Source organism: Oncorhynchus mykiss, chromosome 11 (assembly GCF_057628025.1).
Source record: "Oncorhynchus mykiss isolate SJ-2025 chromosome 11, ASM5762802v1, whole genome shotgun sequence".
In the NCBI taxonomy this organism is placed as follows: Eukaryota; Metazoa; Chordata; class Actinopteri; order Salmoniformes; family Salmonidae; genus Oncorhynchus; species Oncorhynchus mykiss.
Window position 1 is genome coordinate 28,319,444 of NC_143032.1, and position 110,817 is coordinate 28,430,260.

At 43.1% G+C, this 110,817-nt stretch overlaps 1 protein-coding gene across 5 annotated transcripts; it reads left to right on the forward strand.

Annotated features, from left to right (window-relative positions):
* The first annotated feature begins 13,659 nt into the window (after positions 1 to 13,659).
* On the forward strand, positions 13,660 to 110,363 carry LOC110535556 (zinc finger protein 438). 5 transcript variants are annotated; one of them, XM_090189851.1, is made up of 7 exons: positions 13,666 to 13,786; positions 50,048 to 50,261; positions 79,086 to 79,204; positions 94,534 to 94,621; positions 94,953 to 95,127; positions 99,404 to 101,302; positions 105,938 to 110,363. In XM_090189851.1, exons 6-7 carry the CDS (start codon positions 99,432 to 99,434, stop codon positions 106,533 to 106,535), a joined length of 2,469 nt encoding a protein of 822 aa, XP_090045977.1. In that variant the 5' UTR covers positions 13,666 to 13,786; positions 50,048 to 50,261; positions 79,086 to 79,204; positions 94,534 to 94,621; positions 94,953 to 95,127; positions 99,404 to 99,431; the 3' UTR covers positions 106,536 to 110,363. The 5 variants fall into 5 exon arrangements, with proteins under 5 accessions (XP_021476298.2, XP_021476297.2, XP_090045978.1 ...); XM_021620623.3 differs by lacking the exon at positions 50,048 to 50,261 and having other exon boundaries at positions 13,660 to 13,786; XM_090189852.1 differs by lacking the exon at positions 94,953 to 95,127 and having other exon boundaries at positions 13,663 to 13,786.
* The last annotated feature ends 454 nt before the right edge of the window (positions 110,364 to 110,817 follow it).

The following is a 110,817-nucleotide window of genomic DNA, read 5'->3' on the forward strand; positions in this document are numbered from 1 at the left end:
TCCAATGTTTTGAGGACTAGATGTAAATCTCGGTCCGTTTCCCTCCTAAATGCCTGGTCATTCTGAACTCACTTCCTGTCTGTTATTACTTCACTTCCTCCCTGCTTTATGGATTTTTCTCCTCACCAGGAAGTAGCGGACTGACACACTTGTTCAGATCGAGCCACACCCCAAACATCTTAGTCAGGACAGGGATCAGGGAAAGATTCGGGGCCTAACTAAAATACAAGAAACCCTGAAGCATTCACAAATTGTTCTGGAGTTCTGCAAAACAGTACTGGTCATCTGAGTGCACCACCTTCTATTCATTTGCAAATAGCATTCAAAAGCACATTTTTAAACTTAAACAAACAAATACAAAAACTCAGTCATATGAATCTACTGACTGTGTCATTAGCTGAGGGACTGAGGTGTTCTGACTTCAGCTCTGTGTACGTCTGCCTCACACGCTGAGCCCCAGACAACCTTCCCCCAGTCTTCCCCCTGTTCTGATTGTCAAAAGAGACAGCCATCCCCTGGAGACCACCGTTTGAAATTTATACTGTGTTTATTGGGGCGCTTGTTGCATTTTACTGCTCATTTGTTGCTGTTGCTGGAACGGCCACCCATAGATATTGCACAGACGTCAAGCTCAGTATATCAAGGTGTTATTGTTGGAAGCATCTTCTCACAGTTTCAAATCTCTCTGGGATGAAATAATACCTGTGAAGGGAGATGTAGTGAGAACAAAATTATTACTCAGGTGTTACACGCAGAAGGAAGGATATTTTTCCAGACCCCTCCTCTCTCTCCCTTCATCCTTATACTTTAACATTGGTCTACCATCTAAAAGGACCCACGAGCACCAACTTGTGAAGTTTATAGGAGCATATCAAAGTTGGTGTCAAAGGAAAGCTAAGAGTCTATATTTTTGAGACTTTTCCATCCCAAAGATTTGGAATAAGCAACGGCTATGATTTCTGGTCACACAGATGGAAAATGTTTCTTAAAAAACATCTATTAGGAAAAAGTCTTAAAAGCTATTAGAAATACATCAAAACACAATACTATGGAAGTAAAGGCCCCTGCCAACTAATATCAACGTTTGTATTTAGTTTTGCAGAAATTATTCACCTTCTGTTTAACACATTTTGCCACATATTGTGCCACAGGGTTCAATTCTCGGGCCGACTCTTTTCTCGGTATACATCAATGATGTCGCTCTTGCTGCTGGTGATTCTCTGATCCACCTCTATGCAGACAACACTATTCTGTATACATCTGGCCCTTCTTTGGGCACTGTGTTAACAAACCTCCAAATGAGCTTCAATGCCATACAACACTCCTTCTGTAGCCTCCAACTGCTCTTAAATGATAGTGAAACTAAATGCATGCTCTTCAACCGATTGCTGCCCGCACCCGCCCGACTAGCATCACTACTTTGGACGGTTCTGAGGACAACTATAAATACCTAGGTGTCTGGTAAGACTGTGAACTCTCCTTCCAGACTCACATTATTAAGCATCTCCAATCCTAAATTAAATCTAGAATCGGCTTCCTATTTCGCAACAAAGCCTCCTTCACTCATGCTGCCAAACATACCCTTGTAAAACTGACTATCCTACCTATCCTTGACTTCGGCGATGTCATTTACAAAATAGCCTCCAACACTCTACTCAGCAAATTGGATGTAGTCTATCACAGTGCCATCCGTTTTGTCACCAAAGCCCCATATATTGCCCACCACTGCGACCTGTATCCTCTCGTTGGCTGGCCCTATACATGTATATTCGTCGCCAAACCCACTGGCTCCAGGTCATCTATTTGTCTTTGCTAGGTAAAGCCCCACCTTAGCTCAGCTCACTAACTTTAAGCATCAGCTGTCAGTGCAGCTTACCGATCACTGCACCGGTACACAGCCCATCTGTAAATAGCCCACCCAACTACCCCATATTGTCTTTGTTTTTTTGCTCTTTTGCACCCCAGTATCTCCACTTGCACATCATCATCTGCACATCTATCACTCCAGTGTTAATGCTAAATTGTAATTATTTTGCAACTATGGCCTATTTATTGCCTTACCTCCCCAATCGGGGCGGCAGGTAGCCTAATGGTTTGAGCGTTGGACTAGTAACCGATAGGTTACAAGATCGAATCCCTGAGCAGGCAAGGTAAAAATCTGTAATTCTGCCCCTGAACAAGGCAGTTAACCCACTGTTCCTAGGCCGTCATTGAAAAGAAGAACTTGTTCTTAACTGACTTGCCTAGATCAATAAATAATAAATCTTACTAAATTTGCATACACTGTACATAGATTTTTCTATTGTGTTATTGGCTGTACATTTGTTTATCCCATGTGTGACTCTGTGTTGTTGTTTTTGTTGCACTGCTTTGCTTTCTCTTGGCCAGGACACAGTTGTAAATGAGAACTTGATCTCAACTGGCCTACCTGGTTAAATAAAGGTGAAATATAGATATTTTCTCATTTCTCTCCCTCATGAGGAGGGAGGATTATGAAAGTTTACAGAAGTAAAAATAAATTTGTAGTGCTTTTACTGATAACAATTTTGTTCATAAATTATAAAGGGATTAAAACGTGTCACTCTGTTACCAAATTGTTTCCAGAGTGACTGAAAAATCCGTAACACAGAATGACTGCAATTGAATCGGCCACAATGGGAAAGCAGAGTAGTCACAAACCACAGTTGTATTAGAGTAAAGGAAAGAAATGTACATGGGGGGACTAGATAGATAAAGTGCATTCATTTCTAAACTGCAAAACAGATATGTATGAAAATACCCTCAAATAAAAGGTGACATTCTGTCACCACACATAAAACATTTGATCTCAAATTCAAAATGCGGGAGTATAGAGCCAAATTAAAAGTTTTAGCTTCACTGTCCAAGTAAATACAAAACGGCGGTAGTCTGCCTAGTCATAAAGTACTTGTTTATTTTAGTTGACATTAAGCATAAATGCATGTGAATATCTGCAGTTTCCCTCCATTCAACTTCCCCCTTACAAGTCCCAGTTGTCCAACTCCAGCAGACCTTATTTGGTCCTCTACTCTGCTTTGTAAAGTAGCTTAGGTTTCATTAAAGGAAGGATTGCCATTTGCCTCCCTGCCTCACCATTACGACTTTAGAATTGGCGACTTAATGCAATTTCACAGCTCAAAATCCACACGTCCACCACAGGGTCCAAACCCCTGACTAAGGCTGAGCCCGGCCACCCACAACTTTACAAGCACCGACTGGAGAGGTGCTGAAAGGGTTACGGGACTGCCGGGGAGTATGGGTAAAGAAACTCAGAAGCCACCGCTTAAATTTCAGAGCAGGAAAGGACTGTAATAACACAACATTGTCAAAGGGCTAGCTGGAAATAAACATGTTACAATTATGTTCTCGTTTATTATTCATAATAAAGACGGTAAACGGGGGGAAAATAGAAGTTCAGCAGTGCATGAGTTCTATAATTGGTGCCTAATCCTGCCTCTCCCAATAATTCATGGCTTCGCTGACAGAAAGTGGGACAGAAACCTTCTACAGCACTAAATGACTTTTGTGAGGATGCAAAAGGATAAATTGTGTGAAAGGAAGGAAGGAGAGGTGGGTTATCAACACAGACCTGCACTTCAATCAGTGTAGATGAAGGGGAGTAGACAGGTTAAAGAAGGATTTTTAAGCCTTGAGACAATTGAGGCATGGATTGGTATGTGTGCCATTCAGAGGGTGAATGGGCAAGACAAAAAAATGTAAGTGCCTTTGAACGTGGTATGGTAGTAGGTGCCAGGCCGCAGGCGCACCTGTTGGTGTCAAAGACTGCAAAGGGGGGGGGTTGTTGTTGCTAATGTTTGATATACTCAGTGTACATATAATCCAGGCGTCTTCACAGACATGTTATGTTTACATTTTAGTCTTCAATCTCTCTTGTTATGTTTACATTTTAGTCTGTAATCCCAACATATTTCAAACTGACCACCATTGTCCCTTTTCCCAAGAACTCCAAGGTAACCAGATTAAATTACTATTGTCCCGTAGCACTCACATCTGTAATTATGAAGGGCTTTGAAAGGCTGGTCGTGACACACCATCATCCCAGACACCATGGACCCACTCTAATTTGCATACCGCCCAAACAGATCGTCAGATTACGTAATCTCAATTGCACTTCACGCTGCTCTCTATCGCAACTGAAAAAGAGGAACACCTATGTGAGACTGGGATTCATTGACAACAGCTGAGCGTTCAACACCATAGTCCCCTCCAAGCTCATTACCAAGCTCGGGACCCTGGGACTGAACATCTTCCTCTGCAACTGGATCCTGGACTTCCTGATGGGCCGCTCCAAGGTGGTGAGGGTAGGCAACAACACCTCCACCACGCTGACCCTCAACATGGGGGCCGCTCAGGGGCGTATGCTTAGTCCCCACCTGTACTCCCTGTTCACCCACGACTGCATGGCCACGCACGATTCCAACACCATCAATAAGTTTGCTGACAGCATGACGGGGGTAGACCTGATCACCGACGGCGATGAGACATCCTATAGGGAGGAGGTCAGAGAATTGGCAGTGTGGTGCCAGGACGACAGCCTCTCCATCAACGTCCGTAAAACCAAGAAGCTGGTCGTGGACTACAGGAAAAAGGGGGAGAGCACACCATCATCCACATCGACAGGGCTGCAGTGGAGCGGGTCGAGAGCTTCAAGTTCCTCTGTGTCCAAATCACTAAAGATTTGAAATGGTCCACACACACCCACACAGTTGTTAAGAGGACACGACAGCGCCTCTTCCCCTCGGATCCTCAAAAAGTTCTACAGCTGCACCATCGAGAGCATCTTGACTAGCTGCACCACCGCTTGATATGGCAACTGCTCTGTCTTTGCCGCAAAGCCCTACAGAGGGTTGTGTTAACGGCCCAGTTCATCACTGGGGCTGAGTTCCCTGCCATCCAGGACCTCTATATCAGGCGGTGTCAGCGTAAAGCCCAAACAATTGCCAAAGACTTGAGCCACCCAAGCCATAGAATGTTCACTCTGCTACTGTCCGGCAGAGCATCGGCTCTCGGATCAACAGGTTCCCGAGATAGCTTCTACCTCCAAGCCATAAGACTGCTAAAATATCCATAAGACTGCTTAATAGTTCAATAAATGGTGACCCGGACAGTGTGCATTGACCCTATCCTGGTACTGTTATCTCTGTATATAGCTAAATGTTTGTGTATTTTATTCCTGTTGTGTTACTATTTTTAGTTATGTAATTTTTTTAACTGCATCGTTGGGAAGGGCTCGTAAGTAAGCATTTCACGGTAAAGTCTACACCCTTTTTATTCAGCGCATGTGACAAATATAATTGGATTTGAATAAAGCAAGCAACAAACCAAAAGTCACACCATTACGACTGACTGAAAATGTCTTGCAGCCCAACCTCAACCTTGAAAATAAAAGTTGAGAAAAGTGTTTCATTGGAATGTTTTACAGCTCTGGAGAGTGCGGTTGAGAGAGGGTGTCTTGCCTTGCCTTGACTTCATTGTTGGGAGGAGAAAGAGAGGAGTAGAGAGAAAGAAAAAAAGGAGAGAGTGAGCGAGAGAGAAAGGAGAGAAAGAGGAGAAAGAAAGAAAAAAAGAAAGACAGGTGTATACTTAAAAATTCAACCATCATCTCATGAATTGTTTCACCCATAATTCTAGAGTAAATTTGTTGTTTCACCCACCATACTAGAGTAAATGGCTTGTTCCACCTTGTTCCACCCATAATACTAGAGTAAATTACTTGTTCCACCCACCATACTAGAGTAAATGGCTTGTTCCACCCATAATACTAGAGTAAATGAATAATAATTGAGTGAATCACAGTATATTCCATGATGAATTATAAAAGAAGGGACAACATTTTGCCGGCCTACAATGACCTATTAGTGTCATGTTGTGTCTTGTCTCTGTCCTTTCCCTTCACCCTGTCTCCCTCTGCTGGTCGTTGTTATGTTACCTTTTCTCCCCCGCTTTCCCCCAGCTGTCCCTTGTCTCCTCTAACTACCCGTTCCCCACCTGTTCCCTGTTTCCCTCTGATTAGGTCCCTATATCTCTCTCTGTTTCTGCTCCTGTCCTTGTCGGATTCTTGTTTGTTTGTGTTTCATGCCTGAGCCAGACTATCGTCATGTTTGCTGTAACCTTGTCCTGTCCTGTCGGAATCTGCCGGTCTATCTGAGCCTACCTAAGTTTGGTTATTAAAGAAGCTCTGTTTAAGTTAGTTCGCTTTTGGGTCCTCATTCACTCACCATAACAGAAGAATCCGACCAAGAATGGACCCAGCGACTTCGGATCCTCTCCACTCAGCCGTCGGAATCCAGGGAGCGATGCTCGGCAGACACGAGCAGGAAGTGTCTGCTGCTCGACATGCCGTTGAGACCCTGGCCACCCAAGTCTCCAACCTCACAGAACAGGTTCACCATCTCCGCCTCGATCCACCGGCCACTTCCAGGGCTTTCGAATCTCCGGAGCCCAGAATCAATAACCCGCCGTGTTACTCTGGGGAGCCCACTGAATGCCGCTCGTTCCTCACCCAGTGTGATATTGTGTTTTCTCTCCAGCCCAACACTTACTCCAGGAGCACTGCTCGTGTCGCCTACGTCATATCTCTCCTTATTGGACGGGCTCGTGAGTGGGGCACGGCAATCTGGGAGGCAAGGGCTGAGTGTACTAACCAGTATCAGGACTTTAAGGAGGAGATGATACGGGTTTTTGATCGATCTGTTTTTGGGGAGGAGGCTTCCAGGGCCCTGTCTTCCCTATGTCAAGGTAATCGATCCATAACAGACTACTCTATTGAGTTTCGCACTCTTGCTGCCTCCAGTGGCTGGAACGAGCCGGCTTTGCTCGCTCGTTTTCTGGAGGGTCTCCGCGCAGAGGTAAAGGATGAGATTCTCTCCCGGGAGGTCCCTTCCAGCGTGGATTCCCTGATTGAACTCGCTATTCGCATTGAGCGACGGGTTGATCTGCGTCACCGAGCTCATGGAAAGGAGCTCGCGTTCTCCGTTGCTCCCCTCTCCGCATCACTACCATCTTCCTCTGCCGGCTCGGGAGCTGAGCCTATGCAGCTGGGAGGTATCCGCATCTCGACTAAGGAGAGGGAACGGAGAATCACCAACCGCCTCTGTCTCTATTGCGGTTCTGCTGGTCATTTTGTCACTTCATGTCCAGTAAAAGCCAGAGCTCATCAGTAAGCGGAGGGCTACTGGTGAGCGCTACTACTCCTGTCTCTCCTTCAAGATCCTGCACTACCTTGTCGGTCCATCTACGCTGGACCGGTTCGTCAGCTTCCTGCAGTGCCTTAATAGACTCTGGGGCGGAGGGCTGTTTTATGGACGAGACCTGGGCTCGGGAACATGACATTCCTCTCAGACAGTTAAGGGAGTCCACGGCCTTGTTCGCCCTGGATGGTAGTCCTCTCCCCAGGATTCAGCGTGAGACGCTACCTTTAACCCTCACTGTTTCTGGTAATCATAGCGAAACCATTTCTTTTTTGATTTTTCGTTCACCTTTTACACCTGTTGTTTTGGGCCATCCCTGGCTAGTTTGTCATAATCCTTCCATTAATTGGTCTAGTAATTCTATCCTCTCCTGGAACGTCTCTTGTCATGTGAAATGTTTAATGTCTGCTATCCCTCCTGTTTCCTCTGTCTCTTCTTCACAGGAGGAGCCTGGTGATTTGACAGGGGTGCCGGAGGAATATCACGATCTGCGCACGGTGTTCAGTCGGTCCAGGGCCACCTCTCTTCCTCCACACCGGTCGTATGATTGTAGTATTGATCTCCTTCCGGGAACCACTCCCCCCCGGGGTAGACTATACTCTCTGTCGGCTCCCGAACGTAAGGCTCTCGAGGATTATTTGTCTGTAGCTCTTGACGCCGGTACCATAGTCCCCTCCTCCTCTCCCGCCGGAGCGGGGTTTTTTTTTGTCAAGAAGAAGGACGGGTCTCTGCGCCCCTGCATAGATTATCGAGGGCTGAATGACATAACAGTTAAGAATCGTTATCCGCTTCCTCTTATGTCTTCAGCCTTCGAGATCCTGCAGGGAGCCAGGTTTTTCACTAAGTTGGACCTGCGTAACGCTTACCATCTCGTGCGCATCAGGGAGGGGGACGAGTGGAAGACGGCGTTTAACACTCCGTTAGGGCACTTTGAATACCGGGTTCTTCCTTTCGGCCTCGCTAACGCTCCAGCTGTCTTTCAGGCATTAGTCAATGATGTCCTGAGAGACATGCTGAACATCTTTGTTTTCGTTTACCTTGACGATATCCTGATTTTTTCACCGTCACTCCAGATTCATGTTCAGCACGTTCGACGTGTCCTCCAGCGCCTTTTAGAGAATTGTCTTTTTGTGAAGGCTGAGAAGTGCACTTTTCATGCCTCCTCCGTCACATTTCTCGGTTCTGTTATTTCCGCTGAAGGCATTAAGATGGATCCCGCTAAAGTCCAAGCTGTCATTGATTGGCCCGTCCCTAAGTCACGCGTCGAGCTGCAGCGCTTTCTCGGCTTCGCGAACTTCTATCGTCGTTTCATCCGTAATTTCGGTCAGGTGGCCGCTCCTCTCACAGCCCTTACTTCTGTCAAGACGTGCTTTAAGTGGTCCGTTTCCGCCCAGGGAGCTTTTGATCTCCTCAAGAATCGTTTTACATCCGCTCCTATCCTTGTTACACCTGACGTCTCTAGACAGTTCGTTGTCGAGGTTGACGCGTCAGAGGTGGGCGTGGGAGCCATTCTTTCTCAGCGCTCCCTCTCTGACGACAAGGTCCACCCATGCGCGTATTTTTCTCATCGCCTGTCGCCGTCGGAACGTAACTATGATGTGGGTAACCGCGAACTGCTCGCCATCCGGTTAGCCCTAGGCGAATGGCGACAGTGGTTGGAGGGGGCGACCGTTCCTTTTGTCGTTTGGACTGACCATAGGAACCTTGAGTACATCCGTTCTGCCAAACGACTTAATGCGCGTCAGGCGCGTTGGGCGCTGTTTTTCGCTCGTTTCGAGTTCGTGATTTCTTATCGTCCGGGCTCTAAGAACACCAAGCCTGATGCTTTGTCTCGTCTCTTCAGTTCTTCAGTAGCCTCCACTGACCCCGAGGGGATTCTCCCTGAGGGGCGTGTTGTCGGGTTGACTGTCTGGGGAATTGAGAGGCAGGTAAAACAAGCGCTCACTCACACTCCGTCGCCGCGCGCTTGTCCTAGGAACCTTCTTTTCGTTCCCGTTCCTACTCGTCTGGCCGTTCTTCAGTGGGCTCACTCTGCCAAGTTAGCCGGCCACCCTGGCGTTCGGGGTACGCTTGCTTCCATTCGCCAGCGTTTTTGGTGGCCCACCCGGGAGCATGACACGCGTCGTTTCGTGGCTGCTTGTTCGGTCTGCGCGCAGACTAAGTCCGGTAACTCTCCTCCTGCCGGCCGTCTCAGGCCGCTTCCTATTCCCTCTCGACCGTGGTCTCACATCGCCTTAGATTTTGTCACCGGACTGCCTTCGTCAGCGGGGAAGACTGTTATTCTTACGGTTGTCGATAGGTTCTCTAAGGCGGCCCATTTCATTCCCCTTGCTAAGCTTCCTTCTGCTAAAGAGACGGCACAAATCATCATCGAGAATGTTTTCAGAATTCATGGCCTTCCGTCAGACGTCGTTTCGGACAGAGGTCCGCAATTCACGTCTCAATTTTGGAGGGAGTTTTGCCGTTTGATTGGGGCTTCCGTCAGTCTCTCTTCCGGCTTTCACCCCCAGTCTAACGGTCAAGCAGAACGGGCCAATCAGACTATTGGTCGCATCTTACGCAGTCTTTCTTTTCGCAACCCTGCGTCTTGGTCAGAACAGCTCCCCTGGGCAGAATACGCCCACAACTCGCTTCCTTCGTCTGCGACCGGGCTATCTCCTTTTCAGAGTAGCCTCGGGTACCAGCCTCCGCTGTTCTCATCTCAGTTCGCCGAGTCCAGCGTCCCCTCCGCTCAGGCTTTTGTCCAACGTTGCGAGCGCACCTGGAAGAGGGTCAGGTCTGCACTTTGCCGTTATAGGACGCAGACTGTGAGGGCTGCTAATAAGCGTAGAACTAAGAGTCCTAGATATTGTCGCGGTCAGAGAGTTTGGCTCTCCACTCAGAACCTTCCCCTTAAGACGGCTTCTCGCAAGTTGACCCCGCGGTTCATTGGTCCGTTCCGTATTTCTCGGGTCATTAATCCTGTCGCAGTTCGACTTCTTCTTCCGCGATACCTTCGTCGCGTCCACCCGGTCTTCCATGTCTCCTGTATTAAGCCCGTTCTTCGCGCCCCCGCTCGTCTTCCCCCCCCCCCCCCCATCCTTGTCGAGGGCGCACCCATCTACAGGGTCCGCAGGATTTTGGACATGCGTCCACGGGGCCGTGGTCACCAGTACCTTGTCGATTGGGAGGGGTACGGTCCTGAGGAGAGGAGTTGGGTTCCCTCTCGGGACGTGCTGGACCGTGCGCTGATCGAGGATTTCCTCCGTTGCCGCCAGGTTTCCTCCTCGAGTGCGCCAGGAGGCGCTCGGTGAGTGGGGGGGTACTGTCATGTTGTGTCTTGTCTCTGTCCTTTCCCTTCACCCTGTCTCCCTCTGCTGGTCGTTGTTATGTTACCTTTTCTCCCCCGCTTTCCCCCAGCTGTCCCTTGTCTCCTCTAACTACCCGTTCCCCACCTGTTCCCTGTTTCCCTCTGATTAGGTCCCTATATCTCTCTCTGTTTCTGCTCCTGTCCTTGTCGGATTCTTGTTTGTTTGTGTTTCATGCCTGAGCCAGACTATCGTCATGTTTGCTGTAACCTTGTCCTGTCCTGTCGGAATCTGCCGGTCTATCTGAGCCTACCTAAGTTTGGTTATTAAAGAAGCTCTGTTTAAGTTAGTTCGCTTTTGGGTCCTCATTCACTCACCATAACAATTAGAATGTGCTCAATAAAGACCTAAACATTCACCTTAGAGGATGTTGTGCAGGATAATTTTATATTGATTTATTTCACCTTTATTTAACCAGGTAGGTCAGTTGAGAACAAATTCTCATTTACAACTACGACCTGGCCAAGATAAAGCAAAGCAGTGCGACAAAAACAACAACACAGAGTTACACATAAACAAACGTACAGTCAATAACACAATAGAAAAATAGATGTACAGTGTGTGCAAATGTAGAAGAGTAGGGAGCCAAGGCAATAAATAGGCCATAGAGGCTAAATAATTACACTCACAGAATGTGTCCAGTGAGGTGTGTTATGCACTCTCCTCATTTAATATTTCCATAAGGTTGCATACGAGTTTACCTCAGAAATCCTATAATAAGGGGGAAATGTATTCCGCAACATTGGCATAAACATACGCCTGAAACATCCCTCACTGGAGCATGAGTTTCAACTTGACAGTGGACACATAAATACATAATTAACCAATATATATAAAAAAAATGAATATTTAATCTTAGAGCATTTCATCTCAAAACATCAAACCTCTTCACTACACTGACATAATGAGCATGGTTCTGGAGCCTAAATTATTTTGTATTTATGGTAAGAGAGAATTGGCATGGGAATCTTTGCAAGATCACCCTCTATCTCCATAAAGCTGCAAACAAAAAAAAAATGACTAAGAAATGTAACCCCTTGTTTTGGGTCAAATTAATTGACATGAATGACTGATTGCATATAAGCTGTATTCAGGCATTCAGCATAAGTAGCGCGGCTGCAGTTGGGCTGAGATACAAGCTCCAGATTGGAGAGAGATATAGTGGTGAGATAAAGAGCAGAGAAAGGTACACTGTAAGATGGTGCCCTATCAGTCAGCTATGTAGCCATGTATCTGACTCGTAAGGGGTAAGGATTACCTGACTAAATGGGCAAACCACATATCAGTCTGTCTCACTCCTCCTTCACCCTATCCCTCCATCCACAGAAGCTGCTTTGTGATTACCAGCCTGAAAGGGTTTCTGTGAGCCGATCAATACTGTCATTACTGCCACAGCCCAGCCCATTCTTAATTCTATTTAGTGAAGAAGGTAAATAGAATTACCTTCACCTACAGATTAAGAGCGTTGGGTCAATAATCGAAAGGTCGCTGGTTCAAATCCCACAGCCGACTAGGTGAGAAATCTGTCGATGTGCGCTTGAGCAAGGCACTTAACCCTAATTGCTCCTGTAAGTCGCTCTGGATAAGGTCTGCTAAATTACAAAAAATAAATAAATACAAATGAAGCAAAGATTAAGGTATTGAACCCCAAAATGAGTAAAGTGCCACCTACCTTTCAAATGTTTTAAGTCTATTGTTCATAGGCACAGGACCTCTAAGCCAGGTCCTGCTCAAATGGCAATAGTAACATATTAAAACATATTAGTAATTTAATAGGATCTCTTTGCATAGTTATCTGTTCTCGGTCAATAATATAGTATGTTTGAGGGAAACATTTATGCTTCCTCAGTATTTCATTAGAAGCTAGTCACCTATATTTTTCACTTCCTGCTCTGGGAGATGTGAAATATTGATAAGCTGCCTCTGGTCCGCAATCAGCATGAAATATAACAACACAGCACCACATCATTCATTATACACTACCTGTAACTGTGTTGCACCAACAGAAACAACATCCTATAGGAAGAAAACCATGCTTCAGCCAGTAATATGTGTATTCGATAATAACACCTGTAACACTATATTTTGCATGTGTGACTGAGCGAGAGAATGTGTGTGCACATGCATGTGCATGCGTGTGTGAAGGCGATTCTTCAGACTGTGAAAAGCCTCTCTCGTTCTGCCTCACTACACCGCCACAGCAGTGAGCAACACCACCTGCCAGGGACCATACACTACAGGCTGTGACAGCGGTTAACTGAACAGGACATGTGTAGCCTGAAGTGACTCTGATCCCAGCAAAACTAATAACATCATGCTTGAATACATCCAGGGAGGCAGCAGCATATTGTTCTACACCATCGGGGAGTTGTTTGTTTGTGGAACAGAATAGCCTACACATTGCAGAAGCAACATGGTGTGCTTCTATAATGGAAACTGTCATCAGAATAGCCTACTAATATACTATACTACTACTATTACTACTGTAACACAAAATATGGATTCTCATAATTTGATATAACCTACTTTATTGTGTAATAGAAAAATATGAAAAAGAATGACGACCCCCAAACTGTTTGCGGTCCAACTACAGTAACACAACCCATGCCTATGTGAAACTCACATTTCATTCTAAGATAGGACAGCATAGGCTACTTATTATATTGTGTATGCACAGATCTTGATCGGGAGCACAGAGCATTGCAGGGCTGTTCATCATAAATTCAAATACTGGTTGAAGATTAAATAACAGTCTGCATTTTTTTTGCATCATACCTCTACTGTACTTGCAAGCGTCAAGTCCTGTTTATATTGATAATTTGGAGGCTTACATTTCAACGTCGCTGATTGGCTACATTTGACGAGCTAACCCAGTATTCTAAGAGACATACCATTTCACTCAAAAAGGGGGGTTCGGGAACTATGCGCTTGCAACACATTCCATTCTTTACAAAATGCATGAAAAATATCGAAATAAATTCAAACTATGTTTTCAGTTTCTACTTGTCTGACTATTACCAACATAAATTTGAGTAAGATTTTGATTGAAAGAGCAGCGACTTACTACTCTCTCCCCCGTCATCCTTAGCTCGAGGTACAGCTCAAAATGGCTGTAGACAAACAGTTATGAAGATCTGCCGTTCTACAAGAAATGAATATGTCGCAATTGACAAATTAACGAAGAAGCCTCCAAAACAACTGGGGATACAGGTGAGATGTCTGAAAGTAACTCTACAATTTGTTCTAAGCCTTTCACCGTTGGCAATAGAAAATAAATCCCAATGGTAATGAGCTTGTTGGGCAATGATATTACGATGTTAATTTCAGCCAATAGGAAAGTAAGGATACAGAGGGAGCGATTAGCAGGCTTCTTTGGCCTTTTCATAACATTGTATATCAGGAAAAACACACGCTACCAGTGTACAACCTGTGTGTTTAGGTGTGCGAAATAGCTGTGAATGTGTGCTTTCCACTGATTTTCAAACATGAAAGTCGTGCATATTCTTTTTGCATTTAGCTACAGTAGACTAGGTCATGTATCAACTCATGCCATAATGCATAGGGGTTTCCTCTAGTTACCACAGCCACAAAGTCATTTTGTTGTTGACTTTTGGTCTTAATTTTAGGTTAGGCATACAGGTTAACAGTGGGGTTAATGTTAGGTTTAAATCACATTTTAAGAAGATAAATTGTAGAAATTAGGCAGGGTTTGTGATTTTGTAGCTGTGGGAACTGTCATATAGGCCAGTATTTTGTCCATGGCACCTTCACAATCAGCCAACATTAGAAAACAGACTAGCTTTATTTTGCTATTCGTATTTGGAATTGGAAAAGCAATATGGTAGGAATCATGTAACTGCATGGTTACATCTAACTGCGCAGGTGCCAGAGAGATACAGTGGAACTGATAGTGGCCTGTAGACTAATCCCCAGTGCCACGAGTGAATAGGCAAATTGAATAATTTGTAGAAAAATTCTAAATAGAAACATTCACTACTTGTGCCATGAGTGGTTTTATAAGAAGAGAAAATAGAAAGGCCACCAAAAATTCTGAATCTCCATCCCCAACTACATAATTTTCGGTCAAGATAGAACTGCCAAAGGGGGTGGAGTTGCCTGCAGAGTTCTGTTTTGTTATCCAGGTCTGTGCCCAAACAGTTCTAAAGCTTCTACTTTTAAAAATCCACCTTTCCAGAAATAAGTCGCTCACTGTTGTCACTTGTTATAGACCCCCCTCAGCCCCCAGCTGTGTCCTGGACACCATATGTGAATTGATTGCCCCCCATCCATCTTCAGAGTTCTTACTTTTAGGTGACCTAAACTGGGATATGCTTAACACCCCGGCCCGTTCTACAATCTAAGCTAGATGCCCTCAATCTCACACAAATTATCAAGGAACCTACCATGTACAACCCTAAATCCGTAAACATGGGCACCCTCATCTTGACCAACTTGCCCTCCACATACACCTCTGCTGTCTTCAACCAGGATCTCAGCGATCACTGCCTCATTGCCTGTGTCCGTAATGGGTCCGCGGTCAAATGACCACCACTCAAATGCTCCCTAAAATACTTCAGCAAGCAGGCCTTTCTGATCAATCCTGGCCCCGTTATCCTGGAAGGATATTGACCTCATCCCGTCAGTAGAGGATGCCTGGTTGTTCTTTAAATAAGCATGCCCCATTCAAAACATGTAGAACTAAGAACGGCCCCTGGTTCACTCCTGACTTGACTGCCAGCACAAAACATTCTGTGGCGTACTGCATTAGCATCGAATAGCCCCTGTGATATGCAACTTTTCAGGGAAGTCAGGAACCAATATACACAGTCCGTTAGGAAAGCAAAGGCTAGCTTTTCACACAGAAATTTGCATCCTGTAGCACTAATTCCAATAAGTTTTGGGACACTGTAAAGTCCATGGAAAATAAGAGCACCTCCTCCCAGCTGCCCACTGCACTGAGGCTAGGAAACACTGTAACCACCGATAAATCTACGACAATTGAGAATTTCATTAAGCATTTTTCTACGACCGGCCATGCTTTCCACCTGGCTATCCCTACCCCGGCCAACAGCTCTGAACTAGAGGTTGACCGATTAATCGGAATGGCCGATTAATTGGGGCCGATTTCAAGTTTTCATAATCTGAAATCTGTATTTTTGGGCATCGATTTGGCCGATTTAAAAAAAAATAAAAAATAAATAAATAAAAAAAAATATATATAAAAAATTACACCTTTATTTAGTCTTTATTTAACTAGGCAAGTCAGTTAACACATTCTCATTTTCAATGACGGCCTAGGAACGGTGGGTTAACTGCCTCGTTCAGGGGCAGAACGACAGGTTTTCACCTTCTCAGCTCGGGGGATCCAATCTTGCAACCTTACAGTTAACTAGTCCAACGCTATAACGACCTGCCTCTCTCTCGTTGCACTCCACAAGAGAGACTGCCTGTTACGTGAATGCAGTAAGCCAAGGTAAGTTGCTAGCTAGCATTAAACTTATCTTATAAAACAATCAATCAATCATAATCACTAGTTAACTACACATGGTTGACTATATTATCTAGCGTGTTCTGTGTTGCTTATAATCTGACTGAGCATACAAGCATACAAGTATCTAAGTATTTGACTGAGCGATGGTAGGCAGAATTGCGTCAAGCATTGCGCTGTTTATGACTTCAAGCCTATCAACTCCCGAGATGAGGCTGGTGTAACCGAAGTGAAATGGCTAGCTAGTTAGCACACGCTAATAGCGTTTCAAACGTCACTCGCTCTGAGTCTTGAAGTGGTTGTTTCCCTTGCTCTGCATGGGTAACGCTTCGAGGGTGGCTGTTGTCGTTGTGTTCCTGGTTTGAGCCCAGGGAGGAGCGAGGAGAGGGACGGAAGCTATACTGTTACACTGGCAATACTAAAGTGCCTATAAGAACATCCAATAGTCAAAGGTTAATGAAATACAAATGGTATAGAGGGAAATAGTCCTATAATAACTACAACCTAAATCTTCTTACCTGGGAATATTGAAGACTCATGTTAAAAGGAACCACCAGCTTTCATATGTTCTCATGTTCTGAGCAAGGAATTTAAACGTTAGCTTTCTTACATGGCACATATTGCACTTTTACTTTCTTCTCCAACACTTTGTTTTTGCATTATTTAAACCAAATAGAACATGTTTCATTATTTATTTGAGGCTAAATTGATTTTATTGATGTATTATATTAAGTTAAAATAAGTGTTAATTCAGTATTGTTGTAATTGTCATTATTACACTTTTTTTTTTTTTAATCGGCCGATTTAATCGGTATCAGCTTTTTTGGTCCTCCAATAATCGGTATCGGCATTGAAAAATCCTAATCGGTCGACCTCTAATCTGAACCCCCCTCAGCAATCTGCCCAAACCCCCCTGCTTCTCCTTCACCAAAATCCAGACAGCTGATGTTCTGAAACAGCTGCAAAATCTGGACCCCGACAAATCAGCTAGGCTAGACAATCTGGACCCTCTCTTTCTAAAATTATCCACCGCAATTGTTGCAACCCCTATTACTAGCCTGTTCAACCTCTCTTTCGTCTCGTCTGAGATCCCTAAAGATTGGGAAGCTGCCGCGGTCATCTCCCTCTTCAAAGGGGGAGACACTCTAGATCCAAACGGTTACAGACCTATATCCATCCAGCCCTGCCTTTCTAAAGTCTTTGAAAGCCAAGTTAACAAACAGATCACCGATCATTTCCTGGCCAAGGCTTTCGACTGTCAATCACCGCATTCTTATTGGCAGACTCAATAGCATTGGTTTCTCAAATGACTGCCTCGCCTGGTTCAACAACTACTTATCAGATAGAGTTTAGTTTGTCAAATTGGTGGGCCTGTTGTCCGGATCTCCGGCAGTCTCTATGGAGTTGCCACAGGGTTCAATTCTCGGGCCGACTCTCTTCTCTGTATATATCAATGATGTCGCTCTTGCTGCTGGTGATTCTCTGATCCACCTCTACGCAGATGACACCATTCTGTATACATCTGGCCCTTCTTTGGACACTGTATTAACACACCTCCAAATGAGCTTCAATGCCATACAACACTCCTTCCATGGCATCCAACTGCTAGTAAAACTAAATGCATGCTCTTCAACCGATCGCTGCCCGCACCGGCCCTCCCGTCAAGCATCACTACTCTGGACGGTTCTGACTTAGAATATGTGGACAACTACAAATACCTAGGTGTCTGGTTAGACTTTAAACTCTCCTTCCAGACTCACATTAAGCATGTCCAATCCAAAAGGAAATGTAGAATTGGCTTCCTATTTCGCAACAAAGCGTCCTTCACTCATGCTGCCAAACATACCCTCGTAAAACTTACCATCTTACCAATCCTTGACTTCGGCGATGTCATCTATAAAATAGCCTCTAACACTACTCAGCAAATAGGATGTAGTCTATCACAGTGCCATCCGTTTTGTCACCAAAGGCCCATATACTACCCACCATTGCAACCTGTATGCTCTCATTGGCTGGCCCTCGCTACAAATCACCTGGCTCCAGGTCATCTATAAGTCTTTGCTAGGTAAAGCCCTGCCTTATCTCAGCTCACTGGTCACCATAACAACACCCACCCGTAGCATGCGCTCCAGCAGGTATATTTCACTGGTCATCCCCAAAGCCAACAACTCCCTTGGCCGCCTTTCCTTCCAGTTCTCTGCTGCCAATGATTGGAACGAACTGCAAAAATCACTGAAGCTGGAGACTTATCTCCCTCACTAACTAGAAACATCAGCAGTCAGAGTAGCTTACCGATCACTGCACCTGTACACAGCCCATCTGTCAATAGCCCGCCCAACTACCTCATCCCCATATTGTTTTTTTTGCTCTTTTGCACCCCAGTATCTCCACTTGCACATCATCATCTGCACATCTATCACTCCAGTGTTAATGCTAAATTGTAATTATTTTGCCACTATGGCCTATTTATTGCCTTACCTCCCTAATCTTACTACATTTGCACAAACTGTACATAGATTTTTCTAATGTGTTATTGACCGTATGTTTGTTTATCCCATGTGTAACTCTGTGCTGTTTTTGTCGCACTGCTTTCCTTTATCTTGGCCAGGTCGCAGTTGTAAATGAGAACTTGTTTTCAACTGGCCTACCTGGTTAAATAAAGGTGAAATAGGATGCACATCTGTAGTATGGCCTTTCTCATGTGATGATTTCACTTTCTCACTTCCGCTCATGACGATATAATGCTATTTGTTAGCGCAATTTTATAATGATGCACGGTCGCAGGGGTGGGCAAACTTTTTGGCTCGAGGGCCACATCGGGATTTTGAAATTCAACCGAGGGCTGCATTTTTGGGGCGGGGGGCTCCTGGGTGGCGTAGCGTTCTAAGGCACTGCATCGCAGTGCTTGAGGCATCACTGCAGACCCGGGTTTGATCCCAGGCTGTGTCACAGCTGGCTGTGACTAGGAGACCTATGAGGCGGTGCTCAATTGGTCCAGCGTCGTCTGGATTAGGAGAGGGTTTGTCAGGCCAAAGATTTCCTTGTTCCCATCGCGTACTAGCGACTCCTGCGGCGGGCTGGGCGCAGTGCACGCTGACACGGTGTTTCCTCCGACAGATTGGTGCGGCTGGCTTCCGGGTTAAACAGGCATTGTATCAAGAAGCAGTGCGGATTGGCTGGGTCGTGTTTTGGAGGAGGCACAGCTCTCGACCTTTGCCTCTCCTGAGTCTCATCGCTGCTGCTTCCGTATGGACAAGGTTGTAACTACCAATTGGGGAGAAAAAAGTACTTTGCCCACCCCTTGCACTAGCGGCAACCTGCCTTGTGGGTGGTAGATCATTGGATCTGGTTAATTAGATTGTATTGAATTAAATATTGTTGTATCTTGCTGTTCTAGACCTCTATCTGCTACTGTTGGCTCTCTGGATTGTATTTTCAAATTGTTATCACAGAATGTCAATTCTGAGTTTGTCCTGATGGGTGATTTGAATCAGGACTGGCTAACATCTAGCTCTGATCAATTTAAAATTCTGTGCAATACCTACAATCTCACTCAGATTGTCAACAGTGTAACTCGGTTGAATATAACATTTCCTCTGAAATCCTCTTTGATTGATTTGATCTTAACCAATACTACTCATCGTTTTAATGCTTCTGGTATTTTTGCAAATGACATAAGTGATCACTGTACTATTGCCTGTGTGAGAGATGGTAAAATTCCTAAGAAATCTCCATGTGCTATTACGAAAACAAACTGGAAGTGTATTGATATTCAAGGTTTTTTACATGATGTATCTAGCATTGAATAGAATAGAATGGAATTAATCCCTGATGTTGAACTAGCCTTTTTTTACTTCCACAATTCCAGGATGTATGCCATAGGCATGCCCCTTTTAAATAAATCAGGATTAAAGGCAGAGAGAACCCTTGGTTTACTAAGGAATTTACAAAAGTCATAAGGGAACGAAATGCTGTGTGGGCTAAAGCAAGAGGGACTGGTTTGGCAGATGATTGGATGGCTTTTAAACATATTAAAAATATGGGTGTGGCTATGATTCGTAAATTGAAAGCAGACCAATACCTGAAATCTACTTCACAAAATGTAAATAATCCATTCAAAGTTTGTCAAGTAGTGAAAGGTTTGGAGTGCAGAAAAGATACACAGCTTCCTAAACAATTGTTGGTCGACACACAGATTGTAACTGAGAGAACCTCCATTCTGAAAGCCTTGAACCAGCATTTTTTTTAGACGCAGGCAGTTTATTTGAAAAGGTCAAAGGTATAATTGAGCCCCCTATAAATTTACCTGACACCCCTGTGCACTCCTTCACCAGGTTCTCCTTTTCATTCTTCTCTGTTTCAGAAGTGTGTAAAGCCCTGAAAGAAATTGATTTAAAAAAAATCCCCTGGTCCTGATGAACTAGACCCCCGCCTCCTACACCTAGCTGCAGACATCATTGTTCCCCCGTAACATGTATTTTTAACCTTACGCTTGATGTTAAGGAAATACCCAAGTTATGGAAATCTGCTTTTGTACTGCCTCTCCTGAAAGGTGGCGATCCCTCGCTACTTAACAACTATCGACCCATATCGAAATTGTCTGTACTGTCAAAGGTACTGGAGTCCTTAGTTAGTAGGCAGCTAAATACCTACTTCCAAGAAAACAACATCTTAAATGGAATGCAGTCAGGTTTTAGGTCTGGCAGCACTGTTTCAGCAACATTGAAGGTTTTTAATGACATCCACTGTGCTCTTGATAAGAAGTTACATTGTGTGTCTGTTTTTATTGATTTGTCAAAGACTTTTGACACTGTGTTAGTGCAAAGGTTAAAATGTTGTGGAATTACTGGTCATGCTCTAGATTGGTTTATAAATTACCTATGGTTGTAAATCTGAGTCCATAAAGGTGTGCTCAGGTGTTCCGCAAGGTTCTATTTTGGGCCCACTGTTGTTCATTTTGTATATCAACAACATTGGGGATCTAATTGAAACAGCGGATGTTCATTTTTATGCAGATGATACTGTTCTTTATTCAAGTGATAGTAGTTTATCTTTAGCTTTTGAAAATGCCCAAAGAGCATTTAACATCATACAACAGAATCTGTATGATTTAAAACTGATTCTAAATTCGGGTAAAACAAAATGCATGGTATTTTCAAATGCCAGGCATGTTACAAATCATGTCATTGCTTCATTGGCTGGACATACTATAGAGCAAGTTAAAGTGTACAAATATTTGGGTGTGTGGGTTGATGATAAGCTGAGCTTCACTGTGCATGTAGAGAACTTGATAAAGAAGCTCAAACTGAAAATAGGATTTTATTACCGGCATAAGGCTTGTTTTTCTTTTGATGCCAGGAAGGAGCTGGTACGATGTACATTACTGTCAGTTTTAGATTTTAGTGATGTTATATATATGCAGGCCTCAGCCACTACCCTGAGAGCACTTGATTCAGTGTATCATACAGCCCTCAGGTTCATTACAAATCAAAAACGTCTAACACATCATTGTGATCTCTACAGCGCTGTTGGCTGGTCGTCATTGACCTTGTGTAGGCTTAAACACTGGTATACACTGATTTATAAGGCCATACTGGGTAAAATGCCATTTTATCTCTGTTCTTTTTTAGTCAGGTCAGTAAATAAATATCAATTACGGTCCCATTCTGATTTGCAGTACCAAAAATTAGAACAGGTCATGGTAGAAATAGTTTTAGTTACTTAGCACCTTCGTCCTGGAATTCTCTCCTGAATATTTTAAAATGTGATGATCTAGTTTCGTTGGTGGAGTTTAAACACTTGATCGATGTATATATCATAGAAGAGTGTAATTGTTTTTAGTCAAGATGTTTGTGTTTTGAATGTAATATGTAATTGTTGTACTGTATGTGTGTTTATGGTTTTGTTTAATGTTGTGTTAGTGTATGTAAGTTGTTTTGTCTGAAACATTGTTCCCCCTGCTGCTATTGGACCAGGTCTCTCTTGGAAAAGAGAGATTATCTCAATGAGCAAAAACCTGTATAAATAAAGGTAACATTTAAAAAAATGAATTTGAGGACTGCAAATAGAAATAGTTTATTTATGCTTATTAATAATAAGCCATTGTCAACTTCCCGTCCGTGGTTATTTTGCTCACTGTCACCCTATGTTTACATAAGATTGATTTCGTACAGAAAAATACTGTTGTTTAAAAATGCAACTGTGGCCATGTAAATAACTGTTAGGCTACTCGTTTTGAATCCACCAGTGGCACCTTGTGTGACCATAAAAGTCTGTGTGCAACCGGACAGGCACAATAAAATAATTTTGTTACAAAAGTTACTAACCTGCCGTCAGCTAAAATGGCAAGGGAACTCCTCACTCTGTGCAAAGCGTCGATTTAATATCTCAAGTTTTCACTGTTGTTTTGTAGAACCATCTGCAACTGGGCACAGACATTTCTAAGATGCCTTTTTTCTGAGAATGAAGAAAGTATCGCCATTAACAAGTTAATTGAAAAATTCCATGCAAGGCTTTCCATTAGTGAACCTGTAACGGGTATGGAGAATCACGTACAGTTGAAGTCGGAAGTTTACATACACTTAGGTTGAAGTCATTAAAACTCGTTTTTCAACCACTCCACACATTTATTGTTAACAAACTATAGTTTTGGCAAATCGGTTAGGACATTTACTTTGTGCATGACACAACTAACTTTTCCAACAATTGTTTACAAACAGATGATTTCACTTATAATTCACTGTATCACATTTCCAGTGGGTCAGAAGTTTACATACATTAAGTTGACTGTGCCTTTAGCTTGACATCATAGGAAAATCCAAATAAATCACCCAAGACCTCAGAAACAAATTGCAGACCTCCACAAGTCTGGTTCATCCTTGGGAGCAATTTCCAAACGCCTGAAGGTACCGTGTTCATCTGTACAAACAATAGTACGCAAGTATAAACACCATGGGACCACGCAGCCGTCATACCGCTCAGGAAGGAGATGTGTTCTGTCTCCTAGAGATGAACCTACTTTGGTGCAAAAAGTGCAAATCAATCCCAGAACAACAGCAAATGACCTTGTGAAGATACTTTTGTACATGTTTCCTCCAGCATCTATCTCCACAGTAAAACGAGTCCTAAATGGTCATAACCTGAAAGGCCGCTCAGCAAAGAAGAAGCCACTGCTCCAAAACCGCCATACAAAAGCCAGACTACGGTTTGCAACTGCACATGGGGACAAAGATCATACTTTTTGGAGAAATGTCCTCTGGTCTGTTGAAAATTAAATAGAACTGTTTGGCCGTAATGACCATCGTTATGTTTGGAGGAAAAAAGGGGAGGCTTGCAAGCTGAAGAACACAACCCCAACCGTGAAGCACGGTGGTGGGGGTGCTTTGCTGCAGGAGGGACTGGTGCACTTCACAAAATAGATGGCATCATGAGAGAGGAAAATTAAGTGGATATATTGAAGCAACATCTCAAGACATCAGTCAGGAAGGACAACAAAGTCAAGGTATTGGAGTGGCCATCACAAAGCCCTGACCTCAATCCTATACAAAATTTGTTGGCAGAACTGAAAAAGCGTGTGCGAGCAAGGAGGTCTACACACCTTACTCCGTTACACCAGCTCTGTTAGGAGGAATGGGCCAAAATTCACCCAACTTATTGTGGGAAGGTTGTTAAAACAGTTAATCAATTTAACGGCAGTGCTACCAAATACTAATTGAGTGTATGTAAACTTCTGACCCACTGGGAATGTGATGAAAGAAATCAAAGCTGAAATAAATCACTCTCTACACTATTATTCTGACATGTCACATTCTTAAATAAAGTGGTGATCCTAACTGTCCTAAGACAGGGAATTTTTACTAGGATTAAATGTCAGGAATTGTGAAAAACTGAGTTTAAATGTATTTGGCTAAGGTGTATGTAAGCTTCTGACTTCAACTGTATCCTGTTAACAATTCTTTAGCAAGGCTAAATTAGCCATCATTCAACAGATTCAAAATTGGCCTACAAACGCTTATCAGTTGCGGTATGACCGTTGAATCTCCAATAATAACTATGCCATTCCAAACACCGAAACCATAAAAAAAACACAATAATTCATAACCCAGCCCATTAAAAAGTGGCCAGTGGAATGTAAGAGGACAGCACGCTTCTTTTGATTCTAAAATGAAGGAAATCGGTAAAACATTGTAGATCCTCCCGCAGCTTAGAATGAGCAGCATATTATAATATAGATGTTGTAAACATGTTCCCCTTAAAACATAGTATTTCCTATTTCATGATGACCGAGAAAATAACTGAATTCAGTCAGATGAATGGCAGTTGGACTAGGAATAAATGTGAGTAGAAACATTGAATATGCACACTCAGTGTTTCTGAGGACACGCCAAGAGAGGGAGGCCTATAGTGTGATTCACTGAGGTGGATTTATGATGGCAGGATGGAAAAGGGGGGAACTTTCCACTAAGGAAGAGCCATTTAAAATCTTAGCCCAAGACCAAACGATGAAGATGTCAGCTTCCGTGTTTGTTGTGTTCCAGGGTGATATCCTTACCATATCGCTTTTATTTTGCTTTCCATGAAGCGGCATGTGGACACAAAGGCCTACTCTGATCTCTCTATCGACTGGACCACAGCCTGTATGTTTGCTAATGATACCCTATACATTCATATATACAGTGGGGCAAAAAAGTATTATATATATATATATTATAAATCCACCAGCGTTCTACAATTACACTATTAGTTTGTGTTTCTTACATCTGCAAACAGCTAGTCCTGTTGGGCCGCTACCTGGGGAGGCAGGTAGCCTAGTGGTTAGAGCTTTGGGCCAGTAACCGAAAAGTTGCTAAATCGAATTCCTGAGGTAAAAATCTGTTCTACCCCTGAACAGGGCAGTTAACCCACAGTTCCTAGGCCAACATTGTAAATATGAATTTGTTAACTGACTTGCCTAGTTAAATAAAGGTAAAATAAATGTAAAAAATGCTAATCGCTAGTTAGCTGGCTAGCTAATAAAATGTACTGAGTCACATTAAATGTAGCTAGTTATACAGCCTGGTACCAGTGATGGTGTAGCCCTAAATCAGCAGGTTGTTTGTGCAACAGTATCTTTCAAATCAAAAGAGGAATAGGCGAAGTAGCTAAGATTAAACATTTAATGTAGCCAAAGATAATAGGGTCCCCTAGGAGTTTGTTTTATACTGTTCAATGAAAAAGATCAGAATGGAGAGAGACCCATTGAAATCACTTAGAATGTGTTTTCACCCTGGGGTCACACACTACTCATAAAGCAAATTTAGAACTTGTATTATTCAACAACATAAAAGACAGTCCAAAATGTGAAAACATATTGTGATATTATAGAGTTGGGCAAAAAAGTATTTAGTCAGCCACCAATTGTGCAAGTTCTCCCACTTAAAAAGATGAGAGGCCTGTAATTTTCATCATAGCTACACTTCAACTATGACAGACAAAATGAGAAATACAAATCCAGAAAATCACATTGTAGGATTTTTAATGAATTTGCAAATTATGGTGGAAAATAAGTATTTGGTCACCTACAAACAAGCAAGATTTCTGGCTTTCACAGACCTGTAACTTCTTCTTTAAGAGGCTCCTCTGTCCTCCACTCGTTACCTGTATTAATGGCACCTGTTTGAACTTGTTATCAGTATAAAATACACCTGTCCAGAACCTCAAACAGTCACACTCCAAACTCCACTATGGCCAAGACCAAAGAGCTGTCAAAGGACACCAGAAACAAAGTTGTAGACCTGCACCAGGCTGGGAAGACTGAATCTACAATAGGTAAGCCGCTTGGTTTGAAGAAATCAACTGTGGGAGCAATTATTAGGAAATGGAAGACATACAAGACCACTGAATCCCCCTCGATCTGGGGCGCCACGCAAGATCTCACCCCGTGGGGTCAAAATGATCACAAGAACGGTGAGCAAAAATCCCAGAACCACACGGGGAGACCTAGTGAATGACCTGCAGAGAGCTGGGACCAAAGTAACAAAGCCTACCATCAGTAACACACTACGCCGCCAGGGACTCAAATCCTGCAGTGCCAGACGTGTCCCCCTTCTTAAGCCAGTACATGTCCAGGCCCGTCTGAAGTTTGCTAGAGAGCATTTGGATGATCCAGAAGAAGATTGGGAGAATGTCATATGGTCAGATGAAACCAAAATAGATGTTTTTAGTAAAAACTCAACTCGTTGTGTTTGGAGGACAAAGAATGCCGAGTTGCATCCAAAGAGCACCATACCTACTGTGAAGCATGGGGGTGGAAACATCATGCTTTGGGGCTGTTTTTCTGCAAAGGGACCAGGACGACTGATCCGTGTAAAGGAAAGAATGAATGGGGCCATGTATCGTGAGATTTTGAGTGAAAACCTCCTTCCATCAGCAAGGGCATTGAAGATGAAACGTGGCTGGGTCTTTCAGCATGACAATGATCCCAAACACACTGCACGGGCAACGAAGGAGTGGCTTCGTAAGAAGCATTTCAAGGTCCTGGAGTGGCCTAGCCAGTCTCCAGATCTCAACCCCATAGAAAATCTTTGGAGGGAGTTGAAAATCTGTGTTGCCCAGCAACAGCCCCAAAACATCTCTGCTCTAGAGGAGATCTGCATGGAGGAATGGGCCAAAATACCAGCAACAGTGTGTGAAAACCTTGTGAAGACTTACAGAAAACGTTTGACCTCTGTCATTGCCAACAAAGGGTATATAACAAAGTATTGAGAAACTTTTGTTATTGACCAAATACTTATTGTCCACCATAATTTGCAAATAAATTCATAAAAAATGCTACAATGTGATTTTCTGGATTTTTTTTTTCTTTCTCATTTTGTCTGTCATAGTTTAAGTGTACCTATGATGAAAATTACAGGCCTCTCATCTTTTTAAGTGGAAGAACTTGCACAATTGGTGGCTGACTAAATACTTTTTTGCCCCACTGTGTGTGTGTGTGTGTGTGTGTGTGTGTGTGTGTATGTGGACACCCCTTCAAATTAGTGGATTCGGTTATTTCAGCCACACCTATTGCTGACAGGTGTATAAAATTGAGCACACAGCCATGCATTCACCATAGACAAACATTGACTGTACAATGTCCTTACTGAATAGCTCAGTGACTTTCATCGTGGCACCGTTATTGGATTCTACCTTTCGAACAAGTCCGTTTGTCAAATATCTGCCCTGCTAGTGCTGCCCTGGTCAGTTGAGAGTGGTGTTATTGTGAAGTGGAGACGTCTAGGGGCACCAACGGCTCAGCGGAGAAGTGGTAGGCCACACAAGCTCACAGAACGGGACTGCCGAGTGCTGAAGTGCGTAGCGTGTAAAAATCATTGGTCCTCAGATGCAACACTCACTAGAGCGTTCCAAACTGCCTCTTGAAGAAACGTGGGCACGAGCTGTTCGTCCGTAGCTTCATGAAATGGGTTTCCATGGCCGAGTAGCCTAAGATCATGCGCACTGCCAAGCGTCGGCGGCTGGAGTGATGTTAAGGTCGCCGCCGTTGGATTCTGGAGCAGTGGAAATGGTTTCTCTGGAGTGATGAATCAGGCTTCACCATCTGGCAGTCCGATGGATGAATCTGGGTTTGGCGGATGCCAGGGCAACGCTACCTGCCCCAATACATAGTGCCAACTGTAACGTTTGGTGGAGGAGGAATAATGATCTGGGAGTGTTTTTCATGGTTTGGTCCCCTTAGTTCGAGTGAAGGAAAATCGTAATGCTATAGCATACAATTTACATTCTTGATAATTCTGTCCTTCCAACTTTGTAGCAACAGTTTGGGGAAGGCACTTAAATGTGGGGGGGGCATGACAATGCCCCTGTGCACAAAGCGAGGTCCATACAGAAATGGTTTCTCGAGATCGACCCTGACCCCAACCCCTTTTAAACACCTTTGGGATGAATTGTAACACCGACTGCAAGCCAGGCCTAATCACCCAACACCAGTGCCCGACTTCAATCATTTTCTTGTCTGAATGGAAGCAAGTCCCCACAGCAATGTTCCAACATCTAGTGGAAAGCCTTCCCTTAAGACATAAGAGCGGAGGCTGTTATTGCAGTAAATGGTGGACCGACTCTATATTAATGCCCGTGATTTTGGAATTAGTTGTTTGACGAGTAGGTGTCCACATACTTTTGGTCATGCATTTCTTTTGTATCATGTTACATTAAAAAAGGGATTCCCTCTGTTTTATTTCATTAATAAAGTCCAATAGAGTACAGTGGAAGTGTGGAACTCTGATCTATTGTAAACACACTCTGTTTGAAAGATGTGGAGCGCTTACTTTGGCATGTTAGGAGCTACAGTGTGGTTTCACATGTGGTGAGATGAGAAGACAGGAGAGGGGTGAGTGAGGGGAGAGGGGTGAGTGAGGGGAACGGGAGGGGGAGGGGGTGAGGGTTGAAAGAAACTTGTCTGTTTTATTTAATAATTCCAGTCAATTATGTCGGTATCGCCTATTTGTTGCAAGAACGAAGAGTGAATTTATGCTTAGCTCTGCTCATCTCAACTCTGTAGACATTTTAAATGATAAAGCTCACCCTTGTGTTTTATTGTTGAAAGAACACGAAGGCATGTTAGACGCGTGCCAAGTCTTTATGATAGAAGACGGGAGGTCGGTTCTGGAGAATAGTTAGGCTCTATGGGAGAAGTATCATATCATGGTATGAACTGAGAGCTGCTATGCAAGGTGAGACTATACCTACATGCCAAAGTATACACATCCATATACAGTACATTCTGTATTTTATGTGTAATGTATTCTCAATGTTATGGTAATTGAGGTTGTAATCTTGCTGTCAAATGGGACATCAAGTTTTTCTTAGAAATGCACATTTTACTAAATGGTAAATCCAATCCATTATTAACATTTTGCCAAAATTATATAGCCTACAATTTCTTTGCTGGATTTCCCTCAAGTCTCTTTTGCTTATCAGCTTGAACGATGAAAACATCTGTAAAATAACTTGACCAACCTGACCTACCTCAAGATGTTTTCTACCTGGAAGATGTTTTCACTCAGCCCTACCTTAACCAGAAGGCCTTAATATCTATTCAGGCCTGCATAAGAGCAGCTTGTCAGAGGAAAAGGAACGTGCATATAAGTCTGAATAATGAATAAGGTCCATGTTGTGGATGGCTGGATGTGGTACAGGTACAGAAATAGTCTAGTGAATGTTTCAGTCAGTCACTGGTTAGGCCTAAATTGTGCTTCCTAGAAAATAGAAAATTCAAGATGCTTCCCGACTTCGTAATAAAGGAATGGACGTCGCTTGGGCGTGTATTTATGGTGACAGTTGACATTGTGTGACGTGAACGTGGTTCAACCTTCTGACAAGAACGTGTCAGTTTCTGATGTGCACTTTTAATGGAGTAGCTTTATACACTGAGTATACAAAACATTATAAACATCTGCTCTTTCCATGACAGACCAGGTGAATCCAGGTGAAAGCTATGATCCTTTATAGATGTCGCTTGTTAAATTCGTGTAGATGAAGGGGAGGAGACCGGTTAAAGAAGGATTTTTTTTAAGCCTTGAGACAGTTGAGAGATGGATTGTGTATGTGTGCCATTCAGAGGGTGAATGAGCAAGACAGTATTTAAGTGCTTTTTGAACTATAGTAGCAGGTTTCTGTTAGGAAAATTTGGCGCCGGACATTTGACCCGGCAACATTTTAATTTACCAGAAATTTGAGAAATCTGCCGGACCCATATGCATTAGGGGCATAACCTGGTTAGGGCGTCCAACCACGGTGCTCAGAATGACAGAAATCCTATTTTTAGATTATCGTCATTCATATTAACAGAACATGCAAGTCGAGGATGCAACAATGTCCAGTCCTTCTTACCCAATTCTAACGTGCACTTTGACGATGTTAGAATACCTGTCCATATCTAATTTTCGTCATTCAACAAGATGAGTAATCCATCAATCTACTATCCCCCATAGTAGAAAAGTTAACCTATTCTATTGGTCAGCTTGTCGAGAAAGAAATGGCCTATTCCAAACAGACTCTGGGACAGTTGTGGGGAGATAGATCCCAAATTCATACAACCAGTAGGCCTAGGATACATGTTAAAGTATTTGGTTTGAAATATACGTAACTATCAAAAGTCAATGTAATTTCCAAAATATACTTAAGTATCAAAAGTAAAAGTATAAATCATTTCAAGTTTCTTATATTAAGCAAATCAGACGGCATCATATTCTTGTTTATTTAAATTTACAGATAGCCAGGTGCACGCTCCAACAGTCCGATATCATTTATAAACAAAGCATGTGTTTAGTGAGTCTGCCAGATCAGAGGCAGCAGGGATGACCAGGGATGTTCTCTTCATAAGTGGGTGAATTTTAGAATTTCTGTCCTTCTAAGCATTCAACATGTATTTTGAGTACTTCTGGGTGTCAGGGAAAATGTATGAAGTAAAAAGTATATCATTTTCTTTAGGAATGTAGTAAAGTAAAAGTTGTCAAATATAAATAGTAATGTACAGATACTAAAGTAGTACTTTCAAGTATTTTTACTTAAGTACTTTACACCACTGGGTAGTACGTGCCATGCATACCGATTTGTGTCAAGAACTGCAACGCTGCTGGGTTTTTCCACGCTCAACAGTATCCCGTGTGTATCAAGAATGGTCCACCACCCAAAGGACATCCAGCAAACTTGACAGAACTATGGGAAGCATTGGAGTCAACATCAGCCAGCATCCCTGTGGAATGCTTTCGACATCTTGTAGAGTCCATGCCCCGACGACTTGAGGCTGTTCTGAGGGCAAAATGGGTTGCAACTCAATATTAAGAAGGTGTTCCTAATGTTTGGTATAGTCAGTGTATGTGACGCGTTATGCTTAGTAAGCCACTTCAGTTTTTCATTGTTATTTCAGTGGTTCATTGTCCAGTAATAGGTTGAGCATACTGTATTTCCATGTAATAATCACGTTCTCTGGCGCCAGTTCTGAGCCACCATCAGTTGATAAGAGGAAGCCGTGTGTCCGGTGTTCAATAATGAAGTTGTAATAACAACATGAGAAAGCTGAAAGGACGCTGGCTCACGACCTCGCGACGTCCTGTTTCAGTCATAAAGGCACCTAGCTGGACTGCGAGCACGTGAAATGAAACCGTTTCTCATAATGTAAACTCGAAGCTCTGTTTAGTAAGGAAGGAGTCAAGGGAAAGGCTGTAATGATGACTGGGTCACCGGTGAGGAGAAGCAGAGAAGAGAATACCTTGATAGTTAGGATATGACAAGAAAGCCGCTGGTAGAGATTAGAGGTCAACCGATTTTTTTTTTTTTTTTTTTAATTAAAAAAATAATAATAATTGTATGTATTTGTAATAATGACGACTACAACAATACTGAATGTACACTTTAGCCTCAAGTAAATAATGAAACATGTTCAATTTGGTTAAAATAATGCAAAAACAAAGTGTTGGAGAAGAAAGTAAAAGTGCAATATGTGCTATGTAAGAAAGCTAATGTTTCAGTTCCTTGCTCAGAACATGAGAACATATGAAAGCTGGTGGTTCCTTTTAACATGAGTCTTCAATATTCCCAGGTAAGAAGTTTTAGGTTGTAGTTATTATAGGACAATTTCCCTCTATACCATTTGTATTTCATTAACCTCTGACTATTAGATGTTCTTATAGGCACTTTAGTATTGCCAGTGTAACAGTATAGCTTCCGTCCCTCTCCTCGCTCCTCCCTGGGCTCAAACCAGCAACACAACGACAACAGCCACCATCGAAGCAGAGTTACCCATGCAGAGCAAGGGGAACAACTACTAGAAGGCTCAGAGTGAGTGACGTTTGAAATGCTATTAACGCGCGCTAACTAGCTAGCCATTTCACTTCGGTTACACCAGCCTCATCTCAGGAGTTGATAGGCTTGAAGTCATAAACAGCGCAATGCTTGACGCACAACGAAGAGCTGCTGGCAAAACGCACAAAAGTGCTGTTTGAATGAATGTTTACACGCCTGCTTCTGCCTACCACCGCTCAGTCAGATGCTTAGATACTTGTATGCGTGTACGCTCAGTCAGATTATATGCAATGCAGGACACGCTAGATAATATCTAGTAATATCATCAACCATGTGTAATTAACTAGTGATTATGATTGATTGTTTTTTATAAGACCAGTTTAATGCTAGCTAGCAACTTACCTTGGCTTTCATATTTTTCTAATCCATGCCTGCTAAGTCATTTAATAGCGCAAGCATTGGAGAAAACTTACATCGAGTTTGTTTCATGTAGGCATTTTGTATTGAAATATGTCAGTGACATGATGTGACATTGCATGCAGTAAGGTTGAATTCCATGCCCACTCCCTTTCATCTCTGTGTAACTCCCTAGCCCAGCAGTGGGTGTGGCACGTACGTGTGCTCAGAGGCAGGAGGGAGAAGTTTAGTTTACTTTCATCCTCCTGTCTCCAGGCCTCCTCCCATTCTTTCTCTCTCTCGTTACCTCTCTCGTTACCTCTCTCCCTCCATCCTCCTGCTATGATTTAGGCGTCAGCTTAGCTCACTCCCCCTCCCTACCTCCTCCTCTGGCTGGATCAGGTTACCCTGCCATTACTCAGACGTTCCCCAGCGCGGGTACTCTGCGTCAGGGGCGGGGAGGCTGCCCTGCCGCAGTGCCTCACCGGTCCACTACCAGACCAGGCCGACTGCCTGGCGCACAGGGCAGACCACAGACGCCTCTGGTCAGTGGAGCCGCTCCAGCTATGGCACAGGCTCCGAGGAAAATGACACAGTCGGGTGAATGGTGGCTCAGCTGGCTCTCTATAAACCCCAGCGCTGTATTTCATGCTCTGTTACAGAGTAGGATGTGGACCTAGGAGCTAGCTAGGTTATTTCATCATCCTGCAGTTTTGAGAGATGATGATCATAGATCTCTTAGATGGTTTTATTTTAAAGACCTTATATGTTTTTATTTTAAATATACTTTTTGTGCTTGAATATAATTCTTCTGGGTACATTGTTAAAACTCCTAAAAAAACTTCTTATTTTGCAAGATATTTTGCAGCTCATGTAGGCAAGGCAACCCAGAATCTTGACCCCACTATTCTATTTAGAGGCAACGCCGTCCATCGAAGACCGACCGCACAACAAGGCCTGCTCACAAAGTCAGACAGAGATTTGTGGACCTCATCGTTTTATGGTTGTGTAATGTCGGGTCTCTTGACGAGTAAAATGTCTTGTTAAACCTTACACCACCCTACTCCCATAAAAGTGAGTGATGTAGGCCATAGATGCAGGGGAGTGGGGGGGGGGGGGGGGGGGGGAACTGGGAAGGGATTGGTGAGTGGTCGGTCTGGACAGAGGCTTCTTGGTCAATGCATGATGCTGTAGGATTTTCACTGGCTGATCTTTATTGACTAAATGGATGCTGAATGAAACCAAATATCTGAGAAGCTGTCTGAGATATTGTAGTGTGTGGGATCGTGTGTGTTCCTAACAAGACTTCCAGGTCAGACTAGACCTGGGCCGTTCCGTTCCTCCATTCCTTAATTCTAGTCGACAAATGCCTATGCATAATAGTTTCCCTAGGTAGGCAGTTACCTAGGGTCGGGTTCCCCAGACTATATTCATTATGTCAACAGCCAAGTTGAGCCAACAGCATCACAAGACACAGTAGCTTTAGCATTATCTGATGATACAGGTCAGCCAGCCTATCGAAGGTAATCCAGTGTAATTGAGAAGGGAAGCCATGTCGTCGGGGAGGCGGAGGGCTCGGGGCGGTGATCTGTTCATTCCTCATCTCTATAGTTGTTTTTATAGTAATTAGACATCTGTGCTTGGGAATAATTGTCTAGTAGCAAGGGAGCAAGAGACGGGTCCTGTGCCTGAGGGGTTGTTGGTTCTGTCACAGACAAAACAACAGGGCTGCAGACAGACTCTCTTGTTTATTGCAGCCTGTTTCGTTGCCTTCCACTCTGTCCTCCCTCCCCTGTGCAGTGTGTGCGTGCATTCGTGTGTCATAATGTATGGCACAGCAGCATTATTTGCACAGGAGAGATGTTTTTTATGTGATTTTTGTCATGTAGAATTATAGATGGGGTTTGGAATATTTAGGACAACCTAGATCCAGGGCGTCTTTTTGCCCTGAAGAGTTCAATTAGACAGCAGGAAGATTGTTCTCTCTCTCATATCTTAGAAATCATAGGCAGAACGGAGATCTTCGGTTTCTGTGATCTTATTCCAGAAAGTCTTTCTGATTGCGGTGCATCGTTCCGCTGATGTTTTGAAATCAGGCTGTTAATGTCACTAGGAATGAAGCGGACAGTTTAATAGATACAAGTTTGAAATATCAGTATGAACGTTTGCTTGAGAGTGCACGTAAATGTACGTACAGCCATGGCCATGAGTAGTACAGTGCCAAGTGGTGGAATAAGGGAACTGCTTGTCAAGCATAGAACGGGGAAATGATATGTTGAAATTGTGAGAGTAATAATTAAATCATTTTTTGATTTCATCTTATTTCCATTGTGAATTCAACATACTGTAACTTGACATGCTTTATAATTTGACCACATCAGTACAGTAATTTGTTAAATGAGAGGTACGTGTGAAAGTGAAACCATTGTTGACATACTATAAAAGACTGAGGTAATGGGAACTAGACGGAGAGATGCCTGATCTTGCTCTGTTTAAAGCTTTGGCCAACGCTGCATTTTGCAGAGAGCATGTTTTTAGAGACTGGTGGGGGACATTTTCTGCAGAAAGTACAGATTTGCTCTTCAGCTATCGTTTCCAAAAACCAACTTTATAGGATTTTTGCGAGGATTTAAGAAATACCCTGTTTAAAAAGGCGAACAAATGCCATTCCGGTGCACATCCAAATGCTATCCACCCTCAGGTATTTGGCAACAGGCACTTTTTTCAGCAGGAGCTCGTTGACCGTCATCTCTCAGCCCTCGATAAGCCAATGTTTTTGATGCAATCATCAGCAAAACAAACAGTAACACATACAATTTCCATACACCATCCCCACAACAGGTTGAAGTCGAGACGTATTTCTTTGCCAGGATGCCATCAATGGTTTCTCAAATACAAACGGAGCAATAGACGGCACCCACATCTCCATAAAATCACATCACAAAACAATTTAAATGATGTGAACAGAAAAGGCTTCCACTCTTTCTGTGCAGGTGATGCGCAAAAGACGCTGATGAATTCGGTGGCCAGGTGGAACGTAATGATTCCGTCATTCTGCAGAACAGCACTGTTGGCCTATACTCTTACAGGAGGGAGCTGTTGAGAAAGGATGGCCTATTGATGAGTGTTGTCTACTTGTTTGAAGTATAATTCCTGTTGCTAAAGCAACTTGATTGAATTGGTCCTCTTTGTAGTTATGTGTTTTATTTTTACTGGTCACGCCACAACTGATCGAGCCAAATATTTTTTGGGGTTGTACTCAATCTCTGACACTAGTACCTCTATTCAGTGGTGGAAAAAGTACTCAATTGTCATACTTGAGTAAAATACTACTTGAGTAAAGGTCTAAGTATTTGGGTTTAAATATACCTAAGTATCAAAAGTAAATGGAATTGCTGAAATGTACTTAAGTATCAAAAGTAAAAGTATAAATAATTTAAACTTCCTTATTTTAAGCAAACCAGACGGCACAATTATTCAGTTTTTTATTATTATTGACGGCCATGGGCATGCGCCAACACTCAGACATAATTTACAAATGAAGTGTTTGTGTTTAGTGAGTCCGGCAGATAGGAGGCAGTAGGGATGACCGGGGATGTTCTCTTGATATGTGTGTGAATTGGACCATTTTCCTGTCAAAATGTAACGAGTACTTTTGGGTGTCATGGAAAATGTAAGAAGCACATTATTTTCTTTAGGAATGTAGTGAAGTATAAGTTGGCAAAAATATAAATAGTAAAGTACAGATACTTTTTAAAATACTAAAGTAGTTTTTTTGGGGTATTTTTAGTTTACACCACTGCCTCTATTTCAGCTTTGGAATTTCAACATTTTCTTTGCTTTCTTTGAATGCGCAGTTGTATTTCATGGTACGGCATTGTATATTCCCAACGGGTTAAAGGAATCATTCTGACCATATATGGTTACGGTCATGCATGAGCACTGAGGCGGAGAACAATTGTTATTTACCAATGGTTATCTCCTTTTCAGTTTGCGTATGATGCTCGTAGGATTTTTTTGATAAATCATACTTTTTCTATGGACACATACGACCATTCTAAAATTCCATTTGTAAGTAGGATTTTAGATTAGTTTCTACGCAATATTTTTTATGTGAGGCCCTTGGCCTCTTGTTGTGATGAAGTATGATCACTCCCTGGTTGCGATTCGACTCATTCACCCAGCACTGTGGAGAGAGCGACTGAATAGTCCCTCAGATCCAGTACCTGGAATGATGGCTTAGCCTCTCCCTCCTTAAGAGTGAGAGACCTGGCAGTGCATTAAGGCAGGCTTTCAGCTACACCCCAGTTCAAGTTGGACACGCTAAGCCTTCTACAGCTCACACGAGACCTCTAAATTACTGCTTTTCATGACCAGAAAAGTGATTCAGATGTTTTAGGAGTTTTTGTCTGTTGTGTTTTTCCTGTCTTAGAGGCAACAGACCCTTGTAGCGTGCGTGTGCGCGCACACACACACATACATGCACACACACACACTGTAAGGGTATGAGACCAACCTTGAAAAAGGTACAGCGAGCCTTAGGGTTAATGTTAAACTGCTGGAATACATTATTTGGTATGTTTTAGAGCAGAGATGGCGAGGCTCAGCATGTACCTGTCAGTGTTAAATGATTGCTCATTTCCTGCGGAGGGAGAATGGAGTAATAGCATGCAGCTGGCTCAGCTGGACCTTACCTTGCTCTCTATCGCTCTCTCTCACAATGCATTTCCACATAACATGTTGGGGGCAATGAAACAACGGAGCCCCGTTTCATTTTCAATGGAGGGAAGTGAAGTGGGCGGGGGGGGCTTATGCGAGCATGGGCGAGGGAGCATGAACAGGGCAGGACCAAAGTAGGGGAAAGCTGAACTTTATGCAAATACTCAGTGATATCGTGACACTTTTGACCAATTGAAGCTCATTATAACTTCCAGACGCTACTGGATTGGCTGTTGACACTAGCACGACCTAGCCTGCTTGCTAGCACCCACATGAAGTGGCTAGGGTGGCTATGCGAATGATCGTGTAATGTGGAAATCCCCTCTTACTCCTCCTTCTCATTCTCTTGCTCTCGTCTTTCTCAGTCTTTCCAGTTGTTGCTAGCTCTCACCATAGCAGTCCATGTGACCAAGCGTGACACACCTCTTGGGCAGGTTTTTATTAGAAAAGGGAATGAAGGTAATAAACACCTCTCTCATGCTATGGTGTATGCTGCTAGTCTGTGACCAACAGACATGGTCAATTTACTGAGACATGTAACGTTGTGATGGCCTGAGAAAGGTAACTCAACCTATCCATCTGGTCCATTTATCCAATGAATAATAAACCATTTGGATTTACTTAACACCGATTGCTCCATGGTCTCTTACGTCTATCCTTATTCTTCCTACGGCCGCTTTCCTCTTGATTAGCTAAATGTTTCATTGATCCGCCAGGTGAGAAGCTTCACGGAGGAACCATATTTATCACAAACTTTCCTGAGAATTTTTACATTTATATTATTTAAACTTGATTTAACTAGCCAAGTCAGTTAAAGAACAAATTCTAATTTACAATGACGGCCAAACCCGGAACACGCTGGGCCAATTGTGTGCTGCCCTATGAGACTCCCAATCACGGCCGGTTGTGATACAGCCTGGAATCTAACCAGGGTCTGTAGTGATGCCTTTAGCATTAAGATGCAGTGCCTTAGACCACCGCGCCACTAGGGAGCATCATACAGGAAGGATGTTGTCTGCCTCTCTCTGCCACAAGCCGGCCCTTTTTCATCAGAAAACGGTCAACGTAAATCCAGGGAATGTGACCGTCGTATAAGTCTGCAATACTGAACAAGTAAAAGCTGATCAGTTCAGGTTTCTACCCACTGTAATTAGAGATGGGCTATTATTACAGAGCTTGTATGTGCTGAAGGTGGGCTTTTTCCTCCAAATGTCAGCAAAAGACAGACTTGATAAACAGTGTGAGGATGTAGAACTAGGCTACATTTTCAATGTCCTGAGATTGTGTAAAAGCGACATGACTCACGCATTCCCTGAGAATCACAGCTAATTAAGAAAGTAATTAAGATTGTAATCTTTGCAGAGACAGAGAGCAAAAGCCCCAAATTGTCTATATTCAAATCAACCTTCAAAAGGAAATCCCGGCTCCATTCATGAAAGGGGGCAGAATTAAACCGTAACAATCACATTTTCTCTTCTTATATTCTGCCTTTTCCTGCGTCACCCGGGACATCTGTTGAAGAGCGCAACGTTACGCCAAGTAAAAAATCCCCTCTATGCACTCTGAATGACTGTTCATTATCCATTCGCCATACATATTTCGACTGCATTTATTTCAATAAATGATGTCACTCCAAGGACACACTTTCAATATGTACTGAACAAAAAATATAAATGTAAACTAAGTCTATGCAACGCTATGTGTTTGGCACGATGGCATCAATGATGCAAAAGGTGATGATGCAAATCATCTTTGTTGTGATGTTGTCTAACGCAATGCGATTTAGAAAACCTGCAACATATTTGTTCTGGCGTAGCAAGCAGAATTCGTCATATTTAGTCTATACTATTGACGGAAACCGTAAATGCTCCCTTACAAAGTAAATACTTTCTGGCTTCTTTTTTGGAGCATCCAGTGTGTTTTGCTTAGAAATGTGCCATGCACACTCAGTTAGGCTGTTTCATATTTGACATCACAGTTAGTGAGTGGTTTGACCTTCTCATAGTTCAACTTTATCCTATAGTTCATTTGTCTTTATTTTGAAGTCTGTTGAAATCATCTAGACTGGAGCATTCATCATGGTGACCACCAATTTCTATATATGATTCTGTTGTCTGTCGCACACTGTAGGCTCCCCCTTAAGCACAGTCACGTGACTTCCATAGCATACGGCTACTTAAAACAAGCGTTACTGGTGATAAGTGTTCAGGGCGGCAGGGTAGCCTAGTGGTTAGAGCGTTGGACTAGTAACCGGAAGGTTGCGAGTTCAAACCCCCGAGCTGACAAGGTACAAATCTGTCGTTCTGCCCCTGAACAGGCAGTTAACCCACTGTTCCCAGGCCGTCATTGAAAATAAGAATTTGTTCTTAACTGACTTGCCTGGTTAAATAAAGGTAAAATAAAAAAAATAAAAAATAAATTCTCTGCCTGGGTTACAAAGAAAACCTCTGTTTCCTGAAACGCTTTATGTATCCTGAAGAAAAATATAAACGCAACATGTGAAGTGTTGGTACCATGTTTCATGAGCTGAAATAAAAGAGCCCAGAAATGTTCCATACACACAAATTTGTTTACATCCCTGTTAGTGAGCATTTCTCCTTTGCCAAGATATGCCACACCTGTCAGGTGGATGGATTATCAAGAAGCTGATTAAACAGCATTGTCATTACACGGGTGCCCCTTGTGCTTGGGGCAATAAATGGCCCCTCTAAAATTTGCATTTTTGTTACACAACACAATGCTGCAGATGTCTCAAGGTTTGAGGGGGTGTGCAATTGGCATGCTGACTGCAGGAATGTCCACCAGAGCTGTGGCCAGAGAATTTAATGTTAATTTCTAATACTTTTTAATATCTACCATAAGCCGCCTCCGTTGTTTTTAAAGAATTTGGCAGTACGTCCAATCGGCCTCACAACTGTAGACCACATGTATGGTGTTGTGTGGGCGATCGGTTTGCTCGCCCTGCCACATTGTGGCAGTGGGGTTATGGTATGGGCAGGCATACGCTACGGACAATGAACACAATTGCATTTTATCAATGGCAATTTGAATGCGCAGAGATACTGCGAAGAGATCCTGAGTCTCATTCATGTGCCATTGTTGTGCCTTTTTTAAGGTATCTGTGACCAACAGATGCATATCTGTATTCCCAGACATGTGAAACCCATAGAGTAGGATCTAGTACATGTATTTCAATTGACTGATTTTCTTATATGAACTGTAACTCAGTAAAATACTTGAAAATGTTGCGTGTTGCGTTTTTTATATTTTTGTTAAGTACACATAAACAAATAAAAAAGGCATCTGCAAATGTTAAGACATCCTCTGATGTAGGTAGAGGTCTGTTTAATGTATAAGTCTAACTTAAAGTGCTTAAAGTTTTTCTCTCTACAATTCGTACCTATAAATGCAGACAATGCTTTCACTCACATTAGTTTGGATCAGGAATAAGTCAAATTCCCAATAGTCTTCCTCCTGGTTTTCCGTTCTTTCCTCTGGCAGACAGGAAAGGGTTACTCTCCATGTTTCCTGCGGTATTCCCAGTGCTCTTGCTATGTTCTGATTGCCTTCTTGATGTTAAACATTCCCAGGCTTCTATAACCTTCTAGTTAGCCTGCACCGGCCAAGAGTTATCCCAGGTGAACAAGTGGGCGAACCTCCTGTTTTTTAAGGATAAAATCTCTTCAGTTTAAAAAATATATATTTTGGTAGGGGGTGGGAGTGTTGGGAAAGCATTCTCTCTTTTTGCATGAATTCCTGAGCACCACGCCATGGGAAAGCATGTTTCCTGAACCATGTTTGTTGAATTGGCTAAGATATACAAATAAAAAAAACTTTCTGTATGTATGCAACCCTTACATTTTAGTGGAAACAAGCAATGCCAAATTTCACTTGTAGCCTACACTGTGTCTGATACAGTAACCCAGGGTTCCCCAACTGCCTGCCCGCGGGCCAAATTTGGTTTTGCCCACTGAGTTTTCTGAGCAATTTTTTTTAAAATACGTTTTTAATTTTTTATGCATTTTATTGTTCTTCATAAAATACAACAAAAAAACCCCCAGCAAATTACAGTGGGGCAAAAAAGTATTTAGTCAGACACCAATTGTGCAAGTTCTCCCACTTAAAAAGATGAGAGGCCTGTAATTTTCATCATAGGTACACTTCAACTATGACAGACAAAATGAGAAATAAAAATCCAGAAAATCACATTGTAGGATTTTTAATGAATTTATTTGCAAATTATGGAACTAAAAATCATATCATCCTTGAGAATTTACAAGCTGAGATTCCTTCTCTGCAATTTGAGACAGTTACTGTTTGCCAAACAAAAACAATTCTGCATCCCAAAATGTCCTGCAGTCTCATTCCCACGTTTCTTTTTTTCTTTCTCCCACCACATTTTTTACCCACACCGGTCCGTCTGTCTCTCTCTCTCGACACCTGGTAGACGGACCGACGGACATGTTTGGGCTGTGTTCACGTTGTCTTGCCCGACTGAATGGAACGTCTAGTGATTTGTATAAAATAATATCAAGCCCAGACTAGATAAACAACAGGAGGAACTTCTTGTCATGGACCTGACCCAGGATCAGACCTGCCAAGAAAGCCCTATATTTAGCCCAGTGATGCTCCAGCTAATTGTCCATGAGGCCTAATCATTTCCAGGCTCCCAGAGCAGCAAACAAATGATTGCAGAAGCCAGAACACTGACTGCTACCCTGAAGTTAAGTTCCCAAATTCAACCGTGATCTCAGGGCTCTGCAAACATGAGGCAAATTATGGTGGTCTTTAGCCCATCTTCCATCTTGGATCTGAGTCTAGCTGCAAAACTCCTACTTTACATACGTCCCAACGTTGTTGTCCAGTGTTTCCCATTTATTCACATGTCAACGGCACCCGTGTCGCCGCCACTCAAAAAAAACATTTACAAAAATATATTTCTGCCGAGACGTGGTTTTAAAAGGATAGTCTAAGAGTTTGGCAATTAATCCCTTTTTCTACTTACCCAGAGTCAGAAACTCATGGATACCATTTTATGTCTCTCCGTCCAGTTTGAAGGAAGTTGCAAACTAGCCTTAGCGCAAATGCTAGCTATGGTTAGCGCAAAGAATTAGCAATGGCTGGCGAAACTACCTTCAACTTCCTTCAAACTGTATGCAGATACAAATTGTATCTATTAGTTCATCTGAATCTGGGTAAGTAGAAAGGGGGCTTAATTGAGAAAATGTCACACTATCGCTTTAAGATCAGAGTGACTAGTTACAAAGAATATTTGTAGCAGAGCGAGCAGCGAGAGCCACGAGCATACAGCCACCGCTTACTCCTTATCATATATCCCTACAGTGCAGTGACGTTATATTTCAGATGGTGTCAACATAATTCCGTTTTCAGTCATTTTGGAGTAGTATATCCTTTTAAAAAAAGTCACCAGTTGTGACCTTGCAGTGGGTGTCCGGGAGCAACAAAAAATCAGCTGATTGTGATTGTTATCTTGATACTAGTGCTGAGCGATTAACTGAAGTTTAACTTTTTTATTTGGTTATTTACCAACTACACTAAACAAAAATATCAATAAAGTACTAGAGGTCGACCGATTTTAATCGGAATGGCCAATTTTAATTAGGACCGATTTCAAGTTTTCAATCGGATTTCGGTATTTTTGGACACCGATTTGGCTGATTTCAAAAAATATATATACAGTTGGGCAAAAAAGTATTTAGTCAGCCACCAATTGTGCAAGTTCACCCACTTAAAAAGATGAGAGAGGCCTGTAATTTTCATCATAGGTACACTTCAACTATGACAGACAAAATGAGAAAAAAAATCCAGAAAATCACATTTGTAGGATTTTTAATGAATTTATTTGCAAATTATGGTGCTGTTGCAATGGTAGGCAACAGCAGGCTCGTAAGCATTCATTTAAACAGCTCTTTCGTGCGTTTTGCCAGCAGCTCTTCGCAAGCACAGCGCTGTTTATGACTTCAAGTCTCTCAAGTCCCGAGATTAGGCTGGTGTAACCGATGTGATATGGCTAGCTAGTTAGCGGGTCAAACGTCACTCGCTCTGAGACTTGGAGTGGTTGTTCCCCTTGCCCTGCAAGGGCCGCGGCTTTTGTGGAGCAATGGGTAACGCTGCTTCAAGGGTGGCTGTTGTCGATGTGTTCCTGGTTTGAGCCCAGGTAGGGGCGAGGAGAGGGATGGAAGCTATACTGTTACACTGGCAATACTAAAGTGCCAAAAGAACATCCAATAGTCAAAGGTATATGAAATACAAATGGTATAGAGAGAGAGAGTCCTATAAATACTATATTACCTACAACCTACAATTGAAGTCTCATGTTAAAAGGAACCACCAACTTTCATATGTTCTCATGTTCTGAGCAAGGAACTTAAACGTTAGCTTTTTTACATGGCACATATTGCACTTTTATTATCTTCAACACTTTTGTTTTTGCATTATTTAAACCAAATTGAACATGTTTCAATATTTGAGGCTAAATTGATTTTTATTGATGTATTATATTCAGTTAAAATAAGTGTTCTTTCAGTATTGTTGCAATTGTCATTATTACAAATACATTTTAAAAAATCGTCCGATTAATCGGTATCGGCTCTTTTTGGTCCTCCAATAATCAGTATCGGCGTTGCCTTTGCCTTTTTTGTAAGGTGTCTGTGACCAACAGATGCGTATCTGTATTCCGAGTCATGTGAAATCCATAGATTAGGGCCTAATTAATTAATGAATTTAAATTGACTTATTTCCTTCTATAAACTAACTCAGTAAATTCTTTGAAATTGTTTTATATTTTTGTTCAGTATAAGTAACATTGTAAAAAAAATCCCATCAAAACCCATCAGTTTAAGAGAGATCTGCATCTCAATCCACCGCATCTGCCTATGTCGGCCTTCCGCACCTGCGGTGGACGATGACCGAGCTACAGTGGTGTTATCAGACCATTAGACATCCCGTCTTCTCACGAAAACATCTGTAGTGTCCGAACTGTTTGCGCTACAAACGAATATGACCACACTGGAAATGGGAGTCTCTCGAACCTGATGGTGTTCTCCGTTTTGATCTACGACCCCACAAGTGTGACGGGACTTGTTTTGAAGGTAACCCATACAAATAAATGGAAGTATGGAGGTAATTTTGTGCCAAATAAAAAATAAGGGGTTAAATATGTGTCCAGAAAAGCAAAAATATTACCTGAGCTTTCTTCTATCTCCTAGATATAGGACAGACACTTCAAAACATTATTCCTTATGACACATTTTTGTTGTCTTTTTTGCCCCCCCCCCCCCTCAAAGTTAACTAAGTAATATACCCAACTGAAATATTTTATTATTTCATTGTAATTTCCAATTTTTCTATGTTGACCTGGCAATTGAATGTTCACTATTTTTGGCTTTGGAGTTTCCATAAAAAAGCTCTAATCATTCATGTTGAAACAAATGATCAAAACCGAAAATGGTGATCCTTTTATAGAACCGAAACCAAACCAACCTCTAAAAGCATTATCGCTCAGCACTACAGACTATAGGTATACTTCAACAGACCAGTCCAGTGAAACACACTGTAACTGTACCAACACCTGCCAGCAGCACTAACCCACAAAGCTCTATCACAGCTTTCACACAGGAAGCATCTCCTATCCAACGGATAGCTGCACCACGTGGGCTCCATTAGGACTGATGCCAGGCCAGGCAGTATGGGGCTGTCCTACCATTGCTTGCTGAGCTTGTTGCCGACATACAATGTGGTGGTGTGCTGGTTCTGGTTGTAAAGTCTACTTACCGCTCCAGGTCCCCCCCCCCCCCCCCCGTGTGTTGGGTTACAGCTCTGTTTCCTGTGTGGTTCCTGTCCCCGCTCTCGCCCTGGTGAAGCTGCGGACACATGATCGTCAGGGTCAGGGGGTGAGGAGTTGTGGTAGGAAGAGCGGATAGGGAGAATTCTGAGCGGCCCTGCCTTGAGCCTTCTAAAGCCCCAGGAAAGAGGCTTTCCTTCCTGGTTGTTCTCTCACAGGAACTCTGGGGAAACCTGCGGCCTCCCAGGCCTTTCCATGGACATTTCCATTACTATTAGACACCTAAAATGAAATAAAACTTTTTGTCAAATGCTTCGTAAACAACCGGTGTAAACTAACAGTGAAAGGCTTACTTTACGACAATGCAGAGAGAGAGAGATTGAAAAATAATAACATAAGGCATAAATACACAGAGTAACGATAACTTGGCTGTATATACAGGGTACCAGTACCTAGTCTATGTGCTGGGTTACTAGGTAATTGAGGTAGACATGTACGTATGGGTATCGGGTAGAATGACTAGGCAACCGGATAGATAATAAACAGTAGCAGCAGCGTATGTGATGATTCAAAAGAGTTGGTGCAAAAAGGGCCAATGCAGATAGTCCGGGTACCTATTTGGTTGACTATTTACAGTAGCAGTCTTATGGCTTGGGGATAGAAGCTGTTCAGGGTCCTATTGGTTCCAGAGTTGGTGCGTTGGTACCGCTTACCATGTGGTAGCAGAGAGAACAGTCTATGACTTGGGTGGCAGGAGTCTTTGACAACTTTTAGGGCCTTCCTCTGACACAGCCTGCTGTAGTGGTACTGGATTTCAGGGAGCTCGGCCCCAGTGATTGTACTGGGCCGTACACACTACCCTCTGGAGCGCCTTGCGGTCGGATGCCAAGCAGTTGCCATACCAAGCGGTGAGGCAGCCAGTCAAGATGCTCTCAATGGTGCAGCTGTAAAAAAAAGATTGAGGATCTAAGGGCCCATGCAAAATCTTTTCAGCCTCCTGAGCGGGAAGAGGCATTGTTATGCCTTCACGATTGTGTTGGTGTGTGTGAACCATGTTAATTCCTTAGTGATGTGGACATCGAGTAACTTGAAACACTCCAACCCATTCCACTACAGCCCTGTTGATGTGGATGGGGGCGTGCTCGGTCCTCCGTTTCTGGTAGTCCACGATCAGCTCCTTTGTCTTGCTAACGTTGAGGAAGAGGAGGTTGTCATTTTTTTGTAGGGGGTAGGTCTGCTTTAATATTTCATATTGTGGCTTCCATCAATATAATTTTCTGTATCATTTCCAATCCCCCATTTTTTTTAAAATTTTTTTTTATATTTAAAAAAATGTATTTTCCCTAACCCTACCACCCCTCCCCGAGTAAACTAATGGCTAACAACTCTTAGGCTTCTACTTCCAGCTTATACAGTTGAAGTCAGAAGTTTACATACACCTTAGCCAAATACATTTAAACTCAGTTTTTCACAATTTCTGACATTTAATCCTAGTAAAAATTCCCTGTCTTAGGTCAGTTAGGATCACCACTTTATTTTAAGAATGTGAAATGTCAGAATAATAGTGTAGAGAGTGATTTATTTCAGCTTTGATTTCTTTCATCACATTCCCAGTGGGTCAGAAGTTTACATACACTCAATTAGTATTTGGTAGCATTGCCTTTAAATTGTTGAACTTGGGTCAAACGTTTCGGGTAGCCTTCCACAAGCTTCCCACAATAAGTTGGGTGAATTTTGGCCCATTCCTCCTGACAGAGCTGGTGTAACTGAGTCATATTTGTAGGCCTCCTTGCTCGCACACGCTTTTTCAGTTCTGCCCACACATTTTCTATAGGATTGAGGTCAGGGCTTTGTGATGGGCACTCCAATACCTTGACTTTGTTGTCCTTAAGCCATTTTGCCTCAACTTTGGAAGGATGCTTGGGGTCATTGTCCATTTGGAAGACCCATTTGCGACCAAGCTTTAACTTTAACTGATGTCTTGAGATGTTGCTTCAATATCCACCTAATTTTCTGGCTCATGATGCCATCTATTTTGTGAAGTGCACCAGTCCCTCCTGCAGCAAAGCACCCCCTCCTGCAGCAAAGCACCCCCGCAACATGATGCTGCTACCCCTGTGCTTCACGGTTGGGATGGTGTTCTTCAGCTTGCAAGCCTCCCCCTTTTTCCTCCAAACATAACGATGGTCATTATGGCCAAACAGTTCTATTTTTGTTTCAACAGACCAGAGGACATTTCTCCAAAAAGTATGATCTTCGTCCCCTTGTGCAGTTGCAAACCGTAGTCTGGCTTTTTTATGGCAGTTTTGGAGCATTGGCTTCCTTGCTGAGCGGCCTTTCAGTTTATGTCGATATAGGACTCGTTTTAATGTGGATATAGATACTTTTGTACCTGTTTCCTTCATCTTCACAAGGACCTTTGCTGTTGTTCTGGGATTGATTTGTACTTTTCGCACCAACGTACGTTCATCTCTAGGAGACGGAACGCGTCTCCTTCCTGAGCGGTATGACGGCTGCATGGTCCCATGGTGTTTATACTTGCGTACTATTGTTTGTGCAGATGAACATGGTACCTTCAGGCGTTTGGAAATTGCTCCCAAGGATGAACCAGACTTGTGGAGGTCTGCAATTTTTCTTCCTGAGGTCTTAGCTGATTTCTTTAGATTTTCCCATGATGTCAAGCAAAGAGGCACTGAGTTTGAAGGTAGGCCTTGAAATACATCCACAGATACACCTCCAGTTGACTCAAATAATGTAAATTTGTCTATCAGAAGCTTCTAAAGCCATGACATAATTTTCTGGAATTTTCCAAGCTGTTTAAAGGCACATTCAACTTAGGGTATGTAAACTTCTGACCCACTGGAATTGTGATACAGTGAATTATAAGTCAAATGGCTGTAAACTATTGTTGGAAAAATGACTTGTGTCATGCACAAATTAGATGTCCTTACCAACTTTCTAAAACCCTATAGTTTGTTAACAAGACATTTGTGGAGTGGTTGAAAAACTAGTTTTAATGACTCCAACCTTCAGCCATTCCTGTACTTGCGACCAAAAACAAGCTACATTTGAACAGTACCAAAACAAATTATCTAATGTTTCTTTCTCTTCGCAGTAAAATCAGAGGAGCTGGGATGCTTGTATCCCCAATATATGTAACATTCTATTGGTTGCAAGAATTTTGTATAATAATTAAAATTGAAAACCTCTAAGTTTTGAATCTTGTTTTGTTTATCAGTTCATAAACCATGTGCCATAGAATCGGTACATCGAAAATCTCTTCCCAACTATTTTGCAATCTATATGGCACAGCTGTCATCATTTTTTGGGGGTCCTTAAATGAAACTGGTATACTTATTTTACTTACATTCTCCCCTTCCACTTGCCTCTTCCATTTTTGTGATAATGCTGCAAAGAGTGGGTTGTAATTTTGAGTAGAGCAGACACTTACAGTGGGGCAAAAAAGTATTTAGTCAGCCACCAATTGTGCAAGTTCTCCCACTTAAAAAGATGAGAGCCCTGTAATTTTCATCATAGGTACACTTCAACTATGACAGACAAAATGGAAAAAAAATCCAGAAAATCACATTGTAGGATTTTTAATGAATTTATTTGCAAATTATGGTGGAAAATAAGTATTTGGTCACCTACAAACAAGCAAGATTTCTGGCTCTCACGGACCTGTAACTTCTTCTTTAAGAGGCTCCTCTGTCCTCCACTCGTTACCTGTATTAATGGCACCTGTTTGAACTTGTTATCAGTATAAAAGACACCTGTCCACAACCTCAAACAGTCACACTCCAAACTCCACTATGGCCAAGACCAAAGAGCTGTCAAAGGACACCAGAAACAAAATTGTAGATCTACACCAGGCTGGGAAGACTGAATCTGCAATAGGTAAGCAGTTTGGTTTGAAGAAATCAACTGTGGGAGCAATTATTAGGAAATGGAAGACATACAAGACCACTGATAATCTCCCTCGATCTGGGGCTCCACGCAAGATCTCACCCCGTGGGGTCAAAATGATCACAGGAACGGTGAGCAAAAATCCCAGAACCACACGGGGGGACCTAGTGAATGACCTGCAGAGAGCTGGGACCAAAGTAACAGCCTACCATCAGTAACACACTACGCCGCCAGGGACTCAAATCCTGCAGTGCCAGACGTGTCCCCCTGCTTAAGCCAGTACATGTCCAGGCCTGTCTGAAGTTTGCTAGAGAGCATTTGGATGATCCAGAAGAATATTGGGAGAATGTCATAAGGTCAGATGAAACCAAAATAGAAGTTTTTGGTAAAAACTCAACTTGTCGTGTTTGAAGGACAAAGAATGCTGAGTTGCATCCAAAGAACACCATACCTACTGTGAAGCATGGGGGTGGAAACATCATGCTTTGGGGCTGTTTTTCTGCAAAGGGACCAGGACGACTGATCCATGTAAAGGAAAGAATGAATGGGGCCATGTATCGTGAGATTTTGAGTGAAAACCTCCTTCCATCAGCAAGGGCATTGAAGATGAAACGTGGCTGGGTCTTTCAGCATGACAATGATCCCAAACACACCGCCCGGGCAATGAAGGAGTGACTTCGTAAGAAGCATTTCAAGGTCCGGGAGTGGCCTAGCCAGTCTCTAGATCTCAACCCCATAGAAATCTTTGGAGGGAGTTGAAAGTCCGTGTTGCCCAGCAACAGACCCAAAACATCACTGCTCTAGAGGAGATCTGCATGGAGGAATGGGCCAACATACCAGCAACGGTGTGCGAAAACCTTGTGAAGACTTACAGAAAATGTTTGACCTCTGTCATTGCCAACAAAGGGTATATAACAAAGTATTGAGAAACTTTTTGTTATTGACCAAATACTTATTTTCCACCATAATTTGCAAATAAATTCATAAATCCTACAATGTGATTTTCTGGATTTTCTTCCCTCATTTTGTCTGTCATAGTTGAAGTGTACCTATGATGAAAATTACATGCCTCATCTTTTTAAGTGGGAGAACTTGCACAATTGGTGGCTGACTAAATACTTTTTTCGATTTTTGGTTCCAACTACCGTGTCTTTGTGAGACGCAGAGTAGGTGAACGGATGATCACCGCATGTTTGGTTCCCAACGCGAAGCATGGAGGAGGATGTGTGATGGTGTGGGGTGCTTTGCTGGTGACACTGTCAGTGCATTATTTTGAATTCGAGGCACACTTTACCAGCATGGCTACCACAGTATTCTGCAGCGATATGCCATCCCATCTGGTTTGCACTTAGTCCCACAATGCTTTGTTTTTCAACAGGACAATTACCCACACACCTCCAGGCTGTGTAAGGGCTATTTGACCAAGAAGGAGAGTGATGGAGTGCTGCATCAGATGACCTGGCCACAGTCACCAGACCTCAACCCAATTGAGATGGTTTGGGATGAGTTGGACCGCAGAGTTAAGGAAAAGCAGCCAACAAGTGCTCCGCATATGTGGGAACTCCTTCAAGACTGTTGGAAAAGCATTCCAGGTGACTACCTCGTGAAGCTGGTTGAGAGGATGCCAAGAGTGTGCAAAGCTGTCATCAAGGCAAAGGGTGGCTAGTTTGAAGAATCTAGAATCTAAAATATATTTTGATTTGTTAAACACTGGTTACTAACATGATTCCGTATGTGTTATTTCATAGTTTTGATATCTTCACTATTATTCTACAATGTAGAATATTCTACAACTATTCTACAAATAGTAAAAAGAAAGAAAAACCCTTGAATGATTTGTGTCCAAATTGAATAATTTGTGTCCAAATGTTTGACTGGTACTGTATGTTGAAAAATCTTGCATATCTTAATTTATTTCCACATTTAATGAATAATATGTGTAATAATGTTGGCAGTTCATTTGAATGATTGTTACCTATGACCAGGATTGGCATTACAAAAATTACATTTATGGAAAGCAATCATTATTTTGGCAAACCAATTATTGTAATTCATCCTGTATTGTCCCTAATTTCATTTCCCCATAGCAACAGATGTGGGATACACACACACACACACACACACACACACACACACACACACACACACACACACACACACACACACAACCCACAATTACCACAAGCTCAGATGTTCAACAGTTGTTCTATCCCGAGCCCAACTCAAGAGAAGACTTGATGTGCGAATTTATATGCAGTTATAGCTGTTTGAGAAGGCATGCAAGATTGAGGAGATTTGATTAACCAATGTCAAGTTTTAGCTGATGGCGCTCAGATACACCCCCTACCCTGAAACGCACACACAGGGCTCCCCCGTTCTGACCATTTTCCCAAGCATCTCTGTGTAGTCAAATATTTTTAATATTTTGTGCCACCAGGGCCACAAACATTTTCCCCCTCTATGATTGACCGAGCGTGACCCTCCCCATGGGTTACTGCAGCTAGTGTTGCCAGCACTGCCACTGCCACAAAATCATCAAGGTTCTCATTAGCAGCTTTCAGAAATTCCTTGTATATTATGCTCACCCATCTGGGGGCTTTGACTTTGTTGGACCAGCCCTGCCAGGCAGACTCAGACTTTTGAGTGGGTAGTGCTGCTTTAGTGGGTCTCTGACCGCGTTTATCTTTCTGTCTTGGTTGCATTTAAGCCACTTGCAGTAGTCCTATACAACATAAGGATTTCTCCTTAGCGTGTATGTGGCTCAGGTGGGTGTCTAGTGTAGTGTACAGGGTTGGGGACCGCTCCATCATGTTAAGACTATAGATTATAAATATTACTTCTTTATTTTTTAATTATTAATTATTTATTTTAAAATGTATATCCTGTATCTGCACAAAATTGAAAGCTCTCTCGGTCACAACTCTAGCTCTTAGACACGCAAATGCCAGAGCCCATGTAACCATTTTCCTTTTTCACTCACTTAACACAAAAACACACACCCCACCTTCTATCACAATACACCCACACATACCCACATACTTTGCCTTCTATGGCCTCTGTTTGCTGTGTTTTTATCCCTACCATGTTGATTCCTACCCAATTTTTGTATTTTAAGTACTTTTTGTGGCACCACACTGCAAGGTCACTGACCTCCTTCCAATAGGCTGTCTCATCGTCGTCGGTCATCAGGCCTACCACCGTTGTGTCAGCAGCAAACTTGATGTTTGAAGTCGTGCACAGCCACACAGTTGTGGGTGAAAAGGGAGTACAGGAGGGGACTAAGAACGCACCCCTGACAGTCTCACGTGTTGAGGGTCAGTGTGGCGGATGTGTTGTTGCCTACCGTCGCCACCTAGGGGTGGCCAGTCAAGAAGTCCAGGATCCTGTTGCAGAGGGAGGTGTTCAGTCCCAGGGTCCTGAGCTAAGTGATGAGCTTGGAGGGCACTATGGTGTTGAACGCTGAGCTGTAGTCAATGAACAGCATTCTCATGTAGGTGTTCCTCTAGTCCAGATGGGAGAGGGCAGTGTGGAGTGCAATAGATATTGAGTCATCTGTGGATCTGTTGGGTAGTTATGCGAATTGTAGTGGGGTCCATGGTGTCTGGGATGATGGTGCTGTGAGCATTTCATGGCTACAGATGTAAGTGCTACTGTGCGATAGTAATTTAGGCATGTTACCTTGGTGTTCCTGATCAGAAGGACTATGGTGGTCTGCTTGAAACACTGACTGGATCAATAGAGGTTGAACATGTCAGTGAAGACACTTGCCAGCTGGTCAGCACATGCTCTGTGTACACGTCCTGCTAATCCTTGTGGCCTTGTGAATGTTAGCCTGTTTTATAGGTCTTCCTCACATAAGCTACGGAGAGTGAGATCACACAGCTGGTGCTCTCATGCATGGTTCAGTGTTACTTGTTTCGAAGCGAACATAAAAGCATTTTGCTCGTCTGGTAGACTCACGTCACTGGGCAGCTCGCTGCTAGGTTTATCTTTTGTAATCTCTGATAGTTTGCAAGCCCTGCAACATCCAATGAGTGTCAGAGTAGTAGTACTCGATCTTAGTCCTATATTGACGCTTTGCCTGTTTGATGGCTCATGGGAGGTTGTAGCGGGATCTCTTTTAATCGTCTGGATTAATGACCCGCTCCTTGAAAGCTGCAGCTCTGTCCTTTAGCTCTGTACGGATGTTGCTTGTAATCCATGGCTTCTGGTTGGGATATGTACGTACGGTCACTGTGGGGAAAATGCCGTCGATGCACTTTTTTTTAATGAAGCCGGTGACTGACGTGGTAAACTCCTGAATGTTATTGGATGAATCTGGAACATATATTTCAGTCTGTTCTAGCAAAGTAGTCCTGTAATTTAGCATCCGCTGCATCGGCCCACTTCCGTATTCACTGGTACTTCCAGTTTAGATTTTTTGCTTGTAAACCGGAATCAGGAAAATAGTTATGGTCAGATTTGCCAAAGGGAAGGCAAGGGAGAGCCTTGTATGCGTTTCTGTGTGTGGAGTAAAGGTGATCTAGAGTTGTCTCCTTTAGTTGCACAGGTGACATGCTGGTAAAAATTTGGTAAAACGGATTTCAGTTACCCTGCATTCAAATCACTGGCCATGAGAACCGCTGCCTGAGCCAGGTGGGTGGAAAATGTGGTAATAGGACTGAGTTTTTCCTGATCAGGTCACGTGGTTGGGAAACATTCCTCGCCGTATTTTTACAATAGGCCATTATGTGATACATACAGTATCATACCTGGTTTCTCCACCTCCCCTCATTCTGTACTCTGTGGTACTTTGGGGATGTCAAGAAGAGGCGTGCTTGCGGCCGAGGGAGGGAGGGAGGGAGGGAGAGAGTAAACTGTGTTTGTCAGCTTTTTAAACCCCAATGTTTTCTACTCTCCTCCGCTCCTCATCCTAATGACAGACTAATCCCCCTCTCCTGTTCCTTCTCTCCTCCACCGATTATAAATAGGTCTCTTTTTTTTCTCCCCTGCTCTGCCTGCTTCGCACAGAAAATTAGCCGAGATGATGAGTCTGCTCTTGCAAGCAATCAATTCTCTGTGCTAAGTCCCTCAAAAGAAGGTTACCTGTGGCAATAGAGACCCAGGCAGCCTCGAAACCCCAATCCTGCCTCTCCTGCCAATTTTCTATTCAACTAATTAAAAAAATTGCATCGGCCTGGAGAGTGAGCTGAATGAAATGTCAAAATATTGATGTGATTTTAGCGCGTTTGTTATGGGGAGCGACAGGTAGGGAGGCAGGCAGGCCATAGCTGTGTGGAGGAATTAGGAGTGGCTGTGCCAACCAGGGGGTACTTTAATGATATTAGTAGTGATCTAGTTATTTATGAGGCTGTAAGTTATTCATGCCCCGGGCAGGCTATCTGTCACAGCTTGAGCTGAGTGCTTTGACTGGAGCCAATTATAGTCTGGCTAAATACTGGCGGCCGCAACACTGCGGTACTTGAAAGTCTTTCAAATAATTTACTGTCTTGAGTGTCTTCTTCACCCCTCTGCCCATGGTGATGGACTTAAGTACTACAAGCAGGGTGGTGTTCAGTAGGGAGGAAGTGTTTGGAAACATATATTACCTGATATTGTCCAATTAGAGATGCTCCATTGGATTCCGTATTTGTACAAGTGCAGAGTTCGATACTGCGACCAAAAGTGTCGCATTTGCAACCATTTGACTTGGCAGTGCGACACACTTTTAAAAAAAATGTTTTTACCTGGTCACGTTAGTTTCACAATTAGCTGTTTTTATTATCATGATTCATTCAAAGAGTAATGTGCAATTGACCAAAAATATACCAACTTTCTGAGGAGGAAACAACGGCACGGGAATGCCCCCATCTGTGTGTGTGCAGTGTACGTAGGGCCAAATGTCTACCACTTTGTATAGCTGTACCGTCGATGGAAATGGAAATTCACAGGTACCTGTACCTGGCAGAATCATTATGATTTGCATCAATCCAGTGGCCATTTGTTTTGATAACTCCATCACAAGTACACTACAGACCATGGGGGCGTGTCCATAAACTAATCTTGGAAAGATTATGTAACCTAATTAGCCTACTCCTGTCTATACAGGGATAAATAAAATCATTCAAAATAGGCTACTACACCAGAAAGCATGATTTGGCCACGGAGGATGATTAGCTTATTTAAAATGTAAAAAAATAAGTTGTGGATTTTTAAAAATCACATTACATTGCCTACAGTCGGAAGGGCCTGCTATTTGGGCAGCTCGTTGCAAATACCACAGATTGTTGCGTTGCGACTGTCGGTGAAAAGTGGAGTTTAGAAAGCAAATGGCTATTGCTGTAAAGAGAAGACAGACTAATAGACTCATCTTTATTTTATAGTTATACAAATTGTAATCTTAATTGATTGAACAGTATTGCAAGCCTATCTTGTTGGTACCAGTAGAGAACATCGGCCATATCCCAATCTAGACACCATAATGACGAAGCAAAAACAGGTTTTTAGCAATTTTTGCAAATGTATTAAAAATACAAGAACATACCTTATTTACGTAAGTATTCAGACACTTTGCTATGAGACTCAAAATGACCTCAGGTGCATCCTGGTTCCATCGATCATCAAATCAAATCAAATGTATTTATATAGTCCTTCGTACATCAGCTGATATCTCAAAGTGCTGTACAGAAACCCAGCCTAAAACCCCAAACAGCAAGCAATGCAGGTGTAGAAGCATGGTGGCTAGGAAAAACTCCCTAGAAAGGCCAAAACCTAGGAAGAAACCTAGAGAGGAACCAGGCTATGTGGCGTGGCCAGTCCTCTTCTGGCTGTGCCGGGTGGAGATTATAACAGAACATGGCCAAGATGTTCAAATGTTCATAAATGACCAGCATGGTCCGAATAATAATAAGGCAGAACAGTTGAAACTGGAGCAGCAGCACGGCCAGGTGGACTGGGGACAGCAAGGAGTCATCATGTCAGGTAGTCCTGAGGCATGGTCTTCCGAGAGAGAGAAAGAGAATTAGGGCGAGCACACTTAAATTCACACAGGACACCGAATAGGACAGGAGAAGTACTCCAGATATAACAAACTGACCCTAGCCCCCGACACATAAACTACTGCAGCATAAATACTGGAGGCTGAGACGGGAGGGGTCAGGAGACACTGATGTATCATCCTTGATATGTTTCTACATATTGATTGGCGTTTACCTTTGGTAAATTTAATTGACTGGACATGATTTGGAAAGGCACACACCTGTCTATATAAGGTCCCACAGTTGAAAGTGCATGTAAGAGCAAAAACCAAGCCATGAGGTTGAAGGAATTGTCCGTAGAACTCCGAGACAGGATTGTGTCGGCCTCTATCATTCTTAAATGGAAGAAGTTTGGAACCACCAATACTCTTCCTAGAGCTGGCCGCCCAGCCAAACTGAGCATTCGGGGCAGAAGGGCCTTGGTCAAGGAGGTTACCAAGAACACAATGGTCACTCTGGCAGAGCTCCACAGTTCCTCTGTGGAGATGGGAGAACCTTTCAGAAGGACAACCATCTCTGCAGCACTCCACCAATCAGGTCTTTATGGTGGAGGGGCCAGACGGAATCCACTCCTCAGTAAAGGCACATGACAGCCTGCTTAGATTTAGTCAAAAGGCACCTGAAGGACTCAGACCATGAGAAACAAGATTCTCTGGTCTGATGAAACCAAGATTGAACTTTTTGGTCTGAATGCTTTCTGAATGAGCTATAGCCTTGGCCCAATCTATGCAACTACACTCACAGCCATGCAGTGAAGGGTCTTTTTTGCCAACAGTGATTGTTTATATTATTAGCCTAAATTATGACTATCCAATCTACTCATCACATTATGAATAGTAGGCTATTTTACATAATTTTGTAAATGTGATGATGCATGGAATTACTTATTATAACAGTGCATTTTTATGGTGAATATTAGAAACTCTTGCGCCTCCTATGGCTACAGAAACACGGCTAGCCAAACACAACAGTCTGGCTGATGTGCACCTGAATTAAAGGGTAACTACACAAAATAAATCAAATTTCTCAAAAATTGTCACCTGATGTTGTTTAAGCATGGTTGTGGACTTAGAATATCCAATGTTGTTTTTCGAAAAACAAAATGCAAAAAAACAGAAAAAAACTGGGAGAAATCACGGGGGGGTTGGGAGTATCATTGTATAAAGTATCATTTTTTTCCCTCAACTTCTCTGGAGGATTTAGCAGAAGAGAACACATGGCACTTTGTAAACGGCAATAAATACATTTTAAGTCTCTTTGCTGTTAGAGTAAATCTATCCAAATAAACGTAAGAACACAAGAGCATTCTAATTTAAAAGATGGCTAGTCATTATTAGCCTGGTTCTGTATATAATGTAGGCACATTATTGGAGTCATTATCAATTATTGAAAAAAATATATAATAAAATTGGTGTGACCAAATCATGTGCAGATGCCGATTAATCGGCTGATTTTGATATATATTTCTCACTATACCATTTGTATTTCATATACCTTTGACTATTGGATGTTCCTATAGGCACTTTAGTATTGCCAGCCTAATCTCGGGAGTTGATAGGCTTGAAGTCATAAAGAGTGCTTTGCTTCAAGCATTGCTAAGAGCTGCTCGCAAACGCAGTAAAGTGCTGTTTTGAATGAATGCTTACGAGCCTGCTGCTGCCTACCACTTCTCAGTCAGACTGCTCTATCAAATATCAAATCATAAACTTAATTATAATAAACACACAGAAATACGAGCCTTTGGTCATTAATATGATCATATCAGGAAACTATAATTTCAAAAACAAAACGTTTATTCTTTCTGCGAAATACGGAACCATTCCATATTTTGTTGAAGGGATGGCAACCCTAAATCCTAAATATTGCTGTTACATTGCACAGCCTTCAATGTTATGTCATAATTATGTAAAATTCAGGCAAATTTATTACGGTCTTTGTTAGGAAGAAACACAGTTCGCAACGAGCCAGGCGGCCCAAACTGTTGCATATACCCTGACTCTGCTTGCAAGAGAAGTGACACAATTTCCCTAGTTAATATTGCCTGCTAATATGCATTTATTTTAATGAAATATGAGGGTTAAAAAATATACTTCTATGTATTGATTTGAAGAAAGGCATTGATGTTTATGGTTAGGTAGATTTTGTGCAACGAATGTGCTTTTTTTTCACATGCGCTTTTTGTTAAATCATCACCCGTTTGGTTGAATTAGGCTGTGATTCGATGATAAATGAACAGGCTGGAGAGCTACTGGGGTTGCAGGCTTTTGTTCCAGACCTGCACTAATACACTTGATGACTACTAATGATAGTGACTGTTTATATGCAACGCAGGACAAGCTAGTTAACCTAGCAATATCATCAACCATGTGTAGTTAACTAGTGATTATGTGAAGATTGATTGATTGTTTTTTACAAGATAAGTTTAATGCTAGCTGGAAATTTACCATGGCTCATTGCAGCCACAAGGTTCTTTTGATGCGGCACTCGTGTAACAGGTGGTCAGCCTGCCACGCAGTTTCCTCATGGATTGCTATATAATCGGCCATAATCGGTGTCCAAAAAAGGGCGATTAACGATTTTATTATGAAAACTTGAAATCGGCCCTAATTAATCGCCCATTTTTTTACATCACAGAGTCACCTCTAAGGCCTGTGAACCCTTTACAGTGTCTTCAGGATCTATTCACACCCCTTGGCTTTTTCCACATTTTTCTGGTTTACGAGGTGGGATTACAATAAATCCTAACATTTGGAAAAAATGATGAAAAATAAAACACTAGTTTACTGTATCTTGATTACATAAGTACTCAACCCCCTGAGTCAATACATGTTAGTCTTTCTGGGTAAGTTTCTAATATGTTTGCACACCTGGATTGTACGATATCTTCACACTATTATTAAAAACAAATTCAAGCTCTGTCAAGTTGGTTGTTAATCATTGCTGGACAGCCATTTTCAAGACTTGCCATATATTTTCAAGACAATTTAAGTCAAAACTAACTAGGCCACATCTTCAGTGTAGATTTGGCCTTGTGTTTTAGGTTATTGTCTTGCTAAAAGGTGAATTTGTCTCCGTGTCTGTTGGAAGCAGATTGAACCAGGTTTTCCTCTAGAATTTTACCTGTGCTTAGCTCTATTCTGTTTCTTTTTATCATAAACTCCCTAGTCCTTGCCACTGACAAGCATACCCATAACATAATGCAGCCACTCCCATGCTTCAAAATATGAAGAGTGGCACTCAGTGATGTTTTGTGTTTGATTAGCCCCAAACGTGACACTTTGTGTTCACAACATAAGTATTTAATTTCTTTGACAAATCTTTTCAGTTTTACTTTACTGCCTTGTTGCAAGCAGGATACATGTTTTGGAATATGTTTTATTCTGCACAGGCTTCTTTCTTTTTAGTATGTCATTTAGGTTAGTATTATGGAGTAACTACAATGTTAAACTCTGCAACTGTATCTTTGTGTTAACTCCTGAACTTATTTGGCATGCAATAACAAAGGCGTTGAATACTTATTGATTCAACACATTTCAGCTTTTCATTTTTCATTCATTTGTGCAACTTTCTAAGAACATAATTCCGCTTTGACATTTTGGCGTATTGTGTGTAGGCTAGTGACAACAAAAAAAAAATCCTACATTTATTCCATTTTAAATTCAAGCTGAAACAACAATTTGTGGAAAAAGTCAAGTGGTGTGCCTTCAGAAAGTATTCACTGTACGTATAAAGGGCCCCCACCAAGATGTAGTTACAACACATAGTAGCTTTTTACCCTTCACCTCTCTGAAAGGTAGGCTTCATGTGTCTACAGAGAAAGTGAGGGAGGGAGGGAGAGCGAGAAGATCTTTATAGCGAGCAGCTAGAGAGATCAACTGAGTACTGAATCACCTTTATTAATGCAATAAAGGCATAAGACTAGCGAAAAGGGATAGGACACACACACAGCAAAGTGTGTCTGAGCTGATGTGTTGGTCACTGGGCAGGCTGTGTGTTGTCTGGCAGCATGTTGGGTCTCTGGGCTGAAGTGATACCATTGTTCCCTCGAGCTCCATGCTCAGGGGGATTAAACAGACTGGTGTGGTCTAGAGTCTAATCTCAGACCTTAATGAGCCAAGGCTTAATCTGCCAGAACAGGACAGAGTAAATAGACACTGCTGCTAAAGTACATCATCAGGACATGTAACATCGGTTAGTTTTGATAGTTGATACTCCAGAATCCATGTCTGTATGTTGGCATCAGATGCTTGGATCAGATGCTGTCTGGATACACATTGACTGACTGCCCCAGAGACTGAGATCAGCTCTTTGTTCTATTCTCCATCCCCACCCTGCTCTCTATCCTAGCCTCAACTCTGTCTTCTCTCGCTATTATTTTCTATCCCTCTCTCTCTATCCCTCTCTCTCTCTCTATCCCTCTCTCTCTCTATCCCTCTCTCTATCCCGCTCTCTCTCTATCACTCTCTCTCTCGCTCTCTATCCCTCTCTCTATCTCTCTCTCTATCTATCCCTCTCTCTCTCTCTATCCCTCTCTATCTCTCTCTCTCTCTCTCTCTCTCTCTCTCTCTCCCTCTCTCCCTCTCTCCCTCTCTCCCTCTCTCCCTCTCTCCCTCTCTCCCTCTCTCCCTCCGGTTTCTCTTCACCGAGTCTCCTCAGATCCGTGGGGCTTGGAGAGTTGTTATCTCTCCTGAGTCAAGGGTAACCACCACCAGGGTCTCTGTGGGATCAATTTAAAAGGGAAGCGCTTGTCTCTCCTCTCATCCTCCTCTCCTCTCCTGGCCGGGCCCTCCTGGCTGATTGGTTCCGCTCGCCAGGAACACACAGGCTTTTGATCTCTCCCTCGTTAAGTTTTGGGAGCTTGGCGCTCAAAGTCTTGTCTTCATAATCCAACAGGGTTTCTGTTCCACTTTACAGAGTATCTGTGTCTCTGGGTTTGCACCTGTGTGAGATGTTGTTTCAATCTTTTCAACATTTTTTGTACCATCTTTAGTGAATCTACTGCAGTTTCTCAAAGTAAAAATAAAATGCCTCCCCCTGGTTGACTTCTGTAGGCACTGAGCAGCTTGCTTCTTTACACACAGTAATGTTACTCTGGTTAGAAGTGTCTCGCAGTGCCAATGTATTCACTCACAGTGGATCTACTTTTCTCCCGTCGGGTCACAAAGAGAAGGAAAGGAACGCTGCTGGCACTTGTGAGCAGTCTCTGTTGTCCCTGGCTGAACAGTTGAACTGTGTCTCTCTTTTGTAAGACATGAATTACCAGTGTGACCCTAATGTACGAACAAGTAGAGCGACCAGGGACAGACAGGCTTGTAGGGGGAGAATGCTGCATGCTTCGCCTGCCCCATCTCACAGGGAATTGGGATGGTGAGTGACTAGTCTGCGTGGTTTCACGGTATTGTGCCTAGCTCAACTATGGCAGGAGGACCCTATGAGCTCTGGTCAAATGTAGTGAACCATAGGGACAGGTCTGGGATCTGCCAGGGACCTCACAGTACGATATTATCTCGACACTTAGGTGCCGATACGTATTTCGATTCTCTCAATTCTGTATGTATTGCGATTTGATGTTCCAAATATATTGCTCACTATAGAGTGCCTTGCGAAAGTATTCGGCCCCCTTGAACTTTGCGACCTTTTGCCACATTTCAGGCTTCAAACATAAAGATATAAAACTGTATTTTTTTGTGAAGAATCAACAACAAGTGGGACACAATCACGAAGTGGAACGACATTTATTGGATATTTCAAACTTTTTTAACAAATCAAAAACTGAAAAATTGGGCGTGCAAAATTATTCAGCCCCTTTACTTTCAGTGCAGCAAACTCTCTCCAGAAGTTCAGTGAGGATCTCTGAATGATCCAATGTTGACCTAAATGACTAATGATGATAAATACAATCCACCTGTGTGTAATCAAGTCTCCGTATAAATGCACCTGCACTGTGATAGTCTCAGAGGTCCGTTAAAAGTGCAGAGAGCATCATGAAGAACAAGGAACACACCAGGCAGGTCCGAGATACTGTTGTGAAGAAGTTTAAAGCCGGATTTGGATACAAAAAGATTTCCCAAGCTTTAAACATCCCAAGGAGCACTGTGCAAGCGATAATATTGAAATGGAAGGAGTATCAGACCACTGCAAATCTACCAAGACCTGGCCGTCCCTCTAAACTTTCAGCTCATACAAGGAGAAGACTGATCAGAGATGCAGCCAAGAGGCCCATGATCACTCTGGATGAACTGCAGAGATCTACAGCTGAGGTGGGAGACTCTGTCCATAGGACAACAATCAGTCGTATATTGCACAAATCTGGCCTTTTTGGAAGAGTGGCAAGAAGAAAGCCATTTCTTAAAGATATCCATAAAAAGTGTTGTTTAAAGTTTGCCACAAGCCACCTGGGAGACACACCAAACATGTGGAAGAAGGTGCTCTGGTCAGATGAAACCAAAATTGAACTTTTTGGCAACAATGCAAAACGTTATGTTTGGCGTAAAAGCAACACAGCTCATCACCCTGAACACACCATCCCCACTGTCAAACATGGTGGTGGCAGCATCATGGTTTGGGCCTGCTTGTCTTCAGCAGGGACAGGGAAGATGGTTAAAATTGATGGGAAGATGGATGGAGCCAAATACAGGACCATTCTGGAAGAAAACCTGATGGAGTCTGCAAAAGACCTGAGACTGGCACGGAGATTTGTCTTCCAACAAGACAATGATCCAAAACATAAAGCAAAATCTACAATGGAATGGTTAAAAAATAAACATATCCAGGTGTTAGAATGGCCAAGTCAAAGTCCAGACCTGAATCCAATCGAGAATCTGTGGAAAGAACTGAAAACTGCTGTTCACAAATGCTCTCCATCCAACCACACTGAGCTCAAGCTGTTTTGCAAGGAGGAATGGGAAAAAATTTCAGTCTCTCGATGTGCAAAACTGATAGAGACATACCCCAAGCGACTTACAGCTGTAATCGCAGCAAAAGGTGGCGCTACAAAGTATTAACTTAAGGGGGCTGAATAATTTTGCACGCCCAATTTTTCAGTTTTTGATTTGTTAAAAAAGTTTGAAATATCCAATAAATGTCGTTCCACTTCATGATTGTGTCCCACTTGTTGTTGATTCTTCACAAAACAAATACAGTTTTATATCTTTATGTTTGAAGCCTGAAATGTGGCAAAAGGTCGCAAAGTTCAAGGGGACCGAATACTTTCGCAAGGCACTGTATGTCTGCTGCAGAGAGACAAGGAGTCATGAGGAAACGAGCTTTGATCTGTCATGGAAATATAAGTTCTGAAAACAAATTGGCTCTCTATTTTTTTTTAAAGATTGAGAACAAGCTTCAGGACCAAAAATATTGGAGTTTTGGCTCCGGCACAGTCGGCTAGCGCTACCAATTTTATAAATCGATATACAAAAATAATATTGCGACATGTAACTATCGTTTTTTTCTTTTCTTCTTCCCATCACTAATTGATAGGTTGCCAATTGTGACGCAGACATGCACTATTCAGTTAGTATGATACGATATAGGGCCACCCTGCCTTCTTTTCTCATATAGCTCTCACACATATGGGACGGGATATGTTATTGGGTGAGTTCTGCTCGCTTTTAGAGAGCCAAGCTATGCTGGAAAATGCAATGTGAAAATAAAAATATCTGAAAGCCCAGCACGGTACAGCACGGTAGACCAGTGCGAGAGGCCTTACTAATATAGGGCCTCTGTGTGTGTATTCTAATAGTTGTTAATATAGGGTTAGAATGGGGGCAGAAGTAGAGAGGAAGGACAATCAATGTTTGGACAGGAGCCAGCCAGGAACCTCCCATTCGTCTTCAGAGCTGGTCAAATGGTGTGTGCGCGCGTACGTGCGCGTACGGAAAGTATTAAGTGTTAAAGTATTAATTTCAGGCCCTTGAGTTTCTATTTTCTTTTTTTTAGGTTACAGCCTTATTCTAAAATCGATTATATGTTGTTTTTTCCCTCATCTCATTATGGGGTATTGTGTATAAATTGAAGGCAAAAATAGTGTTTAGAGATTTTTGATAATTTATTAAAAATACAAATATGAAATATCACATTTTACAGTTGAAGTCAGAAGTTTACATGCACTTAGGTTGGAGTCATTAGAACTCGTTTTTCAACCACTCCACAAATTTACTGTCAACAAACTATAGTTTTGTCAAGTCGGTTAGGACATCTACTTTGTGCCTGACACAAGTAATTTTTCCAACAATTGTTCACAGTCAGATTATTTGACTTATAATTCACTGTATCACAATTCCAGTGGGTCAGAAGTTTACATTCACTAAGTTAACTGTGCCTTTAAACAGCTTGGAAAATTCCAGAAAATGATGTCATGGCTTTAGAAGCTTCTGATAGGCTAGTTAACATAATTTGAGTCAATTGTAGGTGTACCTGTGGATGTATTTCAAGGCCTACCTTTAAACTCAGTGCCTCTTTGCTTGACATCATGGGAAAATCAAAAGAAATCAGCCAAAAAAATGCAGACCTCCACAAGTCTGGTTCTTCCTTGGGAGCAATTTCCAAATGCCTGAAGGTACCACGTTCATCTGTACAACCAATAGTACACAAGTATTAACACCATGGGACCACGCAGCCATCGTACCGCTCAGGAATGAGGCGAGTTCTGTCTCCTAGAGATGAATGTACTTTGGTGCGAAAAGTGCAAATCAATCCCAGAACAACAGCAAAGGACCTTGTGAAGATGCTTGAGGAAACGGGTACAAAAGTATCTATATCCACAGTAAAACGAGTCCTATATCAACATAACCTGAAAGGCCGCTCAGCAAGGAAGAAGCCACTGCTCCACAACCGCCATAAACAAGCCAGACTACGGTTTGCAACTGCACATGGGGACAAAGATCATACTTTTTGGAGAAATGGCCTCTGGTTTGATGAAAATGAAATAGAACTGTTTGGCCATAATGACCATCGTTATGTTTGGGGGGAAAAGGGGGAGGCTTGGAAGCTTGAAGAACACCATCCCAACGGTGAAGCACGGGGGTGGCAGCATCATGTTGTGGGGGTGCTTTGCTGCAAGAGGGACTGGTGCACTTAACTAAATAGATGGCATCATGAGGTAGAAAATTAGGTCGATATATTGAAGCAACATCTCAAGACATCAGTCAGTAAGTTGAAGCTTGGTCGCAAATGGACAATGACCCCAAGCATACTTCCAAAGTTCTGGTAAAATGGCTCAAGGACAACAAAGTCAAGGTGTTGGAGTGGCCATCACAAAGCCCTGACCTCAATCCTATAGAACATTTGTGGCCAGAACTGAAAAAGCGTGTGCGAGCAAGGGGGCCTACAAACCTGACACAGTTTCACCAGCACTGTCAGGAGGAATGGGCCAAAATTCACCCAACTTATTGTGGGAAGCTTGTGGAAGGCTACCCGAAACATTTGACCCATTTGAGTTCTTCCCCAAATACTCTGCAGATCTTCTCAAGCTCTGTCAGTTTGGATGGGGAGCGTCACTGCACAGCTATTTTCAGGTCTCCTCTAGAGATGTTCGATCAGGTTCAAGTCCGGGCTCTGGCTGGACCACTCTAGGACATTCAGAAACTTGTCCCGAAGCCACTCCTGCGTTGTCTTGTCTGTGTGCTTAGGGTCATTGTCCTGTTGGAAGGTGAATTTTTCACCCCAGTCTGAGGTCCAGAGAGCTCTGGAGTCGGGCTGGGCGATATGGCCAAAATATTATATCACTGTATTTAAAAAAATAATTAGACTATTTTATGTTTTTTTTAAATAAGTTCTAAATTTGCTTTTATAAGTAGTGCATGCCCCTAGGGTGGCAACACATATACATTCTAAGTGATTTCAATGGTTCTTTCTCCATCTGATTGTTTTATACTGTACAATAAAACTTAAACTCCAAAAAATTCACAATTTTCATCAATTTCTGCATTTGAGATCATTTCCACACTGCCACGTAGGGCTGTACGATGTGGGCAAGCAATCTGGGCCATATTTTTAACCAAATGTTGCAATTTGACTTAACCCAAGTGTTTTGCTCTAAATCTTAACTGTTGGATCATGGAAATAGAATGTATATTGTAATTCTATAGTTAGAATATAATAGTGGCCACTTTTAATACAGTGTTGTTTGACATAAGAACAAATGAAAATGCCATGGAGGAGTTATTCTGACAGGGTAGGAGCTAAAGTGTTGATAGGTGTTTCATACATTGAATGTTTACTCTTAGCTACTTCATGTAGCTAATGTATTCTTGCTTTGCGTATTCCTCTTTGATTTAGAAGATACTGTTGCACAAACAACATGCTGATTTAGGTCTATACCATCACTGGTATTATCAGGCTGTATAAGCTAATTACGCTTGCTCTTACTCAGTACATGTATTTGCTAGCTAGTGATTAGCATTAGTGGCTAACAAGATTTAGGAACAGCTTGATAAGAAAAGACAAACTATCTGTTTGCAGATGTAAGAAACACAAGCTAATAGTGTAATTATACAATGCTAGTAAATGTATATTAAGAAGCAAAGTGACAACTGCATTGTTGTCATTAACATTGTTGCATATACTGCATTGACCATGCAGGCTGAACACAAGTGTCTCGTGGTCGAGGAACAACATGCACTCCTTGAGTGACGGGAGCAGGGACTAGGTCTGTGTGGAAAGCGGTATGGCGAGAGAGAGCGGAGAGGGATGACTCAAGTAACAAAGTAAACTGTAAAAATGTACGCTACACACTGCGTATCACATTTAACAAACCAAACATTAAAATACCGTTATAGAAGGTAAAGTAAAAACCCAAACCGGTCCGTGCATCAATACCGGTATATCGCAAAAACAGTATACCGCCCAGCCCTACTCTGGATCAGGTTTTCATCAAGGATCTCTCTGTACTTTGCTCCGTTCATCTTTACCTCAATCCCGACTAATCTCCCAGTCCCTACCGCTGAAAAGCATCCCCACAGCATGATTCTGCCACCACCATTCTTCACCGTAGGGATGGTGCCAGGTTTCCTCCAGATGTGACGCTTGGCATTCAGTCCAATCTTGGTTTCATCATACCAGAGAATCTCATGGTCTGAGAGTCTTTCGGTGCCTTTTGGCAAACACCAAGCGGGATTTCATGTGCCTTTTACTAAGGAGTGGCTTCCATCTGGCCACTGCCATAAATGCCAGATTGGTGGAGTTCTGCAGAGATGGTTGTCCTTCTGGATGGTTCTCCCATCTCCACAGAAGAACTCTAGAGCTCTGTCAGAGTGAGCATCGGGTTCTTGGTCACCTCCCTGACCAAGGCCCTTCTCCCCCTGATTGCTCAGTTTGGCCGGGCGGCCAACTTCAAATCAAACTTTATTGGTCACATACACATGGTTAGCAGATGTTAATGTGAGTGTAGTCAAATGCTTGTGCTTTTAGTTCCGGCGCTGCAGTAATATCTAACAAGTAATCTAACAAATCAAAAAAATGAATTACTGCATAGTTTCCTAAGAATGTGAAGCGAGGTGACCATCTCTGTCGGCATCATCTTGCTATAACTTAGAGTCTTGGTGGTTCCAAACTTCTTCCATTTAAGAACGATGCAGCCCACTGTGTTCTTGGGGACCTTCAATGCTGCAGACATTTTTGTACCCTTCTCCAGATCTGTGCCTTGACACAATCCTGTCTCGGCGCTCTACGGACAATTCCTTCAACCTCATGGCTTGGTTTTTTGCTATGGCATGCACTGTCAACTGTGAGATCTTTATATAGACAGGTGTGTGCCTTTTCTTAATCATGTCCAATCAATTGAATTTACCACAAGTTGTCTCCAATCAAGTTCTAGAAACATCTCAAGGATGATCAATGGAAATAGGATGCATCAGAGCTCAATTTCGAGTCTCATAGCAAAGGGTCTGAATACTTATGTAAATAAGGTATTTCTATTTTTTATAAATTAGCTAAACTTTCCAAAAACCTGTTTTTGCTTTGTCATTGTGGGGTATTGTGTGTAGATTGCTGAGGAATTTGTTTAATTTTATCAATTTTAGAATAAGGTTGTAACGTAACAAAATGTGGAAAATGTCCAGGGCTCTGAGTACATTCTGAAGGCACTGTATATCATACCAAGTTTTCTTTTCTTCTTTATTTTATATACACAGGGCTAAACATGTAGGCTATGTCCTGTAGTACGATTCCAAATGGTGATGATTGAATGATTGACTACATTTGAACTACATTGTGCCACCATGTGAGGCAGCATGACTGCCCAGTACTTTCCAGTTGGATGGGATGAACAACTTTCTTTGTACGACCCATAAGCCAAGGCTTGGCCTACCCTAGCCCTCTCCACACAAAGTTAACAAACTGACTTTCAAGGTGTTTTTAGATGCGAGTCTATTTCATGAAGCACCCTGCCTTGGCAACACTGGTGACATCACTGCCGTCCTCTAATTAAGAAATAAGCCCCGAGGGGGTGTGGTATATGGCCAATATTATAAACTGGGTGGTGTACCCCCGCACATCGACTCTGTACCGGTACCCCCTGTATATCAATTCAAATGTATTTATATAGCCCTTCTTAAATCAGCTATACAGAAACCCAGCCTAAAACCCCAAACAGCAAGCAATGCAGGTGTAGAAGCATGGTGGCTAGGAAAAACAAACCTAGAAAGGCCGAAACCTAGAGAGGAACCAGGCTATGAGGGGTGGCCAGTCCTCTTCTGGCTGTGCCGGGTGGAGATTATAACAGAACATGGCCAAGATGTTCAAATTTTCATAAATGACCAGCATGGTCAAATAATAGTAATCACAGTGGTTGTCGAGGGTGCAACAGGTCAGCACGGGCCAGGTGAACTGGAGACAGCAAAGAGTCATCATGCCAGGTAGACTCAACCCACTCAAGTGACGCACCCCTCCTAGGGACGGCATGGAAGAGCACCAGTAGGCCAGTGACTCAGCCCCTGTAATAGGGTTATAGGCAGAGAATCCCAGTGGAGAGAGGGGAACCGGCCAGGCAGAGACAGCAAGGGCGGTTCGTTGCTCCAGTGCCTTTCCGTTCACCTTCACACTCCTGGGACAGATTACACTCAATCATAGGACCTACTGAAGAGATGAGTCTTCAATAAAGACTTAAAGGTTGAGACCGAGTCTGCGTCTCTCACATGGGTAGGCAGACCATTCCATAAAAATGGAGCTCTATAGGAGAAAGCCCTGCCTCCAGCTGTTTGCTTAGAAATTCTAGGGACAATTAGGAGACCTGCGTCTTGTGACCGTAGCGTACGTGTAGGTATGTACGGCAGGACCAAATCAGAGAGATAGATAGGAGCAAGCCCATGTAATGCTTTGTAGGTTAGCAGTAAAACCTTGAAATCAACCCTTGCCTTAACTGGAAGCCAGTGTAGAGAGGCTAGCACTGGAGTAATATATGATAAAAAATAAATTGGTTCTAGTCAGGATTCTAGCAGCTGTATTTAGCACTAACTGAAGTTTATTCAGTGCTTTATCCGGGTAGCCGGAAAGTAGAGCATTGCAGTAGTCTAACCTAGAAGTGACAAAAGCATGGATACATTTTTCTGCGTCATTTCTGGACAGAAAATTTCAGATTTTTGCAATGTTACGTAGATGGAAAAAAGCTGTCCTTGAAACAGTCTTGATATGTTCGTCAAAAGAGAGATCAGGGTCCAGAGTAACGTCGAGGTCCTTCACAGTTTTATTTGAGACGACTGTACAACCATCAAGATTAATTAATTGATCTCTTTGTTTCTTGGGACCTAGAACAAGCATCTCTGTTTTGTCCGAGTTTAAAAGTAGAACGTTTGCAGCCATCCACTTCCTTATGTCTGAAACACAGGCTTCCAGTGAGGGCAATTTTGGGGCTTCACCATGTTTCATCAAAATGTACAGCTGTGTATATAGCCTCGTTTGTTATTTTTCTGCTGCTGTTTAATTATTTGTTAGAAAATAAAACAATGTTTTACTTATTGTTGATTATAGGCTTGTAAGTAAGCATTTCACTGTTGTATTCGGCGCATGTGACAAATAAACATTTGATTTGAATATACCATGGCTAAGGGCTGTTCTTATGCATGACACAACGCAGAGTGCCTGGATACAGACCTTAGCCATGGTATATTGGCCATATACCACAAACCCCAGAGATGCCTTATTGCTATTATAAACTGGTTACCAATGTATTTAGAGCAGTAAAAATTCATATTTTGTCATAACCGTGGTATACGGTCTGATATACCACGGCTGTCAGCCAATCAGCATTCAGTGCTCCAACCACCCAGTTTGTAATTGAGGTTTAATACCAAGGCGTGGAGGGGTGTAATTTTCCTGTCCTACCCGGAATGGAGACAGCAGGTTTTCATGTGGTCGAGGTTAATTTTGGGATTCAGTAGTACGGTGCAGCTGTATGTGATTTTACAAAAATACACCTTGCTCTTTGTTTTTGTCTCCAAGTTTAAGACTTTAGCATGACAGGTGAGGGAAGGGAACTTGGACCACCTGCTGATCGGACTAAGGTCGGACCAAGTTATTTTTTAATAGCCAGAGATTGTGTGCCAAATGGCACCCCATTCCCTATATTGTACACTTATTTTGACCAGGGGCTAGGTATAGGGTTCCATTTGGGATGCAGTCAGAGATGGTGAACCTAACAGTTAACCAATATACATTTGTGAGTAAAATGGAACTGAAGTGAAAATGATTTCAGGAGCTTTTAGATTAATTTGATCTATAAAACAAAAGGCAACCTGTTTCCTCTGTCACCTCCATCTAAAGGAACATAATATTTTGAATCCATCGCCATTCCCCTGCCCTGCAGCTGAGTTGATGTTGAGTTTATTAAGTAGCAGAACGAGAGGCATAGCCACGTAGTATGTAGATAGAATGCCATTATGAATAACATACACACACACACACAAAGCCTCAGCGTAGGCTAATGACATTCAACACCCCCAGGAAAACACACTTGCTCTTTATCTCCCTCTATATCAGGGCCTATATAAACAGCCTGTTTGAGGTGGAAAGCTTGATTCACAAATGTAATAATTTACATTGCAAGGTGGTTACTGGTTACAGCCCTGGCCTGGACGGTGATGGCGGAGGGAGGGAGAGGCTAATGTAAATGCCAGCCCCAGCCTTATGGAGGGAATATGAACCTGATAGCTGCATGGGAGGGGTGGGAGGAAAAACAGAATGGGAGTTTGAAATGAAGGTTTATTTGAACATCTTGGTACATAAAATGTCATGTCATAGAATATATAAACCACCAGTAGCATAACCTTTTACCTCCTTTTGCACATACTGTAGCAACCTTATGTCACTAACCAATAGCAAAATACACACAGCAGTAGTTTAGTGTGTGAAAATTAGATTAGCTACTTGGGTAGTAGCTATCAGAAGAATGCTCCGGTCATCCTACAAAGCCTGTGGTGTTATTTGGAAAGGATTGTGGTTTAGGAACTGACCCCTTTCACTGCTCCTCAGCACAATGTCTTACACACACACACACACACACACACACAGAGAGTCTCATGGGCCTGTCTGCCGGGGCCAAAGCCTGTTAGCTCCAATTCATACTGTGTGAGTTGATAATGAGGAGTGTCGGTCAGTTGACTTAAAGCCTCACGGCCCTGGGACTGGCTCTCTCTCTCTCCTTCTTTCTTTCTCTCTTCCTTCCTCGCTCTTTTTTTCCCTCTCTTTCTCTCTCTCTCTGTGGAAGGAACATGCATATTACTCTGCGTTTTTCAAGCACTTTCTGTTATTATTTATTAAAACTAGAGGTCGACCGGTTATGATTTTTCAACGCCGATACCGATTATTGGAGGACCAAAAAAGTCGATTCCGATTAATTGCCCGATTTTTTTTATTTATTTATTTGTGATAATGACAATTACATCAATACTGAATTGAACACTTATTTTAACTTAATAGAATACATCAATAAAATCAATTTAGCCTCAAGTAAATAATGAAACATGTTAAATTTGGTTTAAATAATGCAAAAACAAAGTGTTGGAGAAGAAATTAAAAGTGTAATATGTGCTATGTAAGAAAGCTAACGTTTCAGTTCCTTGCTCAGAACATGAGAACATATGAAAGCTGGTGGTTCCTTTAAACATGAGACTTCAATATTCCAAGGTAAGAGGTTTTAGGTTGTAGTTATAGTATTTATAGGACTATTTCTCTCTCTACCATTTGTATTTCATATACCTTTTGTCTATTGGATGTTCTTATAGGCACTTTAGTATTGCCAGTGTAACAGTAAAGCATCCGTTCCTCTAGTTAGCGCGCGCTAACTACAGTGCCTTGCGAAAGTATTCGGCCCCCTTGAACTTTGCGACCTTTTGCCACATTTCATGCTTCAAACATAAAGATATAAAACTGTATTTTTTTGTGAAGAATCAACAACAAGTGGGACACAATCATGAAGTGGAACGACATTTATTGGATATTTCAAACTTTTTTAACAAATCAAAAACTGAAAAATTGGGCGTGCAAAATTATTCAGCCCCCTTAAGTTAATACTTTGTAGCGCCACCTTTTGCTGCGATTACAGCTGTAAGTCGCTTGAGGTATGTCTCTATCAGTTTTGCACATCGAGAGACTGACAGTTTTTCCCATTCCTCCTTGCAAAACAGCTCGAGCTCAGTAAGGTTGGATGGAGAGCATTTGTGAACAGCAGTTTTCAGTTCTTTCCACAGATTCTCGATCAGATTCAGGTCTGGACTTTGACTTGGCCATTCTAACACCTGGATATGTTTATTTTTGAACCATTCCATTGTAGATTTTGCTTTATGTTTTGGATCATTGTCTTGTTGGAAGACAAATCTCCGTCCCAGTCTCAGGTCTTTTGCAGACTCCATCAGGTTTTCTTCCAGAATGGTCCTGTATTTGGCTCCATCCATCTTCCCATCAATTTTAACCATCTTCCCTGTCCCTGCTGAAGAAAAGCAGGCCCAAACCATGATGCTGCCACCACCATGTTTGACAGTGGGGATGGTGTGTTCAGCTGTGTTGCTTTTACGCCAAACATAACGTTTTGCATTGTTGCCAAAAAGTTCAATTTTGGTTTCATCTGACCAGAGCACCTTCTTCCACATGTTTGGTGTGTCTCCCAGGTAGCTTGTGGCAAACTTTAAACAACACTTTTTATGGATATCTTTAAGAAATGGCTTTCTTCTTGCCACTCTTCCATAAAGGCCAGATTTGTGCAATATATGACTGATTGTTGTCCTATGGACAGAGTCTCCCACCTCAGCTGTAGATCTCTGCAGTTCATCCAGAGTGATCATGGGCCTCTTGGCTGCATCTCTGATCAGTCTTCTCCTTGTATGAGCTGAAAGTTTAGAGGGACGGCCAGGTCTTGCTAGATTTGCAGTGGTCTGATACTCCTTCCATTTCAATATTATCGCTTGCACAGTACTCCTTGGGATGTTTAAAGCTTGGGAAATCTTTTTGTATCCAAATCCGGCTTTAAACTTCTTCACAACAGTATCTCGGACCTGCCTGGTGTGTTCCTTGTTCTTCATGATGCTCTCTGCGCTTTTAACGGACCTCTGAGACTATCACAGTGCAGGTGCATTTATACGGAGACTTGATTACACACAGGTGGATTGTATTTATCATCATTAGTCATTTAGGTCAACATTGGATCATTCAGAGATCCTCACTGAACTTCTGGAGAGAGTTTGCTGCACTGAAAGTAAAGGGGCTGAATAATTTTGCACGCCCAATTTTTCAGTTTTTGAAAAGTTTGAAAAATCCAATAAATGTTGTTCCACTTGTTGTTGATTCTTCACAAACAAATACAGTTTTATATCTTTATGTTTGAAGCCTGAAATGTGGCAAAAGGTCGCAAAGTTCAAGGGGGCCGAATACTTTCGCAAGGCACTGTAGCTAGCCATTTCACTTTGGTTACACCAGCCTCATCTCGGGAGTTGATAGGCTTGAAGTCATAAACAGCGCAATGCTTGACGCACAACGAAGAGCTGCTGGCAAAACGCACCAAAGTGCTGTTTGAATGTTTACACGCCAGCTTCTGCCTACCACCGCTCAGTCAGATACTTGTATGCTTGTATGCTCAGTCAGATTATATGCAATGCAGGACACGCTAGATAATATCTAGTGAAATCATCAACCATGTGTAGTTAACTAGTGATTATGATTGTTTTTTTTATATAAGAGAAGTTTAATGCTAGCTAGCAACTTAAATGGGTTACTGCATTCGCGTAACAGTCTCCTTGTAGAGTGCAACGAGAGAGAGGCAGTTAACCCACCGTTCCCAGGCCGTCATTGAAAATGTGTTCTTAACTCACTTACCTAGTTAAATAAAGGTGTAAAAAAAATTCTAATTGGCGCCCTAAAATTTCCCGATTTCCGATTGTTATGAAAACTTGAAATTGGCCCTAATTAATCGGGCATTACGATTAATCGGTCGACCTCTAATTAAAACACACTGTTTTGCAATGAAGGTGTACAGTAGCCTCAACAGCACTCTGTAGCACTATGGTGTAGCTGGAGGACAGCTAGCTTCCGTCTAAATGCAGCTAGCTAGTTTAGCCCCTGCTCAAACAGAGGGATGCTATGTTAGCTATGACTATCCAACACAACACTAGAACTCTTCTAAGTCAATGTAAGCTTTTGGTTTTACAAATATATTGCCAGCAGGGCCCACCGGTGTAAGTGCTAAACTGCTTACTAACTGTACACTGTAATGTTACTGAATGATTGTAGTGAGATTACTAATGCTTTAGTTCTATTAGCTATGTTGACTGACGTTACTTTAGCTAATATGGGGACATCGACGTAGGCTTTGTGTAGTGGTTATGATATAGTTTGGCTTGGATTATTTTTTTTGCCTGGTTACATACAGCTGATGTGTTGTGCATTGAAGTCCACAAGTGAAGGGGAAAGGTGAGAGAAGGAGAGTGCATAGATGCTAGAAGGAATACAACGTGGCTGCTCTGAAAGGGAACTGTGTTTACTCGTGATCGGGGGTGTATTCATTCCACCGATTCTGTTGAAAAATAGACGCAAACGAAATGGGAATAAACATACAATGGACAAACAGTTGTTTGCAACTGTTGGACTAATGATTACACCCCAGATCAGCAAGATGCAAGGTGGTATTGAATGTGTCAGTGTCTGTCACCTCAAATTTGTATCTCGACCTGTGTGCACCTACGTTGTTAACTTTCATTAATAGGCTAGGTTGTAGCAACCTCATGATGTGTTTAGGGGAAATTTGAGGAACATGTAATAGCCTAAACCGATCGCGGTTACATTGAACTGGGTGAATGGAAAATGAATGACAGTCATCCAATATGCTTGAATAGAAATAAGTTCGGGAGTCAACTTGTGCAATACTTCAGGAGATAAAGAACATTGTGTTCTTTATTTCTCCTGTCACATTATTATGTAGCTTACGGCAGTCCCCAGTCATGTGGTGTGTTTACAAGCACACAACGACGAGAGACCGAAGCCTTGTGAGTCATGCAGCATGCACCAGGTGATCTAGGTGATCTACAGTATGGAATTCGCAACTAAATGTTTGCCAGCTAGATATCTTACAGTGATTAAGTTAACTGTCTTAAAATGTGCTAAATTCTCTGCAGTTGTGCAATTGGTTTGCTAATTTAGTAGTTAAACTAAAAAAAAGAAACGTCCTCTCACTGTCAACTGCGTTTATTTTCAGCAAACTTAACATGTGTAAATATTTGTATGAACCAGATTCAACAACTGAGACATAAACTGAACAAGTCCCACAGACATGTGACTAACATAAATGGAATAAGGTGTCCCTGAACTAAGGGGGGGTCAAATTCAAAAGTAACAGTCAGTATCTGGTATGGCCACCATCTGCATTAAGTACTGCAGTGCCTCTCCTCCTCATGGACTGCACCAGATTTGCCAGTTACTGCTGTGAGATGTTACCTCACTCTCCCACCAAGGCACCTGCTAGTTCCCGGACATTTCTGGGGGGAATGGCCCTAGTCCTCACCCTCCGATCCAACAGGTCCCAAACATGTTCAATGGGATTGAGATCCGGGCTCTTCACTGGCCATGGCAGAACACTGACATTCCTGTCTTGCAGGAAATCACGCACAGAACAAGCAGTATGGCTGGTGGCATTGTCATGCTGGGGGGTCATGTCAGGATGAGCCTGCAGGAAGGGTACCACATGTGGGAGGAGGATGTCTTCCCTGTAACGCACAGCGTTGAGATTGCCTGCATTGATAACAAGCTCAGTCCGATGATGCTGTGACTCACCGCCCCAGACCATGACGGACCCTCCCCCTTCAAATCGATCCCGCTCCAGAGTACAGGCCTCGGTGTAACGCTCGTTCCTTCGACAATAAACGCGAATCCGACCATCACCCCTTGTGAGACAAAACCGCAACTCATCAGTGAAGAGCACTTTTTGCCAGTCCTGTCTGGTCAAGCGACGGTGGGTTTGTGCCCATAGGCGACGTTGTTGCCGGTGATGTCTGGTGAGGACCTGCCTTACAACAGATCTACATGCCCTCAGTCCAGCCTCTCTCAGCCTATGGCGGACAGTCCGAGCACTGATGGGGAGATTGTGCGTTCCTGGTGTAACCGGGCAGTTGTTGTTGCCATCCTGTACCTGTCCCGCAGGTGTGGTGTTCCGACGTACTGATCCTGTGCAGGTGATCAAGTGGTCTGCCACTGCGAGGACGATCAGCTGTCTGTCCTGTCTCCCAGTAGCTCTGTCTTAGTCATCTCACAGTATAGACATTGCAATTTATTGCCCTGGCCACATCTGCAGTCCTCATGCCTCCTTGCGGCATGCCTAAGGCACGTTCACGCAGATGAACAGGGTCCTTTCTGTTGGTGTTTTTCAGAGTCAGTAGAAAGGGCCCTAGTGTCCTAAGTTTTCATAACTGTGACCTTAATTGCTTACTGTCTGTGAGCTGTTATTGTCTTAACGACCGTTCCACAGGTGCTTGTTCATTAATTGTTTATGGTTCATTGAACAAGCATGGGAAACAATGTTTAAACCCTTTGTAATGAATATCTATGAAGTTATTTGGATTTTTAGGAATTATCTTTGAAAGACAGGGTCCTGAAAAAGTGACTTTTTTTTGTTGTTTTTTTGCAGAGTTTATTAAGCTAAGTGGTTAGCTAGCTTCTTCCAATATCAAGCATTTGCTTGGTAACCGCAGATAATCCCCTGCTGGATCAAGGGCCTTGCTGGCTAATATTAGTTTTTTGTGTGTGCAGCAAACTGAGTAACATGTTTGAGTTACTTTTGTAGTTTAGGTCAGAAACTGTACAAAATGTTCTCAATGCGTCAGCATTCTCTATGAGGATTCTAGTTATTGGCTTGTTAGCTTTTTATTATCATTCTGATGTGACGTTTTTTGGCTTGGAATGTTAGGCTTTTTTTTAACCCCTTTTTCTACCCAATTTAGTGGTATCCAATTGGTAGTTAGTCTTGTCTCGCCGCTGCAACTCCCGTACGGACTTGAGAGGCGAATGTCGAGAGCCGTGCGTCCTCCAAACCACGACCCAACCAAGCCGCACTGCTTCTTGACACAGAAGCCAGCCACACCAATGTGTCGGAGGATACACCGTACACCTGGCGACTGTGTCAGCGTGCATGCGCCCGGCCCGCCAAAGGAGTCGCTAGAGCGCGATGGGACAAGGACATCCCTCCTGGCCAAACCCTCCCCTAACCCGGACGACGCTGGGCCAATTGTGCGTCCTCCCATGGGTCTCCCGGTCGCGGCCGGCTGCGACAGACTGGACTCGTACCAGAATCTCTCGTGTCACAGCTAGCACTATAATGTAGTGTCTTAGACCACTGCGCCACTCGGGAGGCCCTGAAAATGTGTTATTTTTTAAAATAAATACCTGCAGTCAGCTTGTGCACTAGGTAATAGATACAGCAGATTGTGGTCATAATTTTGCCCGTTAGATAATTGTTCATTATAAAGTTTACCAGTACTATTTTCCCAAAATAGAGGTTTGAACCAGCTACATGTGTTTGTTTACAAAGAAGCAAACATGCAAAATGGGAGCTTCGTGAGGTGAGTCACTCCTGCAGTGCAATTTAAGTGCGGTGAAATTATGAAATTTACAACAGTTTGCCACATATATATCATCTATTAAGTTAACTATCTAAATAAGTTCTCTCCAGCTGGAGTTTTGCTAATGTTAACTAAGTGGCCAATGTTAGTTTGCAAGATCAAGCTTCTTGGTAATAGCAGCAGAGACAATCCCCTCATGAATTAAGCTGCCTATTATTTGTTTTGTGCGTGCTGCAAACTGCTTTTTGAGATACTTTATGAGCTGGGTTAATGTAATGTTTGTATACGCTCGTTAGCATTTACGTAGCATCCACTTTGAGAATTCCTTAGTACTTGTTAGAATTTTGTTAGCATTCTTGTAAGTGATGTTTTTAGGGATTTTGTTTCCCCGCAAAAGATTGTGTGCACTACCGGTAATAGTATAACCCTGGATGGCAGAGGCACGGTATGGAAATAGGTATACTGCCCAATCCTAAACCGTAGTCTTGGACTAAGAAGCATTTTTAATTGATATTCTCCATAGATCTTCCTTTTGAATCCAGGACAAGGCTCAATCTGTATCTGGGAAACTGTCCCTGTATGTTTAGTGTTCCTTTCTTATATACTGTGCGTATGTTGCATATGGATTGACTTAAGCATATTTCTTTATGTGTTTGAAACCGAGGCATCATTCCCTTTTGTAGGCCCGCGGACCAATAAAAAGTGTATGGATGTGGGTACACAAACCCACGAGCCACTGCGGCCCCTCATGAGTTGAATTGTTTTGTGGCCCACATCAAACTTGCCCATCCCTGATCTAGAGCCATTTTTCTATAAATATGTACTGAAAACACTGTTCTCTGTGTGTGTGTGTGTGTGTGTGTGTGTGTGTGTGTGTGTGTGTGTTACCGTTACTCTGAAACAATGGAGGTGTCAGGGTGAATTATCTCTCTTCTCTGGCTGAGTGCTTAGAGATGTACCCAGAGTTTTGCTGAGTTGCAGGTGAATGAGTTGTTTTTCTTCTTTTCCTTCCCTTGTCTTTTTCCCCCTCCCTTTCTTTTGCTTTTCACTCTTGAGGTTCTCTAACAAGGTTGTTGGAAGAGGATAAGGTGTGTTAACTGAATAATTTACACAGTAGAATGCTCTTGATTTATTTAATATACAGCCTGACCGAGTGGCCAGGGGTCCCCAACCACCCACCTGGCTGGTAGCCTGGTGTGTTGAACGTTTCGTTTCTTTGTCTAATGTTGGGGCAGAGCAGCAGGCGCTTGGCCGCGCGTCACCACAATCTGTGTGTCTAATGGATGCCTTAAAAATACTATCAGAAATAATGTGATTTTACAGTAGTATATTTAGTTAATTCAGCCTATATGTACTGTTTGTGTTCCAGGGGCCCGTGGAGAGGTTCAGGGAGAGGAGCAGACCTCTGGTACCGACCCTGGAAGAGAGGAGGGACCACCTCATAGAGAGAAGGGGCCACAACAGAAGGAAGACGGAACAATGCCATTGGTAATACATTTTTTTTAAACATTTTTCATTTATGCTGTGTGTTTGAGATAGGGCTGGGCAATATAACACACAAATACAGTGGGGCAAAAAAGTTGTCAGACACCAATTGTGCAAGTTCTCCCACTTAAAAAGATGAGAGGCCTGTAATTTTCATCATAGGTACACTTCAACTATGACAGACAAAAGGAGAAAAAAAATCCAGAAAATCACAGTGTAGGATTTTTTTATGAATTTATTTGCAAATTATGGTGGAAAATAAGTATTTGGTCAATAACAGAAGTTTATCTCAATGCTTTGTTATATACCCTTTGTTGGCAATGACAGAGGTCAAACGTTTTCTGTAAGTCTTCACAAGGTTTTCACACACTGTTGCTGGTATGTTGGTCGATTCCTCCATGCAGATCTCCTCTAGAGCAGTGATGTTTTGGGGCTGTTGCTGCGCAACACGGACTTTCAACTCCCTCCAAAGATGTTCTATGGGGTTGAGATCTGGAGACTGGCTAGGCCACTCCAGGACCTTGAAATGCTTCTTACAAAGCCACTCCTTTGTTGCCCGGGCGGTGTGTTTGGGATCATTCTCATGCTGAAAGACCCAGCCACGTTTCATCTTCAATGCCCTTGCTGATGGAAGGAGTTTTTCACTCAAAATCTCACGATACATGGCCTCATTCATTCTTTCCTTTACACGGATCAGTCGTCCTGGTCCCTTTGCAGAAAAACAGCCCCAAAGCATGATGTTTCCACCCCCATGCTTCACAGTAGGTATGGTGTTCTTTGGATGCAACTCAGCATTCTTTGTCCTCCAAACACAACGAGTTGAGTTTTTACCAAAAACTTCTATTTTTGTTTCATCTGACCATAGGACATTCTTCCAATCTTCTTCTGGATCATCCAAATGCTCTCTAGCAAACTTCAGACAGGCCTGGACATGTACTGGCTTAAGCAGGGGGACACGTCTGGCACTGCAGGATTTGACTCCCTGGCGGCGTAGTGTGTTACTAATGGTAGTCTTTGTTACTTTGGTCCCAGCTCTCTGCAGGTCATTCACTAGGTCCCCCCGTGCGTTTCTGGGATTTTTGCTCACCGTTCTTGTGATCATTTTGACCCCACGGGGTGAGATCTTGCGTGGAGCCCCAGATCGAGGGAGATTATCAGTGGTCTTTATATGTCTTCCATTTCCTAATAATTGCTCCCACAGTTGATTTCTTCAAACCAAACTGCTTACCTATTGCAGATTCAGTCTTCCCAGCCTGGTGCAGGTCTACAATTTTGTTTCTGGTGTCCTTTGACAGCTCTTTGGTCTTGGCCATAGTGGAGTTTGGAGTGTGACTGTTTGAGGTTGTGGACAGGTGTCTTTTATACTGATAACAAGTTCAAACAGGTGCCATTAATACAGGTAACGAGTGGAGGACAGAGGAGCCTCTTAAAGAAGAAGTTACAGGTCTGTGAGAGCCAGAAATCTTGCTTGTTTGTAGGTGACAAAATACTTATTTTCCACCATAATTTGCAAATTCATTAAAAATCCTACAATGTGATTTTCTGGATTTTCTGGATTTGTATTTCTCATTTTGTCTGTCATAGTTGAAGTGTACCTATGATGAAAATTACAGGCCTCTCTCATCTTTTTAAGTGGGAGAACTTGCACAATTGGTGACTAAATACTTTTTGCCCCACTCTATAATATCACAATATGTTTTCACATTTTGGACTGTCTTTTATGTTGTTGAATAATACAAGTTCTAAATTAGCTTTATGAGTAGTGTGTGACCCCAGTTTGAAAACACATTCTAAGTGATTTCAATGGGTCTCTCTCCATTCTGATCTTTTTAACTGAACAGTATAAAACAAACTCCTAGGGGACCCTATTATCTTTAGCTACATTAAATGTTTAATCTTAGCTACTTCGCCTATTCTTCTTTGATTTAAAAGATACTGTTGCACAAACAACCTGCTGATTTAGGGCTACACCATCACTGGTACCAGGCTGTATAACTAGCTACATTTAATATGACTCAGTACATTTTATTAGCTAGCCAGCTAACTAGCGATTAGCATTTTTGACATTTATTTTACCTTTATTTAGCTAGGCATTTATTTAACCAATGGAATTATATTAGGAAGCAAAGTCGAAACTGCATCGTAGTCATCAACATTGTTGCATGTGCTGCGTTGACCATGCAGAGACAACGCAAGTGGTCTCTCATGGTCGAGCAACAATGAATGCGCTCCTTGAGTGACCGGGGCGGGGCTAGGTCTGTGTGGAAAGCAGCATGGGGCGAGAGAGCGGAGAGAGATGACTCAAGTGGCAGAGTAAAATATATTTAACAAACCAAACATTCAAATACCGTTATAGAAGGTAAAGTAAAAACCCAAACCAGTCCGTGCATCAATACCGGAATATCGCAAAAAACGGTATACCACCCAGCCCTAGTTTGAGATAGACCTGCGCAGACTTGCACAGAATATTGTTATGTCATAGGAAATTGAAAGATTAAAAGCTTCTCCGTAAAGGGGGAGAAACTCCCAAAAGCCTGCCATACCTCAAATATCCAGGAATCAGAGATGACCGTTTCCTCTCCTCGCTTCTTATCGTGTCCTGTTTACACAGACCGCCAAAGCAAAAGAGCGCCAAGCAAAGGTATCCACATCTCATCTCCTGTGTGTGATCCTCCTCTCCTCCCAGGAGAGTCAAATCCCTCAACTATCATTGACCTCGTTATAAAAATAGATAATCTAACTCCGCCATCACATCTTTTACCATCTCTCCCTTTTCCTCCATTTTCTCTTTTCATCAACTCTGTACTATAATGGCTGACAGGACTGAATGAGTTGATCCTGAATGGCCTCCTGTCCTGGCCATGACAGGTTGGGGGTCATGGAGGAAAGGACACAAGGAAAGGAAGCTATCTGCCTCGATTGAGACACTGCCACTGTGTTCCCTCTGCTTTATGCCTCCTCTTTCGAGGCCCATTAAAACTAGCTAGTGAGGGTAAGGTTGTGTGTGTGTCTGTGTGTGTGTGGTTAATTTAACAGCATCACTGAAGGTAACTACAGTAATTACCCATGGTTCCCTTTGATCCTGCCAGACAATGTTTCCCAGGTTCTAATGCCTGTCAAAGACTCTGGAGCAGCTGCTCAATTTGTGCAGTAACCTTTTCTAACTCTGCTGAGACAAGAGAGAGACAGGCAGGCTTTCACCTTTCCCTCTCTATACCTCAGGAATGACCACTGCATTTTTCAGTTCGGTGCTAACTAACCAGACCTGGGTTCAAGTGGTATTTGATTCATTTTCAAATACTTTTCTGCATTTGATTTGAGTGCCTAGATGTGTGGGTTTTGCAGTTTTTGGACTATTCCATGGGTTCCATTGTGCCAGGCTAGCTCAAACAAGCACAGTTAGTCATTGAAGGTGTGAAAATACATTTTGAACCCAGTGTGTGTGCTTAGTCCCCTCCTGTACTCCCTGTTCACCAATGACAGTGTGTCCATGCATGACTCCAACACCACCAGCTGATGACACGACGGTGGTAGTCCTGATCACCGACGAGACAGCCTACAGGGAGGAGGTCAGAGACCTGGCTGTGTGGTGCCGGCGCAACAAGGCTCGGAAAATTGCCAAAGAACCCAGCCACCCAAGCCATAGACTGTTCACTCTTGATACCGCATGGCAAGAGGTACCAATGCACCAAGGCTGGGACCAAAAGGCACTGGAACAGCTTCTATCCCCAAGCCATAAGACTGCTAAACAGTTCATCGAATGGCCACCCAGACTTGCTTTGACCCTTTTTTGCACAGACTCTACCCACACACTCACACACACTGACATGCCAACACACACATACACACACACTACATACGCTCACACACACATGCATATTGATGCCACACACAAACACACACATACTTTCACACCACTTACATTGCTGTTTATTATCTATCCTGATTGGCTAGTTGCTTTTACCCCTACCTACATGTACACATTACCTCAACTACCTCGTACCTCTGCACATTGACTCGGTACTGGTACGCTTAATTATTTTTTTTAAAATGTCATTTGACAAACTTCACAAATTTTACAGTAATTTCCTTTTCGGAATAATGAACAAATTCTAGTAAAGTTACAGTAATCATCTCTAATTCAAAAATCTTCCTGTAATTTTACAGGTAACCTTTTCATACGTGAGTTCCAAATATATCTAACGGTCACCCCAGTGTGAGTTGTTTTATGTACGCTATGTCAGAATGCACTGTTTGCGACAGGACAGTAAACGCAACAGGACAGTAAACACGCGCTGCCTGCTAATTACAGTTGAAGTTGGAAGTTTACATACACTTAGGTTGGGGTCATTAAAACTCGTTTTTCAACCACTCCACAAATTTCTTGTTAACAAACTTGTCCTATATAAAAGGCCGTTCAGCAAGGAAGAAACCATTGCTCCAAAACCTCCGTAAAAATGCCAGACTACAGTTTGCAACTGCATATGGGGACAAATAACATACTTTTTGGAGAAATGTCCTCTGGTCTGATGAAACAAAATAGAACTGTTTGGCCATAATGACGAATCGTTATGTTTGGAGGAAAAGGGGGAGGCTTGCAGGCCGATGAACACCATCCCAACCGTGAAGCACAAGGATGGCAGCATCATGTTGTGGGGGTGCTTTGCTGCAGGAGGGACTGGTGCACTTCACAAAATAGATGGCTTCATGAGGCAGGAAAAGTGTGTGGATATATTGAAGCAACATCTCAAGACGTCAGTCAGGAAGTTAAAGATTGGTCGCAAATGGATCTTCCAAATGGACAATGACCCCAAGCATACTTCCGAAGTTGTGGCAAAATGGCTTAATAAGGACAACAAAGTCAAGGTATTGGAGTGGCCATCACAAAGCCCTGACCTCACCTCTGTTGGCAGAACTGAAAAAGCATGTGCGATCAAGGAGGCCTTACAAACCTGACTCCGTTACACCAGCTCTGTCAGCAGGATTGGGCCAAAATTCACCCAGATTATTGTGGGAAGCTTGTGGAAGGCTACCCAAAACGTTTGACCCAAGTTCAACAATTTAAAGGCAGTGCTACCAAATATTAATTGAGTGCATGTAAACTTCTGATCCAATGGGACTGTGATGAAAGTTTTTCTGCATTAACTCTTTTTTGCATTAACTCTTTTGAGTCATCACATTTGTTTCTGTTACTGTTTATTATCTATCGTGTTGCCTAGTCACGTTATTCCTACTTAGATGTACATACAGTGCCTTTGGAAAGTACCCCTTGACTTTTTCCACATTTTGTTACTTTGCAGCCTTATTGTAAATGTTTTTATTTATTTTTTTATTCTCATCAATCTACACGCAATACTCCATAATGACAAAGCGAAAACAGGTTTTTGAAACGTTTGCTAAAAATAAATTGAAAACAATATCTTATTTACATAAATATTCAGATCCTTTGCTATGCGACTTGAAATTGTGCTCAGGTGCATCCTGTTTCCATTGCTCATCCTTGATGTTTCTGCAGCTTGATTAGAGTCCATCTGTGGTAAATTCAATTGATTGGACATGATTTGGAAAGGCACACACCTGTCTATATAAGGTCCCACAGTTGACAGTGCATGTCAGAGCAAAAACCAAACAGTGAGGTCGAAGAAATTGTCCGTAGAGCTCCGAGACAGGATTGTGTTCGAGGCAGAGATCTTGGGAAGGGTACCAAACAAATTCTTCAGCATTGAAGGTCCCCAAGAACAGTGTCCTCCTCTCTTCCTAGAGCTGGCCGCCTGGCAATCAGGGTAGAAGAGCCTTGATCAGGGAGGTGACCGATATCCTATTTTTATTCATTTGCAAAAATTTCGAAAATAACTTTTTGCTTTGTCATTATAGGGTATCAATTTCATCAATTTTAGATTTAGGCTGTAATGTAGCAAATTGTGGAAAAAGTCAAGGGGTCTGAATACTTTACGAAAGCACTATATACCTCAATTACCTCATACCCCAGCACATCGTCTAGGTACTGGTACTCCGTGTATATAGCCAAGTTATCGTTACTCATTGTGTATTTATTCCTTGTTTATTATTTTTATTTTCTGCATTATTTGGAAGGGCCAGTAAGTATGCATTTCACTCTTAATCCACACTTGTTGTTTACGAACCATGTGACAAATATTAACTTTTTCTTTTAGCCACAAGACCCATTTTTATACTAGCATCAGGCTCTAAGTACTAATACTCCAGGCTACAGTACTTTTATGTAAATGAAGAGGGTGTTGCCTTGACCTGCTTTTAGAAACTTCATATCACCTCTTAGAGGAGGAGAACCTGTGGGACGATCTGCATATTCCTTTGATCTCCATCAACCAGGTCTTAGGGAGCAGTCATCATTAAAGAAAAAGAGGTTGGCGAGACAGACTGGGGGCCTCTTACACTAGCCCTTCTGCTACCTATACCTGACGCTGCTAACACTACCACTCCCCCACCGTAAGATCGTCCTTCTCTGAAGCATGAAGCTGCCCTTCGCTTCAAACAGCTCCTTGAGGTGCGGTCAAAGCCACTCTGTCCTTCACCACCCAGTTCAGTGATCGAGGTGCACTGCCCTTGGATAGAGGGATTGTTTTCCTCCTCTCTTTCTTTCCTTTCTCCTCTGTTTATCTGTCTCTCCGTTCGCCACGTCCCTGAACCGGCTCACACAGACAGAGCTGTGTTTTATACACACACAGACAGAAAGAGAATTTCTCCACCTGTCTGACTACCGTTCTACCGTTTCGTCTGCTCTGTGTATACAGTACATAAAATTGAAAAAGCCACCAGATCCTTTCCTCCCTAGCGGAGGAGCCCCATTAAACGAGTTCTCCCATAGCACTGCGATGTGCTGTGTTGTCGTTTAGGTGGGACTAGAGAAGCAGGTGTTTTCTTAGACCCTATTCCCACTACGAGACATGAAGGAGAGTCTGAGGAGCGGGGTGGTGAAAGAGAATTCTCCTTTTCAATTCACATTACAGTACATCCTTGCCTTGTCTTTTATGGTGGCTGGCAACGTGCCATTCTTAGTCAGCAGCTCAAATTGACCGTAGCCAGGAAGCACAAACAATTCAACAATGACATAAACTTTTATTTTAAAACGTATTACACAATTGAATAATGCAACCAAACCATATTACACACTTGAATAATGCAACAATTCACAAGCATGTACTGTATGTGCTGACAATTAAAGGGTTTATTTTCTCATCTGTAGGCTACATTCATTATATTTTAGCTTCAGTACAAAGCACAGAGTTGCTATATCAGCATGTCTTCTTCATTAGCCATCATCAAAAATGAACAATTAACCCTCTCATATGAATAGAAAAGTACAGTAGGCCTACCGTACAACATTACAACAAACCAGGCTTTATTTTTTATCAATATCATGCAAATCATGCGAGTTCACCGTGATTAACCGTTTTATATGGAAACCCACCCCCTCCAAACAAAAATGCCTCATGATTTGTCAAAGTGGACAATTAGTCTGTTCTCAGTCTGATTACCACAGCTGCCGGTAGCCAAGAGAAGCCTATGCGCTCTGATCCCATCTGGACTAGGGGAAACGTCATGTTTTTATAGCCTCAGCTATGTAGTTGTAGCCTAAAATAGGCCAATTTATTTGTGTTCTGAGAAAATGTGATTGTGATCAAATGTGGTTTATATTCACACTGCGGTTGCCTAGGCTACCTAAGCCTTTTTAATACAAAATTATTGACCGGAATTAATCAATCAACACAATAGTGATGACATACTGTATGAGTATCTTTTTAATTACAGATTCGAAGAAGATTTGGAAATGGGATTCACTAGAGACTTACTCATACCAAGTGGATTCAGATTCAGATCAACTTTATTATTCCACCAGGGGGACATTAATTTGGTCATGTGCTTACAAAGACAGTACATAAAACATGACACAGAAACTACACAAAATAATTCATTCAGAGCGCTATAGCTATACATTTTAAAGTGAAAGAGCAATATGCTGTGTATTCGAAGGACCAACAGACAATCTATAATGCAGCCTAACAGCTGTTGGAATGAAAGAGTCCCCATATCTATCATAATCTACCCTTGTCCGGCTACTGCTGAAACTGAATTTTGAGTGAAGGGGGATGAGCACTGTCCTGTAAAATGCTTTCAAGTTTTAGGAGGAGGAGTTGTGTGTACAGCTTGGTGGCTGATTCTTGATCTATACCAATTATTCTTCCCGCAGTCTTAATCAAGCGCTGAAGCGTGACTTGGTTTCGCACTCGCATGTTTTCCGAACATGCATATTAGACCAAAGGACGGCACACTCCGCAGGACAGATTTATAGAACATTTGTAAGATCTGGCGGTCGTTAGAATGGTTCAGTTTACGTAGGATACTGTACTCAAAACAAGTTTGGAGCAAACCATGTCGAACTTAGTTTCCCATTTTTTTGCAGCTTATAACTTCTGCCACGGACAGCTCCTCATTTAGGTACGGGTTACATATATTAAAGAGTTCTGACAATGTGTTTTCCAGTTAAGTTTTCAGGGAATATGCGTCTTTTATAAAATTCTTCCTCATAATATGCCACAGTTGCTCTTCCCCGACTTCCATTGGAATTATTTTATGTCGTTTTGGTCCTAACGTATTTATTTGGTTCCAGAACTGTTGAGGATTTCTTGTCTGTATTTCCTCAAAGGTGTAATACCTGCCCTCTTTGATATCTCAGTTTGAATAGTCTTATTAAGCATGCTGTTTTTTCTTCAGTTCCTTAATGAAATGTTTTCTTGTATTCCTATATTTACCCTTTAGAAAGAAGTGCTCAGCCTGGCTCATTACAGGCCATAGGTCCCTTAACTCGTTCCAATAAGGCTGTTCAGTTTGTAAATGTTCCTGGACTTGGGGATGTAGTCTTTATTCACATGATTTTTCCCCCATTTCAGCATATATGATATCACAAAACGTTTCATACCATTTCTCTAAATCAAATTTGGCTCTTGAAATCCTTGTGGCGTTTCGATGAGTTCTAACCGAGCTCTGCATGCTATTTCAGAACATGGAAAGTAATTTGGCACATTATTTTTTAATTCATTTAGGCCTATGTATGTATATTTTGCCCAGAATGATAGAAAGTAATACCTGTTTGAGAAAGTTCATGGCCAGCAGAAAAGGTCATAAATAAAAGAGACTGAACAGAAAGACTACTTTTCTCCTTCGAATAAGTCGAAACATCCTCATTCTTCAATATCTGTAGCCCACTGTATTTTTACAAAAAAGTGTAAGTGTGAAGAGGCTCTTGGTGAGCCTCTCAAGGTTTGGGGGGAGTTGCGAGTTTGCCTATTCCACATCTGCATCCCAAGTAAGTAAGATGGCGCTGACAGATATGGCAGCTCTGCTTCTAGCTCCTTAGCAACTTTGCAGTATTTAGTTTTTTGGGGTTATTTCTTACATTATTAGCCCAGATTTTTTGGGGTGCTATTACATACAGTCGGAAATAACTTTTTGATATCAGAGTGGCGGTAGCTCGCCAGCAATTCGACCAAGAATACGACTTTCCAGAATTTGATTATTTGTTTGTACCCCCCAGGGAAATTGAACTTATTCCAGAGGCTGCCAGCGGAGAAGTGGTATTCGAAGGGGACTTCTAGTCTGATTCAGGAGGCGTGCAAACCATCAACCGCTTTCGAGTATATTACTCGCTAATGTTCAGTCTCTGGATAATAAAGTAGACGAGCTCAGGGCGAGGATCTCCTGCCAGAGAGACATCAGGGATTGTAACATACTCTGTTTCAAACATGGCTCCCTTGGGATATACTGTCCCCATTCATTCAGCCGTCTGGGTTCTCAGTACATCGCGCAGTAAGGAATAAAGAATTCTCTGGGAAGAAGAAAGGCGGGGGTGTGTGTTTCATGATCAACCACTCATGGTGTGATTGTGATAACATACAGAAACTCAAGTTATTTTGTTCATCCTACCTAGAATACCTCACAATCAAATGCCGACAGTATTACCTCCCAAGAGAATTATCTTCGCTCAAATTCATAGACGTGTATATTCCTCCTCAAGCCGATACCACGACAGCCCTTAAACTACACTGGACTTTATGCAAACTGGAAACCACATATCCTGGGGCCGCATTTATTGTAGCTGGGGATTATAACAAAGCGAATTTGAGGAAAACACTACTGTTCCACCAACACATTGACTTTAACCTCTCTTGGGTAGGGCAGTATTTGGATGACAAACGTGCCCAAAGTAAACTGCCTTTTACTCATGCCCAGAAGCTAGGATATGCATATGCATGGCAGTATTGGATAGAAAACACTCTGAAGTTTCTAAAACTGTTAAAATACTGTCTGTGAGTATAACAGAACTGATATGGCAGGCGAAAACCCGAGGAAAATCCATCCAGGAAGTGGGAATTTTTTGATGTGAGTTGTTTTCCATTGAATGCCTATTGACTATGTTATGGGTTAGGGCCCAGATTGCAGTTCCTATGGCTTCCACTAGATGTCAACAGTCTTTAGACATGTTTTCAGGCTTGTATTTTGAAAAACGACGAGTAAAAATACTTTTTGGTCAGTGGACAGGGGAAGTATGGGCAGTATCTTCTGCCCAGAAGATAATACTCGCACTGGTAAAACATTGGACCATAGACCATAACTCAACTTTTTGAAATGCCTACAAGGCCCTCCCTTTGGCAAATCTGATCACAACTCTGTTTTTCTCCACCCTTCCTATAGGCAGAAACTCAAATAGGAAGTACCTGTGCTAAGGTCTATTCAACACTGGTCTGACCATTCGGAATCCGTGCTTCCAGATTATTTTGATCACGCGGACTGAGATATGTTCCGGGTAGCCTCTGATAATAACATAGACGAATACACGGATACGGTGACTGAGTTCATCAGGAAGTGTATAGGGGATGTTGTTCCCACTGTGACTATTAAAACCTACCCAAACCAGAAACCGTGGATGGATGGCAGCATTCGTGCATAACTGAATGTGCGAACCACCGCATTTAACCATCGCAAGGTGACTGGGAAAATGGCTGAATACAAAACAGTGTAGTTATTCCCTCCATATGGCAATCAAACAGGGAAAACGTCAGTACAAAGTGGAGTCGCAATTCAACGGCTCAGACACAAGACGTAAGTGGTAGGGTCTACAGACAATCAGACAAAGTGAAAACCAGCCATGTCGCGGACACCGACGTCTTGTTTCCGAACAAGCTAAACACCTTCGCCCGCTTTGAGGATAACACAGTGCCACTGACACGGCCCGCTACCAAAGACTGTGGGCTCTCCTCTGTGGCTGACGTGAGTAAGATAATTGAGCGTGTTAACCCTCGCAAAGCTGCCGGCCCAGCGGCATCCCTAGCCACGTCCTCAGAGCATGTGCAGACCAGCTGGCTGGAGTGTTTACGGACGTATTCAATCTTTCTCTATCCCAGTCTGCTGTCCCCACTTGCTTCAAGATGTCCACCATTGTTCCTGTACCCAAGAAAGCAAAGGTAACTGAACTAAATTACTATAGTTAAGGATCACATCACCTCTCCTTACCTGACACCCTAGACCCACTTCAATTTGCTTACCGCCCCAATATATCCACAGACGAGAAGGTGGAAAGCTTCAAGTTCCTCAGCCTACACATCACTGACGATTTTGATATGCTCTACCCACACAGACAGTGTGGTGAAGAAGGCGCAACAGCGCCTCTCAGGAAGGCCAAAAATATCATTGAGGACATCAACCACCCGAGCCACGGCCTGTTCACCTCGCTATCATCCAGAAGGCGAGGTCAGTACAGGTGCATCAAAGCTGGGACCAAGAGTCTGAAAAACAACTTCTATCTTAAGGCCATCAGACTGTTAAATAGCCATCACTAGCCGGCTTCCATCCGGTTACCCAACCCTGCACCTTAGAGGCTTTGTGCCCTAGATACATAGACTTGGAATCACTGGCCACTTTAATAATGTTTAAATAATGTTTACATACTGCTTTACTCATCTCATATGTATATACTGTATTCTGCTGTATTTTTGTCAATCTAATATTTATATATTTCTTAATTCCATTATTTTACTTTTAGACTTGAGTGTATTGTTGTGAATTGTTAGATATTACTGCACTGTTGGAGCTAGGACACAAGCATTTTGCTACACCTGCAATAACATCTGCTAAAAATATGTATGTGACCAGTAAAATTTGATTTGATTTGAAATGGCACCCTATTCCCTAGTGCACTACTTTTGACCAGAGGTCTATAGCGAAATGAAAGGGAACAGGTAAAGGTTTAGTGTGGAACACAGTAAGATGACGAACACACACTTCCTTCTCCGTAACCCTCTGGGAATGTCTCATCCAAAAGGGTGTTTCCCAAAATAGCACCCTATTTCCTTTACAGTGCACTACATTTGACCAGGGACCATAGGGCTCTGCTAAAAACTAGTGCCCTATACAGTATGGAAATAGGGTGCCATTTGGGACACATCCAAGAGAGCTGAGACAGGAGCGCTTGTGAACATGTAGAGTTCCTATCTGACCTCTAACCCAGAGGTGACAGTGACATCACCTAGGCCCGGTGACAGACGGGGCCAAATATGTCTGTAGACTTCCGTAGAGTGATCATGCTGAAGGAGCCACCGTGGACAGAGAGGTATTCATTTCCTGTGTTGAAGAGAAAGGCAGGATGCTGTAAACCAGCCAATCACCTTTGACCTGGCGTAGCTGTTGACGAGGCTGTGAGTGTGTGTCATTTCCATAACACTACCAGGGTTCTGTCACAGCTACACACGCGCTCGCTCCCACACACACGGCTTTGTGTGTGTATAGCTGTGACAGAACCCTGGTAGTGTTATGGACATGACATACACACTCACAGCCTCGTCAACAGCTACGCCAGGTCAAAGGTGATTGGCTGGTTTACAGCATTGTACCTTTCTCCTCCACTCTGTTCAACACAGGAAAGCTCTGTCCACGGTGGCTCCTTCCGACAGAATTATCACTCTACGGAAGTCTACAGCCATATTTGTCCTGAGAATGTTGTAAAAAAAATCGCATACAGAGGTCGGCATACACTGATCTGATTTTTAGCACAAAGTAGCCAGAATATCCCGTCTTTACTACAGTAACAATTAAAGGTAGGCTCAGCGATATGACTTAGATGCAGAAAGGAAACGGCATAGAGGGTCAATTTCTGCAACAACTAAGTGCGTTAAAGCAGAAGGCTCAACTTCTCAGCTGTTTTGGTCCCTTGGCTGCCATGCTGTAACAGAGTGACGCAAACCAATGCACATGCACAGATACTGTGTGTGACTGTGTGAGAGCCAAGTGTTGCATCTCTCTCATACCAATATCTGCGGTACTTCTCATGGTAATGTCATTTAGGTGAATCTACATTTAAGCAAGATTTTGCTTCATTAACAAATTAGCTGAATGGCATCCTTGCTAGTTTTTTTGGGGAAATCTGAACGCTGACAAACACACAAACAAACACTATTTTTTTGTTCCCTTTGAGATGGATATTGATTGATCCACATCCCTATTTAGAGCCAAGCGGCTAGATCGTAATTGGAATTGATTTCTTTCATTGATCTGTTCAGGACAGGTGCCAGCTAACGTCATACGGTGTTGTGCTTCTGTTCCTGTGTGTCCACTCTGCGTGGCGCTGAATACCATGGGCTTGAGTCCCAAATGGCACCCTATTGCATATGTGGTGCATTACTTTTGATGCACAGTATATTGAAAGCAGCTGCTTCCACACAGGTGTGGTTCCTGAGTTAAGGAAGAAATGAACATCCCATCCCATGGGTAGCGTCGTGTATAAAAAGGCCCAGTTGCCCGTTATTTTTGGCTACCATGTCTAGAAGAAATCATCAAATACGACACTTTATGTTGGTGTTTCCTTTATTTGGGCAGTTACCTGTATGTGTACTGTATATAGGGAATAGGGTGCCATTTGGGACACTCAGTATGTTCTGCCCTCCCCCACTGCACTACACCTCTGTGGTCTGTCTTGTAAGAGTTAAAGCTGAACTCCACCCTCCTTTCTTCTTCCCCATGCGGTCGCTACTTCCTTGTTCCCTCCCTCCTTCCATCTGCTCTGGGATAAAACAAGTAGTTCTGCAAACACTGATTTTAATTTCCCCCCTGACCGACCCTGCGCTCCTCAGAGAGACGGCAGAGATCCTGCTCTACACACACACACAGACACACCTCAATGTCCTGGACGAATCCTTAACCTCCACAGGAGAAATTAGTGTTTAGTACGCATGTAGGAAAAATAAATTGAGCACAGATACATCTTTTTGAGTACACTCACGACACAAACAAATATGGAATTATCTGATTCCTTCCCACTTGGTGGATACGTAGAATGCAGCTCTGTGTTTTGATATTGAAATGGCATGTGCAGTCAGATCGGTTTTAGTGTAGATAATTCCTGATACCTAGTGTACACACTCATACTAAATACCACACAGGTCCTAATATAATTGAGGGTCTGGTACCACAGACACTCAGAGAGCTTTTGTAGAGGAGAGTACAGTGATTATGGAAAGATGGCTGGGAACATGCTCGCTGGACATGCCCCCCCCCCCCCCCCCCCCCGCATCCTGCCCTTATCTAGCAGAGATCCAGAGCTTTCATCCTGGCTAAGACCTGGGGGAGGTTGGCCTGGCCTCCACTGGGCCGGCTGCTGCTGTTGTCCCCCCCTTCCCTCTCCCCCTGACCCTCCATTCCAGACCCCCCTCCGTCCTCCACCCGTCCTCCTCCAGTCTGTGTCTACATCCCAACTGGCATCCTATTCCCTATATAGTGCACTACTTTTGACCAGACAATAGTAGTGCACTACGTATGGAATAAGGTGGCACTTGGGATGCTGCTCTTATCTTTCAGCCCCAGATGAGCACTCTCACCTACAGGCGGGATTACATGTCTCTCACCAGGCCTGTCTCTTTGTGTGGTTGCTGTACGGCTCTCTCCCTGTAAGTCCTCCTGCTGTTTGAAGGTTCTGTTTGTTCTAGCTCTGCGTGAAGCACCAGGTTTTCTTGATAGATTTTTTTTTTTTTTTACTACGAAAAGAAGCAGAGAATCAAGAGAAGCCTCCTCTCTCTTTATTCCACTGACTGAGACAAGACCAGCACTGCTCCATCTGCTTCATCTAATCTTATTCATTGTGATCTAATGGGAAAAGCTGATCCTAAGTCAGCACTCCTATTCTGAGACGCTCCATACACACTACCCCTATTTATCGGTTGCCTTGTGGATGAAGATGAAATTAACTGAATTGTGTTAATTCTATTCTCTGTAATTTCTTGTACTGTTTGTTCTTGTTTATTCAGGACATCTGCCTTGGGACAGAGCCATGACCAGTCTGGAGCCAGACAGAAGACTGGACTCCACACTCTGACTGAAACCTTCAAGCACAACGTAAGTCGGGCCAAAACCATAACACAATCAAGGGCCAAAACAGTGGAGAGAGCGAGAGGAAATGCATAATCCTAGACCACAACATTGTGCTTGATATGCCCGTTCTTAACTGGGTCGTCATTACAACAAATTATAGGCCTATGTTCCCACATGTCAACCAATCAGGAAGACATCGGATCAGCGGCCGGTCTGTGTATTGTTTGGGCGACTGGCTGCTGTCCCTGTCTGGTTGTGTCTCAAACGACACCCTATTCCCTATATATTGCAATACTTTTGACCAGGGCTCATTTGGAGCTCATTGGGGATTCAGCCTCTGTCTATCTGTCTGCAGCACAACCATGCTTACATGACCCATTGACCGCTGGGCCTTATCCATCCACCATCCATCTGATCCATCCGGGCCTCCTCAGCACATTCCATTCCACGCGGATGGATACGTCAAGCGAACCGGTCCGACTAGAGCACTGCCATGGCCCTACCGTAACCCTGGCGACCTGCCTGTTAACGTAAACACCAGGCCTGACCTTTCACCTCTCGGCCTTACCTACTTATCTGGGTAACCCTGGGAAGGTCTGGCCCAGGCGACATAGCCACGGTTTCCTGGTATTTCTGTCTCGCTTTCTGTTTATCTGTCTGTCTCTCTCACTCTCTATATATTCTTCTACTGCCAGGGAAGCCCTGTCCATCTGTCCTCAGCCCATCCCTGACCCCTGAACCCTGTTAGATTTTGAAGCCTTGCACTAGATTAAGTGTCTCCGTTTGTGACCTCATGTTCCCTTTGAGACTTTGGAAGCGACGTCTCTACGGGGAAAGACGAGGAATATGATGCTGATGTAGAAAGCTTGTTAAATACAAAAGTAGTATATTGAGGTTAATTCATACAGTATAAACACATTATCAGATACAAATAAATGGATTACTGGCAAATGTGTTTTATGTCAAGAGTCACTGCTCATACTCATGTTGCTAACCTGCCCTGTATTATCATTGATCTCATCCTTGTATGTGTGCTCACGTAATCAAAATGCCCTCCAAAGGAATGACAACCGCAGAAACAACAACAACGAAGCTGTCTGATATGAGCCCATGTTGGGAGGAGCAGTCAGAAATCTGTGGGGTGGGATTCATGTTGGTATAACTCCTCCTGCTTTCTCGCTCCAGTTAACCCCACCAGCTTGCCTCTGGGCCGACCCCATGTTTGTCTGCTGCTGCTCAATGCGGTGCTCATGTCATTATCATCCGACGCAGGTGTGCAGGGGAGACCCACCTAATGCACTACTATATCACCACCCCCTAATTCACAATACACTACCCCCTGTTTCACCACTACACCACCCCCTGATCCACAATACACTACCCCCAATTCACCACTACACCACCATACTAATACCCCCTACCATGAACTGAGAGAGTGGATGATTTGTTACAGGGATTTACTGCCTATTCACTATCTTTCTCTCTCTCTCTCCCTCTGTTTTTCTCTACATTTTTCCATTTCTTTCTTGCTTGCTCTCTTTCTTTCTCATCATCTGCGTAGCAATAATGTGATTGACACTGGGGACCTCAACAGTGAGGCCCCTCCCCCCAGGGCAGGTCGACATGTGGCTAATGGGGGGAGGAGGGAGGGTTTTTGGCATCCTCATTCTGCAGATAGGGACGCACACTGAGGAGAATCCCTATACGAGAGAGAGAGAGGGAAACCAGAGAGAGAGAGGGGCCTGAAGAAAGGCAGAAGAGGAGAAGAAATGAGGTAGTTATTGAGGGGGGGCGAGGAACAGGGAGCAAAGCAAGACATGGAAGGTAGAGAGGAGAGATGGAAGGAGGCAGTTATTGTATATAGATTTGGATCTTGAATTTGTGGTTTAAACACACACTGACTGGACAACAGGATGTAGCTAGCCTGAGGCTATAGTCTTCATCAACACCACTCCAGTCCTCCTGTCTGTCTGTACCACCAGTGTACTTCCTGTGGCAGCCCTGGGCCTGGTCTGGAAGGTCATCTGATGGGTTTTCTTAAAGCAGCACACACATCCTCTGGAACTAGGGCTGTGTCTCAAATGACACCCTATTCCTTATATAGTGCACTACTTTTGATTAGGGTCCATAGCACTGACGACTGCGTCCAAGATGTCCGACCGTTGTTTTCAACGTAATCTACTTGCGTTTGCATATGCCGATTTTCATGCACCGTCTATATCCGGGTTGCATCCGGTTTACAGGGCCCGACTTCACTTGCGCACCAGCACTCAGTGCTCACAGGAAGCAGCGACGACGTCGTCACGCCATCCAAGAACATGGTAGACGTTGGATGCATTTAAAATGTTAGATTTGGCTGTGAGGGATGGGGGAACAAAATTGTCCTCCGCGACAATTCTTTGAATAATTCAATGGATGTTTTGTGCACTAAGATGATGACTAAAGTGTCTTATTAGGAATTTTCTCATTTGACTTCTCTATGTGGCCGTCTATGGAAATTGTCTTTCTGGACCGGACATCAGTTAAACTGCGGTACCGAAGCAAGACTTTAGAAACGGTCGAAACCGTGCTTCTAGACCAGAACCCTGGCCACTTGGTCCATGGGACTCTGGTCAAAAGTAGTGCACTATATAGGGTGTCATTTGGCATGCACTCTAGGAGCGTAGCTGCAGCTACTCCTCAGTTATAACACAGCAGCTGAAGTGGTGTAACACTGCTATCAATTCTGATCAACTCAGAACACTGAACAGTTAGTATCTCCTAATTTTATTCTCCCTCATTCTCCATTCCATCTCGTCGTTGTCTTTGGTTCGCAAGACTGAGTGAGAACAACCTTTCCTGTGAGAAGTCATCAGTCTGATTCAAGCAGACAGCAGGCCCACACGCTGCCTGTGGTTGGTTGCTCGGCTTCGTCTCGGCAGCATAGCTTTCATAGTTCTATAAGGAGTTTTCGGGAGGGAAGGTGTGAGGCCCCACTCTCCTTTCTGTGGGGGGTAGGCTTGGCGTCAACAGACATCTTTGCTTTGTGCCAAACTGGGGGAGAGGGAATGGGGGAGAGTAAAGGAGCGAGTCTATATCGTGCCCCCCTTTATAAACTCCCTCCCTTTATTCCCTCCCTTTCTCTTGGGATTCAACTGTAAACTCAGAGTTGATGGGAGGAAGGTTAGCCTGCCACTGTCAAAATCACTCTCACACGAACACACACACACACACACACACACACCATTTGAACCCCCTTCATGTCCTGGGAGCATCCTTGATATCCCACCTCACTACTCTACTGAACGCCTGGCCAAACAGCCAAACTCACAGTTGAATTGGAATCGACTATCCAAACAGAGGGGGAATATTTTCAGTTGCATGGAGTTAAGATGCTGTGTGGACACTGTATACATATTCTGCTCTCACTCAGAAATACTTCCAGGTGTTGAACAATGTGCCTTTGACTCTTTTTTTTCTTTTTTTTTTCTTGTTTCCCTCTTTTGAAATGAAAGCAACCTTTGGTTCAGCCCATGTCCTTTGACAGTCGATAGAATGGTTGGGTGTAGGTTACGTGGGAGAAATGATACTGTGAAATGTTTCCCTTTTTATTGAAATCTCGAGCCTGGTGGTTATTCTGAATGTGGCTGGTATCTTGCACAGAACTTGGACACATTAACCCACGGTAAAGGCTGGTATTGAAAGTTGGATACATTTTGGGGGGAAAATTCAACTCCTGTCAAAATCATTAGTTTACAATCACGTCCAGTCAAAACATTCCGCTGTAATTCTTTTTAAGCAGGTATGTGGATATTTGTTATACTGAAATGGAACTACAGTACAGATGTCAAAAACCTCCAGATCAAGTTCATTCACCTTTTATTAAATAGTATTAACCATTTACCTGGACACCACTTAGTTTGTTCAACCCTTTCTTGGGATTTTTATCTTCGATGTCCAGAATTACAAGCCTACTTTAAAATCATAATCCCTGGTGTTGTACTGTGAAATATCATTACTCAGTATGGGACATTCGGGTCTGAGAATGGGGGGGCTTTGTCAGTGAGGCTGTTTTAGCCCCACAGCCAGGGCCTTACTAATGCTGGTCAGGAGAGAATGAGGAGTGAATATCACACACACACACACACACACACACACACACACACACACACACACACACACACACACACACACACACACACACAGAGAGAGTAACCCCTCTTAATGTGGTGGTAAAGCTACTGCCGGTCTTGCCCTAGGGCAGCTTTCACACTCTACTGACTGATCCGTCCAGGAAGTATGGGGGGGCTACAGGGAGGGTGGTGGGAGGTACAGGGTGCACCCTGCCGAGCCACAATGATAACCAGGCTGCACGCTGGGCCCAAATCAAAGGGGGCACTCCATCTGTTCCTGGGGGTAGATTGTGTGTGTGTGTGTGGGGGGGGGGGGGGGGTTCAGTGTGCAGGTGGAACCACATGATACTAGTTATTGTGGAAGCCTTAGACATGTTTGTGTTAGTGACAACATCTGCCTACCTCTGTCTGTTTCTCAACTCAGGATTTATCCCAATGGCACCCTATTCCCTAAATAGTGCACTACTTTTGACCAGAGCCCTATGGAACCTGGTCAAAAGTAGTGGGCCATATAGGGAATAGGGTGCCATTTGGGATTGCAGCCTGTGTCTCATCTAGACTATGAACCGCTGTGTAACGACCCCATTAACAACACTAAGGTCAACCCTCCTGTTGAGAACATAATAATTGGGGACTGTGACCAAAAATGCTACGTTGGGGAATACTTCGCTAACTGTTGTTGTTGTATTGACAGACTGAGACAGGTCTAGGTCTAGACCTCCATGCCAGGCCAGATGATGAAGAGCCTCCAGTTCAGAAGCATCGCCCCCAAGGTCCCAGCAGCGGTGGTTCCCTCCCCAGCCGCCATCCTGTCCTGCCAGCACCCCTCTGCCCTCCCGGAGGCCGCCTCCACAGCCGTCAGCCCCAAGTCTATCCTGGTCCCGGCCCAGAACTATGCCCTGATGCAGGTGGCAGGGCAGGAGGGTACCTTCTCTCTGGTGGCCCTGCCACCCTCCGTATCCCCTCAGTCGCCACAGCAACAACAGCAGCAGCAACAGCCAATCCAGAAGAACCTGAAGCTGCCCATCCCCAGGTACCAGCCAATGAGGACCAAGAACACCCCGGAGAAGGTCAAATCAGCCACGCCCACCACCAGTGGCAGCGCCAGGGGGGTGAGGACACCCACCAAGGTTGCATTGACAACCCGGGACCATCGGTCAATAGCAGCCATAAAGAAGAAGTTGTCATTGGCTGAGCCCAAGGAGGAGCCATCAGAACAGGTCATACTGATCGACAACTCAGCCTCCTCTGAGCTCTCCGCCCTCACAGCCCTGCTCCCAGACAACGCCATGCTTTACACTCGCTCTCCACTGGAGCGAATAGCAGTGGTGGACACCACCCCCGACCACCGGTCCACTCCTGCCCACGCTCCCTGCCCTGTCACCAGCATGCTGCAGAACCTCCACTACCCATCTGGTGGCATTACTAAAAGTTCCCCGGTCGAACCATCACAGGATGAGAGCAGCGGTAAGGTTGCTATCAGGCCGTGCCAACCCAAGCCTGTAGCCCAACAGCCCCATCCACAGCCAGGTAGTAGCAGCATCACTGTCCTCTCTCCAGCCATCTTCAGCAAAGCTGTCCAGATCATCCCCTCCCCACCCAAGGGCAAGCTGCCCATCATGCCCTATTCCATGATGAAAGGCACCCTCATACCCACCTCCAAACTCAACCTCAATGCCATGTCCCCCAAGAAGGCTTTCCCTAGCCAGCCCGACCTCTCCCCTTATCCCTCTGATCCCCAGTCCAAGACCCCGGAGACTGCTGAGGCCCTATGTCAGAACCACATGCCAAACTCCCTGCTGCAGAGCCAGCCTCAGGCCAAGGCCACAGGCACCCTGTCGCTGCTGGGAGCGCTACAGATCCAGAAACCATCAGGTAAGAAGAGGGGGAGGAAGAGGAAGACAATGGAGGACATTCTGGCCTTTGAGGCAAGGAAGAAGAGGTCCTTGTCATTCTTTCGGAGGAGGGTGCCAGAGAAGCCTTCTGTCTCAGCCGTCATCTCCTCCCCGCTGTCTAAACAGCAGAGGGAGGTGGACATCTCTAAGAAGTACCGCAGCATCAGACCCAAGCCTCACCACATGCTGCTGATGGAGACTGTACCCCAGCTGGTCAGCCTGCCCTCCCTCACCTCCTCTGACAGCCTGGATTCAGAGCTCCTCGTGGGGCATCAGCTCTCTGCCGAGGCCCTGGAGCCCGGTCCTCCCCAGCCAGCCTCTACCCCGCTATACCTGAAAGGGGGCCCTTCTCATAGGGTCTACCTGGGCAGTAGCCAGCCCCTCCACCGCTGCCCTACCTGCAGCCGCTGCTTCCAGTTCAAACACCACCTCCAGAGCCATATGAACAGCCACACCAACAGCAGGCCTTACCTGTGTCCTGTGTGTCGTAAGGCCTATGCTCACTCTGGCTCTCTCAGCACCCACATGAAGCTGCATCACTCTGACGGGAGACCGCGGCGGACGCTTCGCTGTGACTTCTGTGAGAAGGCGTTTGGCTACGTGGGTGTGTACTTCGGCCATTTGAGGGAGGTGCATAAGGTCATCCTGACCGTGGAGCCGTCCGTCAGCCAGCATGAAGACGACGTGCCTGTGGAGGGGTGGGTACCTAAATATTCAGCATTATTAGCAGTACCTACATACTGTTAGGAATTGAAAACCAGTCAACGTGTCGAGAAATGCTAGATGCAAAAAATAAGGTGAACAATGTAATAGAACTTTAACAGATGTAGACAGACGTGTTCCTCTAAGAGGTTTGCAGAAACTCTCAGCCCCTCCAGCGGGGAGAGCAAACCTAAATACTCCTTATCTGTTGGTTGTCTCGTCCTTCCCTGTCCTGAGTCAAAACATTCAATCAAGGCTGAGACCTAGAGGTTGAATAGACTATACATTTGAAATGTCTTAATTGCTTAAGGACACCCATGGCCCATTTTTTTTTATTTTGTGGCTCAAGGGCCCAGATCTCAGTTACTAAGACCTGCTTTGTGGTGACCTCTGGCCTTAGAGGGTACTTGGAGGCCAAATTCTGATAGGGAATAATCAGCAGAATATCTTAACAATACTGGTATATTTATCTCATCAATAGGACTCTTGAGTCTTGACGTTTGGTCACTGTGACCATTGAATGTCTTAGAACAGTGGTTCCCAAACTTTTTATAGTCTCTTCAAACATTCAACCTCCAGCTGGGTACCCCAGCCGTGTTTTTTGCCGTCATTGTAAGCCTGCCACACACACACTATACATTTATACACACACACACGATACATTTATTACATTTATAGCTTAAGAATGATTGAGTTTTTGTCACAACCCGGCTAGTGGGAAGTGACAAAGAGCTCTTATAGGACCAGGGCACAAATAATAATATAATAATAATCAATCATTTTGCTCTTTATTTAGCCATCTTACATATAAAACTTATTTGTTCATTGAAAATTGTGAATAACTCAGGTTAATGAGACGGGTGTGCTTGAAAATATGCACATAAGTCTGCAGTGTTGGGTTGTATTGGAGAGAGTCTCAGTCTTAAATTATTTTCCACACACAGTCTGTGCCTGTATTTTGTTTTCATGCTAGTGAGAATCCACTCTCACATACAGTTGAAGTCGGAAGTTTACATACACTTAGGTTGAAGTCATTAAAACTCGTTTTTCAACCACTCCACAGACTTCTTGTTAGCAAACTATAGTTTTGGCAAGTTGGTTAGGACATCTACTTTGTGCATGACACAAGTAATTTTTCCAACAATTGTTTACAGACAGATTATTTCACTTATTATTCACTGTATCACAATTCCAGTGGGTCAGAAGTTTACATACACTACGTTGACTGTGCCTTTAAACATCTTGGAAAAGTCCAGAAAATGTCATTGCTTTAGGCGCTTCTGATCTAAAGCAATGAGATAATTGACATTATTTGAGTCAATTGGATGTGTACCTGTGGATGTATTTCAAGGCCTACCTTCAAACTCAGTGCCTCTTTGCTTGACATCATGGGAAAATCAAAAGAAATCAGCCAAGACCTCAGAAAAAAAAATGTAGACCTCCACAAGTCTGGTTCTTCCTTGGGAGCAATTTCCAAACGCCTCAAGGTACCACGTTCATCTGTACAAACAATAGCACGCAAGTATAAACAACATGGGACCACACAGCCATCATACTGCTCAGGAAAGAGACGTATTCTGATTCCTAGAGATGAACGTACTTTGGTGCGAAAAGTGCCTATCAATCCCAGAACAACAGCAAAGGACCTTGTGAAGATGCTGGAGGAAACGGGTACAAAAGTATCTATATCCACAGTATTACGAGTCCTATATCGGCATAACCTGAAAGGCCGCTCCACAAGGAAGAAGGCACTGCTCGAAAACCGTCATAAAAAAGCCAGACTACGGTTTGCAACTGCACATAGATCATACTTTTTGGAGAAATATCCTCTGGTCTGATGAAACAAAAATATAACTGTTTGGCCATAATGACCATCGTTATGTTTGGAGGAAAAAGGGGGGAACTTGCAAGCTGAAGAACACCATCCCAACCGTGAAGCACGGGGGTGGCAGCATCATGTTGTCGGGGTGTTTTGCTGTAGGAGGAACTAGTGCACTTCACAAAATAGATGGCATCATGAGGTAGGACAATTATGTGGATATATTGAAGCAACATCTCAAGACATCAGTCAGGAAGTTAAAGCTTTTGTTGCAAATGGGTCTTCCAAATGGGCAATGACCCCAAGTTACTTTCAAAGTTGTGACAAAATAGCTAAAGGACAACAAAGTGTAGGTATTGGAGTGGCCATCACAAAGCTTTGACTTCAATCCTGTAGAAAATTTGTGGGCAGAACTGAAAAGGCGTGTGCTGTCAAGGAGGCCTACAAACCTCACTCGGTTACACCAGCTGTGTCAGGAGGAATGGGCCAAAATTCACTCAACTTATTGTGGGAAGGTTGTGGAAGGCTCCCCGAAATGTTTGACCCAAGTTAAACAATTTAAAGGCAATGCTACCAAATACTAATTGAGTGTATGTAAACTTCTGACCCACTGGGAATATGATGAAAGAAATAAAAGCTGAAATAAATCATTCTCTACTATTATTCTGACATTTCACATTCTTAAAATAAAGTGGTGATCCTAACTGATCTAAGACAGGGTATTTTTACTAGGATTAAATGTCAGGAATTGTGAGAAACTGAGTTTAAATGTATTTGGCTAAGGTGTATGTAAACTTCCGACTTCAACTGTAGGTATGTGGTTGCAAAGGGCATCAGTGTCTTAACAGCACGATTTGCCAGGGCAGGATACTCTGAGCGCAGCCCAATCCATAAATCTGGCTGTGGATTCTGATTAAAATGACATTTTCACAGAACCGCTTGTTGCAATTTCGATGAGACTCTCTTGTTCGGATATCGGTAAGTGGACTGGAGGCAGGGCATGAAAGGGATAACAAATCCAGTTATTTGTGTAGTCCATTTCAGGAAAGTCCTGCGTAATTGTGCACCAAACTCACTCAGGTGCTTCGCTATATCACATTTGACATTGTCCGTAAGCTTCTTCATTTGCACACAAAAATCATACAATGATGGAAATACCTGTGTCTTACTAATCATAACCTCAGTTTTGTCCCGCATATTCAGATCATTCAGACGAGAAAAAACATCACCCAAATCGGTCAGTCGTGTGATAAACCCGCCATCATGCAAGCGGTCAGACAAGTGAAAATTATAGTCCGTAAAGAAACTTTAAGCTTGTCTCTAAATTAACATGTCAATACTTTGCCTCTTGATAACCAGCGCACTTCTGTATGTTGTAAAAGCGTTACATGGTTGCTGCCTATATTGCATGGTGCAGAAAATACACGAGAGTTCAGGGGCCTTGCTTTAACAAAGTTAACCATTTTCACTGTCGTGTCCAAAATGTCTTTCAAGCTGTCAGTCATTCCTTTGGCAGCAAGAGCCTCTCGGTGGATGCTGCAGTGTACCCAAGTAGCATCGGGAGCAACTACTTGCACGCGCGTTACCACTCCACTATCTCTCCCTGTCATGGTTTTTGCATGATCAGTACATATACCAACACATCTTGACCACCAAAGTCCTTATGACGTCACAAAGCTGTCCAGTACGTTCAAAATATCCTCTCCTGTTGTCCTGGTTTCCAGAAGAGGATGTCTTCCTTAATTGACCCCCCCATGAACATAACGGATATAAACCAGGAGCTGTGCCAGGCCCGCCACGTCTGTTGACTCATCCAACTGTAACGCATAGAATTTACTGACTTTTATGCGAAGCAGTAATTGTTTCAAAACATCTCCTGCCATGTCACTGTATCGTGAAAGTGTTGTTTGATGAAGGCATTATCTGTATAGTTGTTTGGGCCTTTTCCCCCAGCATTGTCCCACCCATTTCCGCGGCAGCAGGAAGAATTAAGTCCTCCACAATAGTATGGGGCTTGTCTGTCCTAGCCACTCGGAGGCTAGCCCCTTCTTATTAATGCTATCTGTTGTTTTTATACATGTCTTACTACTCAAAAGTTGTCTTAATTCTCGCTCCAAAGACTCCCATGGCTTATTTTTCAAACGGTCATGTTTTGTTTCTAAATGCCTGCGCAGGAGTGACAGTTTCATCGAGTTGTGAGATAGTACTTTTGCACATATAACACACTGTGGCTGAGGAAAGGCAATACTCCCAATATAAGTGAACCCCAAATCAATGTAGTTTTCATCATATTTTCACCTCTTCGATGGTCCAACGTCCTGCTCTGTTGTTCGGTGCTTTCCCGGGTAAGGGGGCAGTAGCTCTTCGGCTGCATCAGATTCACAACTGTCAGTGCCCATGCTGGCTGGGCTAACAACAAATGTAGAATTACTGATTCTAGCATTGGATGTGGTCATGGAAGCAGAACAACTTGTGTCTTCGACAGGTGCAGGTGTAGTATTGCTGGTAGTAGCAGTACTACCACTAGAGCTGGTATGTGACTATGGACGCGGGCCTTACTTTATTTTTAACCATTTATCATTATCGAGCCAATGGCTACTCGGGTGAGGAAAATAAACTCACCCAAATGTATAGCCCTGTTGGAAAATATAAATGGACTGTTTGAAAAGAGAAATACCCCAGTTTTGGAATACCTGTCTTAGAATATTGTTAGCTTCTCAGCACATCAAAATAGAACATTCTGGCCCTTCACTTTTCATAAAACACCAGTTCTTCCTCCCATCACATGTCTCCATGTTGTTCGTGTCTCCAGGGCCATGTCTTCAGACCTGGGGGACGAGCAGGGCCAGGAGGAGTGCGAGGACCCGGTGGAGCTCCAGATCAAGTGTGGTCGCTGTCAGGCCATCACCCCCACCTTCGCCGACATGAAGCTACACCTGCTCTATGTGCATGGGGAGGAGGTCCAGGTGCGCCTGCGGGACGGGGCTGGGGGGGTGGGAAGGTCACTGCGGGGGGGCCGGGAGGCAGAGGATGAGCTGGTGAAACACGCCGCCCACTACTGGCGCCAGCTCAATGAGAAGAGGAACCTAGTCCGGTGTGGGAGCTGTGATGAAGAGTTCTTCTCCTTCTCCAAGCTGAAGCGTCATATCCTCTCCCACCACCAGGGGGGACCGGAGGATGATGGAGAGGGGGAGCCGACCGGCCCCTCAGCCCGGGGAGGGAGAGGGGTCCTGAGGCAGGGATTGGTATTTAACTGTGTGCTGTGCAGCCAGGTCCTGGACAGTAAAGAGGAGGTGATGGAGCACTGGAGAAGCCACCACCACTGTGAGGAGACCCAGGTACTCTGGGAGGCCCTCGGCTCCTACTCGGGGGAAAGGGAGATAGACTCGCCCGACCACAGCACATGTTAACATGGCACTGGACACGTTCTAGGTCGTCTCTGTTGCAGTCACGCTGCACATCTCAGAATATTGACTTTACTTATTCCTTCTAGCCTCTAAGGAAGCAAATTGCCAGAACAGTGCATTTAAAAGATTGATATATCATATCAACGTGGTTTCTGAGATGTTATTGTGAGATCTTATAATCGGGGCGGGCGGACTACAATAGATATAACCTCGAACGTACCCACTATTTGTGTCTGTCTGAGCCGATCATGCGCTGTGTGCTGCTCTCAAACACACCCAGTTAGTCCCTATGCACACTATCCAGCCGACCCCAACCATGCAGTACATTTCCAGCAACTATGGTGGCTGGGTAACCACTAACCAGGCAAGTTCAGCTCACCTCAGTATGGTGAAAGGGTATTAGTCCATACAGAGGTCAGTTATCGCACAGTTTAGTTTGTTAGAGAATCCACTTGATACATTACAAATGATTATTTTGGTATTTTGTGGACTGCACTGTGTTTTGTTTCGTGTCAGTGTTGATGTTGTGTTTATTTTTTTTAATGTTTTAATATTTTTGTTTAATAAAATGGAAAGGATTGGGTTGTTTTGTATTGAATATGTACAGTATATACAGTACCAGTAAAACGTTTAGACACACCTACTCATTCAAGGGTTTTTCTTTATTTTGACAATTTTTTTACATTGTAGAATAATAGTGAATACATCAAAACTATGAAATAACACATGGAATAATGTAGTAACCAAAAAAAGTGTTAAACAAATCAAAATATATTTTAGATTCTTTAATGTAGCTATCCTTCGCCAAGATGACAGCTTTGCACTATTGGCATTCTCACAACCAGCTTCATGAGGAATGCTTTTCCAACCTTCTTGAAGGAGTTCCCACATATGCTGAGCACTTGTTGGCTGCTTTTCCTTCACTCTGCAGTCCAACTCATCCCAAACTATCTCAATTTGGTTGAAGTCGGGTGATTGTGGAGGCCAGGTCATCTGACGCAGCACTCCATCACTCTCCTTGGTAAAATAGCCCTTATACAGCCTGAAGGTCTGTTGGGTCATTGTCCTGTTGAAAAACAGATTATAGTCACACTAAGCCCAAACCAGATGGGATGGTGTATCGCTGTAATGGCCATGCTGGTTAAGTGTACTTGAATTCTAAAGAAATCACAGACAGTGTCACCAGTAAGGCACCCCCACACCACCTCCTCCATGCTTCACGGTGGGAACCACACATTCGGAGATCATCCGTTCACCTACTCTGCGTCTCACAAAGACATGGCGGTTGGAACCAACAATCTAAAATCTGGATTTATCAGATTTCCACCGGTCTAATGTCTATTTTTGTTGGCCCAAGCAAGTCTCTTCTTATTGGTGTCCTTTAGTAGTGGTTTCTTTGCAGCAATTCGACCATGAAGGCCTGATTCACGCAGTCTCTTCTGAACAGTTGATGTTGAGATGTGTCTGTTACTTGAACTCTGAACCATTTATTTGGGCTGCAATCCGAGGTGCAGTTAACTGTAATGACCTTATCCTCTGCAGCAGAGGTAACTCTGGGTCTTCCTTTCCTGTGGCGGTCCTCATGAGAGCTAATTTCATCATAGTGCTTGATGGTTTTGCGACTGCACTTGAAGAAACTTTCAAAGTTCTTGAAATTTTCAGAATTGTCTGGCCTTCATGTCTTGATGAACTGTCATTGCTCTTGGCTTATTTGAGGTGTTCTTGCCATAATATGGACTTGGTCTTTTACCAAATAGGGCAATCTGCTGTATACCACCCCTACCTTGTCACAACACAACTGATTGGCTCAAACGCATTAAGGAAAGAAAGATATTCCACTTGACTTCTTCCATCAAGCTGGTTGAGAGAATGCCAAGAGTGTGCAAAGCTGTCAAAGGCAAAGGGTGGCTATTTTGAAGAATCTCAAATAAAACATATTTTGATTAGTTTAACACTTTTTTTGGTTACTACATGATTCCATGTGTTATTTAATAGTGTTGATGTCTTCACTATTATTTCTACAATGTAGAAAATAGTCAAAATAAAGAAAAACCCTTGAATGAGTAGGTGTGTTCACACTTGACTGTGTGTGTGTATCTGTTTGTTAAAACTATGTAAATTAACATAATACTGGTAGAAACACAGGCATATTGTACCTAAAATCTATTGGCCTTGAAAACAGTCATCCCATCTATGGTAAATGATTGACTAAAGTCTAGGTTGTGGCTTTAGGGACAAAACTTTCCAATTCAACTGTGTGTTGCAGGATCCTCTCTAGCTATTTTGACCTAAAGAGGACAACCTTCTCAGTACACCAACACCTGACAGAAACGTCTGAGGCCTTCTGAAAAATTCTAGTCTCGAGATCTACCCATACATCTGGCTCATACCCAACATCGACATTTAAACAGATTATATATAATTATATACACTGAGTGTACAAACATTAAGGACGCCTTCTTAACATTGAGCCCTCAGAACAGCCTTGATTCGTTGGGGCATGGACTCTACAAGGTGTCGAAAGCGCTCCACAGGGATGCTGGCTCATGTTGACTCCAATGCTTCCCAAAGTTGTCAAGTTGGCTGGATGTCCTTTGGGTGGTGGACCATTCTTGATACACACGGGAAACTGTTGAGTGTGGAAAAACCCAGAGGCATTGCAGTTCTTCACACGCTCAAACCGGTGCGCCTGGCACCTGCTATCATACCCCGTTTAAAGGTACTTAAATATTTTGTCTTGCTCATTCACCCTCTTAATGGCACACAACACACAATCCATGTCTCACTTGTCTCGAGGCTTGAAGTGGATTTAACATCCATAAGGGATCATAGCTTTCATCCGGATTCACCTGGTGAGTCTTATCTATATTTCTGTTTGTGTACTCTGGTAATGGAAAGGGTGAATGATTGATAACCACTGACAAAACTAGATCTATTTGTTACTATTACATTATGAAGAAGTTATGAAAGCATTGAACGAATGCTGCTAGCTTTTATTCAGTTTAAACCTGTGGAATTGGGGCACCTGAGGTCTGATGTTATAGAGACTGAAGTAATGCATGTTTTATGCCTATTTGTGATTGGAACCCCAGCAGAAAAGGCTGTTTTCTCTTCTGTTTGCTTCTTACAAATGGGGAATGTTCAGTGTTGTTTCCTGGTTGGGATAGGGAATTGTAAAGGGTCGTAGATGTGGTTTAAACATTTGTCAGACTGTGTAACCTTTTCATACAACAAAAAAATCACAGGGTAAGTTAAGTGAATGTTTCAAAACCCTACCAAATTCTCTCTCTCTCTCTCTCTATATATATTAAATATAGATTAGATTATATATAGCCATGTATAAATACAGTATATTGAGAATATATATTTGCATAGAATATATAGTGAATATTCTGCTTTGTTCCAATGGAGGAAACAAACTAGATGGGATTTTGTCATCATCAAACCGGCAACTTAAGCTGAGTATAGCTCTCCTTGCTTGTCTGACACAAACCAGGGTACATTCCAAATGACACTGTATTCCCTATATACTGAAGTGCACTACTTTTAATCATGGCCCCTAGTGCTCTCTTCAAAAGAATGTAGGGAATGGGGTGCCACTTGGGACACATGTCAGGAAGAAGCAACAATGAGAAAGAACTCGCCTACCATAGTGAGGCTAGACTTGCAGCACAGACAAATCAATGGTGTGAAAAGTAATCACATAGCTAATATGTCTTTCACAAAATGGTGGCTGTGTTGACTGGCTGAAAGTGTTTGATTGTGGCTGTTTGTGAACCTAAAAACCTTACCTTTCCCGGAATAAAACAAACATATGCTTGATTGAATATGACAAGGACTGTGTGACGTATCTAACAAGATAACAAATAAATGCATATTTATTTCCAGTGACAGTATGTTTTCCCTGCTCAGGTAACTGTAAAACCAACCCTGTTGTACGTAACAATGAAGTTGGAGGATGAATCCATGCTCATGTTGTTCCCTATTTATTTTCCTTCATACGTCTCGTTGTGTCCCTATTCTCCACACACACCGCACTGGCGCTCCATTCTAGCAGATAACCCCATCATAGACCGAGAGAATGTGGGAGAAGGTGTGTGCGTGTGTATCCGTCAAAAGATGCTTGGAATGGGATTAATTGAGCGACTGCCGTGAGGGGTCTAGTGGTGGGAGGAGTGTTTGTGTCTGGACCACGTTAAGTGGAGTTGCCAGGGGGTTAAATCAAGCGCCTACATATGCCTTACCTCAATACCTTCACGGTGAAGTACCCTCCCCCTCCCATCTG

Excerpts from the sequence above, each read along its gene's own strand:
- LOC110535556 (XM_021620623.3), top strand. The coding sequence starts at position 99,432 with ATGCCAGGCCAGATGATGAAGAGCCTCCAGTTCAGAAGCATCGCCCCC. Across the intron at positions 101,303-105,937 it reads GACGACGTGCCTGTGGAGGG|GGCCATGTCTTCAGACCTGG; the intron begins GTGGGTACCTAA and ends TCGTGTCTCCAG.